General features: G+C 32.0%; 14 protein-coding genes, 1 long non-coding RNA gene and 2 pseudogenes across 16 annotated transcripts; 9 read left to right on the top strand and 8 right to left on the bottom strand.

Moving 5' to 3' along the window:
• Positions 1-1,131: 1,131 nt before the first annotated feature.
• On the bottom strand, positions 1,132-3,513 carry LOC123898668. Its single transcript, XM_045949681.1, has one exon. The coding sequence runs from the start codon at positions 3,511-3,513 to the stop codon at positions 3,238-3,240; it is 276 nt and encodes a 91-aa protein (XP_045805637.1). The 3' UTR covers positions 1,132-3,237.
• A 1,040-nt stretch (positions 3,514-4,553) lies between these two features.
• On the bottom strand, positions 4,554-5,297 carry LOC123898404. Its single transcript, XM_045949339.1, has one exon. The coding sequence runs from the start codon at positions 5,210-5,212 to the stop codon at positions 4,946-4,948; it is 267 nt and encodes an 88-aa protein (XP_045805295.1). The 5' UTR covers positions 5,213-5,297; the 3' UTR covers positions 4,554-4,945.
• A 16,006-nt stretch (positions 5,298-21,303) lies between these two features.
• LOC123896838 (protein THYLAKOID FORMATION1, chloroplastic-like) lies at positions 21,304-25,116 on the top strand. Its single transcript, XM_045947241.1, has 5 exons — positions 21,304-21,670; positions 22,757-23,024; positions 23,608-23,824; positions 24,094-24,209; positions 24,746-25,116. The coding sequence occupies exons 1-5, from the start codon at positions 21,463-21,465 to the stop codon at positions 24,834-24,836; spliced, it is 900 nt and encodes a 299-aa protein (XP_045803197.1). The 5' UTR covers positions 21,304-21,462; the 3' UTR covers positions 24,837-25,116.
• Positions 25,117-25,527: 411 nt separating this feature from the next.
• LOC123896837 (diacylglycerol kinase 5-like) lies at positions 25,528-35,590 on the bottom strand. The gene is made up of 12 exons (XM_045947240.1): positions 35,048-35,590; positions 34,835-34,957; positions 34,215-34,343; positions 33,716-33,801; positions 32,924-33,047; positions 32,563-32,611; positions 32,055-32,137; positions 31,545-31,612; positions 30,160-30,234; positions 26,860-26,947; positions 26,286-26,402; positions 25,528-26,082 (listed from the first exon to the last, which is right to left on the bottom strand). The coding sequence occupies exons 1-12, from the start codon at positions 35,246-35,248 to the stop codon at positions 25,765-25,767; spliced, it is 1,461 nt and encodes a 486-aa protein (XP_045803196.1). The 5' UTR covers positions 35,249-35,590; the 3' UTR covers positions 25,528-25,764.
• Positions 35,591-41,490: 5,900 nt separating this feature from the next.
• On the top strand, positions 41,491-43,467 carry LOC123897566 (coumaroyl-CoA:anthocyanidin 3-O-glucoside-6''-O-coumaroyltransferase 1-like). Its single transcript, XM_045948259.1, has one exon. It carries the CDS (start codon positions 41,866-41,868, stop codon positions 43,264-43,266), a length of 1,401 nt encoding a protein of 466 aa, XP_045804215.1. The 5' UTR covers positions 41,491-41,865; the 3' UTR covers positions 43,267-43,467.
• A 1,923-nt stretch (positions 43,468-45,390) lies between these two features.
• On the top strand, positions 45,391-48,173 carry LOC123897564 (coumaroyl-CoA:anthocyanidin 3-O-glucoside-6''-O-coumaroyltransferase 1-like). The gene has a single exon (XM_045948258.1). The coding sequence runs from the start codon at positions 45,591-45,593 to the stop codon at positions 46,986-46,988; it is 1,398 nt and encodes a 465-aa protein (XP_045804214.1). The 5' UTR covers positions 45,391-45,590; the 3' UTR covers positions 46,989-48,173.
• Positions 48,174-48,434: 261 nt separating this feature from the next.
• Positions 48,435-52,214, bottom strand: LOC123897565. Its single transcript, XR_006805087.1, has 5 exons — positions 51,862-52,214; positions 49,922-50,037; positions 49,483-49,718; positions 49,272-49,380; positions 48,435-49,021 (listed from the first exon to the last, which is right to left on the bottom strand). It is a non-coding gene; the product is annotated as an uncharacterized LOC123897565 (long non-coding RNA).
• Positions 52,215-53,911: 1,697 nt separating this feature from the next.
• Positions 53,912-55,492, top strand: LOC123896550 (annotated as a pseudogene).
• An 868-nt stretch (positions 55,493-56,360) lies between these two features.
• On the top strand, positions 56,361-58,085 carry LOC123898322 (malonyl-coenzyme A:anthocyanin 3-O-glucoside-6''-O-malonyltransferase-like). Its single transcript, XM_045949248.1, has one exon. The coding sequence runs from the start codon at positions 56,390-56,392 to the stop codon at positions 57,827-57,829; it is 1,440 nt and encodes a 479-aa protein (XP_045805204.1). The 5' UTR covers positions 56,361-56,389; the 3' UTR covers positions 57,830-58,085.
• A 9,008-nt stretch (positions 58,086-67,093) lies between these two features.
• LOC123897858 (transcription factor MYB41-like) lies at positions 67,094-68,821 on the top strand. Its single transcript, XM_045948652.1, has 3 exons — positions 67,094-67,332; positions 67,441-67,570; positions 68,021-68,821. The coding sequence occupies exons 1-3, from the start codon at positions 67,197-67,199 to the stop codon at positions 68,745-68,747; spliced, it is 993 nt and encodes a 330-aa protein (XP_045804608.1). The 5' UTR covers positions 67,094-67,196; the 3' UTR covers positions 68,748-68,821.
• Positions 68,822-75,667: 6,846 nt separating this feature from the next.
• Positions 75,668-77,640, top strand: LOC123897720 (uncharacterized GPI-anchored protein At4g28100-like). Its single transcript, XM_045948464.1, has 2 exons — positions 75,668-76,428; positions 76,911-77,640. The coding sequence occupies exons 1-2, from the start codon at positions 75,712-75,714 to the stop codon at positions 77,232-77,234; spliced, it is 1,041 nt and encodes a 346-aa protein (XP_045804420.1). The 5' UTR covers positions 75,668-75,711; the 3' UTR covers positions 77,235-77,640.
• Positions 77,641-77,849: 209 nt separating this feature from the next.
• On the bottom strand, positions 77,850-81,091 carry LOC123898690 (equilibrative nucleotide transporter 3-like). The gene is made up of 9 exons (XM_045949703.1): positions 81,000-81,091; positions 80,628-80,732; positions 80,350-80,505; positions 80,115-80,258; positions 79,744-79,849; positions 79,447-79,619; positions 79,010-79,170; positions 78,603-78,861; positions 77,850-78,352 (listed from the first exon to the last, which is right to left on the bottom strand). The coding sequence occupies exons 1-9, from the start codon at positions 81,030-81,032 to the stop codon at positions 78,245-78,247; spliced, it is 1,245 nt and encodes a 414-aa protein (XP_045805659.1). The 5' UTR covers positions 81,033-81,091; the 3' UTR covers positions 77,850-78,244.
• Positions 81,092-82,579: 1,488 nt separating this feature from the next.
• Positions 82,580-87,143, bottom strand: LOC123898688 (equilibrative nucleotide transporter 3-like). Its single transcript, XM_045949702.1, has 10 exons — positions 86,881-87,143; positions 85,524-85,591; positions 85,315-85,419; positions 84,949-85,104; positions 84,710-84,853; positions 84,249-84,354; positions 83,946-84,118; positions 83,518-83,678; positions 83,137-83,395; positions 82,580-82,890 (listed from the first exon to the last, which is right to left on the bottom strand). Exons 2-10 carry the CDS (start codon positions 85,554-85,556, stop codon positions 82,783-82,785), a joined length of 1,245 nt encoding a protein of 414 aa, XP_045805658.1. The 5' UTR covers positions 85,557-85,591; positions 86,881-87,143; the 3' UTR covers positions 82,580-82,782.
• A 2,350-nt stretch (positions 87,144-89,493) lies between these two features.
• Positions 89,494-92,140, bottom strand: LOC123898217 (cytochrome b6-f complex iron-sulfur subunit, chloroplastic-like). Its single transcript, XM_045949118.1, has 5 exons — positions 91,941-92,140; positions 91,604-91,848; positions 90,465-90,582; positions 90,187-90,369; positions 89,494-89,764 (listed from the first exon to the last, which is right to left on the bottom strand). Exons 1-5 carry the CDS (start codon positions 91,977-91,979, stop codon positions 89,657-89,659), a joined length of 693 nt encoding a protein of 230 aa, XP_045805074.1. The 5' UTR covers positions 91,980-92,140; the 3' UTR covers positions 89,494-89,656.
• A 13,483-nt stretch (positions 92,141-105,623) lies between these two features.
• Positions 105,624-108,642, top strand: LOC123897910 (putative cyclin-D6-1). 2 transcript variants are annotated; one of them, XM_045948725.1, is made up of 6 exons: positions 105,624-106,067; positions 106,324-106,404; positions 106,714-106,809; positions 106,920-107,133; positions 107,393-107,523; positions 108,009-108,642. In XM_045948725.1, the coding sequence occupies exons 1-6, from the start codon at positions 105,888-105,890 to the stop codon at positions 108,189-108,191; spliced, it is 885 nt and encodes a 294-aa protein (XP_045804681.1). In that variant the 5' UTR covers positions 105,624-105,887; the 3' UTR covers positions 108,192-108,642. The 2 variants fall into 2 exon arrangements, with proteins under 2 accessions (XP_045804681.1, XP_045804682.1); XM_045948726.1 differs by having other exon boundaries at positions 105,702-106,067; positions 106,717-106,809.
• Positions 108,643-116,598: 7,956 nt separating this feature from the next.
• On the bottom strand, positions 116,599-118,904 carry LOC123900110 (transcription factor WER-like). The gene is made up of 3 exons (XM_045951429.1): positions 118,647-118,904; positions 118,420-118,549; positions 116,599-117,188 (listed from the first exon to the last, which is right to left on the bottom strand). Exons 1-3 carry the CDS (start codon positions 118,777-118,779, stop codon positions 116,684-116,686), a joined length of 768 nt encoding a protein of 255 aa, XP_045807385.1. The 5' UTR covers positions 118,780-118,904; the 3' UTR covers positions 116,599-116,683.
• Positions 118,905-121,884: 2,980 nt separating this feature from the next.
• Positions 121,885-121,896, top strand: part of LOC123893575 — a 5,490-nt pseudogene continuing 5,478 nt past the window's right edge.

Here is a 121,896-nt window from a genome sequence, read left to right as displayed (position 1 = left end):
ATAACCATATATTTGAGTAGAGCTTTCCCGCTAAAATTATATCCTGAATACCAAAAACACAAAATACCCTATCAAGGACATACTCCAACCAAGTAATATATTCAACAGTTTTTGACAACCCTACTAGACTATGAGCTGCAGAATTTAAAGAATAGTTAACAAATAAAACACTAACTTTTGGCATCCCTTCCATAAGAGTTTTACAATCTTGAATGATGTGATCTATAGTTGCCACAAAACTAACAGAATTAATACGGTTTACAACCACCTTAACATAAGAACAAATCGCGGTTTGAAATTGACGCAGTACGGAAGCGTGAAGGAAAAACAAGCGCTAATCCTATTAGATAAAGGTTTTGGAATCCACCAGATTTCCGGAATCCACCAGAAAGAGTAATTAATCTAGAATCCACTAGACTTCGGGAATCCACCAGAAGGAGTAATTTGGAATCCACCAAATTCGAGAAAAATCTCTGTATTTTTATTCAATCAAAAAGTTGCCTTCAAGGCTACAACAGTTTAACTTAAATAGGAGTGGAAAATAAAAATAACAAATCTCCTAAAAGATTGTAAAAGAAAATAACAAACCTAACTAAATAAAAATAAAAATCCACCTAAAATATAAAAATAACTAATCTAAGTGAAATATAAAAATAAGAAATCAACCTAAAATATAATAAAACTAAATCTAACTAAAATAATAATATACAGAAGAAACCCTCCTACATCAGAAATATGCTTACTTCCTTGGCCATTTATAAACACCATCAGACACCTAGAGTCTCAACAAGGGCTGGTTCCACGGCAATTTTTTCCATTCTGCAAGCAGAAAAAGGAACAGAATCGGGTTGATAATACACAACCATACCCTATTCAGTTGTACCATCAAGAAAACATCCTGCATCAACACATTTTTTTATAGGTTTCATCCCCTAACATAGGAAAAATAACAGCAGCAGGTTACTTAGCATTAAGGTCTTGGACATAAAGGCTTGTTGCAGATGAAATCTCTACTGAGGTAGGGACTTTGTTGTTAAAATCCAATCATGTCTTTCGTGTTTAGAGATACTTGATTAGCTTAGCTGAAAATAGAAAGAGATCTAACTGAATGAAATTTCACAGGCAAGAACATTTTTAGAGCAGAATTACTAGTCAATTGCTTCATCCGTTCATAACAGGAGTACATATAAAACTAAAATTAAAAGAAAATTACAGTTAAAACATAAATACTAGTAATAACTAATCCTAAAAGATAAAACAGAAAAATCCAGTGTGAGACGCCGGAATCACTACTGGTCAGGATGGTTGTGGTGCTAGGTATATATATACATATATGGGACGCCAAGGTCAGCAAAATAGGACCAAATTCCTATGCCTCTTTTTGAGGATGCTGCGACTCTTCGAATTTGAAATCCGCTAGTTCTTGAGCCTGTCGATGTTTAAGTTCGCGCATTTGCGCTTTGTGATGCTGCTCTAAACGTTCACGACTTCCCTCAAACCGCTCATATATCGAAGGAGGATGCTCCTTTCGATGTTGCTGAGCGGCTTGCCATAATGTTGATTGCTCATCCATAATTGGCTCACTCAAATGCAAGTTTCGAGATACATCCTGCATAAAATTTAAACTTGCCATGAGATATTCCTGCATGTCACGGTGTGACAGCGGACGCTCCTGTAATGAGGATGGTTGTCGCCTCTTCCTCGTCCGCCCTCTGTCATTCTCATCATCAATCGGAGTATCTGGACATTTATCCATCCATCCTTGATCAATAACCGCTTTAGGTATCAAATCAACGTCACTCGAATCAATCAAAACTCCAGCATTCTTGCACAATTCATTAATTATACAACAATGACCAAACATCCATGTATTCTTCTTCTCATTTGCCATTTTCACCAAATTATCACTAATCAGCTTTCCAACATTTATTTCTTCTTTATGTAATATAGCTTGCACAGCCACCGCTCTCTGTACTCGAAACTCCGATGAATTCGAACAACTTTCCAAAGTTTGAACTAAAAAAGAACCCCAAGCTTTAGGTATAGGCATCATATCTTTGTGTCTGAACATTGTTGGGTTCCCATTTTCTGTCTTATTTTGCCATTGTGCTCCAGATCTACACAATTCTCGCAAAATCACATCATACTCTTCTCTCGACTTTCCAACAAGCTCATCTCTTCTTCGCTGCACACCACACTCCAGCGGTGTCGGTAATCCGAGTAAATTGTTAATAGCTTCTGCACTAAAATCGACGGTTTTTCCTCTCACAACAGTTGTGTGAGATTCTATATCTTCTTCTAACCGGTAAGCGTTGGCGAAAAACTCTAAGGCGATGGTTAATTTGGATGGTTTGATTAGTGAGTTTAAGGAATCCCAGTTTCTTCTTGTGAGTTCTTCTGTTATTTCTGTTGATTCAGATTGTTTGAAACTGAAGGCTCGTTCGTCGGTGAAACGGAAACCGGATATCTTCTCATAGCGTCTTTGTTGCTCGATTCCTAAAAACTTGGAAGCATTGAATTGAGGAGCACGAGATGATGATGCTCTGTTGATCATTGATGATCTGGTTCTCTTTCTTCCTGACATCGTTAACGATGATGAAGCGTTGAAGAAGAAAGTGTGATGAGATTTTGTGATACAAGAACCATAAAAACGCCTTGCTGTCCTTTGTATTCAGCCTGGCTATCCTCCAATAACTGTAGCAAGAGTTAAAACCAGGGGCGGAAAACTGTTGCTGGTTTTCTAGATTATGTGGTTTTGGTCACTTATGGACCCATATCTTTTTCAATCTTATCTTTATCTTTTCTTTTTTAAAGCCCAAATTAATCATAGGAATTAAGTTAATACTCTCTTTGTTTTAAAACATAAATTAACTTAAAACTATTATATATTTGGAACCAACAGGGCGAATCTCTTCTAGCTTAACCAACTGGCTTGTATATGCAGCATTGTTAAAATTTTCAGGGAGAGTTTGTCACCCATTTGAGTCTCACAAGACTCGAGAGATTAGTTTCTGCAATTACGTGCAGAGAAACGCGATTTACACCAAAAAAAAAAAACTATTATATTTGGGGTACTTCTTACTAGTGGCCAGATATGAAGAGTCATATGCAGTAATGGGAAACAAAGATGTGAAGAAGAAGCTTTCTTCATTGAATAATATTACAAACTTTACATAATTAATCTAATCTAATCTATCATAACTATATAATCTAACAATAATATAATTTAGAAATGAATCAATTGGGACCACAACAGCTCAAGTACATGACAGTCCTCAAAGACTCCTCAGCCTGTTTTGCCTTCTTCTCATCTTTAAATTTGCTAACAACAAGTGAAGAAGATGAGAAATTCTTTGTTTGAGAAAAAGTTCTAACACGGTTTTTAAGGTGCTGATGAGCTTGTCTTAAAGCATAGTTCCATCTGCATATACCAGCTTGATCTTTCAAAGCCTCAACAGCTCCAACACTAGCAGCCACCATCCAGCCTTTGCTTAATGTTGTTGCACGACTCATGTTGATTGATTGATGAATAGTTATCACTGAACAAATTAAGTTGTAGATAGGTTTTTTGGGAAATAAGAAAGTGAGGTTGTTGAATTGATGGAGAAATAAATGAGTGATGACTTATCTTATTTATATGGAAAAGTAGAATAAGATACCAGGTGCTAGCTACAACACTTGGTTTGGAGAAAACAGAGGTTATGTTATGTCTAGTGGTTTTGGAAATAAATAAAACAAAAAAAATAAAATAAAAGAATGTAGCATTATAATGGGGATATACATTGGACCACTTCCTTATCATAAACGTGCCTAATTTTTTTTAATTATCTTTTATGATATGAATATCCTATGTGCAAACCCCTCTAGTGAAATATAATTAAATAGGTAACAATTATTTTTCATAAAAGATTTTTTTGACTGAAATAAGTATTACTGCTACTTTTGACTGAAAAAAGTATTACTACTAATGATTTATTTTTATATTTTGGGATTTAATTTTAACTTGATATCATTAATTTTTTTATAAAAGATATCATTAATTAGAAAACTAAACTTAAAAAAAAAAGTGTGATGAATTTTCTTTGTCTATATTTTTGTTGGAATAAGAATACGAATGTGCAATTCCGTGAGCTTACCTCAATTGATAGAGATATTGTATTATATATATCAAAGTGGAGGTTCGAACTCTGAACACCCTACTTATTTATTTTTAAGGGTGAAATTTTTAGACGAAAGAAAAATTGGAATATGCAAAGTTAGTTCAATTTATCAGTTGTAAAAAAAGAAGAGTAAAACATCTACTGAGATGAAGGATTCAAGTATGAGTAGTTTGTGTCACTTAAATTATTGCTCATAAAGATTGAATGTATTATAGAGGTGACTTATATACTTAATTATCGAACTCGGGTTGTTCCTAACGATCCGTCTTTGGGTGAAATTCATTAACCACTTGAGGTGAATAACTTGGTTTATAATTAGGTTTTTTGAGAACAATGGACAAATTTGTGAGAGAAGCAATTTGTCAAAACTGGTTTGGATATGGCAGGTAGTAATTAAGTTACAATTTATTTACATTTTACATTAATTTAGCATAATTCCCAACTTTACTAATAATCATAATCAGATAGAAAAATTTCTATCTATATTCAACAATTTATCAATCACTTGGAAAACCAATCCATATGCCAAAGCAACAAATAGGATGATGATTCATTCACTTGTTGGACTCAATTAATCTTGTATTGATCTTTCCCTTTCTTATCTTCCTTCAGCGATTAAGTATATGTTTGGTATTATGATGGATACACTACAATTACGTTGATTACCGTAATTTTACAGAAGCTAAAAGTGTAGCTTTTGAAAAATCAAGGTGGATCATCGTGTGGCGTATCCACCGAAACATAGGCTAAATGGAAAATGACATAGTTGAAATATGTGAACTTGTTTAGTTGGGACCCCAACAGCTCAAGAACATGACAGTTCTCAAAGACTCCTCTGACTGCTTGGATTTCTCATCCCTCAATTTGGTTGCAGATGAAGAAGAAGAAAGCTTGTTGTTGGCATGAGACAAAGATCTCATATTGTGTTTAGCATGTTGTTGTGCTGATCTTATGACACTGTTCCATCTGCATATTCCTTGATCCTTCAATGCCTCGACCACTCCAACACATGTTGCTACACTCCATGACCATGCACGGCTTCTTGAACCCATTGTATTAATATTGTTTTGTTGAGATTAATTACTTGAGAAGAATGTAGTGGTAAGTAATTGGGTATGTGTTTGATGATTAATTGCTGATGAGGTAGTGATGAAGAAAATGGACTCTAGTTGTTGTGAATATATAGTGTGTGATAAATAAAAAAGTGCATTAATGAAAAACTAAAAAGGTTTAGTTTAGTTAATTTGGTGAGGAAAGCAAAACTAGAGGCTCTATAGATAGTCTGTTGGTGGGGAAAAAAGGGCACATGGTTTGGGTTTTGTGGGGTGGGGGGGACCCTAATAAAATTTCTCAATCCTTGTATTTGGACTTTACTTGTAATTGTAGGACCATGCAAGTTGCACTTTGCCAATGCTCATTGCACTTATGGATTATTTTGAGTGATTCATTTCATCGGGGTTCGCGGTGTGGTTTAGTTCGGTTTTGAGCATAAAAATTATCCTAATTGCGAGATAAAAATACATGTGGTTTGGTTTGGTTCGGTTGATTTTTAAAAAGTCATCCAAACCAAACCAATGCGGTTTGGATTGGTTCGGTTGGTGCGATTTACAACATAATATTTTAGTACCGAACAATTTTAAACATTAAAAATAACTTGAAGTTCCAAAATAACATTGTAGTACCAATAAAAATTGTTTATCTAATTAATCGGTCTTAAGGGCGGATACAAAGTTTTAAAAATAAAATAAAATTGTTTATCTAAAATAACATTATAGTATCTTACAATTTTAAATATCCATAAGCAAGAACTTGAATTTCCAGAATAACATCACAGTACGGATAAAAGATTGTTTATCTAAAATAACATTATACCAAAATAACATTACAGTACAAAAAATAAAAACAATAAAAGATTGTTTATCTAAAATAATATTACAACACCAAAATAACATTACGGCACAAAAAATAAAAACAACTTGAAGTTCCATTAATTTGGTCGATTGACTTGGTAATTGCGCTATGTATATTGGAATATAAATATATAATAGTAACTTAATGCGGTTTTTGCGGTATCCGCGGTTTTTACAGTTTGCGGTTCAGCAAGAAAGTCATCTAAATACATCCAAATCAAATGCGATTTTCGGTTTGATTTGGTTTGATTTGATTTACGATTTTACTTTTGGATTGGTTCGGATACGATCACCATTCATTTTATCAACGCACACATTGATTGCTTATAGGACATAAACATAATCGTTTGGTATTGTACGGAACCATGGTTTTGAAGGTGTGAGCCAAAAGCTCAAAACCATTGTTATTGTTAACACAATGAAAACCAGCGGACAACAAGATACATAATTTGGTGCAGCTTAAATTCAGTACTTAATTGGACTTATGTGAATATGTATGGGTAATAAGGTATGAGTGTGACAATTCAATTTATAAACAAAAATATAATTAAGAACATGATAACTTGGTGATGTCAATGACTTAATATAATAATAAAAGAAGAACATTATGCAAGCTTATAAAATTTGAATAAGTTATTTTCTTTTAAATAATTCCAGTAAGGTTATGTTAATTTCCTATTGACTAGGATGTAGCATTTTCCACATCGTCCGATTTTTAAAATAAAGAAGGAGGTTAAAAATTAGCTATTGGAGAAGTCTCACATTACTTAATTTTGTGAAGCAGGGGGGAAATCAAGACTATATATTGGACCTAAGTTCTTTGTTTATAATTGCACCGGTCAGTAGCACTTTAAGCTTATATCTGACTTTTTCATTTTTTTCTTGTACTCTTTTATTAGAGTGTTGTGAGATGTAATTAGGTATTTACTTTGGAGAGTGTGAGTGTACTGGGGGCCGTGAGATGGTTGAGGGTAGTCTATGTGTTGTAACAATTTTCACATAGTGATATTCTCTGGTTATTGGTTTAGACAGCGGCAGTGGTTTTTTCTCCGGTTTTGGAGTTTTCACGTTATATTCTTGTGTTGTTGTTTGTGCTCTCTTATTTTCTCTATGCCTATTTTTCCCAACACATCTTAATTTGGCTATACTTGTATGTAGTCAGCCATGTTAGTTTCACATCAGAGAGCCCTTTTTTTAAGGCTAAAAACTCGGCCCCTTTCCTATTCAGCTTTGCCGCCTATTAAGAGAATAGGTCCCGTTCAAGCGGCCCGCCTTTATTCATCTATACCAGCTGCCTGCCACGCATGACCCAATAGGAACGATTTTAGCACCCCTATCTAGATAAGAAGCAGAAACGCACCATCACCTACAACCCTTTCCTCTGTCAGGGACTTCCACAAAATGAAAACGAGCGGCATCGTCGTATGCTCGACATTGGTAATTATCAATCTAAGTCAAGAAAACTGCACTATTTATTTGATGATTTATAGCAATGTGTGAGCAAGTGACAAAATAAATACATTACATAAGTGGAGTCCAAAATTGTTAATCTCTATATTTAATCAGTTACTATCAATTAATTAAATCTTTGTATTTTTACGACTTATTATCAATTTATTTGTGTCGTAACTTGAATTGAATGTTGGGAAAAACCGGCATAGAGAAAATAAAAGAACGCAATCAGCAACACAAGAATATAACGTGGAAACTCCAAAACCGGAGAAAAAACCACGGCCGTTGTCAAAACCGACAACCAGAGAATAAACACTATGTGAAAATTATTACAACACATAGACTTCACTCTCAACCACCCCATGCCCCACTACACCCACACTCTCCAAAGTAAATATTTGAACTACATCTCAAATACTCTTAAACAAGAGCATAAGAGAAAAGCAAAAAGACACAAATATAAACTTAAAGTGTTTACAAGTGTTACTGCTTGGTGCAATTGTAAACAAAGAACTTAGGTCCATTATATAGCTTTGATTTCCTCCTTGCTTCACAATTCTAAGCGATGTGGGACTTTCAATAGCTATTTTTTAACCTCCTTTTTTTTCTTCATTAGCAATGTGGGACTTACATTGCAATCAATTCCAACAATCTCCACCTTGATTGTAATGGTCTTCAATCTTCATTGTCTACACCGACAATCATTATCTTATGCTTCCATTGTCTATACCGACAATCATTGTCTTCACCGACAATCATAATTCTCATTGTCTATACCGACAAATTAAATTATCATACTCCACCATAAAAAGTACACTCCACTTGGAACTAAACCATCCCAAGAATTTTATTCACTTGGAACTAAACCATCCCAAGATTTTGCTTCACTTGGAACCAAGTCATCCCAAGAATTTCATCTCGAAACCTCGCTGAAAATTTATGGTGCAACTTCCATGTTGGCTTTCTCCGGAAGTTCATCAGCCATCGAGATAACCGCGTACCTTGCATCAATGCCAACCAATGCCTGCACGCTATCATCACACACCTTGCATCCATGTCAACCGATGTCAATGTGTCACTTGAACAACTTCAAACATCTATGAAACCACCTCAGGCCATTGTTAGGCTCCAACAATTCCAGTTTAGTTACACCGCCTAGTAAACCTTGTTTAACTAGTCCAACTAAACTCATGTCACTAACAAGTACCCACCCGAAGATCCACAACTTAACCAAAACATGAGAATCACCACTAGTAACAGATGCATAACCAATAATAGTATAACTATCTAACAAGTATCTACCTACTATCTATGCATCAAAGTTCAAGAAAATACCTCGCATTGTGTTAAAAGAAACTCACCCATACCTTGAACCTTACAAGCTTTCCGTCACCAAGATGAACAAATCCACCTTCAACTAGCTATAGGGATTCAAAAGTATTTCTTCTTCAACCACATGTGATAGGAGCTTCCAAAGTCCATATGACTCAACACTCCACCGATTCTCAACTTCCACTAGCACCTTCGCATCCTCATAATAAGTTGTTGTTTCAGACGTAACCCGAGTATTCTTAGCACCGCCTCTCCAGACTGATGTCGAGTATTATTACCACCGCCTCTCCAAGCTGACCTTGTGTAACCCTGATTGCATCAACACATCCTTGACTTGATTTTCTATAAGCCAAACATCAATTTTCTCTAGCCTAAACTTCACAGCAGAACTCCCTCCTCCTGAATCAAACCAAGAGCTCTGATACCAGTTGTTGGGAAAAACCGGCATAGAGAAAATAAAAGAACGCAATCAACAACACAAGAATATAACGTGGAAACTCCAAAACCGGAGAAAAAACCACGGCCGTTGTCAAAACCGACAACCAGAGAATAAACACTATGTGAAAATTATTACAACACATAGACTTCACTCTCAACCACCCCATGCCCCACTACACCCACACTCTCCAAAGTAAATATTTGAACTACATCTCAAATACTCTTAAACAAGAGCATAAGAGAAAAGCAAAAAGACACAAATATAAACTTAAAGTGTTTACAAGTGTTACTGCTTGGTGCAATTGTAAACAAAGAACTTAGGTCCATTATATAGCTTTGATTTCCTCCTTGCTTCACAATTCTAAGCGATGTGAGACTTTCAATAGCTATTTTTTAACCTCCTTTTTTTCTTCATTAGCAATGTGGGACTTACATTGCAATCAATCCCAACATTGAAATTGTAGCTAGGACCATGCAACTTGCACTATGCAAATGTTCATTGCTCATGTAAGTGCAATGTTGCTTACTTGTTTTTCTGAGTGCTCCATCATATATATCCTCAAAGCACACTAACACATTGCTTATAGGATAGGATAGGATAGAATCTGTTAGTACTGTACGGAACCACGGTTTGGAATTTAGGAGCAAAAACTAAAAGCGCAAAACCATTGTAAACAACACAATGATATAAATATATTTGGACCTATGTGGATGATAAGGAAGGTGTGAGAATTCAATTGGAAAATAAATGTGTATAAATATATATTTTTGAGAAATAATAACTTGTGATGTCATTAGCTTAATAAGATATTAAAAAATTAACATTAGATTATGCTTATACAAATGGAATAATTAAGTTGTGTAAGTTATATTTTCTTATAACTAATTCTAGTGGTGTTGTTAGTTAACTTCCTATTGACTAGGATTTACTAATTATCCATGTTAAGTCAAGAAAACTGCACAAGTTACTTAGTACTCCATATTTGCTATCCTTAAACAATGGTGTCACAGTAAGTGTAGTTCATACTATATGATAAAAGCTATTTTAAAAAATGTTGAGTCAAATTCAATTGAAAAGCTATTTTTAACACTTATACATGAATCTCATTTCTTAGCTTCTAGGTAGCATAGGAATATGATAATATTTGGATAATAATCCCTTGCCATTATTACATGTCTCAAAAATATTTACTTTCAATACTATCTAATGTGAAGACTATAGGTTTGATTATAGTTAATAAATTCATCGTTGTCCGTTTTTTGAACGGTCTAAATTTTAACACTAAAATTTTCAATTAAACAAAAATTAAAAATTGCCATAAATTTGAACCGTTTGATCGAGATTAGATGATTCTGATCTGATTGCACTTGACTTGATTGCATGGTATAGTGTCCGCATCTAATCCAAATTTAACTTGAAGAGTTCAAAATTGAAGGAAAATAATTGGCTTAACTACACATTTGGTCCCTTACGTTTATTTTAGGTTTCAATTTGGTCCCTTACGTTTAAAAAATATCAATTTGGTCTCTTACGTTTATTTTATGTTTCAAGTTAGTCCTTTCCGTTAGTTTTGTCACTAACACCGTTTGAACAGTACACGTGTCAGCGTGTCCAAGTGCCACGTGTCAGTTCACATATGCAAATTGACTGCCACATGTGACAAAATTGACGGAAAGGACTAACTTGAAACCTAAAATAAACGTAAGGGACCAAATTGATACTTTTTAAACGTAAGGGACTAAATTGAAACCTAAAATAAACGTAAGGGACCAAATGTATAGTTAAGCCAAAATAATTTGAAAGTAAATTCATATCACAAAATGTTTCATAAACAAATTAAGCTAAGACAAGTTTTCATTGATAGCAAATTTACAATACTCGCATCTAATCAACCCTAATACACACGCACCAATTTCAATAGTGCTGTTTAACTTTTGAACACTTAGCTCTCAAGTTTTATACAGTCGCATCTAATCAACCCTAATACACACGCACCAATTTCAATAGTGCTGTTTAACTTTTGAACACTTAGCTCTCAAGTTTTATACAGAAATACATGGCTGAATTTATATCAGTGACACCATATTTTTCTGTGATGCTGAATCATGCCATTTTTTCCATATCTTATTCTAAGTATTTGGACCCCAAGTGCTTAAGAACATGACTGTTCTCATAGACTCCTCTGCTTTCCTCTGTTTCTCATCACTCAACTTTTTTGAAATTGTTGAAGAAGAAGGAGTCTCAGCTAAGGATCTCATTTGATTCTTGGCATGTTGTGTTATTGATCTCATAATTTTGTTGTTCAATTTGCAATAACCTTGATCCTTCATTGTTTCCACCAATCCAACACTTGTTGCTACTACCAAAGCTCCTCTTGTTGCACACATATTTGAAATTGAAACTAACTATAATTTCACTGTTTTATGATATCAATAGTTGAAACTTGAATAATTGAATTGAAGGTTTACTATGACAAGTGGTGAGTTATGACTTGTTGCTTATATAGATAAATTTAGAGTAACACTATATGTATATTCTGTTGATATTAATTTTTGTTACAATACTAGTGGTTTTGGACTATATAGGCTAGATATGCACGTGGTTTTGCAATAAGCCCATAATATAGCTAATTTGGACCCGTAGTTTTTGGAGTGATACCATTGTTTATTGCCGCCCTACCTACTGATTACTCAAACATTGTCCGCGATTTAAGTAGCGGATGATTTTTTTTCTTTTCTCAAAACACTCTATTTTTAAACATCCGCTACTTAAGTTGCGGATGTATAAAAATAGGATGCGCGAATAACCAGTAGAGTGACAAAAGTAACTCTCTTGTTTATTTAATAAAGACATAAAGGATATGATGGGGTGGGGGCATATTAAGAGGGGTCACATTAAGTCTCGTGTTAGTTTAGAATTGAAGGAAAAAGATTGAAACAAGTACTACGTATCTGGGATAGGTCACATACACTTCTAGTATTGTACATTTTTTGTCCTTTATTGGATGATAATTAAGGAGTGGAATCAAGATGACTTCAGTCTTTGCTTATTCACCTAATATGATATTAGAGATGTTTGGGGGGTTTTTGATATATGAGATGACAAAATTCCTCTAAATGTAGTTGTGCAAAAACCGCTGGCTAGGAGCCCCAGTTCTTTTTTATTTTTATTTTTATATATATAGAAATTTTTTAGAGCAACATCGTCACAGTCAGTTTAATGCAAAAAAAACTTTAAACCTAACAAAGACTTACAAAGAGATTTGTATTCTCTTGTATATGATTATCTACATTTCATATTTAGACCCCATTTGGATTATCGTCTATGAGTGATGATTCATAATGAAAAAAAATAATTTGAGAGAGAGAGAAATAGTATGAGATGATTCAAATCCACGTATGTACTTATTATATATGATGAAGTTTGAATGCTTCTATGTCACTTTATGTGCCAGGTCGTTTCATATAAAATAAAATTTTAGCTTCAATTGGACTTTTATTAATGGACATTAAGATTGCTTATAAAAAAAATGGACATTGAGATTGATGCCTCTCTAATTAACAAGGGTGTCTCCGAGTTTTAGGAGACTCTGTGCAAAATATAAAAGTGGCCTCTTAATAAATAAAAAATTTAAAAAAATTATCGATTTAAATTGCATATAATATAAAAAAAAAAAATCTTGTAAACATATAAATTATCAATATTAAATCTTGCATTAAATTAAATGGAACAAGAAATACAAAATAATTATCTTTGTATATAACGTCTAAAAGGAACATCATAATCTAAGATTAAAATGGACTAGAACTATATTTACGAGTATAGATAACTAATATATTGATACTCATATGATATTTATGAACATTAACAATATATAACTATTATTTTATGGCCTAAAATTTAATCTATTAATATACATATGATATTTTATAGGTATAAATAATATATAAGTAATACTATAGGACCTCAAAATTTTGAGTTGAGGCCCTCAAAATTTTGAGGCCCTATGCCATCGCACACCTCGCATATGCTTCTAAGCCGCCTCTGCTAATTAATAATTCATTGCACTAAATATATATATTTTTTTTAAAGACAAAAACAAACAAACATATGATGGGATTAATGATTATATTAGTTCCTAAAAGCTTAAATACCAGACTTTCTGATTAGAACTCTTTTAGAGTACCCCAGTTCACTTTATAGTAACATTTTATAATATTTTCTATCGGATAGTTATTACTTTATGGACAAAACTCTACTTCTAATCTATCAGTTGTTAAAACAAAACCCTATAAAGAATTATAATGAAGTCTTTAAAAGAAGAATACTAAATTTGTTAAATTATTATTTTTTTAATATGAGATTTGAATCTAGATTTTGGAAAAGAGTTTAATTGTTGTGCACTATAGTAAAGATTCTTTATATATATATATATATATATATATATATATATATATATATATATATATACTTCCTCCGGTCCTTTTATAAGGAATATTTTGAAAAAATTATACAATCAAGAAAACACATATTGTAAATAGTTATTTTCATTTAATACTCTTATAAATTTTAATTTATTCCTTGTATACCCTTATTTAATTACTCTAATTCAACTAGCTTACTTATTTTTAATATTCTCTTTCATAATAAATAAGGACATAAGTGAAATTAAACTTTAAAACATTTGAAAATTGGTCAAATTTTCTTATAAAAATGATCAAATTTTTTTCTCAAAGTGTTCCTTATAAAAATGACCGGAGGGAGTATATATATATATATATATATATATAGGGAGTGTATCCGGTGAGAACTGATAAATATTATGAGAAATGAGAACTATTGATAATAACCATTAGATTTAACTAACGTATCAGATTAAAATTATCTCACTCACATAAAACCTCACGTGATCATACTTGTGTAGATTGAAAAATCTTCTTAGATATAATATTTCCTAATTTATTCCTATAATCTTTCTTAATTTAATTTATTATTAACTCAGAAACTGTTCACTAATTCTATTCTAACACTTGAACATTCATTCGGCTTGTTCAATTCCCTCTAAGAAAATATTGGATATTTGTCTTTCTAGTTTTTTTTCTTGGCTTTTTTGTGTTCATGTTTGAGGTTTTTGAGATAGAAAATGGACAATAATTCTAACCCAAGATGTGTGCATTTGTTCAGCTGAACAAAATGAAAAATTACCATAACAATTAATTAAATACAGCAACACATAAGTCATGTTGGTGCTTTCTTGAGGAGAGGCATCGAGTCAAGTACTTGTGAATTTTTAATTTGTGACAAAGTTGTTGACGGTATGGAATTGATTAATTGGTTGCATGTTGTTTGATTTGCACTCCTAGCTTGATGTTTTGTGTTTCTAAATAATTTTTTGCAAAAGAACCAGTGGTATATATATTAAGCGTAATGCTTTTGGTTATAAAAAAAAAAAAAAACTATATTCGTGAAATTAAGAGAAAATTGTATCACGACATTGTTGTGTTAAAAAATTGAACAGAGAAGTAAAAATTTATTTAGGTAAGTTTTGAAGGAGTTGCAAATGAATTAGGAAAGATTATATATAAGAAGATTTTTCAATCTGCACAAATAAAATCACATGAGATTTTAAGGGAGTGAGAAGATTTTAATCTGATACGTCAATTAAATCTAATGGTTACTATTAATAGTTCTCATTTCTCACAATAATTACCAGTTCTCACCAGATACACTCCTATATATATATATATATATATATATATATATATATATATATATATATATATATATTTGGTTTATATTTATATTTTATTATAATACGCATTTATAACTAAATTTAACTTTTAGGCTTTTAATCCAAAATTTTTAGGTCTACCCTTAGGCCGACCATACTGAAAATCAGAAAATGTCATAATCAAAAGAAAAATGTTGAAGAGGTGCTCACACACTTAAAGAAATTAAGGTGCTTGAAAGAGACCTTTTAAATAATGACAGGATCAAATACTTTGCACTTGGCATAGTCCATAAATTATCTTACGTAGAAAACAAATCAAAAACAAAAACTTAAAAAATCAATAAACTCATAATACGACAATGAAAGTTATAATATGACAATTGTACATACATCTCTATATTCTCCATACCATACCATACCATACCATACCATACCATACCATACCCACATTTTCAAAATATACTTCAGTCTTCTGAAAACCATCAAATTCTACCATACTTCTTCTTTTCATTTTTTAGAAAGTATCCAACACTTATTTTTTTGTATTTCGAGTATAAATGAATGGAAACAAAATTTCAAAACACAAATTATTTTTGGAAGTTAAAATTAATAAAAAAAACGAAATTTGAATATTAAATTGTGAAATAAAAAATGTTTCATAAATTAATTTTCGGAAAATTAAAAAATTGAGTGTTTGGGCATTTTATTAATAGCTGTATTTTATGCATTTTTGAGAATGGAGGGTGTGTTGACAAAAAAGTAAAGGCAAGTGTGGTTTTTAAATTGAAGGGTGTAGGTAGAAATAAGATAAAAATTATCCGTGTTTTTTCCTAGCCCAAGCCCATTTATCATTGGTCCATAATAATGCGTTGGAATCCTCTCCATTGGTCAAAATGGAGAGTTTTATTTGGAGAGAGACAAACACAATTTTTTAAAATTTTGTTTAAAAAGTTGTAATAATAGAAGAACTCACTTCATAGGAGATCCATTGCTATTTTTTTTTCTTTTCGAATAGCTTAGTGGCTAGACTCTCACACATTTAAATATGGAGAAATGTGAAATTCGGGATTCGAACCCCGATCACTCCAATAATATCTCCGATAACTACCATTTGAGCTACACTTATGAGACACTACTCTCTTTTTTTATCTTGAGAAATAAAGAACATCTCAACTTAAAATTACATGTAATGACCATAGAAATCCTTTTTGATACACGAGTTTTTATGTGTGTGTATATATATATATATATATATATATGCATCTGTCAAGAATTGAACTCACGACTAAATGGTTAAAAAACTCCAAATATTTATCAGAGTTAGATTTATTTCCACATGTTTGATTAGATGTTATGAAGTATTGTTTTGTCAAATACAGTATGTTAGTTAATTAGAAGCTCAAAATGCATGAAAAGGAGAATATTGAACAATATATATATGCCATTATTTATTTATATATCTGGTGTCTTAAGCTTTTAAATTAAGATGTTATATTCAATTCATTTGTGTGAATGTGTGTTTTTATAGTGTCATCTTGATCCCCCAATATATATAGGGAGTGGATTCTCTCATATAAGAATTCATCCGGTGAAATCTGAACAATATCATAGTTAAAATAAATAAAAATGAAAATAGTTTGTTTAAATGGTCAGGATTAACGGTAAAGAAAAAATAAATGAAAAGTACAATGGTGAGGATTCCCCAAAATATATGGTTTGGAGTCTAAGTCTACTCTTCCAATATCAATCTTTTGAAAAGTGAATAAAAGAATCATAATGTACGGGTTACGTAATGAGTATTTTCCAATTATTATGTTTGGATTTAACTTACTAATTAATCAACACATGAGTCATTATGTACTATTTTGGATAAAGATGGACAAGCTCAACATAAATATCAAGCAACTAGTCTTTTGTACTTCAATCTCACCATCTCCATTATTTTATATACACACATGGATCTAGATTTGATCCAGTAGAAAAAGCATGTGATTATACGCCGTAACCAATCTCAGTCATTAATTTTACATCAAACCGTTTAAATAGCATATTACATATGCACTAAAATAATTCAGATCATTAATTATAATCTGACGGCCGATGTTTATAACCGCGTTGACGCAATGTAAGCAAAAAAAAATTGTTTCCCAACCATAATACATATAGACAACCATAACATATTAACATATACCACTCAATCCAAGTCTGTCTCTAAATTTTTACAAACAACTATCAAATATTATAAGCACTGATTAAGAAAAAAGAGAGAAAACATGACAAAAAATTGGAGAGGATCAAAATCCCTGCACAACACTCACATAAAAGGAAAATAGGAATTAGTTTTTATTGTCTTATTATTTTTTTACATTTACAAAGCTCTATGAACATTTAACTACTACTACATGCATACATATATTTTCAAAAATCACTACTATACTACTGGGCAAAATATAAAAGTACAATATATATAAAACATTAGCTATAATATAATTTAACCTTCACCTTTAATTTGGACCCCAGCAACTCAAGTACATCACAGTTCTAAGAGATTCCTCAGCTTTTTTAAACCTATCAACATTGTTGTTGTTAGCATCACGGTTGTTTGATTTGGAAGGACATATTATTGTTGAGGAGCCTTTGTGAGAACTAATGAAGTTTTTTCTTTGTGATCCATTTTTGATTCCTTCTTCCATGTTTGAAACCACTTGTAGATTTTTTCAACTCATATATATTATGATCAATTCCTTATTAGTAAATCTTTTCTAATTTTCACACTTATGTTATGTTAGCTCACTCCTAATTTTTTTGGAAAGAGTGCTAGCTAGATGGAGATTAGATTTGGGACCAAGAAGATTAATTAAAGAAAACAACAACTTGCTCTAAAATTAAGAACATAAAAGAGAGAGAGAGAGAGATGAGACATCAACTACTTAGTCATTTAAAGTGAGGTATTGTCTTGTATTATATACACAAATAGAAATGATACAGCTATTTGTTTTTTTGTTTAGACATAAATTATAAAAAATGTTATAATTTTAATAAACTGCAAGTGATCATGTTGGCATATTATTATAAGACTGATTAAATTTTTAAAATAATTATCATGATTAAACTTTTTATTTTTAATGATCTACTCCAATAAATAGAGAGATATTTGTCTCGTAAGTATAATTTAGTTATTAACTGTAAAAAAATAAAAATTGTTAGTAGCATAGATAGATTTAGCCACAGACTTAATGATCTATAGTGGGAGGGAAAATGTTGGATACTATTCTATCAATATTTATTTGTTAAAAAAAAGTTTTATTGAACTATATTTCTTTTTTTAAAATTTTACATAAACTAGAGTATTCATAATTTTTATTTTAATAACTTTTACGTAATTTAGGTCGGATGTTATGACCGAGGTTCGAACATCGGTTCCTCCACTAAGTTTTCCATATGTCTTGCTATTTTGTCTATGTATAAAAAAATCTTTATTTTTTATATTATTTTCAATTAATTTATTTCTAATATAAATATACATAAAACTCAACATCTCAGTCTCTGTGAACTTAGTGCAATTGGTATAGACATTACTCCATCCGTCCTAAAATATAAGGAAAATTTGGTCAAACAAAATTTAGTCCAAATTGTTAATCAAATACATCAACTTTCTTTGACCAATTTTCCTTTATATTTTGGGAAAAGGAAGTACAGTATATATATATAACGCTGAGTTTCAAATCACAACTACACTTACTCACCTTAAAGAAAAAATTTATAACTACTAAACCACTTGAAAAAAAAACTCAAGATAACCAAAAACGTTTAGCTTGGCCTTTCGCCTTTGCTAGTATAGCTTGAATCTAAAAAATTTAGTATTTTTTCTTTTTACAGAACTTGAATCACGATATGTTTACTTTTTAATTTTTTAATTCTTAGTTCAAATTAATTTAGCTATCCAATCCTATAGTATTGTCTTTTTATTAGTATAGTATATAAAAAAATTCTTTAAAGTTAAAAAAATAACTCATTGTCATTGATTATTGTTGTTTCAGAATTTGATGCAGTTCCTGTATCACGCGGTCCAACAAGGTGGTGGTGAGTGTCTATATTGTATGCCCCTTTCATATCTGAAGAAGAAGAAGAAGATCACTCCAATCAAACTTTGCTCTTATCCATTCCAAACCATGCCACCTACAATACTTTGACCAATTCATTTTCCCTCTTTCTTTATTCACCGTACAGTGTTACTGGTATTTCTTTTTTCTTTTCTATTTTTATACAAATCTTTAACCCTAACATAAATTGAGAATAATTGTCCATATGACACCAATTAAATTCAGTCAATTATAGTCAACTTTTTTGTCAAACAAGTAGTCATTTTTTAATCACAAAGTAATTTTGACTACTTTAATTTTTAAATTAATTATATTTTAGGTATTATATTCTACGAATTTACATTTAGGTCTTAATTGCAATTAAATTTTGTTGCTTCTTCAAATTTTTTAGGAGTTTCGTCTCAAACAACTTTCTTCTTCTTCTTCTTCTTCTTAAAGCTTTCAATCTCCGCCGCAGCCTCCACAACCGTCATGTTAGGAGATTCTCCAGCTTCTCAGCTTTTGTGTTATCCGATGTCAATCTTTACCACAGCCTCCGCCACGGATCTACCAGATTTCTTCAAGATTCTAAAACCAGTGATTTTCAATTTCATAGATGTTATGTTTTTTAACGTGTTATTTCCTGATGTTTTTGAGCGTATTTAAGAGAAACAGTGATCTTGTTGAAGGAATAATCACAAGTGAAGCGGCGACGGCGACAAACAATTTGGTTGCTGATGATTGTACTTGTAAGAATGGAGAAAGTAGTCAAAATTTGGTGGCTGAAGCATACTCGTAAAATTTGGTGGCTGAAGCATACTCGTAAAATTTGGTGGCTGAAGAGTGAAGCGACAGATTAGGAACCTAAAATATAATTAATGAAAATTAGTAATCTAAAATATAATTAAATGAAAATAAAAGTATTCAAAATTACTTTGTGGTAAAAAATTACTTATGTTTGACTTAGATACATGTGGATGAATTTGATTGGTATCATGTCAACATAGGACAACTACCCTCAATTTATAAAAGGGTAGAGAAGTAGTCATTTTATTATAAGAGTTGAAGTTTAAATTGTAATTTTTTTACTTTTCCATATTTAAAATGTAGAAGTCTAAAGCCACAAGATTTGGTTTAGTGGTGAGGGGTTTGGGTAGTATGCTATAGCTCTTGGGTTCGATCCACAAAATTTTTTAACATTTTCTTTTTAAGATGTGAATCTTTTTTACGCAGCCTCCACCACCGTAAAATTTGGTGGCTGAAGCTTGCTGTGATGAAATTTGATGGTAAAGTGACGCGTTTACACAAATAGCCTAGAATATAATTAAAGAAAATTAATAACCTAAAATATAATTAATTGAAAATAAAAGTAGTTAAAATTACTTTGTGGTAAAATATTATTTATGTTTGACATGCAAATAAATTTCATTAGTGCCACATCAACATATGGCATATACCCTCAATTTATGTGAGGGTTGAGAAGTAGTCACCAAAAATTAAGGTTAATACATTTAAATATCATTGATCTTAATAAGTTTTAGAAGATATTTTTACTTATAATTAAGTTCAGAGGAAGTAGCATCATATATGTATAATTTTTTTTTATTTATTTATCTTAATGTCTGAAAAACAAAATCTAATTAAAACTCTGCTACCTATTTTTCATTTTCATCTTTTTTTTTTTGTGTGTTGGTTTCCAAGTCGAATCTTGTACTTCAAAGGTTTGAAGAATGAACTTCTAATCAATAACACAATAGGAAACAACCGGTATTTTCCATTTTCACTAAAAATGGAAATCTAAAACAATAGAAAGTTAGTTAGATTGGATGATTTTCAGGCTTTTAATATGGAGTTTGGCACACACCCAAAAAGTGACATAAAAATTACCAATAAGAAAAGGAGAATATTTTAAAATTGGGATTGATCAAGTCAAACATAGTTTCCATGCACTAACAAGATGTTAAATAAAATCAAGGAAACTAACCACGATAATAAATCTGGTTTGATTTTCAGCTCAATTGTAAACTACATGTGAAGATTTTTTTGAAAAGCAATAGTCCGTCATAGTAAATACTTTCATGATGTTTTAAGCTAAAAATCAGTGTGACTAACAAATTTCAACGTGTCATTATGTGAGCGACTCCTTACAATGTCGACAACAAAAAGGTTTCGGTTTCATTTTTTTGGACTTCACAGTGTGGATAAGCTTTTTTGTCTTCTTCTTTTTCCTTATACACTTGTTTCGTTTCAAACCAATGCACCTTTCCTCTGAATTTTGTCCTTCCATTCCATGAAGGATTTTTTCTGAAACTCATTGCCTCAACTCTACTCTCTCTTTGTATTCCATTTTCTAGTTATGGCTGCTCTAACTTCTCTCTCATTCTCAGCAACAACTCAATGCTCACAGAGAAAATCAACTCTACCTTCTTCTTCTACTCGTTTCCTTGCTTCCAGTTCTGATTTCTTTGGAATTCGGATAGATTCCTCTTACTATCATCATGTTGGTGTTAGAGCTGCCAATTCTTCATCTAAAATGGTTATTCAATGCATGTCTTCTGTCACAGGTTTGTGACTTTGTTAATTTTGTTCCGAATTACTCCCTCCGTTTCAAATTACTAACAATAAATTAAGAAAGTGTATTTTTCTAAAACGACAAGTAATTTTTTGAAATGGAGGGAGTATGTTTTATTCTCTCCATGTTGTTGAACTTTCTCATGCCTTAAAATTTAGATCCTGTTTTGAGCTATGCATACAAATAAAATGTCCTCTTACTTAGACATTAGGCTCCAAAGACTAGAAGAGAATATTTATGTAATAAATTTCAAGTATGTTTAGACTTTTTTGTTGACAAGACCCTATTTTGAGCTATTGTGGGTTAGTTTCTTTTAGTTGGTTTTTTGCATTAATGATTAGGAATTAAGCTGATTAGATCATATATACTCTTTCGGGATCCTTTTTGGCGAGTTTTGGTTTAATTAGAGAGCATTTCCAATGGCGGTATCATAGAGGGTTTCCAAGCAAGATGAATTTGTACCTTATTTTTCATCCCTATTGGAAGGAACTAGAAAAGTCGGTAGCATAAATTTTCAGCAGATATCTAAATGGTGAGTTCTATGGCGAACCACGTTGATAGCTGGTTCATGATAGACCAATATTCAAAACTCAGTCAAAAACTCTTAACGCCAACGGACAATGCCCCTCTGAAGTAGAGCTTTCAGTCCTCCATGTCTTTACAACTGAGACAGTGACCATATCAATGTTGGTTTGACAAAAATAAGGAAAAATGAACAAGTTGAGTTTTGAGGTGCATATTCATTTTCCTCTATTTTTGTTGAACCAATACCGATCAAGTCATTGTCTCAATCGTGATGATGAGAGGATTGAGAGCTTCTATATTCGAGAGTTGATGATGTCTATTGTCATTGAAATTTTCAACAATTTTCAAGTACCAGTCTACCATGAACCTCCAATCTAAGTAAAATTTGCCTAACTTAGGTAAAAGAGTGCATGACATGGCATGGAAAGTTTTACATTGGGTTTGTTTATTTTTCTAGCACCTATTGCAAAAATGGGAAGATTATTATTAATGAATAAAAGAAGAAAATGCACCTTATTATCAATAGTTGGTCATGGGTTATCATCTACTGCAGATGTTCCAAGTGTTTCCGAGACAAAGTTGAATTTCCTAAAGGCATATAAACGACCAATCCCAAGTATCTATAACAATGTGCTGCAGGAGCTCATTGTCCAGCATCATTTAATGAGATACAAGACATCATACCGTTATGATCCTGTATTTGCTCTTGGTTTTGTCACTGTTTATGATAAACTCATGGAAGGGTATTCTAGTGAAGAGGAACGAGATGTCATCTTCAAAGCTTATATTAATGCATTGAAGGAAGATCCGGAACAATACAGGTTATATGATTGACTAATTTAGCTTTTCTTTATTGTTCTTTATTTCCCTCCGCTATCCTTGAGCCAAACCATTGATTTAATGATTGAAAATAATAATAAGAATAAGGACTGTAAGCAAGCCACTGCAGACTATGTTCACCAGAATCTAGGTTTCAATGATAGTATTACTATTATTGATATCTTTGATGATTATTCCCAATTGTTATAATTGCCACCTGGTTCAAAAGTAAAAGATACAAAAGCAGCGCAAACATAGACCATAATATTTGAACACGGAGTTTGGCCAATTGTGCCTATGTCTCCAATTGCACAGCAGCTGCAGTACCTTAAACAACCTTTCTATTATCACTGGAAGTTTAAGGTTTACAAAGTAAAACGCGTGTTTAAATACTATGGTCCAATTTACAACATTACTCTTGAACCGTACCATGGGGGCTTCACCCCATATGTCCCCTAGTTGCAGACCCACATACGTTTCGGCTGCGACCTGCCCACTTATCAGCAAACTGTTATGCATACCCAGCACCAACAGGAAAAAAAATATTAACTTTAATTTGCAGACGTTTTATTTTACACTCTACAGAATAGATGCACAGAAGTTGGAAGAGTGGGCTAGGACTCAAAACTCTACTTCCCTGGTTGAGTTTTCATCCAAAGAAGGAGAAATTGAAGGGATATTAAAGGATATTGCACAAAGAGCAGGAGGAAAGGGTGAATTCAGTTATAGTCGTTTCTTTGCAGTAGGACTTTTTCGCCTTCTTGAGTTGGCAAATGCGACAGAACCAACAATTTTAGACAAGGTAGCCCAATTCATTCAACCCATCATGCATGACTTATATAATTTGAATTAATTTAAATGGTTTATCATAGTTTCTTGCTTTAGAATTATTTTAAGTTGAACCTATGTATGGTCTAGTTCTCCTGTTAACAAGCTTGCAAGCGACAAGTCTAGCAATTCAAACATAGTTTGAAGTGATTAAAAATGGACTTAACCTGATATGTTTTCCTCCCATGATTAATGAATGTTTGGAAGACTTATGATAGTTAATATTTGGTGTCAAAATAATAGCTTACTGCGGCTTTGAACATCGACAAAAAAAGCGTTGATCGGGACTTGGATGTGTATCGTATGCTTCTTTCCAAGCTGGTTCAAGCCAAAGAGCTGCTAAAGGAATATATTGACAGGTAGACACTAAACACTTCATTGCCCTTCAGTTGTTCTCATTCTCTTTGTTGTCACGGCTTTCCATTTTGAATTTGATATAACTGTGGTTATTTATAAGTCTGCCAAGGGTGTGTTGCGTTTTATGGTAGAGATCATCATAATTGATTTTCTCTCCTATCAAGTACATATCTTGTTAGTATCAAGTAAAGTTGATATTGCTTTTAAACCTCGAATTTGACTAGACATGATAAAAAGTCACGTTTGCAATGAGTAAAAACACAAACATCCTTATTTTTGAGACAGATCCAACATTCTATCCTATGTATAACCAACTGGGAACTTGCCTCAAGCTAATAAATTTATAATTCTAGTGTTGAATGTCAGTCTGAAAATGGGGCTATTTTACTGCCGAGATCTGACACAATCTGATATTCCATCTATAAATCTGAATATGCCATTACAAGTCAATGTCTAATAGATGTGACAGATTTACAGTTACAGCTTGATGGTTGTTCTCAGCAAGATTTTGATTCATTGAAATGTTTTTTTACTCCAGGGAGAAGAAGAAAAAAGAAGAAAGGGCGCAACCACAGAAGGCTAATGAGGCCGTTTCAAAATGTTTGGGACAACAATTGTCTGTTATGTAGCTATGGTCTTCGGAAACAATCTTCAAGTGAAGATTTCCTTGACATGCCTTTTCTTAATCTACTGAGTTAGATAAGCAAGAATCAGCATGATTTCTCATACAGTACTTGGTTTAAATTGTGGTATTTGTTCTGCTAAAAACCACAATTAGTTCACCCTTCTAACACGATTTGCATGTATTTTTTATTTTTTACTTTGCAGTCACAAATGTATTTTGCAGTTCTAATAAAAAGCAAGCCTAAAGGCATACATTCTGAGTAAATAATTTTATATTTCGGTGAACTTACTATTCTCAGTTACTGGTTTACACCAGCATTTGCATTTTTCTCTTTTTATTTTTAAGTTATACAGTCGTCTGTTCTTTTGTTACAGGGCCTTATGCATGGGGTGTTCCCTCAGCCACACCACAATGTACATATTAAGAAGATAAGATTACATGGTCACCTCTCCCCAAGTGAGAGTAATTTCCAATAGGCTCTAAGAAAACTATTTAAGGTTTGTGAATTCAATGGACAGAAAAAACAATGAATTTGAAATGTTTTTTGAAGATTTTCATATACTCTCTTCATTCCAGATTGATTTTCGATTAAGGTTTTTACACAAATAAAATTTATTAAAAAGCACTCTCATTTTTGTCGTCTAAAAGAATCTAGAAATGCTGAAACTAGAACCTAACACATGAGGAGCACATAATTCAAAGGACAGAAGTTACTTTGAATATTTATTTAAACTGCAAGAAGGTTCAGAACGGATCAATTACAGCATCTCAATTCTAAATTACAATGACCATGTTTACAGACATGCGCTGCTAGAATTGATCAAACAGGTGATACAATTGATGGAGCCTACCATAAATACATATAATGTCTAAACAATTAAGTAGGCAATGTCAACCACATAATATTAAAGAATGGTGTAATAGGGAGAAGCCTAACTAAGATGAGCAATATCTACCTCATCAGGGATTTTGAAAGTATCTGCTGCACCAAATTTTCGAAATTCATCTGCTAAACTGTCTTCTTCATTATCATCTTCTTCAGCATCATTATGATGAGGTGATGATGGATCACACACACTTTTAGACTTGGACTCATGAGTAGCAAGCATGTTAACCTGGCCATGGTGAGAAATCTCTACCAAAACAGTATCATCATCAACTGGGAGAGGTTGCTTCCATGGTTCCCCATCAATCCTCATGTATGTATGATCTGCTGCACCTTTGTGAAACTCAAAGCGGATTCTTTTTGCCTAATGACAAGATCATTTCAAGCCATTTTAAACTTTCAAATCAATAAAATAATAATAATTGGTACGGATGGATCATGGATGGCAAAGTAAACTTTTGGAAAGTAATTCCAAAAGGAAAATATGATTAAGATAAAAATGTTGTGGCCTGAGAACTTTATATAAAAAATAAATATGTATACAACATTTCATCGTGTCCACATTACCTGAGCAAGGCGAGTTCCATGTCCATTTGGAGCAAGTAAAACAAGCCCATGCCACGCATCTCTAAATCCAACAACTTCAATAAGACCATCATCTACAAATGGAGGTGTAAAAGCTCTCTGCATTTGATCAAGATAGCACATTTATTACTACTTCAGTTACTAACGTTTAGACTTTAAAACTTAGGGTCCGTTTGATTCGCTAAAAATAAGGGACTGGACAGGACAACTGTAGTTGTACTGTGTTTGATTGTAAAACTGTTTCAGGAACTGGACAAACTGGGAAGCAATGGACAGGACAAAAACAGAATTTTTTGTACCTCACTAAACCACAACACAACTTTTTGTCCGCAGTACAAGTTGTCTAAAATGCCAAAATACCATTTTATTAACAAAATATCGTATAAGACAAAAAAATATTCAATATCCCAAAAGTTTGTTCTGTGCTGTTCTGTCATGTGTTGTGCTGTTCTGTCTTGTACTGTTCTGTCCAGTACTTACCCTTTAACAAATCAAACACACCCTTACAGGGCAAAAGACTTGTATAAATAAATTATTTCAGAATTATGAAATTTACATCACGCTGCTTCCTGCTGTTTGGTGTACCCCATGGATTAAATCCACCAGAAAAGCTAGGCAAGTTAAGGCATACAATTGATCGGATGCTGCAAATCAAATGGAAAGCAGGTCAAAAACACATCAGAATCAGATGTTATCCAAGCAGTTAACAGGAGCAGAAAGATTAAGTTCTGAAAAACATGAATGGGTATGATTCACATGACAGTGAACTTGTTAGGAACAGAGAATTGAATTGAAAAGAATAAACATCTTTATAGAAAGTGTTAGAATCAAGAAAATATGTAGATATTCTATGTACTTTACATCTTCCTAGATTAGTTATCAATAGTCCTAGTCTCTACAACTTCCTAGGCTTCCATGTATTTATTGTATCTACATTATAAATACACAGTGTGTGTGATCTGGTTAGACACACAGAAATTACATATTCAATATGGTATCAGAGCAAGGTAGGGTGCGACTGAGTTTACTGATGGGATATTAAGTTAAATGGACAATCGGGAACATAGAGCACAGAGTCCAAAGAAAGTGTGGGTATGGGATTAGTTTGGCGCCTTTACATTTGGTTTGTGATCCATTAGCCTAAGTAATACTAGGAAGTGTGTCTATATGAGTCAAATGTGAGAAAAGCAATTTGTTACCGGACATATGATCAGAGCCGCCTGAGTTAAGGATCCAAGGTCCAAGTGAAGAAGATTGTGAAACAAAAGCAATAGGATTACCATTCTGAGGAACAGAGGCAACCGGTATGGTAGTTTGCATTTGTGCCTTCAGCTTGAGATACTCATTATACTCTGTGGTAGAAAGCGAGACTTGACCACTGGTGTTAGAGGCTTCAATTTGAGCAACATTCACAACTTTGGGCTGCAATTGATTAGCTTTTGTTGGGCAATCTGCTTCAATGTGGCCAAAATGGTTGCAAAAGGTACAACAGGATTGATGCCGATTATTTCCACGTCCTCCGCCTCTGCCACCCCGTTGAATTTGAGACAAGTGCAGTAGAGTCAACCGGCACATTGAGAGAAGCAGCAGCTGGAGTAGGAGCTGAGAGAAAACAGTGTCATATGACGGAACAGTAGCACTAGACCAAATTTGATTGCGAACTGAGTCAAGTTCCGGTGGAAGACCGGCAAGTGCTAACACCATAAAGAATTTTCCACGTTCAGCATGTTTGTCGACACTATCAGTAAAAGGCATAAGTGCATCAAAATCAGCAATAAGACTATCAAGTTTCCCACGTAGCTTTGCATATCCATGTCTTCTTTCTTCATGGAAATAAGATTAGAGACCACTTTATATAAACGATTGACATCGTTGGAATATGTCTTCTTTGCCTTTGCCCAAACATAGTAGCATGTCTTAAACAAACGGAATTGGGCTTGAAGTTTTGCATCAATTGAGTACCAAAGAACACTACAGATGGAGGCATCAACCTGTTTGCAACTTGCTTGATCCTTGGTAGGGATATTCTTGTACTGTTTGAGCAAATGGTCCTCACGACCTTGTCCTTCAAACCAAAGTTCAACGGCAGCAGCCCAACTGCATAATTGGAAGCACCTACCAATTTTTCACAAGGAATCAGAGGAGGGGTAGTGAAACTGAGACTGGAAGACGAAGCAGAAGCAGGTCCAGATGCAGACATGATGATATATGTGATATGAGAGAAGAAAGTTTGCTGAAAAAAATCCCAAAAAGATGAAAAACACCTCGGAATATAGCACAGAGGGACCTGCGGTGGCCGATGCCGGAAAATGAGACACGTACGCAAACGCGCTGATTTAGTGACGGCGCGTGGGACTCACGCGCAGAGGAAGAAGCGGCGCGTGTGGAGGAATATGGCGGTGGAAAGACTCGTTGGAGGATTTCACGGAGGTATGTGGTGGTGCACGGTGGTGGGTCGCACTGAAACAAGGCCAACTGGTTATTATAGCACAGTTGGAAGGATATAGTGTGTTTACAGTAACACCCTAGGTCCTAGAAAGAACCACTACTGATACCATATTTTGTTGGTTCAAATGATCAATTAGCTGACATATTTACTAAGTCCCTTAGAGGACCTCTGGTTGAATCAATTTGTAACAAGCTTGGTGCGTGTTAGAATCAAGAAAATATGTAGATATTCTATGTACTTTACATCTTCCTAGATTAGTTAGATGTTTTCTCTCCCGACCCCCCGCCTTTCTTTTCTACCCCCTGAATTTCCGTTTTTGCCCTTGGGGGTACTTCGGTTTGTACGAACCGAATTTTTTTGTCATGCTCAAAAAATTCGGTTAATAAAAACCGAAATTTTGTGTTCCAAATTTTTTTCCAGATTTCCTGACCCTCAACTTCCACAATTGATTTGAAATACTAAACGATGTCCGATTTGAGTAAACGACCACTCGTTGGAAAGCTTAGGGTGTCAAGATTACAAATATAATTTTTGTTTCGAGGGTTAACTATCCAATTGGTTCAGTTTGACCAAATAATGGGTACTGGTACAGAAACAGAGCAGAAACTTTTCTCAAACTTGTAGGTAGATTTTCTCATACTATACTTAATGAAATTTAACAATTCCGGTGTCAATCCTGTAGTAAATTTTGTCTTCTTTACACTAGATTAAAAATCATTAGCATACGACTTATATTCAGAGAGATATGCTAAATTTACCACAGGTAGCTCTACACGAATTTTCACATAAATCTTTCTTCTTCTCTTAACATTTATGTTATTTCGGTTTATATAAACCGAATTATTTTTTCCATGTTTAAAAATTTCGGTTTGTATAAACTGAAATAAGTTGGCCAAATTTTTTCAAACCGCAAGGGGCAAAATGTGATTTTTGGGGGGTATAAAAGAAAGGCGTGGGGTCGGGAGAGAAAACATCTTAATAGTCCTAGTCTCTACAACTTCCTAGGCTTCCATGTATTTATTTTATCTACATTATAAATACACAGTGTGTGTGATCTGGTAAGACACACAGAATTTACATATTCAATAGAAAGATTGAGAAAGGCTAAAATATTCTATATCCTAATATAACTTAGAAAACCTAGAGCATAGTGATGCGTGGCTATGGATTTTTTATATTTCTGAAATGTAGTTTTGTGTGTTAACCTGAAATTTTCAGAACATTTGTTTTGCTAAAGATATATGCCAATGAGCTTGTAGCTTAATAGACATTGCCAAGTTGTAGGACTTCAGTATGATGTTAATGTGGAAGTTTCAACCCTCCACTAGACTATATTTTTCTCTACACTACCGAACTTGTAACAACTTCAATATAACCAAAAACATACAAATTCACAAAATGTTTTACCTGGAAGGTATTTCTAGATCTTCCCAATGACCAGGTGTTTTCATGACTTTGACTTTTCCCATATGTGCTATGTTCCTGCAGCCGAACATCAAATTAAATTCACTTAACTATTCCCGGCAACAGATATATGTAGAAAAAAAATGCTGAAGATAGATATGAAGAAAGATACAATGATATTGCGTATGTAGTTGTGCAAATGTGTGTGCAATTCACCAGTCTAGACAAGTATGAAGAATGGAAAGAACAAGATAGTATATAACATTCAAAATGATTAAAACTTTGATCTTAATCTCGAAAAGAGAGAAAAAAAAAAGAGAAAAAAGAAAGCATCGTTATTTACAAATTATAACCATTTAACCTATATAATTTGACATTTGAACAGAAGGAAATTATAGCCATCATTTACAAATTATGGACTTGGTTAAATAAGACTTGTCATAGATGACAAGCCAAATAAGCGGCAAAATAGCAATGATTACTAAGTTTATATTTTATGATTTTGTAGGCTACAACTAGATTCTGTGGGTTTAGAAGAACCAGAGAATGCAATCATACTGACGTAGCATTGTTGCTACAGCTTCCTAGCTCTGATCATAGGCCGGCATTATTACCTAAGCCCACACCAACTTCCGACATGAAAGATAACTGCCTGAATGGGTTATATATATTTAGAAGTTCACATGACCAATAGCGAAGATAGGACTATGGTATATTTTAGAATTCAGTGTTTCTTCTACCATGGTAGCATAGCTTACGTAATTTTGAGATTGAATTAGAAAATGCTATTTGTCTAGTTTTTGAAAGTTCTAAACGGGAATGTTGGTAATTGATAGTTTATTCCTCGTGCCTATTATGAACTAACAATTTAACAAATCAATAGTGGGATGGGGAACTTAGAATTCTGAAGTTTCATAAGCCAAAGTAAAAAAAATGAATTCAAAATAACCACATAGTTAGTTAAAGGACCATTTGCAAGTTGCCGATTTTAATATCAACTAATTTAAAAAAAAAAAAGATTTCTAAATTCATTTGTGTATTATAGTAGATGTAATGGGTTGGTTGGAGTTGCTACTGTGTGACCAGAGGTCACGGGTTTGAGCCGTGGAATCAGCCTCTTGATATGCAAGATAAGCCTGTCTATAGTAGAAGATCCACAATGGGACCAACCCTTCCCTAGGCCACACTATGGTGGGAGCTCTATAGCACCAGGTTTCCCTTTTATTTGTGTAGCATATATATCCCCAGAACTAACTTCCATTAATTTACAACAAGGACCTATATTAGATGGTTCATGAATTCACTCAGCCGGGTAACAACAACCTAAAAATCATAAAAGGAAAACATAAATTCTTTGTGCAATCAATGAGGGATCTACATGAACTGACCTTTTCGGAGGATGAGTTAGTGAAGCTAAAAACCATCCTTGTGTGCATCCAAGCTTAGCATAAGTGCTCTGAAACAATGTTAAACAGAATCAATCACAAAAAATGGAAAAAGTGGATAATGAAAGTACATTTCAGTGGTCAAAAACTACATATTCTAATGAAGTTTGAGAAAGTCAACATGGTTGTTGTCTTGTTGAAAATAAGATTATGATCCATCTCATATTTATTGTATAAGATTGGTATATTGTATCCTACAACATATCATATTGTGTTCACAGGAATATAATATTTTGTAATTATTCTATTAATTGCTTTTAAACCTATATAAAGAGAGCCCATTGTGTAGTTGTAAGTAAACACACGGTGTCACCATATGCTTTTCTCTTTTTCTCTCATTCGACAGTCATGTTGTTATTAACTTCAGTGCAATACATTTACGTGATTATAATTTTGGCTGTTCAAAAAAAAAAACTTGTTATAAATTTGCAGAAACAAGTTGCAACAACATACCTGATTAACCAACTGATTTTTGAATTTTTCAGGGTGCAATTTACGTTCAGAATGAAATGCATAGGACACTTGAGCATCCATTCCTACAATCAGGAGTCAAAGATTTTACAACCACTGCTTAAGCAAGATGAATTGATGGAATTTGGGAACGAAAATCCCCTCTAATAAATTCTATGACATAAAATACAATCAGAAGAAGCAAAAATAGTCAAGTTAAAAACAGTTAGTACTACTGATGAAGATAATCAATGAGTTTTACTGAATAAGCAAACTAACATAACAATATACAAATTATGTTTCCATCATTTCATATATTCTATACTTTACAGTTTACACAGCTTTTATGTAAAAAAGTAAAGCTTTTATTGCAAAAAATAATTTCAATTGAATTTTGCAATCTCATAATTTGAAATTACTCACAAATATTAATACTAACCAAGGTCAAAGGATGTTAAACAGACAAAATTAAATTTATATTGAAGAACCAACTGAATCTACTAATTCTTACCCATGCTGAAGTAATTCCAAAATCCCCCACGAAATGTATGGCAACCTTCCTGAAGAGAGATGAGAAACAACCACAAAAGGAAGTATATTGATTAGAAAAGAAGCCAAAACATATGTAATAAAACATTTACAAAGAACTCCTACCACTACATAGTTTACTGTGTAAATTTCATTAGTTTGCTGTTTGTACTTGAGGACTACAAGGCTCAAGCACATAATAGATCATAACAAAAATTTCACGCCAAACGAGCTGTTTAAGTTCATCTACTAATCCTAAAAAAGAATTGCAAAATGTAGTACCCAGTCACCATGAACTGGATGTAGTATGAAATTGCTAAATAGTGAATGGTATAGTGTCTTACTATATTAAGTTCATCTGCCTCAGATACTCGATGGAAGGCATGAAGAGAATGAGGTAACTCAAGAGGAGCAATAGGATCACAGGCACCGTGTTTCGGAGTCTTCATCCGCATAAGAAGGTGCCAGCTGAGGGTTTAGGAAAAAAACAGAAAGTATCAGTCAAGCAACTGATATATTTACTAAAGATCTTGAACAAAAAGTAGCCCTTAAAATATCATCACAAATTTGCTTGGGTTAAGGAGCATTAAGAACTTGAGTAGTTAGTCAGTAAGGGAGAAAATCAAAACACCAAAGAAGACACAATACTCCATAAGGCTTAAACTATTGGAACCACTAAAAAATGCCCCATAAGAGAACATTAAAAATTATAACAATAGAGTGATTGAATAAAAATAATACTAATATTAAACAACAGTCTGCATGATGCTTTGAGATTAATAATTCTACGACACCACAGAAGATATCATATTGAGCTGGTACACAGATAGTGGAAATAAATTACTAAATTGAAAAAGAAATGATAGGTTTTCAATTATGATAAATGAATTTATTGATTTAATATTGAAGGGTACTGCAGTTATTCCAACTATACTGTCATTAACTCTGTACAAAATCAATTCAGAATTTCAGAGTATTTTTTTTTTAACAAGAGAATTTCAGAGTATTATTAGTAACCTGGCAAGTATTCCTTAGAATTTTCCCAATACTAGGAAGGAAATGTAACTATTTAACTAGCAGAATAACAAAATAAAACCTAATTATAAGATGAAAGAAAAGGAGGGAAAATTCATTACTTATCAATTTTCATTTCCTTAGCCTTCATTACTTTATCAAGGAATGACAAAACAGATTGTTCATCTGTTCCCGGGTTCTTCTTCCCCTGCAATACAGCAGAAAACATTTATGATTTATGGGATCCATCATTTCTTTATACATTTTCTAAAAAAAATAATAATAATATTTATTATCTCAGTCACAACAACTGTTGAGTACTTCCTCAACCACAACATCAAATTGAAAGGCAAACAAGGAACCATGATCTTTACAGATATAGGATGGGGGGGGGGGGGAACACAACCTAGTTAATGCAGACATGCGAAAAGTTCAAATACACCAGCATAAAATGCACACTCCTAAAGAGCATCCAGTCAAACTAGGAACAGGAACCAGGAAGATTAAATCTTCTTAGCTTTTAAACAATCAAGTCATGAACTCATGGCAGAGGCAGCATATGTTTTAAATGTACTTGAACGTTTCATGGGAAACACACAATATAGAAATAAGATTTCCTACCCAACCAAATGCAAATGGTAGATTATTCCCGGTGCCCAAGGGAACCGTGGCTATGGGAGGCGAATGAGATAATTTGAGATCACAAACAACTCCAAGCAACCAGCCAGCTGTTCCATCACCCCCTGCAACCTAAAGACAAAATACACATCAAAATCTCAAATGAAAAACAAAACCATTTGCATTTAAAATTGAACATATGGCTAAAACATGTTTACATTATATAAATTAAATCCAACAAAAATAAACCAAAAAAAAAAAAGTTAATAATTGCAGTTGCAGTCATTGTGATCTAGTGAGAGCTGACTGTGGTGTGCCCCATGGCCATGTTGAAGCACAGACATCGGACACGACACAGACACTAACACCGACAATAATTTGAGAAAATGACATAATTCAGTGCAATCATAAGTGTCGGTGTCCGACACCGACACCGACGCGTGTCTGACACTGGAACACGCCTAATATGAGCTGTGTCCGTGCTACCTAGGCCATGAAATTGCAGTTCACAGTCACGGCCAAGCACGATTGCAGCAACCACAGAAATCGAATTATAACCTTCAATTCAAAACTTCGAATGTTTGTTGAAACAAAAACACATAAAAACAAGAATTTCAGCTTACAATTAATCTCAATCTCTCCATAGTCCATATAGCAAGTTGATCACCCTGAACCTTCAAGTTTTCCAAATTAGCATAAATTCTACTCAAAACCTTATCAGGAGTCTCTTCTCCCAAATCAAAAACCTAAACAAACACACATACACAAGCTCAATTCAGTCCTACATAACAACATCAAATCGAATTCGAAAAATTCAGAAAATCGAAATAAAAAACCTGTTTTTCTTTGAGAAGTGAACGGTAGGTTTTCAAGAGTTCTCCACCTAACTGACCACCACTCTTAGAGTTAACAAAAACAAGCACCGGACACTTTGGTCCATCACCATCAATCTCACCATGATCAACCTTAGAACCCGGCACGAGAACGTGATTCGGGATCCAAAAGTTCTTCAAGAATTCAGAATTGCGTGATGCCATTGTTGCATTCAGCTAGAAACGCAATCAATCAATGTAGTAACTGAAATTGAATTGCAGGAAAAGCGATTAAAGTGATGTGAAAGTAAGTAGGAACAAGGATAACGTGTGTGACGTTGACTATTAGTGGAAATTGTGATTATGAAATTAAGTGATTGTGATTAATGATTATTATTGAAACGTGATTACGAAGGAGATTGTGATTTTGAAGAAGAGAAGAGCGAGAGGAATTGAGAGGGAGTTTATGGAAATGTAGGCAGCCAATGAGATAAAAAGAGGAAAGTGTATGTAAACGGAAACATGATTGCTTGCCAGTTGAGCGGGCGCGTCAAAGCTCATTTTTTCAATTACAACTTCGACACGTGCGATACACGGTGTAATTAGCCTAATACTTCCTCCGGTAGTGTTTGACCTAGCTTTTTTTTCATTTTTTTTTGAACTTAGGCAAACAGTTTATGCAATATAAATTAGGTTTTATGTTATTTTATAAGTTCATACTAGTCAAAATTGTATTTTTATAAGCTATTTTATCATAAACTACCTTGAAAAACTTATAATAATACATAAAAATTGCATAACCTGTTTGCATAAACTCAAAAGAAGAGGAAAAAAGTTAGACCAAACGGTACCTAAATATAAGAGAAAAATTATTTTTTAGATTAATTCAAATTCTAATGTTTTTGGACCATATTATGAGCAAGATACATTATATTCTCAATGAATGTAAAAAATAATTTTTTTCTTATATTTAGCACTAGAGGGAGTATGTAACAAAAAAACTGAAATATTAAAAGATATTTTTAAAAAACTTTATTATAAGCAAAATATGCAGGTTTGATTCCCACGGTACACAAATTTATTTATTTTTTAAAATTTAAAACTGCAATAAAAAGAGAGCGAAAATGTGCGGAAAAAAGATTAGATTTAAGGTTAGCGTATCTGAATAAGCTTAGAATATAAGAGATAAGAGAAGATTATAAATGCATTTAATATTAGGTTAACATATTAAAATTTTTAACTTTAATCACAATTCAAACACATGTTTTAGTGGTTGAAAAACTTTATTGTAAGCAAAGGATGCCGGTTCGATTCCCACTATAGACAAATTAATTTTTTTTAATATAAAACTGCAATAAAAAGAGAGGAAAAATGATTAGATTTAGGGTTTGCTTATCGGAATAAGCTTAGAATATAAGAGATAAGAGAAGATTATAAATGCATTTAATATTATTAGGATTTTTAACTTTAATCACAATTGAAGCAGATGTTCTAGTGGTAGAAAAACTTTATTGTAAGCAAAGGATGCGAGTTCGATTCGATTCCCACTGTAGACAAATTAAGTTTTTTAATATAAAACTGCAATAAAAAAAGAAGGAAAATGATTAGGTTTAGGGTTTGCTTATCGGAATAAGCTTAGAATATAAGTGATATTTATATTATATGATAAATATTTTTTTGGGTTTACAAATTCTCTAAGCATTCAATTCAGCGTGACTTTTTTTCCTCTTATTTAAAGCTTATGCAAACAACTTATGTAATTTTTATATATTATTATAAGTTTGCCAAGGTAGTTTATGATAAAATAGCGTATAAAATTACAATTTTCACTAGTGTGAACTTATAAAATAACATAAAACTTAATTTATATTGCATAAGCTATTTGTATAAGCTCAAAAAAAGTTAGGCCAAACGAACCCTAAATAAATTATTTATTCAAATATTTTAATTTCAAATGTGTTCACTTTACCCATTTCAATAGAAAATTAAAAGAAAATTATTATTTAAGATGTTTAAAGAGTGTCTCGAGTACACTCGTTAGTATTTTTCATATATATTTCGTTTTTTTTTTATGATTATTGATGACAAATATTTTTATAGAATTATGTTTATTGATGACAAATAATTTTATAGAATTTTTTTTAAAATATATGTCCAATTTATTTTTATATTTATCAATGTCAATATTTTAAAAAATATCTTTCAAGTATCAGAAGGAATGGGCTCCGGTAAGTACTTAGGCCTCCAATCCATCGTCGGAAGAAAAAAGAAAGCTATTTTTGGCTACCTCAGAGATAGAATATGGAAGAAAATTCAGCAATGGTCCGGTAAGCATCTCTCAAAAGTAGGTAGGGAAGTGTTAATCAAGTCAGTAACACAGTCAATTCCTACATATTGCATGAGCAGTTGAGCACATTTCTACTACCAACAACTTTAGGAGAAGAAATACAAAAAATGATTAACTCTTTTTGGTGGGGAACAAATTGTAAACAAGGAAAAGGAATAAATTAGCTTAGCTGGGACAAGCTAACTGTGAGGAAAGAATTTGGAGATATGGGTTTCAGACACTTATATGGTTTCAATTTGCTATGCTAGGAAAGCAAGGTTGGAAATTACTAACCAACCAAGATACTATTGTTACTCGAATTTTCAAAGCTAGATATTTTCCAAATGGTGATTTTTTGGGGGCCCGACTAGGCCACAACTCAAGTTTTATATGGCGTAGTATCTATACTTCACAGGTAATAGTCAGAGGGGGGCTACGTTGGTGTATAGGAGATGGAAGCAGCATAAATATATGGCAGTAACCATGGCTAAGATATGAGGATAATTCATATTTATCTAGCATGATAGTACCAGGGAAAGAGCACATGAAGGTTTCAGACTTGTTAAATCCAGAAGCAACAAATTGGAGGAGTGATGTAATTGATAGCTTGTTGAATGAAAGAGACAGAGAGGCAATAAAAAAGATGGCAGCGGTACAGAATGCGGGAGAAGATAAACGTGTGAGGAAATATAATAATAAAGGTATTTATACAGTTAAGTCGGCTTACCGGTTTGCTATGAATACCTTAATTAATAATGAGTAGTATAAAGTTCCAGGGGATTGGATGCAAATATGGAAGTTGATGATACCGCAAAGGGTGAAAAAAAATTTATGGAGAATTTTGAGAGGATGTTTACCCACAAGAGGCCGCCTTCAACGAAAAAGAGTGCAATGTACGAATATGTGTCCTCACTGTGAATCAGCATATGAAAATGAGTGGCACTTATTCTTAAGTTGTGACAAGGCTAAGGAGGTGTGGAGGGAGGCTGCACTTTGGGAGGAAGTGGAAACTATTGCTGCAACAGCTGCAGATTTTGGATCATTCATTTTTTCTGCACTGTCAACAATGATGGAAAACAGAAAATGTGACTTTGTAATGATGCTTTGGTGCTTATGGAAGCGGAGAAATGAGAAGGTTTGGGAGGAGGTTTTTGCAGCCAGTTAGCATGTCGATCCAATTAGCGAGAGATCTGTTATACCAATGGCGTTTTGTGCGGCAAAAGGAGGACAAAGTGAGCAATTACAGTGACAACAATATCATGAGATGGCAGCCACCATTGAGTGGGGAAGTCAAATGCAATATCGACAACACAAATTTGGCATTGGTATGTGCATACGGAATGATCAAGGCATATTTATGAGAGCAAGAACAATGTGGTTCAATGGAATTCCCTCCCCTGCGGAAGCCGAAGCCTGGGCATTGAAAGAAGCAATTACTTGGTTGCGAGAATTGGAGCTAACTCAAGTGGTCATCGAACTAGACTGTTTGCTAGTGGTAAACGCCATAAAAGATAGCTCTAAAGATCAATCCGAGTTTGGCAATATTATTGAAGAATGTAAACGATCGTTAAGGAATTGTCCAAATTTTAACATAAGTTTTGTAAAGAGGCAAGCAAATTTTGTTGCTCACTCACTTGCGAGGGCATCAAAATTTTATGCTAGTTCTCAATTTTATGCTAAAAAAAAATGTATTCTATAATTTTTAATGTATATAGTGACGAATTTTTCTCCCATTTTTTATTTATATTTGTTAGTAATAAGTTAGGGCGTCCCGATTTTCGTTTCTGTTGATGTATTTCCGGGGTTTTTCTTTTGGTCGCTTTGTGCCGACGTTGTTTCTATCCTTGGATGTTTATATTGGGTATTAACCTAGTCTCCCAATAGTTGTAATCTTTTTTTTTTCTTCATTTTTTTTAAAATTTTAATAGGCATCTATGCCTTTTATTAAAATTAAATCCCCAACGATTTTTAAGACAAATAAAGTGTAATAATTCTCAAGATTGATTTGTTTCAAACGATGATGGTGCGTATGTGGAATGCAGATTTACGTGTAACAATGAACAAATATCACATTAGGGATTGTAGTTCAAGGTGGTTGTGTGAAGACGGTGCTCCGACTAAAGCTTCGACAACAGTTGAAGGCAAGGCTCCGGTGATGGTTGCTGACAACAAAACAATATCTGAAGATAGCAATAAAGAGCATTCAAGTTTTGTACTTCTCCTTTAAATGTAAGTCACTTTCTTCAGATTACATAAATTAAGAAATGTAATTAATGTTTTATGAAAAAGAGAAATTATGCGTAAAAAAAAAGAGAAATTATAAGTTAGTTTACAAAATTATCCTTTATTAATAACATATAAAAGATAAATTGAATAATTGAATGAAGAGAGAGTAATAAATAATTAAAGGTATAATTGAAAAATAACATTAAATGTTTCATTGATAATGTAAAGTGACTTGTAATTTGGTACAATTTTTTTCCCTTCAAAATAACTTATATTTTGGAACGGATGAAGTATTAATTACCAATCATTCAACATATGCACTAATTACTTTGACTATGGCACATAAGTGAATTTGCATCTAATACCCCCGCAACCAACTTGTATCAAACTTTTATTTTGTAAGCATATGATTTATTGTTATTAGTTGATGAATAAATTTTCCCAGGAGTAGTTTAGAAAAACCTTAAAAAATCACGTTGCAATATTGGTTCACTAAATAATTTGCAAAGTAAATTATATTTTGATTATTAGTAAGCTTATCAATCGGTGAACACCAACACCCATCTATCTATTTGGTCACTTCATACAGAGTAAAAATATAATCCAATTAATTTCTAAAACTTCTAAATTAATTAGATATTTAATAAAAAATATATCATAAAATAAATAATTAAACAATTCAAAATAAGAAATTAAATAAAATAGAGGGTGGTACACAATACTTTGGCCATCATCTACCACCCAGTATGTATAATCAATTAATCATTAAGGAAAAGCAAAACTTCCATTAGAGCTTTTGATATGGAGGCTAGAATATGCTGCTTTTTCTTTTTGGCTTTCACTACCAGTTAAATCTGGTTTGGGTCAATTATGATATTAAGTGGTTTCAGCCCCTTCCCGATCGCAGTTGTGGGGAATCGAACCGTGGTCCTTCCTACCAAGTTCAACGTCAATCACCACTGAACCAACTGATGATTGGTAGAATCCGCTACTTTGATCACATTCATATTTGTAGTCCGAAACCTCTCAGTTCTTTAGGTTTTGTAGCAAGGTCCCAACGGACATCAAACGACTTTCGAACTTGCTCAATATCCTCCCAAATATGAAAGCTCTCTCAATCTTCTCTACCTCTTCCAACTAATTCCTTGGAATTTTAGTACTTCATCGTGGGATAAATAGGAATAGCTTCGATTACACTCTTGGTTAGATTCACTCTTTTGAAAAAAGAAAAAAATGTTGTTCGCTTTTCACGCCGTAAGTTTGCTTCAAATTTATCTCAATAACATATTGAAATGAAAATCAACTTTTTGTGACGCTTTCCAAACCATATGTTAACAAGTGCCTAAAAAATATAGTAATAATGCACAAAAAGTCTCTAATGATGCAATAAAAAATCTAAGATGTTATTCAATATAATTTTCTTTTTTATTTACGCTTGTTAGCATGACCCTCTTTTATATAATTTGATGCAATCAACCACTTTATAATTTTTTATATAGAAAAAATCACAACTTATTATTCTTTAATAATTTATATTTATAAAATTGGCATCGATTTTTTTTTCTTTCAAAATTACATTAAAGAGATAGAAGTGTACGTCCGAAGTTTCAAAATTAATATTATTCTTTTTCAATGTATACATTTTCTTCTATTTCTTTTTTAGTTTCTTTATTAGAGCTTCGAAAACACTAGTTAGCAATACCTAATACGTACCTGCTCTCCATCCAAAGTCATGGACCAAGAATCTCATGGATGGATCTGAATTCTCTCTACTATTTTATGTTCATCGATCCTCTCTATTTTTTTAATCCAATGATTAATTGAGCTATAAAGAGAAAAAAAATAAAAAAAAAGAGAAAATATTGAATAAATGTTCAAGATTATGGCAATGTAAGGAATATGAACGAAAGAATTAAAGACAATCCAAATTTTTCATGATCATATGACACACATGACATATCTGTCACCTAGTAAAAGCCACCACAAACTTCATCATCTTTATCTTTTTGTGAATTTTACACATTCAAATCATAAAAAATTACTATAAATCCTTCCACGAGTTGCATGAGCAATGAACATATATATTAAAATAAAAATCAACAAGTTCCACTAATACATGATATATTCCTCCATTTGATTCTTATCTCAGCAGATTAAATCCTCCAAAATATACATTAGTTTATAATGTTAATTATACATCTATAACAACATAACTATGTATCTTAGTCAAATAATTACTCCAAATTATGTAATTTTCTGATGCAGGTGGGACAAAGTCACAAACACAAACATGAAGGTGATAGAACAGAGTAAAGTTTCACCACCACCCAATTCAGTTCCATCACCAACCATCCTCCCCTTAACTTTCTTCGACTTTCCATGGTTTTACTGTCACCCAATAAATCGCATATTCTTCTACCATTTCCCTCATCCAACTCATCACTTTCTTCAAACAACACTTCCTATTCTCAAACACTCTCTTTCCTTAACCCTTCAACACTTCTTCCCCTTCTCCTCCAACCTCATCATCCCTCAAAATTCCCAAGATGCCCCTTATATACGTTACCTCGATACTGACACTCTTTCTTTCACCGTAGCTGAATCCTCAGGAGACTTTAACCTCCTTATATCTGATTCACAAGATGCTCAAAATTGGCACCCTCTGGTTCCAAATTTGCCTCCATCCAGTACTGAACAGAACAATACACGAGTCATTCCGATAATGGCCATACAAGTCACAGTTATGCCGAACTCCGGCTTTTCTATATGTCTCACTTTCAACCATGTTGCAGCAGACGGAAAATCACTTCACCATTTCATGAAGTTTTGGGCCTCTGTTTCAAAAAACAGAGCAAACAACAATGATATATCTCTTGAACAGTCTCTGTCTTTGCATCTCGATCTGCCTTCACACGAAAGAGATAGAGTTAAAGATCCGAAGGGTCTTAAACAAATATACTTAGAAGAACTACAAGATTTTGATTCGAAAAACATGGAATTCACGGGTCTTGTTAGAGATTCTTATGTTAATAAGATAAGAACAACTTTAGTATTGAGCTTTGAACAAGTTCAGAAATTGAAGAAATGGGTTGCTGAAAAATGTAAAGATAGTCATGGAACACAACATGTGTCAACTTTTGTTGTAACAAGTTCCTTGATTTGGTTCTGCATGATAAAATCAGAGCAAAATGAAGGTGATTATGTTGATGATCTATGCTACTTTGTGTTTCTTGCAGATTGTCGTGATAGCCCTGAATTTTCATTACCAAAAACTTATTTTGGAAATTGTATTTCATCTTTAATTGTGGCTGTAAAGAGAGATGAGTTAGTTGGAAAAAATGGGATTGTTGCGGCGGCAAAGGGTATTGAAAAGAAGATAAGAGATTTTAAGAGTAATGCTTTGTTAGGAGCTGAATCATTGATGTCTGATTATAGGGATTTATCGAAGCCGGGTACGTCTCTTGTAATAGTTGCTGGATCACCTAAACTTGCTGTTTATGAGACTGATTTTGGTTGGGGGAAGCCTAAGAAATCTGATGCAGTTCATCTTGATTCGTCCGGTTCGATATCTCTTTCAGATTGTAGAGATGGTGGTAATGGAATTGAGATTGGTTTGGCTCTTGAGAGGTCTAGAATGACTGATTTCATCAGCATCTTTCAAGAACAACTTGATAATATTTGTAGCATGTGAATGTGCAAATCACTTTGCTTTTACTCTTTCTGTTACTAATATTTGGTTCAATAAGTTTCAGCAAACATTCCTTTTATATAGAGTAATGATGTTTTCATTTCAGTTTACATACTATAAGTAGAGTGATTGTTAAATGTAGCGTAGAAGGCATGTTATGGGACTTTCAAGGGTATACTCTTTAGTCTTTTTATCTTTTTTCAATTAGTTCATCTATTTCCAGTGCAATTGAAATATCTTCCTGAAAATGTTAGCAACTCTTTTGTTGATATGAAAAATATCATCTTTTATTGCCAATGTATGAAGTGATTTCTTTCAAACTGAAATGGTTTGTTGTGTCACCACAAAAAAATCTAAGCCAATAATTTCTTTGGTTGTTATGGCAGGAAGAAAATGTTTTAAAATTGTTGTTATCGGAGTTAAAATTTTTGGTTCTACTGTAGGATTTCACCATTCTAAAATGGTACTATGTTCATCCTTATGATATGAGGACCACTCATAAACCAAATGGAGGGGATTGCAGTACTATTACCGAAGAGACTAGTTCGATGACCACTCTTAATCTGAAGGGACAACAAGAAAGAGGGAGAAATGGCTCGAAAGTGCATCAAGCAACAAAGGGAGAAGGCTAGAAGAGAGAAACTTGAAATTGCCGCAAGCTTAGTGTGATTTTCTCAAAGGTTTTTTTTTTTTGTTTTTTTGAACAAGCCAAAATGAGATATATATTAACACAAACAGTCTACCCAGCACAAGACGTACTGAGGTAGACTACATCTTCTCAAAGGCTTAACACTCTTTTATATAGTGTTGGAAGTTACACAATGTGTAATCTAATCGATGAGAGACTTACTGTTTTTTTCAAATTACCCATACTAATTAATATGCTACACACACTAGTATTTTCTATTATCCGATGTGAGAATTAATAATTTTTATTTTTAATTCACACACTACAACTATGCTCTATGCTCTGTGTTCTAATACTTACAAGTTAAATTCTGTCCAAAAAAAAAACTTACAAGTTAAGTTATGAACATTGAGTTTCAATCGTCAAAGCCATAGTTAGTTAGGGACATAATGTTTTTTTCACAATAGTGTGTAGAGAAACTATACCATTGTTGCCCTTAATTATTCCTTGTATAGTAGTTCTATATGTTTACATAGGCTCACTGGTTTGTGAAGTTTACAGGCAAATCTGGTACAACCGCAGAAGCATTAATCAAATCGTTGCTATTGATTTTATGGAAATTAAGCAGCAAATTCAACTTTCAGTGTAAAAAATGGAAGGCAAAAAAAAAATGTATGTCTAATTAAATAGGGTGCTAATTCATGTGACTATAAATGACATTGTTGGAATTTGCCTTCAAATTGTGAGGCAGAAAATCAGAACTGGAACTGCCCCCTGCGCAGCGCTAGGCGCAGAGGGTGCTGCCTAGGCGCAATGTTGAAGCAGGAATGTGGTTGGCTTGCTGGTGGCTGCGCGAGGCGCGGCAGGTCCTGCACCGCCAAGGTGCGCAGCCCTATATATGGGTTGCTGCGTTTTCTGCACGAAGAGAGAGATAGTCTGAAAAATGTTTCTTTATTAAGTGTGGTTTGTCACTATGTAGTGTTTTTGTGTTTGTTTTATATATATATTTTTTAATTTCTTTGATATGGGCCAACTTTACCAAGAGTGAGACAAAACAATGTATTATTGTACTTCCTCCGTCCCTAATTATAAGCACCCTTTCAAAGATAAAATTTGTCCATAAATATAAGTCCTTTTTTAATCCCCTAAACACATTTATTATTACTTTTTCAAACATAATCCTACTTTATATTGAAATCCGAAAAGTCAACTACAAATACATCTTTTCACCAAGGATAATTTAGTAATTGTAATATCCAAAAAGTATACATTTATTACACTACCAACTTTTCTTAATATGCGTGAAAAATCGCAACAGAGGCTTATATTAAGTGACAGAGAGAGTAATAAGTAAATGGAGTGGAGCACCTTATAACATTTCTATTGGGTGAGGGCCATATAAAGTAGTGATAATAAAAAAAGTTTTAAAAGATAGTGCCCCATAAGCTCTATTCCACCTCCGTCTATAAATAGTTTAATACAATGATAAAGATTAAGAAGTCTGAGCGAGAGATCCTCTGAAAATGTGTTTATAAAGTAAAAGTAATTTTTACTTTACAATGAGTTAGACTTAACTCTCAATTTTAAGATGATATTGTAGAGCAATGAACATATATTCCTCCGTTTGATTCTTATCTTGGAGATCAATTCCTCCAATATAAATTGATCCTCCATTTACAACAAAGTCACAAACACAAATATGAAGGTGATAGAGCAGAGTCATGTTGCACCACCACCCAGTTCACTTCCATCACCAACCACACTTCCCCACACTGTCTTCGACAATACATGGTTTTACTGCCGATACCCCGCTAAACGCATATTCTTCTACCACTTTCCTCATCCAACTCATCACTTCCTTCAAACAACACTTCCCATTCTCAAACACTCTCTTTCCTTAACCCTCCAACACTTCTTCCCGTTCTCCTCCAACCTCATCATCCCTTCAGATTCCCAAACTGAACCTTACATACGTTACCTCGATACCGACTCTCTCTGCTTCACCGTAGCTGAATCCTCAGCAGACTTCAACCTCCTCATATCAGATTCACAAGATGCTAAAATCTGGCACTCTCTTGTTCCAAATTTGCCTCCACCTAGTACTGAACAGAACAACACACAAGTCATTCCAATAATGGCCATTCAAATCACTATTATGCCGAACTCCGGCTTATCTATCTGTCTCGCGTTCAAACATGTGGCTGCAGACGGAAAATCACTTCACCATTTTATGAAATTTTGGGCCTCTGTTTCAAAAAACAGAGCAAACAACAAAAACAATTCGTCTCTTGAACACTCTCTGCCACTTGATCTTCCTTCCCATGAAAGACATACAATACTTAATGCCCCAAAAGATCCTAAAATAATCTACTTACAAGAAACACAAGATTATGTATTAGAAAAAGTGGAATTCGCAGATCTCATTCCAGATGTGTATCCTAAAAACGTACGAACTTGTTTAGTGTTGAGTCATGAACAAATTCAGAAACTGAAGAAATGGATTGTTGATAAATGTATAGAAACAACACAATACATTTCAACTTTTGTGGTAACATGTTCCTTGATTTGGTGTTGTATGGTAAAATCAGAGCAAAGTGATCAAGGTGATGTTGTTGATGATCTATGCAACTTCCTGTTTTTTGCAGATTGTCGTGGTCGTCCTGAATTTTCATTATCAAAAACTTACTTTGGAAATTGTCTGGCATCTTATATTGTGGTTGTAAAGAGAGACGAGTTAGTTGGAAATAATGGCATTGTTGTGGCGGCAAATGGTATTGATAGGAAGATAAGAGATTTCAAGAGTGATGAAGCGTTAGGATCTGAAACGTTGATGCTTGATTATAGGGAATTATTTATACCAGGTAAGTCGATTTTAGTAGTTGCTGGATCACCTAAACATGCTGTTTATGAGACTGATTTTGGGTGGGGAAAGCCTAAGAAATCTGATAAGGTTCATCATGTTTCGTGTACGATTTCGCTTTCTGATTGTAGAGTTGGTGGAAGCGGAATTGAGATTGGTTTGGCTCTTGAGAGGTCTCGAATGGCTAATTTCATGAACATCTTTCAAGAACAACTTGATAATATTTGTAGCATGTGAATGTGCAAATCACTTTCCTTTTACTCTTTATGTTACTAATATTTAGTTCAATAAGTTTAGGCAAACATTCCATTTTATATAGAGTAATGAAGTATTTGAGACTTGAAATACTCTTTAGTCTTTTTATCCTTTTTTAATTTGTTCATCTATTTCAAATGTGGTTCCATGCCTACTCTTATACTGAAGGGAAAACAAAAAAGAGGGAAAAGTAGCTTGAAAGTGCATCGAGCAGAAAAAATGAGATGAGAGAAGTTTGAAATAGCCGCAAGTTAATTAGTGTGATTTTCTCAAAAGACGTAACACTCTGTATATAATGTTGGAAGCTAAACAATGTGTGTAATCTAACTGTGAGGATTAATATTTATCTCAAATTACACATACTAGTTTGCTACACACACTAGTATTTTCATTACCAAAAACTTATTTTGGAAATTGTATTGCATCTTATACTGTGGCTTTAAAGAGAGATGAGTTAGTCGGAAAAAATGGGATCATTGTGGCAGCAAAGGGTATTGAAAAGAATATGAGATTTTAAGAGTAATGCTTGGTTAGGAGCTGAATAATTGATGTCTGATTTTAGGGATTTAACGAAGCCGGGTACATCTCTTGTAGTAGTTGCTGGATCACCTAAATTTGCTGTTTATGAGACTGATTTTGGGTGGGGAAAGCCTAAGAAATCTGATACAGTTCATCTTGATTCGTCTGGTTCGATTTCTCTTTCTGATTGTAGAGATGGTGGAAACGGAATTGAGATTGGTTTGGCTCTCGAGAGGTCTCGAATGGCTAATTTCATCAACATCTTTCAAGAACAACTTGATAATATTTGTAGCTTGTGAATGTGCAAATCACTTCGCTTTTACTCTTTCTGTTACTAATATTTGGTTTGATAAGTTTAGGCAAACATTGCACTTAATATAGAGTAATGCAGTATTCATTTCAGTTTACTTACTATAAGTAGAGTGATTGCTAAATGTAGTATAGAAGACATGTTATGGGACTTTCAAGGGAATACTCTTTAGTCTTTTTATCCTTTTTCAATTAGTTCATCTATTTCAAGTGCAACTGAAATATCTTTCTGCAAAATGTTAGCATCACTTTTTGTTGATATGAAAAATATCATCTTTTGTTGCCAATGTATGAAAGTGATTTCTTTCAAACAGAAATGGTTTGTTGTAGTCTACAACAATAAAATCTAAGCCAATAATTTCTTTGGTAGTAGTCATGGCAGAATGAAAAAAAAAGTTTTAAAATTGTTGTTTATTGGAGTTAAAACTATTCGCTCTCCTTAAGTTGCACAGCACTGCCTAATAATGTACTACAAACATACTATCAACCACCACATTCTTAAAATAAAAGAGTCCAGCTACAACTATATCAGAGTTCTACTGCACTGTAGATTTTCGCCAGTCTAAAATGGTACTATGACCATTCTAATGTGATACAAGGACCACTCTTGAACCAAATGGAGGGGGACTGCAGTACCACTACCGAAGAAACTTTGGTTCTATGACCACTCATAATCTGAAGGGACAACAAGAAAGAGGGAGAAATGGCTCGAAAGTGCATCAAGCAACAAAGGGAGAAAAGAGAAGCTTGAAATTGCCGCAAGCTTGGTGTGATTTTCTCAAAGGCTTAACACTCTATATATAGTGTTGGGAGTTAAACAATTAATGTGTATCTAATGGATGAGTGACTTAATGTTTTTTTCACATACTATACTAGTATGCTGCACACACTAATATTTTCTATTATCCAATTTGGGAATTTAGAATTTTTATTTTTAATTCACACACTACTATGCTCTATGTTCTAATACTTACAAGTTAAATTTTGTCCAAAAAAAAAAAACTTACAAGTTAAGTTATGAACATTGAGTTTCAATCGTGAAAGTCATATTTAGGGACATAATGTTTTTTCACAATAAAGTGTAGAGAAACTATACCATTGTTGCCCTTAATTATTCTTTGTTTAATAGCACTATATGTTTACATAGGCTCGCTGGTTTGTGAAATTTACGGGAAAATCTGGTAAAACTGCAGAAGCATTAATCAAATCACTGCTATTGTTTTTATGGAAATTAAGCAGCAAATTCAACTTTCAGTGTAAAAACTAGAAGGCAATAAAATAAAATAAATTGTATGTCTAAATAGCGTGCTATATCATGCGACTATGAATAAGTAATCAGTTCATCCTTTCAAAGCAAGTACAGTCACACAGAGATGCAAATGAGATAAACACGAAAGGAAACAAAAGAAGTTCATATATAAACTTTAGAAGGCATACCCGTGTTCTCCATCAATTTGGGCATAAGAAAGACAACAATCAGCATGAATCCCATCATCAGAACCATTGGACGCTTCACAATGGACATAATAGAGAATGGCACCCTAGTCTGTAGCAAAACAAGATAACAGCATGCAGACATTCAGATAATAATTTATGCTTAAGGAATGTGGAAGGGAGAACGAACTGGGAATTTGTAGTCTAAACCAACCTCATAATATTGTTCCTCCTTCAATGGCTCTAACATCAACTCATACCTTTTTGTCAGGGTTTCTTGCACTAACATCAACTCATACCTTTTTTAAATGAACACAATAATTTAATACATGAGCATACATAGGGGAAAATTTATAGATGTAGTAATATCCAAATTGAGTACAAACTGGAGAAAAGAAATAGCCTATTGCTACCACTTCAACTAAATGAGTCCCTGCAGGCATGTTGTGGCTTAAAGCATACACGTTAAGGAAATTGATCGTTTCTTTAACACTGATTTGCCATAATCAACTATAACTTCTCACTCAAAAGCAAGAACAGAAAGATAAGCAAACATAAAATTAAATAGGGCTTAATATCCCACAAAAGTTATCATGCAAATTAAAAGGTAGTTAAAATAAAGTTGTAATTGTAATTTGTAAATGAAAGGATACAATGAAAAATATCCATCAGACCCTCAAAAAAGAAACTCTTTGATCAATGACCCCATTAGGTATCACTTTGACATTTGAAACTTTTGCATGAAGGCTGAATTATTTTGTTCCATAACCTGCCAAAATGATCCAGCGATCCCATTTTACAACCAATAGTTATAGCAAATCCATGTATCGTCACAGAATATAGACAGACGTGCAACACACACAATAAGCATTATGGAATATGGATAATAAACATATACTTTGACATTTTAACCCCGGATAAGTAATCATTAACTTCCCCGTAACCTTGCTAAACTTGACAAATCTAACACCACCAGAAAACTTGATCAAGGACAAGAGAATAGAGACACTGTTTCCTATATAAATTTTTTTAAAATTGAAATAACATGAGACCAAAGTGCTGTTTTTGTAATTAAAAACGAAGTCAGAAAATGAAAATAGAAACCAAACATACTCTTAGTATGTTAACATAATGGGCATAGAAACAAAACAGTGCACAAGGCATATCGATAAAATGGTGCAGTAAAGCATAATTGACAACTATTCTAACATTCCAAATATTTTTTTGGTCTAAAATCCTAAATATTAATATTATTAAAAATCAAAATATAACTTAGCATAGCTTCAAACTAAGTAACTTTTGAGCACAGTCAATTCTGGTAAATTCTTTTTTTAAAAAAAGAATGAACAACTTGAATCGAGCAATTACCAAACTAAGTGTTGGGTTTTCAAGTGTGAGTGGTTAAGTCCCACATCGACTATGTATGGGAAGAATGTTGGATTTATACAAGAGGTGACCCATTAACCTAATGCCTTAAGGTTTTGAGTGGAGATGTGGCGTCTCCCTCTCTTGTGGTCCTAAAGCATTGACCCCATTGTTTCTCTCAAGCTCCCCCAGACTCCCCAACACTAAGGATGCAAAAAATCAAGCTTTACGCCACATCAAAACCTGTACTATCCTATCATGTATTAATTAAGCTTCATTTACAGATCGAAGTTCAATACTTTTATTATTCTAAATTATGATTGAAATTCACATGAAGTTCAATACTCGTATGATCAACACATTATATCCAAAAGATAACATACTATGAGTTTCATCTAATCACTCTAAGAATATTATTAGCTTCATCCTTTCACTAAATTTTTACAGTAGTTATATGCGTCAAGTGGTTAAACAACAGTTAGATTTGAAATATATGAACAAACCGAAGAAAATGATGCATCAAGTGATAAATGCAAATCTCGATTTTCATGTCTGCAAGGCGTTCTGTTTCATATAACACAAGATCTGCATTCAAAACGATGAACTTCCCTAATTATTAACACTAAATTGAAAACACATCAATTTAAAAAAATAGTCACCGTACCAAAACTAAGGGCCTGTTTGATTCTCTTCTCAAAAACAGTTTTTTAGTTTTTAATTTCTCCCATACACCCTACCATAACTATCAAGCGGTTGATGAATTTTCTCTAGGAGACAGAGCATATTCGTTTTTTCCATCACAAAAAGTGATATATGATAAAATTACAATCGGTAACAGGGTAACACTTTAAGAAATGTTAAAGAATTACTAGTTTTAAACTTTTTGAAGGACTAGTGTTAAATTGTTAAGTGAGAAGAATCAATCCGTAACATTTTTTCACATGTGTTGCATGTTAAATTGTTAAGTCAGCATTAATTAAACACTGTACAGAACTGACAAAGTACCATATAAGGTTGGTTGAAGCATTTTATCAAACAGAAAGTGTTCAATTTTTTCTACCATAGAAGGTTGGTTGAAGCATTTGATCAAACAGAAAATAAACAGTGTACCATGAGCTACAACAGAATACAAAAAATCACTTCAATTCAACAATTTTTCAAACATGAAAAGGCAAAGTAAAAGAAAGAAAGAAAGAAAGCAAGATATATAGCAGAACAATGAGATTACCTTTGGCGAAGACGATGGTGATACAAACCGTGGAGAACAGCGATCGAGAGCAAACTGAATCGAGGAGATGATTGAGTCACGCCAAATCGACGTAAAATTGCAGAAGCGAAGACGTTATAATCGATGAATACGACGCCATGGGAACTCGATGAAGGATTACCTGCGGAGGTTGAAGAAGACAATGGTGGACGAATGGGAACTCGAATCGGAGAGTAAGTCAAATTGAGACTGTGTTTGAACTTAATTCCCGCGCGCGCAATGAAGCTTTGAAACGCAGTGAGTCCCCACCCGCGGTTTGACAGAAATAGGAGAAGGAAGTGTGAGAGAGAGTTTAAACAGAGTTGTCAAGGATTAATTACATATTTCTCCATTATCATTATTTTATGTTTTAAATTGGTTCATTATCTTTTAAAAATTTCGAGTTGGTTCTTATATTTTTTCTGTCGTTTAATTAAATGCGAACACATGTTATTTGTCCAAGTGTGGTTTTCGTTTGTCACGTGTTAAAGTTTAAAGGAAACTAGTAATAGACCCGTGCTATCGCACGGGTCGTAACGTTACGCTCCATTTTTTTCAGTTCCACTTTTCATAAGTCCACATATGTAAATTAACATTAATATAACTGAATTAGAAATGAAACATGTAAAATCAAACATCAAACATCAAAGTAACTTAATTAAAATTTCCTGTCAATGTCTATTACAATTTGAAGGAAAACTTGAAACAAAAAATTAAACATTTAGGTAGGTTACATATGGATCTCACATATATGTATCCAATTAGGTTGTAACCTTAAAAACTTTGCCAACATTTGGATAAACATGTTTGAATTCAATTCGAAGCCTATCATCGAATTGTATTCCATTGTCAAAGCAGAAGTTTTTCCAGCCTCCAACAAATATTCTACTTTCCAAAAACGTAATTTGTGACTTTGTCGTAAATGGAGGAATATATGTTCATTGCTCATGACACTCGTGGAGTATTTTATAGGCTTAATTAGTTAAATGGTCCCTTAAAGACATTTTAGGTTTCATTATGGTCCCTTAAAGAAAAAAAGGTCTGAATTGATCCCTTATTGATATCACGTTTGTCACATTGGTCCCTTCCATTAATTTATTAACACCAAATATATTAGGTGGACCAACATTACATGTGGTCCACCATAGATCTTAATAAATCATTTAATCTTAACCTTTGATTCTTTTGTCAAAATAGTAACCATTTGATTTTGTATGCCTACCACATCTAGCAATACACCATCAACAACTATTTTTTCTCTCCATTTCTTCATCTTCTTCAATGGACACCATGAACACACCATTGACCTTCAATGAAGCTTTCACAAAAAAACTCAAATCGGCTTCAAAAATCACAAAAGAATACACAAATTCGCTTGATTTTTAGCACTGGTCACGAATCTATGCTTAGATTTCTTAGTGGATGCTTATATTTTGAAAATCGAAACAACAACTTAAGAACATAAAAATGACCAAAACATGATTCAAGCAAACTCACGCAAAATTAACGATTGAAAAATCTTCAAAACGTGATATTGAACATAAATCAACCAATACTTGCTTGGTTTAAGCTTTAGAAGGAAATTGAAGAGACAAATTGAGGAAGAAGGTGATGTTGGAAATTTGGGGAAAAAGATGAATTTTAGAGTTTGTTTGAAGGTTGATTGAAGATTTGAGTATATTTTTTATGATGTTTATGAAAAAGATGAAGAAGAATGGAGGCAGAAGATGAAAAGTGTTTTTTTTGCACCATTTAACGTTTTTGTCAAAAACTAACGGAAATGACCAATATGACTAGCGGAGATGTCTTTAAGGGACCAATCCAGACCTTTTTTTCTTTAAGGGACCATTGTGAAATCTAAAATATTTTTAAGGGACCATTTGAATAATTAAGCCTATTTTATAATAATTTCCTCATATGATTGGAATGGTAGGGATTTGTATCCCTCCATATGAGGAAATTATTATAAAATACTCCACGAGTGTCATGACCAAATAACATATATTCCTCCATTTACAACAAAGTCACAAACATGAACAACACAATCATGAAGGTGATAGAGCAGAGTCAAGTTGCACCACCACCCTGTTCACTTCCTTCACCAACCACACTCCCCCTCACTGTCTTCGACACTACATGGTTTTACTGCCAACAACCCATTAAACGCATATTCTTCTATCACTTCCCTCATCCAACTCATCACTTCCTTCAAACTACACTTCCCATTCTCAAACACTCTCTTTCCTTAACTCTCCAACACTTCTTCCCCTTCTCCTCCAACCTCATCATCCCTCAAAATTCCCAAGATGCCCCTTACATACGTTACCTCAACACCGACACTCTCTCTTTCACCGTCGCTGAATCCTCAGCAGACTTCAACCTTCTCATATCAGATTCACAAGATGCTCAAAACTGGCATTCTCTTGTTCCAAATTTGCCTCCACCTAGTACTGAGCAGAACAACACAAGAGTCATTCCAATAATGGCCATTCAAGTAACTATTATGCCGAACTCTGGTTGATCTATCTGTCTCGCGTTCAAACATGTAGCTGCAGACGGAAAATCACTTCACCATTTCATGAAATTTTGGGCCTCTGTTTCAAAAAACAGAGCAAACAACAAAAACAATTCATCTCTTGAACACTCTCTGCCTCTTGATCTTCCTTCACATGAAAGACATACAATACTTAATACCCCAAGGATCCTAAGATAACCTGCTTACAAGAAACACAAGAGAATGTATTAGAAAAATTGGAATTGGCAGATCTCGTTCCGAATGTGTATCCTAAAAATGTACGAACTTGTTTAGTGTTGAGTCATGAACAAATTCAGAAATTGAAGAAGTGGGTAGTTGATAAATGTATAGAAACATCACAAGACATGTCAACTTTTGTGGTAACATGTTCCTTGATTTGGTTCTGTATGGTAAACTCGGAGCAAAGTGATCAAGGTGATTCTATTGTTGTTGATGATGATCTATGCTACTTCGTACTTCCTGTTTTTTGCAGATTGCCGCGGTCGTCCTGAATTTTCATTACCAAAAACTTATTTTGGAAATTGTCTTGCATCTTATATTGTGGCTGTAAACAGATGTGAGTTAGTTGGAAAAGATGGCATTGTTGTCGCGGCAAATGGTATTGATATGAGGATAAGAGATTTCAAGAGTGATGCTGTGTTAGGATCTGAAACGATGATTGTTGATTTTAAGGAATTATTTAAACCAGGTAAGTCTGTTGTACTGGTTTCTGGATCACCTAAACTTGATGTTTATGGGACTGATTTTGGGTGGGGGAAGCCTAAGAAATCTGATGTAGTTCATCATGATTCGTCCGGTATTATTTCTCTATCTGATTGTAGAGATGGTGGAAGTGGAATTGAGATTGGTTTGTCCCTCGAGAGGTCTCAAATGGCTAATTTCATGAACATCTTTCAAGGCCAACTTGATGATATCTGTACTTCTGTAGCATGTGAATGAGCAAAGAACTTGATAATTCAATGACTTTAGCACTTCAACGTTGCAGGTCCAGAGGCATGACAGTTTTAGACATTTGAATTTTGTCATAAATTGTAGGCTTTGCCATTAGGCCGTTTTATGCTATTAACTCGAGTGCAGTGACTAATTCATATAATCCTTTTAGTTTTTAGCGAACTTGAATATGTAATGATTTTGAATGAATAAAGATAGTTGGTTTTTAGTAAAAAAAAAGGTTTGGGCAAGAATTGCACTTGACATACAGTAATGAGCGAGTCAATTCAATTTTCTTTAATACAGGCAGAATGATTGCTAAATGTGTGATTGTACAATTCTTGATAGAAGTTAAAACATTCAGTTGCATTCAGTTGCGGCTTTGATTTTATTAAATTAGATTGGAAGGATAATATTTGGTGTTAAAATAATTTTGACACCATGATGTCAATTAATCTTATAACAACTTTCGGTTTTTAAGGGATGATACCATGATAATCCGGATTTCATCTAAAAATAAGTATAGTCTGACTAAAAATTGTTTTCGATACATCCACAACACAGAGGCAAAAAAATAATCATGCAAAGAAGACTTATCTTTTGTTATTTTAATCAGTCCTGAGTTTCCTACTATCCTGCAAAGAAGACTAAAGATTGTTTTCAGACTGAGGCATTAAAAAATCATGCAAAGAAGACTTAGCTAGAAAACATGAAATCACAAAGCTAATAGACAAACATAAATACAAAGACTTGACTCAGTAACTATAATATATGTTTCAGAAATTTCCTTGTTTCCTCCCACCCCTTACCAAGAACTTATTTGTACTCAACAACATTTTCCACTCATTCTATCCTTTAATATATTTACTTTAACTAGTAGGAAATAACATTTCATATAAAAAAATTGTAAATAAATCATAGTATATGCTTAGTTACTTTTCCTTTGATTTTCATTCAAGTTATTCAGAAATTTCCTTTGAAAAAGTATATAAATTGCTTCATTACAATAGCTTCTCATCACATCCTTCAAATTTCATAGAATTCATGGCAGAGCTTATAGGAACAAAACATAAGCTTATTGAACAAACTATGATTTTTCCATCATCAACAACAAAAATTTGTCTTCCTCTTACATTTCTTGACTTACCTTTAGCAGGTCCAATCTATGTTCGACGCCAATTCTTCTATCGATTTCCTCAGTCGACAAACCATTTTTGCCAAACAACTTTTCCATCTCTCAAACAATCACTATCTCTCACTCTTCAACATTTCTTCCCTCTTGCTGGAAATCTCATCTCTCCGCCGCCACCAAATAAACCCTTCATTCTCTGCACTGAAAAAGACTCTGTCCCTTTTACCATCGTCGAATCTTCCGAAGATTTCAACCATCTTTCAGCCAATTACAAACTCAAAAATATGAAAGACTTTAACCACCTTGTTCCAAAATTAACACATAAAACAATCCACGATGACAATGACAATGACAACGAAGATAACAACACCTTTGTCTTTCCTTTGTTGTCTTTGCAAGCTTCTGTTTTTCCTAACAATGGTCTTTGCATTGCAATCACATATTGTCATGTTATGGATGATAATTGTTGTAGTCATTTCATGAAGACTTGGTCTTTAATCCATGGAAAATTTGAAGGTGTTGACTTAAAGTCAACGCCTTGTTTTGATAGAGATATTTTGAGGGACCCAAAAGGGTTACTTGAGAATGTTTTCTTAAGAGACTATTTTGAAGAAAGAAAAACATGGAAGAATAAACTCATTGGTCAAACTCAAACTCAAACTATTAAAGAACATCATGAAGTGGTTGAAGATTATTTTAAAGCAACTATTGTTTTTGGAAAAGAAGAAATTGAGAGAATGAAAAAATGGGTACTTAGTCAATGGAATAAAAATGATCATGAAATTATAAAGCCACAATTTTTATCTAAATTTGTTGTAACTTGTGGTTTTGTTTGGGCTAATTTGGTTAAAACAAGATATAGAAATGATAATAATGATGAAAAAGAAGAGTTTTTTCGTTTTGCAGGTGATTGTAGAGATAGACTTGGGTACAAAATACCAGAAGGGTATTTTGGGAATTGTTTAACACTATGTCATGCAACAGTGAAGAGAAAAGATATGAAAGGTGAAGATGGTTTTGTGAAAGCTGTTAAGGTAATTGAAAGGGCAATAAGTGAAATGAAAAATGAACCTTTTAAAAATGTTGAAGAATGGAGAGATACATTTAAGAATATGTTTGAATTTGGAAGTGTTTTGTTGGTGACAGGTTCACCTAAGTTTAATGTTTATGAGACTGATTTTGGATTTGGAAAACCTGTTAAAGTTGAAATGATGCATTCTTTTAAGTGTATGTCTATTGCTGAAAGTGGAGATAGAGATGGTGGAATTGAGGTTGGGTTGGTATTCAAAAGTGGAGAATTTGAATATTTCTGTTCTGTTATTGAACAAGGACTTGAAGCTTTTAAATCCTAACAAAGGTGCTATCATTGTCTTTTAATAGTTTGTGTGTTTTTATTTTTTACTTTTGTCCCATGTAATTAGAGAATTTAAATTTAAATATAGATATAGATACTTCTTTTGTTAAAATTTAAATTTTAGTTTGCTATCTTATGAACCACCAACTCATTTTACTATGGCTACGTTTGAGAAGACAAATAAACTAGCATATAATTTATAGCTTATAGGTTAAATGCTCTGTTAGTTTTTTATAACAAGTGAACTTTATAGCTGTCAAGTAATAAAATATTCGATTCTCAGGGATTGTACTACTCTATAAACAACACAATTGAAACACTTACTTAAAGAAATTATAAAAGACATAGGGGGGATTTTCATCTAAAGGATACTTGAAATTAAGACTAAATTTCAGTATTTCACAAAAAGGTAAGAACGGTCGGATCCATTTCGATTCATTCGATTGTATGTAATTTGGTAATTGAGCGAATTCTAACAAAGTACTTTCATGAAACTAAGAGAGAACAATTTAATTGATTAAGTCCAATGTCTTGGTACCTAATCCTCTCGATTAACCACAAATGCCCAATTTCTTGGTAAGATTTTTAATCAATCGAGGATTTGAAAACATTGATCCATATATAACTCACAATGAACAATCCATTTATTTCTAAAGCAATTGAACACTGAACAACTAATCTAGGTCTAAATTCAATTCCTATTCTCATAGTCAATTGAATTATAAAATCAATTCATATGTGATCAAGACATGAAATAACATTAAGCAGCTTGCAAGATCCATTGATGATGAAATCATGGAGAAGGATCTTGTAAGGATGAAGGATTGCTTCAAGAATCATGGAGAACCTATTTATATTGAATTTGGATACTTTTCAGTTTTTTATGTGCAACTTTCTCTTTTCTTTTTTTTTAAAAAAAATTTAATTGTTGATTCAGCTACAAAGAAAAAAAAGAAGAGAGAGAGAAAATATTAAATGAATGGTTAAGATTATGGCGGTACGAGGAAAATGAGAGAAAGTGCTGAAAATTAAAAGATCCAAATTCACTTATCGAAACCTGTAAAAAAATTTAAAAAAGATTCCTATGTTAGTAAGTTTCAAAAATTACCTTCCAAAATCCTACCTGTTTGGATTGTATTTGAAGGATAATTTCAAATATTTAAAGAGCCTAAGAGCAATGCTGGAGGCTAAAAGAATAGTTTTCAGATATTTCTAGCCAAGTTGTTATAGTTTTGGGAATTGGGAAATTAACAAGGCATTCACTTTCGAAAATTTCTCTTTAGGTTCTTCGTGTTTCTTTTTCATTCCTTGGATTTTTTTTTTTTGACTATAAAAACTTCGGTTTCTGTTTATCAAATTTTTCCTGAATTTAAACTAAAAAAAAATTTTGATTTCTACGAACCGAATTTTTTAGGGCAAAATTGGATTTTCGAGGGGTACAAAAAATCACGAAGGCCTAAAGAGAATTTATATTCACTTCCTTCTCTTGTTTGGGCTCGGCCCATCTTCAAATTGAATGAGTTGCCAAAAAATTATTGTTGCATTCTTAAATTGTAATCATACCCTCACTCTGTATCACGTGTGAGTTTGTTTAAGCGCCAACATTGCAAACCCTTTGATTTTATGATATTAATGGGCATTTTGTGGCTGACTTGACTCAATTGCAGCAACTTTTTTATTTCATAGTGAAAGACGAAACATTGACACTATTACATGCTATGAAAGAGGCTATTCATTGTGGATTTGAACGAGTTCAATTTGAAAGTGACTCAAAGTTGTTGGTTGACGCTATCCATTCGAGAAGACGGGGCAATTCGGAATTTAGTTTAATTGTTAACAACATTATTCTTCTTATGTCATCTTCTTATGTAAACTTTGAGGTTAAGTTTGTTAGAAGACAAGCGAATTTGGTTGTTTATACTCTTGCTAGGGCGGCCAATGTTTAAGCTAGTTTCCATAGATTTGAGAGTATTTCCTTATGTATTGAACATTTATTAGTTAATGATATGAATTAAGTTTGTTTAATTTTTTATTTTAATTAAAGTTCCATGCATTTCCCAATTAGTAAACATTAGAGCGTCATCATAATGCAATATATTCTTTTAAGCTATGGTGTGATCATCCTACGTGTAGCTCAGAGCCATGCACCTCGCACGCAACCATTAACATAACAAAAAACAATAACGAAACAAAGCCATGCAAAGATTCAAAGTTTTGTTGGATTTATTTTTTAATTAATTACAAGTTTGTTGGAGTTTTGATAACCACACAACAATAACATATATAACAACATTCACATTATAAACATATATATTATTATTATTCAGCTAATTATAAATTAATTTAGAATAAGCAAGTCGCAACCAAGCTTCCAATTTTGCTCAAAGTGTGATTGCCAAAAACAAGCATATACTATGTGATTGATGATCAATGTATATGATGTGTACTTTAAAATAATTAATTAAAATACACAATATATAGATATGGTGACGCATGACTGTTATTGAGGCCTCCAGCAACACTGGGATTTTGAAGAATAGGTCAAGATACGATGGATAACCATGTACGAAACGCAAGGGAAACCATGCATGCATATACAATATATATTTTTTCAACGTATCGTTATTTATTTAAGGGTGTAATATTATTTTGAAATTTCAACGTATATCGTCTACTACTAATAATTTTACTAGTGCAAAATGGGGATTAAAAGAACCCCGTTTTTAACCAACTACACTCAAATCCGTGTTAAAAATGTGACATTGTCACGTTAAAGTGTTAATGAGATTAGGCTTTTGGTGCAATTCGGGTCAGGTTACAAACCATTAGAAACTATACTAAGAATATGCAATTTTAGTGTGAAACAGTTTTATTATTTCTTGACAAATTTTATTTTTTTCTTTTCTCAAGTACTAAAATTTGTTTTCACTTTTTAGAGAGATCAAATTAAGTTTCATAGTTTTAATTTCTTGAGCACTAAAATATGTCTTCATTCATGATAAGCTAATAACCAACCGATGAAAACCTTTGTTCTAGAGGTTGTGCATTGTTTCTAAATGTGATCTTTGTGGTGCTAACCTAGAATTCTCTTTGCATCTTTTTTGTCTTTGTCCTTTTACCAATCAAATTTAGAGTTGGTTGCAAAATATCATTGATATACATATTGACACTAATGTCGAGAACATATCCTCGCCTCTTGGGATAAGGTTTTGTGTGGCCAATGTAAGCTGGCCATCCAGAGTGGAATTATTAATATTTTTAACACTATTTGGTTTTGCGGTATGTAATAGTTGTAGATTTCAGGATAAGAAAATAGATTGGAGAGTTGTTGTTAATACTATTATTTCTAATATTTCTCTCACTGAAAATTATACTAACATTTCAACCGTTTTTTTTTTTTTTTACGAAAAACCGCTTCTAACATGGTAGAATTTGTGATTCTTATTAAAGCTTTTAACGTGAAAATTCATCCTTCAAAGACTCATAAAATTCAGGAGATCTTTTGGCATCCACCTTTAATATCTTGGACTAAATGCAACTCAGATGGAGCTGATCATGATATTAATCCTTACAATCAGATTGAGGTGGTGTGCTTAGTGGCCATTAAGCTAATTTTTTAGGTTGTTATGCTTTTGCTCTCCAAGCTGAATTTATGGGAGCTATTATTTAGCCATCAAAATTGCTTTTGATATATGGGTGGACATCATCTTTAGCTAGAAACGAATTCTCACAATTGGTTACATTGACTTTCAATCAACCACACAATATCCCTTGGACTCTTTACAACAGATGACAGAATCACATGTATCTTCTTTCACAAATAGATTTCAAAGTAATTCACATTTTTATAGAAGATAATTGTTGTGCCGATAAAATGACAAACGTTGGTTTATCTACTAATAATAACAATAGGCTATATATATATATGTTTACCTTTATATAGGTTTTGTTAATTTTGTTGTTTATGCCTAATTTTTTTTTTTAATCTTTGCACTCTCTTTTTCATCAAGTGTTAAGAAGTCTCACATCGGTTGTGAGATGATCTTGACAAGTGTTTATAAGGTGGCAATCCTCACCTTACAAGCCGGTTTTGTAAGGATGAGTTAGACCAAATACTCATTTCTAAGATGGTATCAGAGTCTCTCCCCGATCCGTTGGGCCACTTGTTATCAGGTTTCCGCTATCGGGTCACCCACCGTTTATATCCACGCACCAAGCCCAATAATGCTGGGCGTGAGGGGGTGTGTTAAGAAGTCTCACATCTGTTGTGAGATGACCTTGACAAGTGTTTATAAGCAAGTGACAATCCTCACCTTACAAGCCAATTTTGTAAGGATGAGTTAGGACCAATACCCATTTCTAAGATCAAGGTTTTAGCTTATTGAATTTTCCTTAGTAAGACTTTTAACGAGGCAGAGATATTTTTACACTTTGGATTCTGGTATAGTCCCCCAAGGTCCCTATGTATTATTTTTATTCTTATTTTTGTTTTATATAATTCTCGAGAACCATATAGGTGATTTCTTGATGGTACCAACATAGTTGGGATATCTTAGATCTCATCTTTGTACTCATTGACCTTTTAAAAAGAGTTATAAATATAAAATTTTCATCGTTATTTAATAATAATTAATCATCGTCATAGATAGATTGTGTCGGACACACAAGATAATATTTGTCTTCAACCGGAAATCCTTCATAATTAAATGCTTAAAACGCTAAAATTTCTTATCACTACTTGTAGCAATAATTGTGGTATGTGTTTTTTTTTTCTTCAAATAATCTAGTGATTAGAGTCCCACACATTTAAATGTGGAGAAATGTGGAATCCGGAGTTCGAATCCCGACCACTCCAATTGAGTTACTATTTGAGCTACACAATTGTTGTATGTGTTAACTAATTAGTTATTATTATTATTATTATTATTATTATTATTATTATTATTATTATTATATATACTCCTCTTCTGGACTATTCTCTTTGTATTAATACGTGGCAAAAAGACCAGCATGTCTACAGTGAATTACTACAAGGACTTTGCATTTAGCAAGCAACATCAAAGTGATGACATCAAAGTGAAATATGCTGGTTGTAACTTACAAAACAGGAACAACAATCGTTTGAGATCTCATGGATAATATAATAGTATTATTTTGAAGAAAAAAACAAAAACTATGAACTAAAAAAGCATTTGACTTATAAATCCTACATTGTTAGATAAAGAGTTGATGAATTTTGCCACCAGATTTTCAATGGCTTTTGAAAATATATGGCCATAGATGCTAAAATAGAGGAAGCAACCTGAAGATTGTTTTACTAGAAAGCTTATTATGTGAACACTTGAATAGTGTAAGGAATCGTTGACTTCATTCATGGAGTAAGAATGGAACACATGTCTTCTAGCTAATAGTTAATTTTATATGTTTTATTTCAAAGAAATTTTTGTCCGGTTATAAGTGGACATGTGTCCAAATACGCGAAGATAATACGTTTTGCGTTGACACATCATCATCAACCCTAATCCTTTTGGACTGAATTTTGTATTTTTTCTTTTTTGACAAGATTGTCGTATATAATTTCTTTTCTGAAGCATATAATATACAATAATAAAAATAATATGATAGTATTAAGATTTTTTTTTTTAACTATTTATTGATTTATTGGATTGTTGGGTTTGGCTTGGAAAATACCCTCTAGTACTTAATTTAAGAAGTTCACTTTTCGATATATAGAAATATTGATGCATAAGAAGAATATATAAAGACCGGTAAGAGAAACTACAAAACAAAGACACCATATATAAATGGAACACCAATGAAAAACCAAAACAGACATCGCCTAATAGAGATCCACTTCTAATCTCATACACTATGTTTGTTTTGATAGATTTATGAGAGAGATAAATAAAGAAGAGAGAGATAGCAAAGAAATAAGGTATTTCTTCGGTTTGGATGAAGAGAGAAATAAGGTGAGATTTGTGAGTTGAAGGAGTGGAGAGATGTAGTTTCCCACAATGTCATTCTTCTTATTTTTGTTGAGTTTTAAATATGAAGGATAAATTTGTCTTTTTCATTTTTATTAATTTCTCTCTATTCATATTTCTACTCATCCTCTTCTCTATTTCTATTAATCCAAACAACATAGAATTTCCACTCAACTTCTCTCTTATTTCTCTCTTTCCTATTTCTTCGAACATCCAAAGACAGTGATACTTAGAAAGACACTCTCGGCTTCTAGACCACCAGAGAAGACATCAACCCGACCCATAAAACTGTCCACTAGACACTAACTCCGGAACTCAAATCAAAAGTGTTCGGCCCATCAAAATCCAAAAAACAACTCATTAAGTCAAAGTTGATCGATGGAGCAACTGTAGAATGGAAACCTAGACAGATAAGTCTCAGCTTGCAGTCTGCCTCCAAACAGTCAACACCGACGCGAAAGAGGTCGACCAGATACAAAGAAACTTGTAAATCTCAACAGACTTGGAAACCATTATAAACTCAAAAAGAATCCTGTAAATCTCAACAGATTTAAAAACATAATATCTTTAAAAAATAGAATATACTTTACTTTTATTTATTGTTTACGTAATTTACTCTTACATTGAAAATACAAATATTTACTTTAAAGATAAATGTATTTCTATAAAATATTATCCAAATTCATAGTGAATCCACGTAACTACCTTAATTTCTAAAAATATAGAAGTGTATCACCCATGTTTTTCAAATGTTTGATACGGGAACCGAACAACCTTTTACCACCCCTCCTTTCCCGTAGAATACATCTAAAACTAAAGTCAAACTATAGATTTATAGTAGTGTATCATTTTCACTTTTGGAGTGAAAAAGGTCAACCCCTCTACAACTCGATCAAATGCAATTTATTATCCAAGAAATCACACATTATTACCGTATATGAATTTTGTATAAGAAACAGAGGCGAGATAGCTGGTCGATCTAAGACTAAGATAATCCTTTGACTTAAGTGATTAATAAACTCATTTTAGTTCGGGAGAACTCGAATTCAATCTTTAGTGAGAATAATTTTTTAAAAGATTTTCTTAACTCGAATTCTGGATATCGGGGCTTCCCTTCTTTGGGTCCAGAAGCTAATGCAAAAAAAAAAAAAAAATTAAGACAATCCAAACAAAAACTTTAAACCTTTAACAAGAAAAAGTTTCTCTCAAGTCATAAACTCAGTGATCCGAAAGCTTTCGAGAAAAACATAAAGCATTCCAACAAAAAAATAATAATAAAGACGAAGACTTATTTAACCTAAAAATATATATAACAATTAAAGAATGTTTATCATTTTAAAATATTAAAAATATTATTTTATTATTTAAAAATTTAAAAATTATTTTCTTCTTTTATCTTTATTTTCTTTCACTTTTTTCTCATCTTTTTTCTTCATTAACCAAACAAAGTGTAAAAAATATAGCATTAAGTTGTCTCAGTTTATTTTTATTAAATACTAAAATAATTTTTATTTTATTAGAGACTAAAATGGTTCTTAAATATATTTTACCCTAATTAAGAAAAGTTCATACATTCATGTGAACTTAGATTAGTTAGTACAAAAATCATATTTTATATCTAGGAGTTGGAGTTCGAATTTTCAACACGTCATTTATTCACTAGTGAATTTTTAGTTACTAAATTACCTGACAAAAAAAATTTATATAGTTAAATTAATGTGACCATTTATGTATAAATATGCTTAAAGATATATATCAATGCACATAAAAATGGCCCTAACAACTAAGATATGTTCACGGAATCACTAATTAATCTTGACACACATGGTGATATAAATTAGAAGTTTATCCGGGAAAAAAAAATCGAAGTATCTAGTAATTTAAATAAAAAAATATATATTTAGGGACAATTATATAAGAAAAATAGTTAGTAAATTTAATGTATCCATATCGAACATTTTTTTTTACAATAAAACAAATTTCATTCATATGCTAAAATATTAATATTATTACGAGAAGAGATGAAGATTGTTAAATGTACACTAAAGATCCATATTGTACGTTGATTTCACGTTTAGGGGATTAATGCAGATTTCATTATAAACTTTTTGTGACCAATATTAGCTTAAGCAACCTATATTTTTTTTCTTTTCTTTTCTCAATTAGGTTTTCATCAATTGTTTTGAAAGACCCACTACTCTTCATCAATTAATTCATGCTTTTCTCAATTTCCTTCTATACATTATTTTTTTACAGTCATTTTCTTCTATACCCTTCTTAATCTTAAACCTTAATATGTTATCAATCTTATTAAATTTTTCTGTGAAATTTTCAAATTTAATTACTATACATTGACATATTTGAAGAAACTTTAAACAAGCATCAAAACATCATAGGTAAGCAATGATGCACTGCAAAAATTAATAATTAACTTCTTTTTTTCCTTCCAAGTTGTACGCAGTGTTATGTTTAAATAAATTCAAACAGAGTAAGTGAAAAGGCCCTTTTGTGGTTTTAAATATTTCAACAAGGTGTGTCAAAAAAAAAAATTCAACAAGGCTTTTGGAGTTATTGTTAAGATCCCAGTTGCGAGATGGCTTGTACTTGTGTTTATAAGTAAGAGGCAATTTCCATTTTACGGGCCGGTTTTGTAAGGATGAGTTAGTCCAAATATTAAATTCTAAGAGTTGTCACAATGAATATTTGAAAATTATATATATATATATATATTAGACTAAAATAAAAAGATATATTCATTTACAGCATAAAACGGCATATACATACCCATAATTTAAAATCAACGAGGAAAATCAAACAAATATCATACAAAGACGAGATATCAAACAATGTTACACCGTAACAATGAAATATCAAAACAAAATAAAAAAAACCTAATATATATATAAAAACCACTAATTTAAATTAAAGGAGAGAAAAAACACTTATATTATTCACTTTTAAATTAAAAGAAAAAACTATATTATTCAGTTTTGATGCTGTATGACATCGTTATAGGTGTGTTGGGATTAAGGGGTCCATACTGTTCAATATACTGTATGCAAGTATTGCATACGTATACCATGCATATATTATCAAATAAATACAAAAATGTGCATAATTTATAATTTAAAGTACAATTATATATGTATAGATTATTTGAAATACGTTGCATTTTGGGCGGCACCAAATCCTTTTGACTTCAAACATATAGCCTTCATTTCTTCTACTATAAAAACAGAGTTAATGATGCTTAACTTTAGAACCAACAACATTTTACTTTTCTCTTTCTAATTTTGGTGTCTTGAATTGCACTTTTCAACTATACACCCTTTTGAAAATCATAATATTAATTCATTTTTTCTATAGCAAGCTTTGTTAAATATGGGAAGATCACCTTGTTGTGATAATAAAAATGGACTCAAAAAAGGTCCATGGACAAATGAAGAAGATAATATGCTTATCAACTACATTAATACTCATGGACCTGGAAATTGGCGCAACCTTCCCAAAAATGCAGGTACAATACAAATCATTATATGAATTTGATTTGATTAATTACTTTGTCTTCTCTAATGTACTTTAATTAGTTTCTAATGAAGTTGTTTTGGTTGAATTGATTTTATAGGTCTTCAAAGATGTGGCAAGAGTTGTCGGCTTCGATGGACGAATTACTTGAGACCTGATATCAAGAGAGGAAGATTTTCCTTTGAAGAAGAAGAGACTATCATTCAGCTCCATAGTGTCTTGGGAAACAAGTATGTGTGGTATTTTTCTTGTTTTTCATAAACTTAAGTACTTTATTTTATAAGCTAAACTTAAGTACTTATAGCAATGAATATCTCTATGTAATTTAATCTTTGTTTATTTTATATACTACATATGCTAATTTTAGAAGTGATTCACTTAATTAGCGGCCCAACGTTGACACGTATGATTAGACCTTCTTTTTGCACTAGCCCACTAGACCATAAACTTGATTTCATTTGCGAGTGCGACCGCTTCAGGTCATCCGTACACCAATTAAGTTTAGATTCTTTGCATCGGCTAGACGGTGCAGAGTTCCTAAATTTAGAGAGAGAAACAATTAAGGATTTTGTGCTGCCAATTATCTTGTAAATCTTAGAGGTTGAAAATTCTCCCTAGTATGAAAAGATTTGAAGTTGTTGATAGACTTTATACTAAGTTTTTTTTATTGTTTATCATAGGTGGTCGGCTATAGCTGCTAGATTACCGGGAAGAACAGACAATGAAATAAAAAATTACTGGAACACCCACATAAGGAAGAGATTGCTTCGGAATGGAATTGACCCCGTTACTCATACTCCACGTCTCGATCATCTATTTGACATATCCTCCATTAATATTCTAAGGTCAGCTTTATTAGGAGGAACCAATCCATCATTTCTGAGCCTATTAGGTGGTGCTCAAGCTTTGATGAATCCAGAATTGTTAAAGCTAGCTGCAACTGCCACACTATTAAACAACAACAACAACAACATGAATTTGGTTTCACAAAATCCACAACAAATTAATAATGTTGCTAATTGTACTCAACAACTAGTGCAAAGTCAAGTTTACCCTCAAGATCAATTTCAAATACCAACTCAAATCCACAATGTGAATAATGGCTTATTAGGAAACATGAGTTGTTCAAGTTCAGCTGAAAATTCAAATGGTTATTTTGGAGAGGATTTGATATCTAAACAATATTCAGAATTGTTTCATTGTCTTAACGATGTAAACAAAAATAATACGGGGTATGAATCGGTTATATCGTCCACACCTTTATCCACAACACCAACGCCAACACCATTGAATTCACCATCAACATATGTGAATAGCAACACAGAGGAAGAAAGGGACACATATTGCAGTGACATATTCAAATTTGAGATTCCAGAGGGTACTTTGGACATTAATGATTTCATGTAAATATGTGTATATATGATTGTGTTTGTAAACTGAAGGGTTGTTAGTTTGCATTCTTTATTCTTGGTGTTATTTAGTTTTTGGGTCATTTGAAATAATAAATTGTTGTGTTGTTCATTGATTTTTTTGTTGTTGATAGTAATACTATTTGTTGTATAATTTTATCATTGTGGTTTTTTTTTTTTTATCTTAATGTTTCTTCTGTTTTGCACACTCTAAAACGTTTGTTTGAGTTGAGTAAAAAAGAAGAGTTTGTTTTGAGTCTCAATTAAGAAAGAACCACACTATTTCCATAGTTCATGAGGAGGGAATAATGAATTGAAGGATAAAACAATCACAAACTTTGTACCAAAAAAAATCACAAACCACATATTTGATCGTATAATTCTTAAAATAAGAAATGTGTTTGACAATCCTCAAGGGTTGTTTTAGTAAAATAAGTTAGTCTCGCAAAGTATGGCCCGGGTTTCTTTTAGCTTATCTAAGGTCATGAGTTTAATTTTTACTTGGACATGCAACAATGATAAAATTTATAGAGTTTGTCGTCCATTTAAATCTCACAAAACTTAAATAATTAGTTTTTACGGTTGCACGAGGAGAATCTTTAATTTATGCCAAAATAAAATAATAAGTTGGCCTCACGTGATGTGACAAATTAAAATAGTCATGCCTCAAATAGGTTCAATAACCGAGTTGAGATCACTTCCATTTTTTATTATTTCTATTTCCTCAATTACTAAAGTTTTTAAATATTTTGGGATGTATAAAAGGGATTTGGAGACTCATTTAATATCACATTTTTTGTGTTTATATTTCAAAAACTATATAATAATGGAACAAATAAAAAGAATAGGAAATTGATCAGAGGTTCCTAACTCTCAATAACCTCAACATATTCATTCGTTCATTCTTGATGTATTATATCGATTGAGTGACATTAAATTTATGTTATTTTTGATATAATCATGAATGAATAATTTTTTTCTATAATCTCATACTCAAAATTTAGCCCTTTTTATATTTTCAAACAACGAGGTATATCGTCGTTTAAATTTCAAATATTTTTAAAATATTGACCACTTAAAAGTGGTCATATTAATTAGGATTTTTCTACATCATATACTCTCCATTTTATAAATTTAACATTATAAAACATTCATTACCAATATCATCTTAGAGATGGTAACATATATAACCCCCTCAAGTAAAGAACTTGAGGTAGCGTGGTGATGATAAAAAAGTCTAATTAAAAGTTATTTTTACCATAAATTGAATTCGAATTCTCCCAAATGTTTCATTTTAAGTGACTTATTAACCTTTTGAGTCAATATCTCGTTAGATTATAAGGTTTTATGTTGAACAAGGCATAATTTGTGGTGTAGTTGTTCTTTCCACTAAATTTCATATTTTCAATATATTGCTCGTGTCAAATTGCTAAAAGGTGAAATTCAAACTTCAAGCTGTACACACTAGCTAGTAGAACATGACAAATGGACCAACAAATCTATAATCATCCAAGATTGAAACCAATCATGTACACCTTTTCCATCTTCTATAATGAATTTGATTTCATGATTGCTAGTCATAATCGGCTCATCCTTTTCCCTATCTTCTTTGTTACCGCCCACTCAAAAATGGGTTTGAACTTTGAACTAATTGAAGTTACATTTAGAGAGTTGTCGTATATCATTTAAAGTTTATCTTTGACATTTTTGAAGTGGTGCTAAAAAGTGTATCTTTGTCGTTACATGCTAAATTATGTCTAGAAGATAACCACGTAATTGAGATATAATAAGAATTTTCACCAACATCTCATGCTCTACACTATTTGCTGAGTTTGAATAGTGCAAGAAAAGGAGTAAAAATAAAAGCATGAAAGAAGAAACAGCGGCAAAAAAAAAAAAACGAGGTTAGCCACGGTTATAACGGTGACTACGTTTAATGCATGATTTAGCCACATCTACAACCGTACCAAATCAATTTTCTTATTTCCCATCACAGCTATTTTGCCACGGTTTGACCGTGGCTAAATTTTGCGACCGGTATAACCAACGGTCTAAGGCACTTTTAGGCTTTTAGCTACGGTTTTGACCGTGACTAAATGGCAAATTTTTTGTAGTGTTACTATTTACTCCTTGGTTAACACTAATAATGTTAAGTTAACCGTTAACTACAAAAATAGATCAACTTAACTTCTAAACAATCATGAAAAACAACCAATAATTAGTTCAAAAACAACCAATATATAGTTCCTCACAAGTTTCATACGTTTTCCCTTTTACTTTGTGCACAATATATATTTGACTTACTTTCGTATTTTTACTAGACATAAGGTTTATTGGCTCCTTAGGCACTATAGGAAAATCGTGTTTGCGGGGTTGAAATTAGAAGCATGATTACAAAGGATTTATATTCTCTCCGATTATTCTCTCATGTTTTCTCATTTGTCAACCATTAAATTAACAAATGGAGAGAAAACATGAGAGAATAATTGAAGAGGATCCAAATCCGATTATAAATATTTTCCTTTGTTGGAAATATTTAAAACACGAAAAGAATCTTCCAATCCGAAAGGCAATAAGCATACGAAACACGAATTAAAATATACTCTCACTTTAATTTGGATTATTATTCTAGAAACTATAGAGGAACGCATTATATATATATATATATGATACTTTTATACATATTGACCATAATGTCTCTTGTCTGTGTGATAAAATTGACAATCAGACCATATAAAGCAATAAGTCGCGCCACATATATCAATCAATCAATTGTAATTAATGAGGATTGTGACCTTAAATTAGGTTCATGCAGAGATTGGATAATTTCCTTCTAAGTTCTAAAAAAAAAAAGATTGGATAATTTTCTCATATTTTTTACTTGAACTCCAAGACCAGGTCACCTTACATATGTTTCTAACAATATGCTCGAGGAACATGCACGCTTTGACGTGTCTTAATTTCTTGACTTAAACTAATTTTTTTACTAAAAGTAAATATTCATTCATTTAAATTGAAACATAAATAGATCATTACAGATTCAAGATTGCTAAAAACTGAAAAATGTGAATCTACAAACAATCTTATAGCACCTAGGTTAATAGCATACAACGACATCATGAAAGTGCCTACAAATATGACAAAATAAATGTAACTGGAATCTTCATACTCCCAGATCTGCAACATTGATGTCCAAGTCTTCATCAGACTGTAATGAGTTGAGGAAGATATGTCAATTTGAATCAATGAAACACGGTACCAAAACAAAAAATCAACAAACGCCACACAAGACAACGATGAACCCAACACCGCACAAGACGATTACAAACACAACGCCACACAAAACGACCACAAACAGAAAATCACAAAAAAAATTAAATAGATGTGAAAATCACTTATTTAAATAAAAAGAAAGGAAAAAACAATTTAGAGGGGTGATTTTGGATCAAAAATTGACCCTAAAACCACCCCTTTTGGTGGATGAAGAAGAGAAACTAGGGTTTTTTTGACTTAAACTAATTAAAAGCACTTGTTTTGTCAAACCTTGTTGTATGTAAAGTACTTGTTGAAGTTTTTCTCTTTTATGGTCCATGACGCATCAAATACGCTACAGTAACGGGCTTTAAAGTGCGACAAACCCAAGTTGTTCCAATTTGGGCCGTGATATCTCCCTTGAGAAATGAGATACTTGAAAAATTTACTTCATACCCCTAGCTATACTTCTACTCTACAAACACCATAAATTAAATTTCCTTAAGTTTAACAAATAAAAAAATATCAACATCTACACTTGAGGTGTTAGATTAGTAGCAAGAGTTTAAATTTTATTCATAAATTTTTTGAAAACTATATTTATGAGTGCTCTTTTTGCCTAAGCCTTTGAGGGGCCACCATTTCCTTGAGGTATTCTTAGTGTAGGCATAAATTTAGGGGCGCATACAAATAAAAAAAATTAAAATAAAATGGTTACATCAATTAATATTATTTTAATTTTTTTCTCCTTAATTTTTTCATTTATTATGAGTGTGCATAAAATAAATATATTTGGGCTTATGCCCATATAAGTATTTCTACAAAATAAAATTCAAGTAAATATGTAAGTAGAAATTAAAAAACTATCACAAGTTTGTGGCACTCTCCAGCTTAGGCGAACTAGAATTTCCATATGTTAGGGGCGGAACTACATATATGAAGAAAGGGGCGGTCGCCACCCTTAAATCATAGTAATACTTTAGTACCCCACTATATATACACATGCTCGCCCCTGTACAAAAATGAGTTCGCCCCTTTCAATTAATTAATGACCACACCTCTAGGCATATAAATAATATTTTATTTCATTATTATGGTTCAACTAAAGGCAACACTATTGGACTTTCTCACTTCTACTACTGCATGATTCTTCTTCTTAAATTTGTTCAATTTTCACTCCATGTGTACAAAAAATTATTCTAAAGATATCTACTATTGAATTAGAAAAACAATTATCTTAATTATGAGTATTTTTGTATGTATTTTCTGTTATACCAGTATCATATATAAACAAATTTTAACCAATAGACCAAATATATTAATAACTGAGAGATGTGTTTGATCAGCTAAAAAAAAATAAATGATTTGACATGACAATTTTAGTTGTATTATGTTGGATTTCAAAACTGTTTCTAGGACTGGACAAAATGGAGGCCAACGGATCGGACAAAAACCGAAATATTTGCCCCCTACTAAACCACGATACAACTTATTGTCCTCTGCTCAACTTGTCTAAAATACCAAAATAATCTTTTGTTCACCAATCATCGTACATGACAACATTTGTTCAATACATTAATCTTTGTTTTGTGTTGTTCTGTTATGTATTGTTCTGTCCAGTACTTACATGTTGCAGATCAAACATATCCTGAATGAATTTAAAAAATAAAATTTATTTATATATGAGACCGAATGGAGTATGATATTCATTTTTATTTCAATTAAATTATGAATTAAATTATATACAATTATTAATAGTAGAAAGTAGTTACATATTGATGTTGTTTATCATGTTATATTTTCGCCACCTTCAATAGTTTTTCTGGTTCTGTCCTGCATATGTATGTATTAAAACTCCATGTCTTTCTTTTATGGTTTTCTTAATTCCATCAAAATGAGATCTTAAGGCCATAAGTAGTAAATTCTATGAGTAATATTATAGTCACACCCATTAAAAACATTTTTAATAAGAGTTTCTCAAATACTATGCAATAATTTCATGATTTTTGTTTCTAATTAAGTACATCTGCATGGAAAAACTGAGTTTCATACAAAGTTGCAAGAGTATCTATATATCTTCCATATAAACATATAATTAATTATGGGCTTTAATGCATTTTTGATCCTCTTATTTTGTAAAATTTGAACTTTTGATCCCCTATTTTGAAAACCAACTTTTTTATCCCCCATTTTGAAAAACTTGAACTTTTGATCCCATATTTTAGTTTTTTCTGAATTTTAGTCCTCAAACTCAATTTGGTCAAATTTTTGCTGATGTGTCAAGCTCATTAATGATGTGGCAGTGTCCATGTTGACAAAACGTTTTCATGTCTTTAATTTTTTTACATCAAATATTTTAAAAGTATTAAACAATAAATTAATTAAATAATTATATATAATTAAAAATCCTTACCAAAATATATATATTTAATTAAAAATCATTAAATTACCCAAAAAAATTAACGATTGAAAACAAAGTCAATGAACGATTGAGAGAGAGCGAACAAAGACGAAGGATGTTAACACGAGCGTGATTATTTATGTTTCTGATTTTTTAAGGTTCCATGATTTGGGAACCAGCGTTTTCTTATTGTTTTTCTAATTATCATTATAATTATTTTATTGTTTTAATACTTTTAAAATATTTGATTTTTAAAAAAAGATTAATGATATGGAAATGTTTTGTTAACATGGAAACTGTCATGTCATTAATAAGTTTGACACATCAGCAAAATTTTGACCAAATTGAGTTGGGGGACTAAATTTCAAAAAAATCTAAAATAGGGGATCAAAAAGTTGGTTTTTAAAATAGGGGGATCAAAAGTTCAGGTCTTTCAAAATAAGGGAATCAAAAAGTTGGCTTTTAAAATAGGGGATCAAAAGTTCAGATTTTTCAAAATAGGGGGATCAAAAGTGCATTAAAGCCTTAATTATGCTTGTAAATTGTTATCATCTATAAAAAAAATTAATTAACCTATTATAAGTTGTTTAGAGTAAAATTATTATGGATTTATATAAATGTGATGTGACACATTGGAACTCATTAAATAAGAGATAATATTATTCAAAGTGAGTTACATAGATTATATCTATATTGGGGATGCTCTAAGACACTCTTTTTAACACCGTACTATTTATTGGGCCACCACACTCTTCTTTTAATCAAGTTATCTATTAACAGTTCAGTTGGTTAAAAATATAAATATAAATTTGTGCATGGTATATAAAAACTTGTTTCACTTATACATGGACTTTCTCATAAATTTTATTAAAACTCTGAAGGGTAACTAATATTAAAATTGTGTATACCCAAGGTAATTAAAATACAATAAAATGTGATGAATAGAAATAACAATGAAATATGTGCACAAGTGATAAATACTTGAGTTTCTTAATCATTTGATCTTGAGTTCGTTCTCCAATCAGCGCATATAGAGAATCATTTGTTGGAAGAGACAAACTCTTCAAATGGATCTAAGTTAATTCAAAATGATTAATCTCTCTAATTATGCGCGGATGGTACTTTTGATTTACTAATGAGAATGACAATGACATATTCACCCAAAAGAAAGAAATAACAATGACACAAGAAAGGATAAAAACAAATGAAAAAAGTGAAAAAAACACCACAAACTGTCAAATTCTCTGACTCACATTTCTTGAGCGTTTTCAAAACCTTGTGAACCATATTAATTCTCATTTTGATCCATATGCTATTACTATTACCCAATCCAAGTAGTGTACCAACACCAAACAAATTCTCCCAGCAACAACTCACCCTTCATTCCAAACTCCAAACTCAAAGCAACATTCAAACTCAACATAATAGCAAATTAAAAATGCAATCACTAACTTCTTTCCTAGCTTACTTAATTTTCTTAACATCAATATCACACTTTGCACATTCAAACACAGTCCCTTCATATCCTACTCCAACTCAATCCCAAATATGCAAACTAGACCTCTCTAACGAACTCTTTGGTGGCGTCAACGACGCTTGTGGAAACAACCTCGACCGAAGCCGCTGTTGTCCAGTGCTTGCAGCTTGGCTCTTCGCGGCTCACGCGCGAAGAGCACTGGAGATTTCTCCTTCTCCTTCGGAGAATTCTGGCGGTGACCTTCCGATGATGCCAGATGATTCTCAGAAGTGTGTTAATTCACTCCAAGACTCGCTTCGCGATAGAAACATTATAATCCCTACACCAAATGCTAGTTGTGACGCTGTATTGTGCTTCTGTGGAATCAGACTTCATCAGATAAGCTCATTAAATTGTCCTACGGCTTTTAACGTCTCTGTTTCTCCTAGGGATCGCAATGTTTCCGGTTCTCATAAAGCTACTCCTACTGCTGCTGTTCGTGATTTGGAGAAGAATTGCCGGAACTCTTCTTATGCCGGTTGCTCCAAATGTCTTGCTGCCTTACAAAAGGTAAACTAATCAATTGCACATTACATATACAGCGCAAATGTTTTAAAAATTAGACCGAATGAGTTGTTTCTTCAGTTGAACACGAACTAGTCCGTTCAACCAGCTGAGCTACTTATTCCACCCGAGTTGGTTTGATTCTAATTACATTGTATTTTGCATCAACTGATTTTTATTTTCCTTTACTATAATTTTTAATACTATTTATTTGATATTGGTTTCAATTGTGGTTAAATCAATTGAACATCACCTACAATCGAAAAGTTTAGCCAATTATATCTCTAATAGCTAATTTTTTAAATATCGATTATTTTTTGTTAGTTCGTAATTGCACATTTATGCACTTGACACATCGGTAGTTTCAAATGACTAGTGATATGTCAATTGCGTGAATGTCTGATATAATAAATAAAGAATAAGTAACTTATAGGAGTATTATTTCTAACCAAATGATTGAGATCAAGTGTTTAACCTCGAATGTGCAGTTAAAAGTGCACAAGAAGGAGGGCGAGAGTGACCGGGAAAGGAAAATGTACAACCGCGACTGTCAACTGATGGCACTAACATGGCTATTAAGGAAGAACAAGACGGCATATATACCAACGGTATCGGCGGTTTTACGCGCAATAATGTACAGTGCTCATCCACACGACATAAAATGTAGTCCAGACCAAGAAAACATGCCCTTAGCCGTTGATTCGATCAAATTCGTTCACAAGAGTAGTAGTCATGCACCATCTTCACCGTTCATCAAGTTATTTTGGGCAGTTATTATTATTGTGTCCCAAATCATTCTTGTGTCTTTATGAAGGGTCTACTACACGGGTTGTTTGGGGAGTTGAAAGGGTCCTCTTCTCTGATTGTGTCAGTCACGTGAAACTCTATTATTGGATAAATATATACTATATAATACATATGCAAAGAGCCAAGGACAAAGAGGTTCGTGTTTGAGTTTTGTCATTTTTGCTATTCAAGAATCGAGAGAGTACTGCATGCAAGTCAGACAAATAACAACATTCAAATGAATGCGATTTTACAATGTCACGGGCTGGCCTAAAGTCTCCTTTTAGTACTCCAATCATCTATCATGCTCTTTTTGTGTTTGATTTTATGGTGTTATAAATTAACTTTATATAATAATTTTATTTTGATGTAAAGTTTGTAAAAGTGTATTTAACGTTAAATTACTATTGCACTATGCACAAGTTTCTTTTCTATCATTGAATTAATAAACCATAATCAAATCCTTGTCAATTAAGATGTTGAGTTCTCATAGGTACAACTGTTTTCATCAACTTTGATCTGAGCTCAAATTTGATGAAAACAGTTTGGCCTAAAACGAGCTCAACATTCTAGCTCTGGTAAAGACTATATTATTCTAGTGAAAACAATTTAACTAAGTGATGAATATTCTACTCATTAAATTGCCAGCAATATAAAGGTTGCTTTTCATTTATTTTCTTTGAAAAGATATAAAATATATATACTCTAATCTAAGTACAGTCAAAATTAGATAACTAAAGAATGGGTACAGTGCTATAGTAGTAAAGTCAATACAACACAAACACCAATATTACAAGTAAAACCATAATTAAATTACAAATAATATTGAAATCTCTTCATCACAATTTAATGGATTTTGTGTTAATTTGGTTGAACTAGAAGTGATTGTTTTCCTTTTCTTATTACATTTTGTGTAAATGACACCTACACCTTTTTGTTGTGTGCCATTAAACCTTATCTGTAGAAAGAAAGATAACACCAATATTCTTTTTTCTTTTTACAAAGACCATTCTTTTAGTTTGTCCTAATTGAGATCTCACCAACCTTTACCTATCAACCACAACCAGTCTAATGTCACCCCTGCAAAAATACCTCCAAGTAGAAACAATACCAACAGGTTTCCCAATGCATTTTGTTCTGGCCCCTACAATAATTCAAAACATTAAATATTTATGTGTCTCAACTTAAATAGGTGTTAGAACACTTAACCCTTCACGAATTAAACAAATTCAGATTCACTGTATATATTAAGGGAATTCCGCATTCTCATGTTCAGAATATTAATGGTCGTCCAATCTTGATCAAACAGTTTAGATGTGATGATTGTGTGAATGCAGGGAATTCTCAACTGCAAAGTTGCCGGGTCGAAATTAAACACAATAACATAATCTTACCTTATATCCTTTGGGTGCAGAAGTCATAACACAGACAGTGAGGTAACCATTGGATAGGCCCAAGAATGAGGTCAACATTATCATCCAACCTTGATCACCATACTTTGCAGTGAAATAAAAAGCCGGAACAAGTAAGAAACGACTTAGAACTGCGACTGTGATCGATTTTCGTGACTCCAATTTCAAGAACTCCAAGAGTGGGATGTATCTTCCTATTAGATCCCACACATTATACATTGCAATTAACACAAGTGCATACCTACAAAAGTGAAATTACATTTACTTCAATCTTTGTCGCTTTGATTCATATAAAAAGAAAAAGTTTTAAATAAAATTATAAAATTACCAAAGATTTATTTTTGAAGAAAATTATCAAAGATTTATAATGCATGGAGCAATGAACATACCAAGTTCCTAAACTATGTGCTCCAGTGTCTTCAGAAAGGAATCCAGGGAAAATAGACAGTGTCAATGCAAATATTAGGAACATATCAAGTAAATAATCAATGTTTTCAAGAAACAATTGCTTGTTTCCCTTCCTCTCTTGTATTTGTGCAAAGTCCTCTTCCTGAAACACGAAAATTCTTATCAACTAATGTGAATCATAAACAATGAGAAAATTTGAGATACATTGGAAACCTATGAAGTACGGACACAAACAGGACACTGGAGACAACACTGATACGTCAATATCGAAAATAATTTGAGAAATGACATAATTCAATGTAATCTTATGTCGGTGTCATACACCGACCGACACGTGTCTGACACCAGAATATATGCCTAACTTGAGGGGCATCCGTGCTTCATTTTTTTAAACTAAAACAGAAGAAAGAAATAGTACTCCTTTAGGTATAGTTTGGATTCCACCAGCTGCAAGATCAGCTGAAACAGTTTTGCATCCTTCTGATGCTGCTATTGAACGGTAGTACTTCACAATTGGTATTTTAGGAAAAACAAATGCATATAGAAGAACACATAAAAGCTCAAAGAATGTTGATATGGCAAAGAATAGAACTGCAACAAAAGTATATAATTAGCAACTAAATAATATGGAGAGTGAAGAAAATGGTCATAATTATGTCTATTTAAATAGCAACAAACAAGAATTACAACATCATCACATAAAAGTTGAACTTACTAGCTCCTTTTCTAAGACCATCCTTAGAATGCTCAAATGCTGCTTTTGTAATTAACCTTAAACCAGATGTTAATGCACCAGATGCTGCCAAACCACCAAAGAAGGACTGTAACAATAAAAGCCACATTAAATAAATTCATTTGCTAAAGACATTTTTAATAACACCATAGCACTAACATAGATAGTAGTTGATTATGGTTCATAGTTACTGATAAGTGCGCAGGTTGGTAGAACGAGTCCTTAACTACAAAATTAAATCATAATCTTTTTCACTCATAATATATAAAACAACTTTAGTCCTTCTGCAGTGAGAGACTTAAGTACAATTGACTGAATTTCGTTGTGAAATACTGTGTGTTTCTATGATGGACCTGAACGAATTCTGGCTGCATGTAGGATAAGTCTCCCACCATTCCACCTTGAACATGAGCATCTGCAACTCCAAAGGCACCACTAATTGCACATATACCAATAAAAGTTCCAATTCCTCCTTTACCTGATGTTGCTAAATTAATCTACAACAAATTAATTGGAAAAACAACATCAAAATCAAAATAAAAAATCATCATCAAAGTTCACAAACAATTGAATATATATAAAACTTACTACTAAAACCAACAAAGTGGTTATGAAAAATAGAATATATCCAAACAAATTCCTTAATCTAGTATTGACTTTTGCCTCATTATAAGACAAAATAGCAAGTGTCCCAACTGCAAATGGCTGATATACAAGTGTAAGCACCCTTGAGGGATGATATTTCTGCAAAAGGACAAAAGTTAATAAATTAATCTATTTGCCCAATTAATCTTTTTTATCTAATAAAAAATGTTTTATAACAATAAAAAATGTAGTTAAATATAAAAAATACACTAATTACTTACTGGAAACAAGTAAATGTAATAATCTTCAATTGTGAGCATACTGTTCCAGGAGAAAAGACATCCATTGCCAAGAAGAAAGCATACCACTATTGCAGCATATTTTCCCTATAAATACAAAAAGCAAATTAAAAATATATAAGGAAATTTAGAAAAAAAAATGTCCCATAAGTCTCAGCTCAATTGGCAAAAATGTCGAAATTGTTAGACCGGAGGTCGTGATCCGGGTTCGAACCCGATATCTCACAATTATATGTGAGTTTAATTTCAGTGCATTACCACCTCAAGACAAAAAAAAAAATTATTACTATTATTATTTTGCAATTGATTTCTTAAGCTAAAGTAATGATAGATTCAATTAAGCATAACATAAACCTGTAGACGCGTTGGAGGCTCAATGTTGGCCATGGCTCTGCCGTGGATTATTATTTTAGATCAAAATTCTGCAAGCAATTAAAAAGATAACCCCAATTTAAGGCTTTAATGTGTACTTTCTATTTGGGTGAAATTCAATTCAATGTGTACATCATATACATACTCTGTTGATAGATACTATCCACCCGTGGTAACACCTAGTGTGTACTTTGTATATTTTCCTTTCCTGTAATTATTTTTTTTGGTTACATTCCTTTCCAAGTTTCCTGTAATTAAATAAATGTATCGATTTTTTTTTTCCTACTTTTCACCGCCACCGATATCCGCCTCACTGGACCGCCTAATATGATTCGACAATCAGTTCTGACATTTGTTTTCAGCAAAAGTTTTTGTAAAAGTGTATTTAACATTAAATTACTTTTGCACTATGCACAAGTTTTTTGTCTTATCATTTTTTTTCTTCTTCAAACAGTCTAGTGATTAGAAATTTCATTTTTAAGGTGAATAAGAAAAGTATTTGGGGTTCAAACCCGACTCATGTATACAATGGCGGAGCTAGGATAATTTTTTGTGGAGGGCCATGTTTGATAAAAAAAAATTACTTACATTTTTTTACTTTTAATCCCTACCCTATTTTAGGATCATTCTTAATAACATGACGAAGTCAATTGTAACACGTTAGATGTCACGTAGTTAAAATATTACAAATAATATTAATAATTTTTATCAATAAATTAAAATTATATTATTCAAAATAAATCCTTAATTCTCAAATAAACTTCACAAACAAAAATTCCTTCTATCCGAAATTCAAACCATACCTCCTTTTTCAATTCTATAAATTAAATTCTATAAACTTTTGTTAAAATCACATGTGATTTGTGTTTGCTAAAAATAGAGTTTTTCTTTTTTTAAAAAAAAAAATTGAAAACAGAGTTGATAACAATAAAACATGACTTTTTCTGTTAAAAAAAGAGTTAAAATGAAAAATATTTAGGCGCAGGAATCGAATAACGCCCCCAAAATCAGTAGGGTGGGAAAAGTAATTCTCTTAGTCTTATAACTCCTCAATATGATATGGATCTAATTAAAGGCCCAATCATGTCATTATGGTGTTAATCAGAAATTTTCTCCTTAAAGGATAATGCAAAAAATGGAGAAATTCTTATTATGTGGAATGCAAACACTACTTGCTGTGTAGCATGCCAACGATTTTTTGTTAGTTTTTGCATTTTTACACACGTGCATGCTAAGTAGCGAGGGAGTAAATTGGGAATGTCATGGGGGCGCGAGTGTAACGGAGAGCGCAAAAAGAAAATCTCTAGTCTAAAGCGAGATTTTATTATTTAACTTAGATACAACATACTACTCTAATCTATAGAGCTCACATGCCTTAATGAGTTTCTTGTCAATTAAGATGTTGAGCTCGCATAGGCACAACTGTTTTCATCAACTCTGATCTCATCTATGTAAAGAAATTAGGGAATGGAGATTCAACCGAATCTAAAATCAGATTTGATGAAAACTGTTTGACGTAGACCAGCTCAACATTATAGCTTGTAAAGACTATATTCCTCAAATTGCCAAAAACACCAATATTACAAGTAAAACCATAATAAAATTACAAATAATCTTGAAATCTCCTCAACACAATTCAATGTATTTTGTGTAAATGACACCTACACCCTTTTGTTGTGTGCCATTAAACAATCTCTCTAAAAAGATAACACCAATATATTTTCCTTTTTAACAACCATTTCTTTAATTAGTCCTAATTGAGATGTCACCAACCTTTACCTATCAACCACAACCAGTCTAATGTCACCCCTGCAAAAATACCTCCAAGTAGAAACAATACCAAAAGGTTTCCCAATGCATTTTGTTCTGGCCCCTACAATAAATCAAAACATGTAATATTAATGTATCTCAACTTAAATAGGTTCTAGAACACCGAACCCTTCATATATTAAATGAATTCGGATCCACTTTATTAAGGGAATCCCGCATTCACATATTCAGAATATTGGTGGCCGTACAATCTGGATCAAACAGTTTAGATGTGCTGAATGTGTGAATGCAGAGAATTCTCAACTGCAAAGTTGACGAATCCAAATTAAACACAATAATATAGTCTTACCTTATATCCTTTGGGTGCAGATGTCATAACGCAGACAGTGAGATAACCATTCGATAGCCCTAAGAATGATGTCAGCATTATCATCCAACCTTGATCACCATACTTTGCAGTGAAATAAAAAGCCGGAACAAGTAAGAAACGACATAGAATTACGACCGTGATCAATTTTCTTGACTCCAATTTCAAGAACCCCAAGAGTGGGATGTATCTTCCTATTAGATCCCACACATTATACATTGCAATTAACACAAGTGCATACCTACAAAAATGAAATTATATTTGCTTCAATTTTTGTCACTTCGGTAGAAGAAAAAGTTTTGAAAGAAAAATAAAATGACAAAATTATCAAAAGATTTATAATGCAGGAAGCAATGAACATACCAGGTTCCTAAACTATGTGCTCCAGTGTCTTCAGAAAGGAATCCAGGGAAAATAGAAAGTGTCAATGCATATATTAGGAACATATCAAGTAAATAATCAATGTTTTCAAGAAACAATTGCTTGTTTCCCTTCCTCTCTTGTTTTTGTGCCAAGTCCTCTTCCTAAAAACAGGAAAATTCTTATCAAATAATGTGAATCATAAACAATGAGAAAATTTGAGAAATATTGGAAATCTATGAAGTACAGACACAAACACGGACACCGGACACAACACTGATATGTCAATATCGATAATAATTTGAAAAATGACATAATTCAATGTAATCTTGTGTCGGTGTGCATGCCCGACACCAGAATATGCCTAATTTGAGGGGCGTCGCCGTCCGGGCTTCATTGTTGGAAACTAAAGCATAAGAAAGAAATAGTACTCCTTGAGGTATAGTTTGGATTCCACCAGCTGCAAGATCAGCTGAAACAGTTTTGCATCCTTCTGATGCTGCTATTGAACGGTAGTACTTCACAATTGGTATTTTAGGAAAAACAAATGCATAGAGAAGAACACATAGAAACTCAAAGAATGTTGATATGGCAAAGAATAGAACTGCAATGAAAGTATATAATTATTATCAGCAACTAAATAGTATTGAGAGTGAAGAAAATGGTCATAATTATGTCTATTTCAATAGCAACAAACAAGAATTACAACATCATCACATAAAATCTGAACTTACTAGCTCCTTTTCTAAGACCATCCTTAGAATTATCAAATGCTGCTTTTGTAATTAACCTTAAACCAGATGTTAATGCACCAGATGCTGCCAAACCACCAAGGAAGGACTGTAACAATAAAAACCACATTAACTAAATTTATTTGCTAAAGGCATTTTCAATAATACCATAGCACTAATATAGAAGTTGATTATGGTTCATTGCTACTGATAAGTGGATAGGTCGGTCGAACGAGTTTTAAGTCTTTAAGTATAAGTACAAGTTGTACATTGTAATTAAATCATAATCTTTTATTCGTATTATATAACAATTAGAGTCCATCTGCGGTCAGAGACGTAAACACAATTGACCAACTTTCGTTGTCAAACAGTGTGTGTTTCTCTATTTGTGTTTTCGTATGCGACCACAATTGTTATATTGCTATTATAGACCGCAATTTAGAACTATGACAACTATAACTGACCTGAACAAATTCTGGCTGCATGTAGGACAAATCTCCCACCATTCCACCTTGAACATGTGCATCTGCAACTCCAAAACCACCACTAATTGCACATATACCAATAAAAGTTCCAATTCCTCCTTTACCTGATGTTGCTAAATTAATCTACAACAAATTAATTGAAAAAACAACATCAAAATCAAAATCATCCTAAAGGAATTGAATCAAAGTTCACAAACAATTGAATATATAAAACTTACTACTAACACCAACAAAGTGGTTATGAAAAATAGAGTATATCCAAACAAATTCCTTAATCTAGTATTGACTTTTGCCTCATTATAAGACAAAATAGCAAGTGTCCCAACTGCAAATGGCTGATATACAAGTGTAAGCACTCTTGAGGGGTGATATTTCTGCAAAAGCACAAAAAAAAAAATTAATCTATTTATGCAATTAATCTTTTTGATCTAATAAAAATGTTTTTTTTTTTGTTTTTTACCACAAGTTAAATCTGGTTCGGGGGTAAGTTCTGGCATAAAGTAATTTCAGCCCCCTCTCGATCGCAGTTTCGGGGAATCGAACTACGGTCCTCCCTAAACATTAAAAATACACTAATTACTTACTGGAAATAAGTACATGTAGTAATCTTCTATTGTGAGCATACTGTTCCAGGAGAAAAGACATCCATTGCCAAGAAGAAAGCAAACCACTATTGCAGCATATTTTCCCTATAAATACCAAAAGAAAATTATAAAAAAATTAAGGAAAAAAAAACATTTTGAAATTTGCATTCTTAAGCTAAAGTAATGATAGATTCAATTAAGCATAAAACCTCTAAACGTGTTGGAGGTTCAAGGTTGACCATGGCTCTGCCGTGGATTATTCTTTTCAATCAAACTTCTGCAAGAAATTAAAAAGATAACCACAATTTAAGGCTTCAATGTGTACACTTTTTTTTTTTGGTGGAATTCAATGTGTACATGTTATTCTATATTTGTAATGTGATCCTACATAACTATAAATAAATATAGAGCTAGAGAGATATTATCCACCCCTGTCAACACCTATGATTTTTGTATATAAATATAGTAGTAATTAAAAAGAAATCAATTAAGTCATAATAAAAGATCATAAATTAATAAATCAAATATTCTAAATTATAAAAGATCTGTTTAGTCCCTTAATTTATTTTTAAAGGTCAGTATGGTCATTTAATTTAAAAACCGGTCAATTTGATCCCTACTTATGAAAATATACAATAAATAATTATTTTGATGCTTAAATATATCAAAAATTGTAAATACATTTTTTTGGGATCAAATAGCCTAGTGGCTAGAAATTCCACCTTAAAGGTGGATAAGTGGAGTGTCCGAGGTTCGAACTCCGGCTCCTACGTTTATAACGCGATGTCCCTACCAACTGAGATAAGTTCACGGGGACAAAATTATAAATACATCTTTAATACTCTTTTGTTATTAATTTAATGAACAAAATTGACTAACAGAAAATAAATTGACTAAATTGATTATTATCTAAAGATAAATTAACTAAATTTTATCCCTGCAACTGCATTCGAAAGGAGGGTTGAAACCATTTGATGTCAACTTGGATGACTCCGAATTAGATTAGTCGGTCCAGTAGACCGGATACTAGTGGTATAAACCAAAAAAATAAAAATAAAAATAATAATAATGACCAAAGTAAATAATAGTAAAACAGACAATTGTAAGTATATTTACCATTTTAATACATTGAAAGATCAATAATTGCACTATAATAACTCGATCAAAATATCATGGTATGTGGACAAAAGTTGCCACGATTTTTATTATTAATTTAAATATATAATTGATTTAAAATATATTGACATCTACATCGTCCAGTATGATAAGAGGATAGGCAATGTACAGACAGTTAGATATACCAAAGACTTTAAGGAAGGCAATAACCATGAATATCTAAAAGATAAAGTGAATATCAATTGTAAGTGTAGAAGAAGTAGAAGACACAATTAAATTAGCCAATAGATATTAACAAAACAAGGTTTCTTTCTTCCTTCTATGGTACAAGGGAAAATTAATGAGTACTAAAGAAATCTAAATATATAGAGATACATCATATTATTATAGCACTTAAGTTGAATGAAAGATAACGAAAATATTAAAGAAGAATAGGGAGATTGAGCTTACTATATTATTAGTAGAGAAGGAGATTACTTCAAGGTACCACTGAATAGCTGAGAAAGAGAAACATGAGCAGCAAGAAGTTAGAGAGAAGAATCTTTATATATACTCCTTCCTTGTATATTAATTTATTCATTTTCTATTTTATAAACAACCCAAATTCCACATAGATTAAGGTAAGTTTTTAAAGTGTCTCTAAGATTTATTGGATCACCCATTAGATATTCAATCTTGAGCGTGAGAAAATGTTAAAAATCTCACATTAGATGAGATAAATACATTATAGGAGGCAATTTTCGGCTTAGCTAATTTTGTAAAGTTTCTTAACGGAAAATTTTAATATGTTTTTGAATGTTTTGATATAATCTTAAAATTTTGGTTCGACACTATAATTAATAAGAATAAGAATATACCAAGAGACTGGGGAGTAGAAGTACCAGTTCCTCTGCTAGTAATTCCTCCGGTGGTCCTATTAAAAAAAAAAAACATATTTTATATTAATTAAATAATTAATATATTCAATCTATATAATAAATTAAATACAACATTCATTGTCCACAAATCCTATTTCAATGAACAAAAATGTCAAAATTATTAGTGTCGGACGTCATGATCGGGATTCAATCTCTGATTTGATCTCTCCACTTGTCATTTCGTATATGTACAAAAAAAAATATCTATACACTGTTCCATACCTACAGTTTTTACTGTTCTCTAATCAAAAGTTGACATTTGTATTGTTTTTACTTGTAGATATGAAACAGTGTATAAGTTTTGTAAAAAAAAAAATACATCAATTATTTAATAAATTTAAAAATATGAACATATGTTTAGAAAAAATAACAAATGCAAGTGGAGCTTAAACAAAATTGGTCGTGAGTCAACTATGAACGTGGAATTGCGTAATCATTGTGATAAAAAAACAGCAAGCAGCATTTTAGGACTTGCACGCAGTACTAAGCAGTCCTAGAATTCACTTGTATTCTTTTTGTGTGCTATAATACTCAGAATATTTAGCATACTATTCGAATTTTTTATTATTAGATCAAAATTTAGTTGGTTCGAAATCACTCATATAAAATAAGATATTGATTTTAAGTAATTAATAAATTCTTTTTAGATACATAATTCTTTTATTAAATTTTATTTATTTCAAATCATTCACTTAGGAAATAGAGAGCTAATTAAACTTTATAAATCTGAATTCAACGTTTTATGATTTGTTTGAGATTTGTTTTCACACTTTGCTGCTGGGAATATTCATACCGACTCTGCCGTGACGTCCACAGTAGTTTTTTTTTTGAAAGTCCACAGTAGTTACTCCAACCTTTACGTCGGCTAGTTTATTACTACTTTATTTTTTGGTCGTGGCTAGTTTATTATTTAATAATGTTAACTAATAGTTGATGACAACCTTGGGGGATTAGTGGATAATGAGGAGAGTACTCTCATTTCAAAATATTAGTGAGAGGGGGGAGTCCTTCTGATCCTCTCTATTCTAGACTTACTTGGAAGACATTTTGAATTATTTGCAGTTAGCAATTATGACTAAGATGTGCAGTTTTTTTTTTAGTTCATTTATTAGTTACTTGTTTAAGTGTGATCTTTAGTTTATAGTTTAAATGCAATTTATTTGGCTTGCTATAATGTACGGTTGGAAATTGCCTTGAAAATGATGGATTGAAGCAGAAAATACTGCCTGTGGCACATGGGGCACCAGTTGTGGAGTATGAGGCGCAGGTGGAGCCTAGCGCATGGTGCGCCAATTCCTACCCCTGGTGCAACTGGCTGCATATATACTGCTGCTTCATTTGTTCAGCCGCCAGGAAGAGAGAGAAAGTGTGTTTTGCAAAGGATTGTTCATCAACATCAATCTAGAGTCAAAAGGAGATCTTTTTGGGTATATTTTAGGGTTTGGATAATCATTGTAACAACGAGAAACACCTTATTGATTGAAACTCTTGGTCACGGGGAGAGATTCGGAAAAAAGATAAAATTTAGAAAAACTCTAAATTCTTGCAACTCTTTGAATTGAATCTTTTGTTTGATAGTGGAACAGAGAACTCTCTCTCCCCAAGAGTAGGTTGGTTTTAACCGAACTGGATAAACAATTATTCGTGTTCTTTATCGCTTTATTGTGTTTTAGCTTTTGTGTGATTGCTGCTCATTCATGTTGTTTGGTTGTTTCAATTGATTTGTCTCACACACTAAAAGTTATTGATGTAGTTTTCTTCGGATTCACAACATGCACGATTCACCTTCACCGTGACCACCTCCAATTAGACTACGTGCCCTTGTGACGCGACTACCTTCAATCAAGGTTTCATGATATGTTCAACTTCGGAGTAGTGTGTTCACTAAGCCAGTACAAATTATACCTAATCCTAGATTCAAGCAACCACCATCTTTATAGATTTATCATTTTAACTATGAACCTAAATGACTAATGACATTGAATAACATAATCCATAACAATTAGACAAGTCTTTTCATCAACCCGTCTTTCACGCAATTGAATTCTTTCGTTACCACCACGTTGAAGATTGTCTTTCACTTATAAACATTTGTTCAAGTCATGTATGATATATCAAATGTGGGACGATTAACACAACAAGTAAGTTATGGACAAAAAAACAACATCTAGGTTTTGTTTTCACCTTATACCAGCTTCAATACACAATATTGATTTGATTACAAAATGTGTTTATGCATTAATACAAAAACAGATGTTTGAATTTCAGATTTGAATATATATTACAATATAGGGACATGTTTAAGAAGTCTAAGACCACCATGGAGCATCACCTGTTCTGAAATCTGTTTCAGTCCATGGAACAAACAGAACCTTCCCATCATCTAAACCAACATCACAATGTGCCAATGCAAGGGACTGTCCAATATTTAGAACAAGAATGTTCATCAGTACAAGTACAAGAAGCAAAGACAATTGAAGATAAACAACTTAATTAAGTGCTTATAGCATAATGCTTCTCATAAAAGAGCTTATGTAGTAACTTTTCTCATAATAAAAGATAAAATGAAGTCAAATTGTTATAAGTTGTTTTGACAAGCTATCCTGGAGAGTGTATGGAATTAAGCTGAAAATAGTTTATAGACATTGCATAAGCTGTTGTTTTCATAAACTCTCAAACAGTCTATCAAATGTTTATGTGAATGAGATACGTATAAATAAGTAAATCCAAACAAGCCCTAAGAAACAAATCGCAAGAAGCCTGAATGCTTATTCTTCTAAGTAAAAACACCTGCAGCTAAATTAGTTTGTCAAATGAAAAAGTTTTCGTCTGTGCTTACCAAGGGAGCGGGTCCTCTTACAACTCTTCCTTGGTCATTGTACTGAGATCCATGGCATGGGCAGATGAACTTTTTTTCAGCTGTGTTAAACGGCACGACACACCCGAGGTGAGTGCATACGGCATTAATCGCAAATGTTGCAAGTGTTCTGTCGTTCTCTACTACAAGGTAGGTAGGATCACCCTGTTATTTAAAAAAGTTCTGTTATTTGAATATCAAAGACCCTGATAAGAACTCTCATTGGAGATGCTCTAACGACTTAACAATTCTACACTTACCTTTAATCCTTGGGTAAGAGTGCGGTCGCCTGGTCCATGAGTCTTGAGCCATTCTGCTGCAACTACATCATTGCCAACGGCATCCTTGGCAACGGTACCACCGGTTGCAGAGCCTGACCTGTAATGTGTTTTTCGTTAATAATTTGATAGGTGAAGAAACTGAGAATGAAGAATCATAAAACTTTTTGGATTCCAAATGCAACAGATAATTAGCATTGAGCAACATGGTAGAATGCTAATAGTTCTCTTGTTTGATACATTTTATTAGACATGGGATAAATTTAAACATGTTATGGAATTTGATGCTAATGTGACAAGAAAGCAAAGTGAAATAATGGAGGCAATATTCCAAAGAGTTGGGAAAAATCAATTCAAATAGTCCCTCACCGTAAAAATCATTAAAATTATGACTATATGAAAAGTAAGATACATGAATTGAAAGCGTGTTCGAGTATCCCACAAGTACAAATTATCTAGAACCGAAACCAAGACATTGTGCTCAAGTGGTTAATGAGCTCCCCTAGGACGAATCGTTCGGAAGAACTCGAGTTTGATTCCTGGTGGAAACAATTCTTAGCCAAACTTTACTTACCTCGCTGCCTAATTCTGGATTACCGAGGCCCCATTCTCTTGGGAACTAGAGGGTTAATATCAACAAAAAAAAAATTATCTAGCACCGATACTTCAAATTGAAAACGTGCTCCAGTGTCCGACAAGTAACAGGTATGGCTACATACATGCAATCACTTTAATTTTTTAAATTATTACCAATGTTTATTTACATGTAATTTCATTATCATATCCAGTGTTTATGTTTGTGTCGGTGCTTCATATATTATACAACATTACATGTTACATGCTACATGCCTATAATAGAACTATATGTTAACAGAAAAATCCTAAACCAGCACTTGATTTGATTAAAACTAAACACCAATTCACACAATTCTACAAGTCAATACAACATCAACATGTCTCACCAAATAGGGAATAAAACCTTAATTTGAGCTAATAATAAAAAGTAAAAGTCTTAGAATTGAGAGCTCCTATAACTCATCCCTACAAAACCAGCTTGTAAGGTGAGGATTGCCCTCACTTATAAACAAATATTTCGCAACTGATGAGACTATAAAACTTACCCTGGAGGGACAAGGAAAGATCCATAAGGAACAAGCATTCCAGCAGTAGGAAGTGAAAGAGCACCAAGAAGAAGCAGATTCAAGGTCTTCCTCTTACTCATGTCAGGTACTCTATCAGCAGGAATGCTAGTAGCTTGGCAAGTAATTTTCATTCCTTTATTACTCTTTCCAATCATCTGAGTTCTTGTTTGCTTCATAACAAGAGCCATTGAGGGACAAAACATCCCACTCTTTCCAGAACATAGCTGAAATCATAAAAATAAAAAGACCCTTTTAATCACAATACTCAAAAGAAACTAACTTTAACAAAAAAAATTGCTTTTTATTTTAATGATACCTGAGAAGGAGTTGCAGGGGAGAGAGTAGTGGAAGCCATGGTGAGGAAGATTTTGTGAGTTTGAGAATGAAAGGAGATTGTAATAATAAGATGATGTGTGGTTTTTTTAACGACCACCACAACTGTCAATACTATGGTTTATGGGATAAGGTGCTAAGGCCATGTAGGTGCCACATATTATTCAACCAATCACAACCAGCAACTTCAAATTCAGATTATGTTTTTCTTTTGTATTTTTTTTTACTTATTCTTTAATTTGGGTGATCACTGTCGTTTCGTGATCAAAATAAGTTTTAATTAAGAAAAGTAGTAACAAGGTAGTTAACCTTGGTCGTCTCACAAGGACCTCTAATTTAATAATTAGTAAAAATAAGAACAATGAATAACACAATTAAATATGGGGTTTTGGGTTTGTTTAGATCGAAAGAGTAGTATTAGAAATTCAATTGATAAAAAGACGATCAATCCATTGGTTTTAGGAAAACTTCGATATGATTCTATCCTCGGTTCACATAAAATATTGTTTATATATTCATGCCTTGGTTGGTTTATAAGACCGATTATACAAGCGATAAACAGTTTATACGAATTCATTCGATTAAGCAAAGAATGTGTTCAACTAACCATGAGTAGTGAACAAGCGTCACTTAGAACACGGTTTGTATCATGACAAATTTCGACCAACCCTTTTTTGCTAAGCGCGAAAAAACCTATATCAATTCCTATTCGAACTAGTCATACAAGCGATGAATTAATCCGAAAAGTCTCAAAATATATAACTCAAAATAGAGATTAAGCATCACTATATTCGAGTTTCATAAATAAATAAAGAGCATGAATTGATAAGAGAAGACAATAAATAAATAAACTGAATTACTATTAAGAATTGAACCTCAAGAAGTCATGAACGATGTTCCCGTATACCAATGGATCAACCTAGGGTTGCTAGTTCTCCATGAGAATGTAGCAGCCTTTCTTTTCTATTTTTTTGCGTGAATCAGAATTTTTTTTTTGAAACCCTAGCTGTGTTTTTGCTTAAGTACTCAGAGAAAATTGGGCTTAAAAAGCTACGGGTCGAAAAACATAAGTTTGACCCGAAATTACATTATTTTCATAAAGTCTGGAACATAAACGTAAATATTTGACACACTTGCGCTCCGAACTGGGTTTTGGCCTCAACATGAAAGTTGTAGCTCTTGATCTCAGCTTTCCAACGCATCTTCCGGCGCCTCAATCCGATATTCGTAGCTCCAGTTATGACCTGCGGACTGGAAGGGTGTCAAAGTGCTATTTATTCATAAATTAAGTGCGAAAATAAAATAAAGTTAGAAATAAACTTAAATATAAAAACACATTAAAATAGTAAAAATAGTAAATTAAACCATAGGAATACACTAGTACAATAGTAAAAGAATGTGCATTAAAATGCACTGATCAAATTCTCCCACACTTGAACTTTTGCACTCCGAGCAAAACTTAGGATTAAAGACTTAAACTAAAAATTTAAAACACAAACAAGCATGCTACAACGTCACAAGTACCAACACATTCTAAGATTCAAGCTACAAGCCTTGGATTGTTTTTCAAAGATTGGCATAACTCTTGTATGTCAACCGTCAATGATAATCAAGCGTGTGTGTGTGTACTGCCTATTACTGTCAACCAGAGTCATGACATGATCCTTCTTGAAAACTACACAGTCAGGATACTAAGCTGTCTTTTCTTTCCTACAACTCAGAGTTTGAGTTCGGATTTCAGCTTGAGGGGAAGCTACGCTTTTCTTGTTCTCACAGGCTTTTTGATTTTTATACGCAAGGATACTACTTAAGTTCATTTTAGTTATGCTTTAGGTGCTACTCTACCTTTTCACCTGACGGGATCTCACTTGTAATGAGTCCAACCTGTTACTCCGAATAGAGCACCCTACACAGCATTTGTTCCTCCAGTTTCGGGCACAGGAACTCAACATATTCATTATTGTTCCTCCAGTTTCGGGCACAGGAACTTATTCTATAATTAATTTTTTTTAATTTTTTTTCTTTATTGTGTAGTATCCCATCATTTAATCTAGCCATGATCCTACAATCAAGTAATTCAGTTTTCCCCCAAACTTAGTCCTAATCATACCTCTTTATCGTATTCTATACTCAGACAACTTAGCTGATGACTGTGTATTTTAAAGATTTATTAAGCCACTACTAAGTTTGCTAGTTTTTCAGCAGTTGTGCATTAAGGTGCAAAGATCATCATATCAAGCATGAAAACGAGAATTTCCAAAAATTTCACCAATCCTACAGCTATATTGCTCTAGTCCTAAAACATGTAACTACTCATAAAAATTGCATGCATGCTAAATTTATTTATTTATTATTATTATATTTTTTTTTAATTGACAGGAAAATAAAATAAATGAATGCCCCCCCCCCACACTTAAAACAGACATTGTCCGCAATGTATAACATTAAGCATAAAGAAAAGGAAGGAACACACCCGAGGGCTAAGGTGTAGCTTTCATGTCTGGTGGTTTTGGAGGAGGCCTTTCTGCACTTCGAATACACGTAACAGGAAGAAGCAAGTGGCAAGTGGACTTGCCCTTTAGTAAAAAATCTGGTGGCTTAGGAGGAATAGCCAGCACATATGGTAAACCTGCACTAACAAAAACATGAATATCAGAAAATCCACATTTAGCTTGTGAGTCAGATAAATTGGGTGGAAGAGATGCACAAATGATGAAGGATGGCTGCTTGTTGTGCGGCTTAATCAGAGGTTCCACCAACAATCTTTTTGCTATAGACAATGGTTGCTTCCGACTAAAATCCACACTTTTTGTGTTAACTTCAAGAGTTATTGAATTTGTTGGGATTTCTGCACAACTGGTTGCCGGAATCAAAATGTCTTCACCTAAAATAGCTGCATTGATCTCATGACAAATATTACAAACACCACATTCACAAGCAAAAATTTCAAAAGATTTATCTACTTCAAGAGAAGTATATAATTCATCTAAATCAGATTTCAATAAATTTTGTGGTGTAATCTCTTCCATGCATTCACTTGAATTTATGTTGCTTATTTTGTGTTCATCAACGGAAACAAGTATTGTTTCAATGGGCTCACTTGGAGTTTCATCAAGACTTGTATCACATTGCATTAGCTCTAATAGTGCAGCAGGTTGTACATCATCATGCAACATCTTCTTCTCTTGAATTAGATGGGCATTGGAGACTATTTGCTCAACTTGGACCGCTAAACTTTGAAGGGAGGATTGCATCCATTCATCCATTTGCTTATTATGTTCAGCCATCTGCTTTATCAATTCTTCCAAACTAGGTTGTGGCTCAACCACCAATGAATCAATTTGCTGAAACTGTGGATATGACCAAATAGGCTGCTCAGCAGGATATGAATTTTGTTCTTGATAGTATTGTCCTTGAAAATTACCTACAAATTGCGTCTCACCACAAAAAGTATCTAAAAATATAGGACAATCATCACTAATATGAAAACTCGAAGAACAAATATTACACATCACAGTTGGAATATAATTTTGATAGCAAGATTGTTGTTTTCTTGCATCCAAGCAATTTATGATGTAAGCCAACTGGTCCGATGAATCTCCCATTTTTTTATTGGTTTTTTTTTTTGTCTAAATAAAATGAAGAGAAAAATAAAAAAAACGAATCAAAAAAATCTAAAAAAAATTAAAAATAACACCTAAAATTTCTAAAAATCAAACAAAACTAAATATAATTTTTTGGGATTTTTTTAAATGTATGGAAAATTCAAAAAAAATAAAAAGTGGTCTAAACGAAGGAATTTCGCAATTTCAGCCTCAATTTTCGTATCAAATATACGAAAGTTTTGTTCCTTGATTTTTTTCGGATTTGTAGACCAAATTTCGGATGAATCTGAGATATCAACCGAAAATTAATTATTTTTCAGCTTCACTGCAAAATTCAACGTCAGAACCTGAAACACAACAAAAACTCACAAAACAAAAAGTGTTAGTAACATTAGTTAGTTCTAAATTTTACTAATCCTAATCAGAGATCCCCGGCAACGGCGCCAATTTGATCACTGTCGTTTCGTGATCAAAATAAGTTTTAATTAAGAAAAGTAGTAACAAGGTAGTTAACCTTGGTCGTCTCACAAGGACCTCTAATTTAATAATTAGTAAAAATAAGAACAATGAATAACACAATTAAATATGGGGTTTTGGGTTTGTTTAGATCGAAAGAGTAGTATTAGAAATTCAATTGATAAAAAGACGATCAATCCATTGGTTTTAGGAAAACTTCGTTATGATTCTATCCTCGGTTCACATAAAATATTGTTTATATATTCATGCCTTGGTTGGTTTATAAGACCGATTATACAAGCGATAAACAGTTTATACGAATTCATTCGATTAAGCAAAGAATGTGTTCAACTAACCATGAGTAGTGAACAAGCGTCACTTAGAACACGGTTTGTATCATGACAAATTTCGACCAACCCTTTTTTGCTAAGCGCGAAAAAACCTATATCAATTCCTATTCGAACTAGTCATACAAGCGATGAATTAATCCGAAAAGTCTCAAAATATATAACTCAAAATAGAGATTAAGCATCACTATATTCGAGTTTCATAAATAAATAAAGAGCATGAATTGATAAGAGAAGACAATAAATAAATAAACTGAATTACTATTAAGAATTGAACCTCAAGAAGTCATGAACGATGTTCCCGTATACCAATGGATCAACCTAGGGTTGCTAGTTCTCCATGAGAATGTAGCAGCCTTTCTTTTCTATTTTTTTGCGTGAATCAGAATTTTTTTTTTGAAACCCTAGCTGTGTTTTTGCTTAAGTACTCAGAGAAAATTGGGCTTAAAAAGCTACGGGTCGAAAAACATAAGTTTGACCCGAAATTACATTATTTTCATAAAGTCTGGAACATAAACGTAAATATTTGACACACTTGCGCTCCGAACTGGGTTTTGGCCTCAACATGAAAGTTGTAGCTCTTGATCTCAGCTTTCCAACGCATCTTCCGGCGCCTCAATCCGATATTCGTAGCTCCAGTTATGACCTGCGGACTGGAAGGGTGTCAAAGTGCTATTTATTCATAAATTAAGTGCGAAAATAAAATAAAGTTAGAAATAAACTTAAATATAAAAACACATTAAAATAGTAAAAATAGTAAATTAAACCATAGGAATACACTAGTACAATAGTAAAAGAATGTGCATTAAAATGCACTGATCATTGGGCTTAACTATTTTTTGTTTCTTATTTGGCCCACTTATATATGGCCCATACTAGATTTTGGGTTGGGTTGTAAGTAGAGTTAGGAATAAGAGATTTACTTTTGTCACCCTACTTCATTTCTCGTGCGCTCTATAACCTTACCAAAATACACCCGTCTGTGTTATTTAGCTAGCGGATTCTACATTTAAAATTTTGAAAATTTTATAGTAGGAGGGTGTTTTTTTCTCAAAAATCTCATTTTTATCAGTTTTCTACTTGAGTAGCGGATAAGTAGCAAATGTTATAGAAATTATAAAATTTCGTGTGTGTGTTTGTGTGGGGGGTTTTCTCAAATGAGAAAATTTTAAATCATAGAGGTATATCGGAATTGAGTTCTATTACCTTGTTAATTAATTTGTTGTTACAATGTAATCCGAATTTTGAGATCAAATTCACAAAGCGTCAAACAAATATGGAGCTCATATGTTAGCTAGAGCAGACATTTTGTGGGCATGTCACAGTGTCTTTGGTTGTGTTCTTCATTATATTGAATCTATTATTATTATTATTATTATTATTATTATTATTATTATTATTATTATTATTATTATTATTATTATTAATGAATTAAGTAGATTGTGTTTGCTTAAAAAAAATAGAAATGATATTGCAATATTATGTCTGTCCAAAAAAAAAAAAATTTCCTAATTATTTATTACCGTTTTAGTTGACGCAGCCAGCCGTAGCCGTTTGGGCTTATGACTTTGATCCAAAAAAGACTATTGTGAGTCAGCATATCGTAATATATATCCTAGTTGCTATTTTTTGGTATAAGTTATCCTAGTTGAGAATTTTATTTTTTATTTTTTTGGTACATTCCTAGTTGAGAATTTTAATTATAATAACTATGTTATATAGTCGGTCAAAAAAAAACTATGTTATATAAATACATTTCTATGGACAAAAATACGACATCCAATTATATTTGCAGAGTTCAAATTTGAGATTTGAAATTAAACTAAAAAAATGAATATCTTGACATCCAATTATTATATTTATTTTTAGCAAATATCATTCCAAATGTTCTTGAATGCTTCCTGCTTTGCTATTTTTGACAATATACATACTGCTTTACAATTATATGTTCCTTATTTTAGTTTTTTTTTTTTTTTTGTTTTCACCTTCTGGTTCTTAGGGGAATGGGGCCCTAGTAGTCCAGAGTTCGGGACGAGTTCTGGCGTGGTCTTTCCTACCAAGTTCAGCGTCAATCACCACTGAATCAACTAAGATTTGGTTATTTTAGTTTATTTTTTTCGCACAATGTATATGTACTCATTATTTTTTACCCAAAGCAATACCTTTAATTAAGTATAAATTATTATGCATGTTGTAGTCTAATTGATGAATAAAAAAAATGATGATGACACATATATCTTAAAAATCTATCTGTACATACAATGCAAAGGAAGCACACAAAGTAAGACATTGTCCTTAGTCATGACTAGTTTGTAAACCGCCCTCATCCAAATGTAACTATAAATAATAGGCCAATGCAAGTATTATTTGCATCAACCATCATATATACAATCAAGGCAAAAAAAACATAACAATCATCAATCATCAATCATCATCATATACTAATTATAATTAAGCACATATACAAAGTAAGATGGATTTGAAGATGAAGGTAGTTTTGTTACTTCTTTTCTTGGGTTTGGCAGCAACAACAAGTGCAGTTTGTTGTGACAAATGTACTTGCACAAGATCAATCCCACCAGAATGTACTTGTGATGATGTTAAACCAACTTGTCACTCAGATTGCAAGTCTTGTAGGTGTTTTGAGTCATTGCCTTTGAAGTGTAATTGCCTTGATATCACTGAGTTTTGCTATGAACCATGTAATAATTCAACTATTATAACTAATTAAAGTTTATTAAGATTAATGAGGCAAGTTAGTTTTCCACTAGGAAAATTGATGAATAATTAGAATAAAAGCTAGTACTTTGATATGCAGTTTGTTTGCCTCAAACACTGCCTACTAGCTAGCTGGATCATTATTATTGTTAATTTCTTTTATGATGTTGATAATAAAAAGTTTGTGTGTATTATTTGTTTTGATTAATTAATTTTCCTCTTTAAATTAAATTATATGTGTATAAAATAGTATTTTCATTTCTTCATTATAAAATAGTGTATATTAATTATTCATAAAAATTCATATTAAATTTATTCCTCTATAAAATAAACTTAACTTTTTGCAAGAGAAAATTTCTAAAATATTTTAAACATGACCTATCCTAAAGCTTGACAGATCTTCCCAACTCAATTTTTCACTCTAAAACCGACCATGGAAATACAGGTTCCATAGAAATTATATTTTACTACATGACCGCAAAATATATAAAAATTCATATTTAATTGTCCCTTTTTAGAATAAATTACCCTTTTACTATATAGATTTCTATATAAGTACTATTACGTAGAAATATAAATCTCATAAAAATTATAAAAAATAATTTATATATATATATTAATAAAAATATAGATTCTCGTAGAAATTATTAAAAATAAATAGGAATCCATATTGCCAATGTCATTAATTCCACCAAAACATAAATTATTGCATGCGTTTTAGTTTGTCCCAAATAGCTAGGTAAAGGTCCAATTCCTTGTCTACACCCTCTATTGCAAATAGCAAACACTATAAGCATAAAATGATGCTGTTATCTGCATGGGAGGTATGGCGTGCCACATGTACTCATCAAATCATCATGCCCTTCTCCACCTTTGTCTGCCTTTTCATTTCGTTGGTACCATTAATTGTTTATTTGGTAAATTAATTTTTTGTTTAATTTAAGTATTTTCTGTACATAATTACATAGATTAATTCATCGAGTTGAATACGATACGACCACACTGGGTAATAAAATCCTGACGGGAGAGTTGTTAAGATTTTTATATTGAATAGATTATGAGATACGGTTTGAACAATAATTTATATGTAGTAAAAAAATTTACCTTACAAAATAGTTTTGTAAAAGTTAAATAGATCTACAACAAATTTTAGGTTTGATCATATGTAATTAAATAACCTCTATCGAACCATTTGGACCGATCAAGATTTTTAGTTTATATAAAAGAGTCAGGAACTATCACATTTCAACACTTTTTTTAATAGCAAATATATTATTAATAATCATCGGTTTCAATGTACCAAAAAAAAAATTAATCGCTGGTTTCTGCACAAGACGGAAAGAGACTAAACGGAACTCTTTAGTGTTTGGTACCGTGTTTGATTTTATTCTTCGCTTCATTTTTCTGTTAATAAAGAATTAATAGTTGTTCTTCACCCTAAATTTTAAAAAATGTTATTGTTTTGAAGCGTGCAATCTCATTGTTAATTAAATTTCTACAATCTCCAAAATTTGTGGATATGTATCGTGATGATCATATACTTAATAGAGAGAACGTGAGTAAAACAAAAGAGCTATGAAAAAGAAAGAGTAAGCCTTCAAATAAAAAGGGAAACAAATAATGGGTATCTCTCTTTATGCTTTCTCTTAAATCAAGGCAAGTAGTAAAAGTAATAAGTCGTGAAGCCACTATGTTTGCAATCCGGTGGTAAGGAATTTCGGTAGTACGCTATTGATCCTGTGTTCGATTCTCAACTCATTGTAAACTAAAAAAAGAAAAAGTAATAAGCAGTTGAATTGAATGGTTAATGAGCTCAACAAAATTGATAAATTATTTTAGAAAATTCGAGTTTATATCTTATGTGACATAATTCTCACTTAAATTTATTTATTTTGTGATCGAAGTTTAGATTATCACGATTCTTTTAATATCCTTCTTCCTTTCACGTTTAACACTATTAAACTTTGTGCATAGATGTAAATGTTAGTATCCGCCAACAAAAATCTAATGGTAGGTGACTCAACGGATAAGAAGTTTTAATATTATCTTAAAATTGAATTGAGGTTAACTCAATTTCCTAAAACCGACTTGTAAGTAAAATTATCTCTATTTATAAACTTAAATTTCAAACCATTTTATATCTAATATGAAACTCATCCGAGAAGTGGAGGTTAAAAAAAACGGGGAAAGTGTGAAATAAAATATGTTATTTTGGTCAAAGAAGATAAACAAAGCAAAAGGACTATATAGCTATGAAAAAAGAAACCTCTCCCAAAGAGAGAGTAGTAAGATTGAAGCATCCCAAAGAATAGAACGTTCTTTAAAGTTGTTTTGAATTGATGAAACATATATTTTGTATCTTGCATTGTTCCACAACTTTTGTCTCACAACTTAATTACGGCTAGTAGTTACTAGAACATCCCAAGTGACTTGGGGTTGACCTAAATTAAGATAAATCATATATAAACTTTTTGCTAGACAAATTTATTAGTTGAGATTTAGTAAGATTTTACTTATTTTGTAGTCGAATTTAAAATTATTATAATTTATTTTTCGTAGAAATCAAATATTAAAAAGTGAAAAAAAGAAGAAGAGAGTATTCTATGGTTTGTTATTAAAAAAAAAAAAAGAATTATATGGTTTGTCACATGATGAATCAAATATTGTTTTGAAAGATGGGAATACATTCTTTTCTTAGTATTGTTGCTTTTTATATATGCTCTTCACGCCATAAAAGGCTAAAGTTTGTCTATATTATCTAACTTGAGATTTTACATGATTTATCTTATCATTTTATTTAAAAATTAAGATGTTCATGTATGTGTGAAACTATGAAGATTAACTTATCAAAATAACTAAAAGCTATTAAAAAAAATCATCTCTTTTAAATCAGTAAGCGATCCTAAACAAATAAACCATTTATGATTTATGTAAATACCACATTACACCATATCGGTGATTATTGGTCTTATATTATCATAATTGTAAATAGTCAAATTGTATTTGATGATTAGTCATCTCTCATCACCCCTAATATTAAAAAGATACTAGTAAATATTGAATGTAACTAGAAAAATCGAATGAGGATTCCCTGCAGTGTAAATTTCTTCCTGTTTGATCTTTACCACATGTTTTTTACTGTTATAAGATAATTATTTAATTAAGAAATGAATCAATGACCAGGATAAAAAATTTACTCCCTCTGATGAAAATCAAACCGGTGAGGATCTGCTCTCTTGAAAAATCATTGTAATAAATATATTTTTAAAAATTGTGAATATTTCGAAAGTCAAGGTGACAAGATCCCAAAGTCACCCTACTACTACCTTTTCCACACATGTCCCACAGGCAATATGTAGCCGAAAAGTAACTTCAATCAATTGCATGTTCCTTTGACCAATATATTGCTCATGATAGTGATGAATCTGATGATACAAAGGAACATGAGAATTTAAGAAATCCACAAAATAGTCATTATGCATTGAAATCACGATTTTTAACAAATTTTCAACACAATATTTTTAGTATAAAATAAATTAAGCTCCTTAATCAAATTTTCTTAAAATAAAACATTAACTCTATATATTTGGTGAATCTCTAGTAATTTTCTTACCAAGAGCTTAAAGTCTCGATTTCCATTCACGACCAGCCACTAGATGAAGTATATATTTGGTATCACAGTGAGTATGTCAGAATTATGACAATTTAGATGTAGCTTCTGCAAAATAATAGTAGATTACTGTAATTTTGATATACTCATCATAATACCAAAAATAGGCAAAGTTCTAATTTTCTGTTATTGTGGTATAGAGATGTTTCAATATTGTCTCTTCTTATTATTGATTTAGATCTGGCTATAGGAATAAAGCTTTTATCAGTTTTATAGTAGCTTTTATCTTTGTATGTTACTTTTGTTCCTCTCACAATTACAGAGAGTAAATAAAAGGAACTGCATGCCTCCATGTGGGTTTCAGGCCCGGCCCCAAAATGTTACTGCACAAAGTTTTCAATGAACTGTACCTAAAGTTGGTGCAATTAATTGAAGAAAACATAATAATAAGCTGTTCTATTTTCTCCCTTAATTGTGAATATCACCTTGTATTTTTATAAACAATTTCATAGTGAATATTTATGTATATATAAATTATTTCAATAAAAGAGTATAAGTTAAGTTGTGTTCATAAGTTATTTTGGACATGTACAACTTATAAAAATAAGTTGAAAACAACTTCTAAACATCTCATAACTTATTATTGTTTTCATAAGTTTTGTCCACTTGAGTCGAATATTAAAGAGGATCATGGTCCACTGCAGTCGAATATTTCTACATAAGCAATCAATGTCAACCCATATTTCCTACGGCATGAATGCGGTAAAATCCTGACTGCAGACTGCAGTGAATCTAATTTCACACTAGCAGCTTCTAATGCATGCATTACACTGATTGGTGCATATCTGTTAGACAAGTAGGCTAAGGTTCTTGTGATGGTCCCATGTTTGATGTTTGGGTTAGAAAATAGGGTTTGTAACAGCTGTAAGGAAAGAAAGTATCACGCTACTATAGCAGTTGCACTTATTCAATATTTATTATGATAATTTACTCTACTATTTAATGCTGTTCCTATTATGAACCTAGGATAAACATGATCTCTTTTAATTCTTACCCATTTTCTCAGTTTCACAAACTTTGGTTCCAACACATGCCCAAATTGAAACCTTATCTTATTGTGACACATTGAATGATGGAACTATATGATCTAAATTACAAATTTTATATATGTACACATTATATAGTATGTCATTCTCTATTCATATAGATGAGTTTAGTTTGGAAAAGGTGAATATGAAATGCTACAACTAATTTACATGTTTGAACTATATTACAAATCTGGTTCGGAGGTCAATTTTGACATCGTGGTTTCAGCCCCTCCCGATCAGGGGATCAAACTGTGATCTTTCCTACTAAATTCAGCGTCAATCACCACTGGACCAACTAACAATTGGTCTAATGTCTACAACTTAGTTAAAAAACAATAATGGAATAAGATTCTTAATCCCTAGTTATCAAGAAACTAGTCTTTCTTTATTTGTTTACAGAGTACTCTGTTTTTCGTTCCATATTTTAATATTGATACTGAAAAAATAAGCTATTTCTAGTTAATTTGGTATTCAGAATTTATGAAATTATCAAAACATATTACTTGTTTTAATACAGATTAGCAACTTGATTCCAGCAAAAACAGAGATTACTCATCCATGTGCCATATACTGGACTGGTTTGAGACAAGTGACAAAAATACAATTCTAAAAAGCATACATGAATCAAAAAATATTAGACAACTTTAGATTAAATGGTGGTTTTGGCTTTTAGCTACTTATGTTTTAATTGTTTATGCTTATTTGTCCTATTGATAGTCTGGTCTTCCCAGATTTGGTTAATTCACTTGGGAAGAGGAATTATTGTTCTAAACAGAACAAAGATATATAGTTGTCACCCTGCTGCTGCAAACAAGTGAAAGATGTATTATAATGTTTCTAGCTATTTAACATTGGAGAAAAATAAAGTTGATAATTGTTGAAAAATATATAAGAGAATTTATACATCTAATATCTTATGAGTTTGGATAATGATGTGGTGTCCAAACCATTTGTGTATCTAATGAGCATCGGATATTTAGGCTCCTCTTACTATGTGCTTTAAAATAAGTGTTGTAGTTGACCATTTTACATATTGTCAATGCATAATTTTGGCTATTAATATTTGTCTTTATATATTAGTAAAACAAATATGGTAAAAAAAATATGGTCAAAGTAGATTATGTGAATAATATACATGAAGAAAATATTAATGTACCGTATATGATGAAAAACTTCTATTTGAGAAAAATATGGTCACAACTTTGTTAATGTATGTGAACCAACTTTGATGTAAGGACAGGTGTATATGAATGAAAAAACTTATGTTTGAAAAGAGTGGACATGAAAGCTTAAACTCACACATGAATAGAATATTGTTAGACGTCAAATGTGAGTAAGTGGGATAATCTGTAGCGGTGATTGAAGTAAGAGGATCGAACTTATAACCATTTATTTAAAGAATTCAAATTTTTTATTACTTGGACCAATTCATTATTAGTAAAATTTATATATTTTATATGGTTCAAAGATTAAATTAGAGAAAATGATACTACCTATATAAAAAATTTATATATTTTGTATGACTGAGGAGCATACAACCCAAGTCTTGGGTCCTACCTATATAACACACATGTTTAGGAGATGGTATTAGTCACATCCTATGATTTCATGAAATTCATATTTGCAATGAAGAAGGGTGCTAAGACTTTTTAAGTCACTTTATTTGATAACATAAATCCCACAAAATCACGTGGATCTCGTATAATTTGGTGGGATTTATGTGAATTTTAACCGATAAAAAAGAATGTTAAAAATGTATGTCAAAATGTGTTGTTAGCATTAGTCATGAAACACTAAGGCCTACTACCTCCTATATATTTCCCATATTTTATTCACCAATTTAGAGACAACAAAGGAAGGAAATAGAGATATTGTGTTTTGTGCCAAAACATTACTAATGAGTAGCTAGCCACTAGTAGAAGCAAAGCTAAAACAATTCAACCCCCTCCAACTCCATAGCTTTCATATGAGAAAAAGCTGAAAACTCTCTCATTGCCTTTTCCTTATCACTTCTCTTTGCTCTCTTTTCTTTCCCTTTAACAATGCTTGTCATCTTTCTTACTTCTCACCATCACTAACAACAATTTCTTCACAACACACACATCCATGGAGTTTAACCTTGAAAACCCTCTTGAAAACTTCCATGACCTTCCTAATTCTCAATGTGTTTCTTCTCTTTTTCTTATTGAATCTGACCACATCCCACCACTAAATTACTTTCATAGTCTCAAATCAAACGAGTTTGATGCCTCAGTTAGAAGTGATTTCATCTCTTTGATCTCACAGGTAATTAACTATGATTCTCTTGTGAACCTGATTCTGTCAAAATCACTATCAATCCAAACATTTACTCGGTATTTGTTTGGATTTATGGCAAGTTTTATTACCTCAAATACCGTGATTTTGTTTAAGCAACAAAATACATTATTTTGTCAAATTTACGATGGTACACTTTGATTCTGACAAAATCACCGTAAATTCAAACATGTAGTTTGAAGAAAAAAATAACATTTATTAATTTGGGTTAATTGGTTCCATGTAGTTGTCCTGCAACTTTGATCCATTTGTGACTTACCTAGCTATCAACTATTTGGATCGCTTCCTTGCTAATCAAGGGATATTGGTAAGAAAATCAAACACCATGCTCAATCTAATTAAATAACATTATTGGATTTATTACTTTTTACTGCTATGGTCTCATATATAAGTATTTTTTTTTAAAAAAACCATTAAATAACTCGTTCATATTATGGACCAAATACATCGGTTATTCAATGAACGTGAAAAAAGAATTTTTCCTTATATATGAGACCGATGGAGTATCATATAAATGGTATAAAACTTTTACTTAAGTATAATTAATGAAAAATAAAATTTTCAATTAGATTATGCTCCCTTGAGATCTAAGCTAAAATGGGTATGCATGTAACAGCAGCCAAAGCCATGGGCCAATAAACTTATTGCAGTAACTTGCTTCTCTCTAGCAATAAAGATGTTGAAAACAGAGTACTCTGCCACTGATGTTCAGGTAAAAAGAATTTTACCTTAAATGTAAAAACAATTATTAAAATTTTAAGCCAAAGTTTTTATAAAAGATATTGATATTTTTGTTATTATATGATATTTATTTATTGATAGGCTCTTCTGAATCATAGTGATGGTGGTTTCATATTTGAGACACAAACAATACAAAGAATGGAAGCACTTGTCTTAGGAGCATTACATTGGAGAATGCGTTCAATCACTCCTTTCTCTTTCATTCCTTACTTCATCAATTTGTTTAGGCTTGATGATATAACATTAAAAGTTCTTAAAGATAGAGCTTCTGAAATTATATTGAAGTCACAAAAAGGTATAATAGAATTATAGTTTGATACTACATATAGTTTTGTTTTTTGTCGGATAGTTCAATAGCTAGAAAATCACATTTTAAGGTGAATAATAGATATACCAAGATTTGAATTCTGATCTTTTCATATTACCTGCAATGTTCCTACCAACCTTCACGGAAACTTATAGTATTTTTTTTTGTTACAATAGAGAAAACCAAAACTTATAGTTTATAGTTTGATATTTTACTTTATTTATTTTATTTTATTATTTTTTTGCAGATATTAAGGTTTTGGAATTCAAGCCATCTATAGTTGCTGCTTCATCTCTTCTTTATGCTTCTCATGAATTGTTTCCATTTCAATATCCAGGCTTCTTGGGAACAATATCCGATTGTTCATATGTAAATAAAGTACATATTCTCTCATCATTTTCTTTTTCTATTTTTTTTTACATCAATTATCTCTAACAAAATGAGTGGTGAAAAATATAAGGTTTTTCCTCTCTTTATTTACATTTGTATAGAGTAATGTACTAATTTTGTTAGTAAATTTGCACTCTTTCCTAATAGTTTCTAACTGTTTGACAAATCTATCTTATGAGTCTTTAATATTTGCTAATTTATAACCTTAAGAATAACTAGACGGATGTGACAAAAATATTAAGGACTATTGCATTCACGCACTCAAGATATCGATAGTCGTTCGATCAAAATTAGATGGTTAAAGATATGCAAATTTTTATATTATCGAATAGCCATTGATATCTCGAATGCGTGAATGTGGAAAATTCCTGACCACAAGGAAGTTCTAGGACAAAATTGCTAAGTTACTATTTTTTTATATCATTAATAGTACAATTCTATTTTAAGATTAATAGATGGTATTTTTACTGCAGGAAAGTGTTGTGGAGTGCTATAATGTTATACAAGATATAGCTAAGGAGGAGTACGAATCCATGTTTAATGTGAATTCAAGTTCAGGCACACCAGTTAATGTGTTGGACGAAAATTTTCTAAGCTTGGAAAGTGAAAAAACCAATGGAACCAATGTTACTCCTACTAAGAGAAGGAAAATTTAAATCATCAATGATGAAGTACCAAAAAACTGAAGAAGATAACAACATTTAATTCTTCTGGTCCATTCAAGATGATTAATGTTTATTGTACGTAGTTGAATAAAATATATTTAATGTGAAAAAAATGAGGATCAATAATAGGAAGAGATAGTGTGATGGAATTTATGGAAAAATGAGAAAAATGGAAATTTTATCTATATAGTTAGTGGACAAAATCACTGTAACGTGATCCTCGTACGGTTTACATTAAATCTTCTGATTATGAAAAGGACTATGGAAGAAAATATTGGAATTTTAATATCTTTTTTTTTTTTCCTATGTTAGAGGAAACAAAAAGACAAAATGTAACTTTGAATTGTATGGCTGGATTTTTGTATTGTCTAACTTGTAGTGAAGTGTGGTTCTGTCTCTTAGCCTATGGCAAAGGAATAATAGTATAGTAATACTGATGGAATAAATTTTGTTGGAAGGATTTAATTAGCATGCAATGTTAATGTAAAATGATGTTTTATATGTATTTTTTTTTAAGTCAAAAAATAAATATTTTTTGTCAATTGATCTTATAGTTATACTTACCCACATTAAATGCGAAGAAGTTGGGAGTCCGCTCAAACATCAATTTCTACATATTAATATTCTACAGCTAAATTGATGATTAAACATCAGTTATATATGGTGATGATTAAATTGATTTTTTTTTTTCAAGTAGTTTAATTGATAGAAAAAAATTTCACATTTAAAGTGGATAAGTGAGATATCAGGGATTTGAACTCCGGTCCTTACATATATAATTCAATGTCTTTACCAATTGAGCTAAAGTCAGAAGACTCAACTAGTTGGATTTGTGAACGCTTTATAGGCATATTTAAATATATTTTACTATTATTTTATTATTACTAGAACTTTCAACCCGTGCATGCATGAGTCTGGTTAGATGTAATATGTAATAATAGAAAATACGGTAGAAAAATTTTAATATTAAAAGGTATATGAAAAATTGGAGTAAAAGTGTGCCGGATACTGGTGGCAAAAATAAAAAAAAACAAAAAAAATGTGACAAAAAATACATCGTTGGTGTATTTGTTTTGACCAGTTATGAAATTTGGATCTAATGGTCCTATTATTATTTTTTTGGTTACCATCATATTAGTACGAAGTTTCCACTACCGTTAGCGATGACTAATCTCTGTCGAGGAACATGTGGGGCACACAAGGTGGGTTCTCCCCTCCCAACCGAATTCTCTCCATACGCATGAGTCATGAATCGAACCTCTGACCACATGCTTAAGGGGACAAAGACCCTTACCACTTGGACCAATTCATTGTTGTACTAATGGTCCTATTATACCATAAAGAAAATAATTACTAAATGAAGTGAATAAGAAAAAAAAAATATAAGAAACAAAGGATGACAATAATGCACCTCTCAAACAATGAATATCAAGATTTGTTTCAATTAAATTGTGAGACATGGTCAAAATTTGCAAGAAAAATAAAGTGTATGACCGGAAATAGTTGAACTTGAGATGATTACGATGAATAAAATGAATGGAAGATATTAATATATATATATATAAAACTCAAATGCAAATCTATAACACATCTTATTTAAATTAATTTGAAGTAAATATTACAAGAATCTAATGAAAAATTAATTAATGTAAAAAACGGGAGAAAAAATGAGAGGAAAGAAATTTATTGATTTCTATTAAAAAAAGATTTGTATAAAAAGAAATTGAATGTGTATTACATAATAAAAATTGGAGTTGTATAAAAAAAATGGTGGGATTGATTTCTATTTAAACAAAATTAAACATTAATTTCATATTTATTACATGTTGGTTACCAAATTATTTCAGATTGATTGATGTATCCTAGTGGTAAATGCACCAAATAATTCTTAAAATTAAGTTACGGGTTCGATTCTTGTTGTGGTATTTTTTAACATTTTATTTGGGTTAAAATGAGAGGAAAAATAAGCGGGAAAATGATTAGGTTTAGGATTTGCATATCGAAATACGTTTAGAATATAAGAGATGTGACTTCATATATTAGTTCTAAAAATGTCTTTTAAATATGTGTGGTAAGACTAAGATGTACGGTAATTAGATGAATCTATAAAACAAATTTATTGTAAAAAAAAAAAGTACAAATGAGGAATCTAAGAAGAGTGTCTCCAAGTGTATGTGTTTGTCTTTTCTTTTCTTCTTTAATCTTTCTATTGGGAGGTTCTTTTTATCTTTTTGTCAAGTTATTTAAATTTTTAATTATAATTTAAAAAGAAAGATAACTATAATTTTTTAGCTTTTGATTTATTATGAAAATAAGGTGAAAGAGTTAAATCTTGACAAAGAAAAAAAGTACTTGAAAGAGTTACTATATATTTTTGGATTAACTAAAAGCGGTTTGATATAAATAAAATTAATTTTTGTATATTTAGTTGTTTACTAGACAAATTTGAAAAAAGATGACATGAACTTAATGAGAACAGTGTGTATTTTGCATTGATTTATAAAATGCTATTACAAGGTAGGCTTAGATGAGAATATGATGTGTTTTTATTGAATATTGATCTAGTAAAACTAATTTACATCGATTACACTTTCACATTAATTTTATTTTTGATATAATATCTGCAGGAAACATGTTTCGTGCGGATTTTTGGTTCAAATTCGCAGGAAATTCTGCAGAAAATAAGCAGATTTTTAGTAGTGTAAACTCGACCATAATTTTATATTAATTTTGTTTTTAATTTAAATTAAATTTAAAAAATCAATTAGTAGTGAAACTTAAAAAAATGTGAGGCGTTGGAAAGTTCCAACGACCAAAATTTCTTTATCAAAGATATTTGGTTGGACCATATTTGACATCTCTGTAATTGTACCTAAAGTGTTGATTGCAACTTCACAGAGTGAATTGGGACCACAATGGGTTGGTTTATTTAAAAAAACGAAAAATGCCATTATCTAAAGTTTGTTCTTACTTCTTTGTTTTTATTTCTCATAGTATTTTTTTTCATTCTCGTGTATTTCGTGTGTATTATAATGGCAACATGAATGCCATTTTTCAGCACAAAATAATCAATTATACACTATACCATTTTCAACAATATCTATATAACATAGTACTGATACTTTTAATAAAAGGTGTGTCTGATGTCCGACACTGGTATTTAGTTTTGACAATTTTCTCGAAACTATTGCATGTCGTGTATGATATCCTTGTATGTGTCAAATACTTTTCAATTCAATTTGTTAGAAGTTAACCAAAGTAGGTAAGATTAAGTAATAAAATTTCTTACCTGTTACTTCATTAGGTTCTTTACTATAGTAAAGTTTGATAATGCAATGCTTTTATTTTATTTCTTTACTTTGGAATATTGGGTTGTCAGTTTCGTTATATGAAAGCACCATTTGTTGAAATTCTTGTTTGACTCGAGATAAAGGTTTAGATGGAGCATGTGATAGGGGATTGATTATATGGTGACATTGCAGACTTTCTCACTAGCTTTAGATACTAAATAGTCAAGAGGTTGGTTTATATAATTGTCTTTGTTATATGATACGTTTATCTCAAACCTATGATTTGTTAGTTGAATTATATATCCTTACAAGGTCACACCATCTCTAGTATAAAAACTTTATGGTTTAATTGGGTTGGTTGATTCAAAGTTTAGTATTTACAATTTTGATTGAAATCAACTGAAGCATTCCAACAATGTTCAATTATACCTTATAATTATTCTCATTTCCTTACAGATTGTTTCACGTCGTTGAATTTGAAACGTTGAATGGTGAAATCCATTGAGAGGAAATCATACATGCAAAACACTCTGACAATCAAGTCAGTAAATGTCAAACGTGAGAGATATATTAGGGTTTAGATGTGACATATATGACCTAGACCATGAATATTAGACTTCTATTGATAGAGAATTGGAGTTTCAGGAACATAGAACCTTTTCTTGGCCACCTGTCCCTGAAGCGGAGGATTACCGCCACAGTGGAATCTGGTGGTCCGTGTGTCCTAAATGACTTTAATCTCTTGCAACTATAAGGCGCGTGCATGATATGGTCCGTGCAACTATACATGATTTTTGTAATCCGGTCTAGTCTGTAAATAATAAGCCTTATAGTACAATCCAAAACACTTGCTAAAAGATAAAACTTGAAAACAATGGGAGCCAAACCTTGTAGGCTTTATTTTTTGTTGAAAGGAACCAAACCATGTAGGCTATGAATATGAAGTCTAGGTAACAATAAGATCAAAATGTGCACTACACATTTTAGTATATAGGAGTACATAATAAGTGAAATGTGACGCAGAAAATGTTTTGGCTACGAATTTGTTAGTTGAGGTGTCAATCTAGGGCCACAAGTGATGCAGGGGCAATTAAAGTAGTGGAACCCTCCAGCCAGCTTTACCCTAAGTCACATGAATGTTGACAAAGATATAAAATAGTTGGCCCTTGTCAATTCATTGTTTCTAGCAGTGGCCGCAAGCAATGATGTGCCTCCAAAACTCCATAATCATCATGGTCTTTAATATATCTCATATTTATGGGCAAGAAATTGTTGTCATGATAACTTAGTACGTAACATTTAGTCCATACATTATAGGTTTTATGTTGTAACTTATTAGTGTAACTAACTTCTACACACTACACGTCTACACCGATAATAAATAACTAAAAACTAAGGGTACATTACAAAGTCATATATAACATTTTATATGGTAAATTTGATGTGATTATATGGTTCTTTAGTCTTTTGTGCCAACATAAGTGGTGTTAGAAAAATTGATTATACAATTTGATCATCAAGTCCAGCAGTCATGAGCAACATTTGGAACAATTGGTCATTTTACAACTAAGAATTTATAAAAGAGCTTTCAATTTCTCGAGTTTCTGAATTTTTCCGATAGTCCCTTTTGGGATTTGGATTTCCTGCTGTGGGATATCCCACAGTTTCACAAAGTTGAAACAATCTTGACCATTTAAATTATCCAATGGTTTCTCTTAATTTTTAAAAAAATTGTTATTTTAATTTTAAGTAAAAAAAAAAACAATCCTTCTCTTTTCTCTCTCCTTCCTCTGCCGTCATGACCGTTCAATTCGCCGGGAATTGAAGAAAAAAAAAAAGAACATGGTGATATAAGGTTCCGGAGAGAGAAAACGATGGAGAATCCGTTGTTTCTAAACTGATTTTGAAATCTATGTTTGAAAAAACTGTTGCTCCTTAACTGATATATTTGTTTGAAAAAGAAATCAACAGAAGAAAAAAGAAAGAGATTCAAAACTACGGCATGGCTGCGGCGTCGACGGGATGGTGGGGTGATTTGGAGGCGGTGGACGGCACGAGCAGGGAGATGGAGTTGGCGGATCTGGTTTTTACTTTTTCGTTTTTGTCTGCAACATCCTCTCCTCCGACTCTGTCAACGACAACGACAATAGAACTCTTGCTTCAGCACAGTTCAAATACGGCGGCCGTCGGGGAGTTTCTACAGAGTAATGAACATCAGAGCAATGGTGGGCAACAGTACCGACAACAGAACTCAACGTGACTGAGTCAGTCAAATTTAGATAAAGGCAAACAATATGGTCTATTAGATTGCTTTAAGGGTCAAGATTTTATCAACTTTGTGAAACTGCGGGAATATTCCACAGCAGTAAATCCAAATCCTCCATTTTGCTGCTTACTTTATAATATACACACATGTACAGTACACACACATTTTTATTAATGATGTGAAATTAATTATATTTGATAATATTACATTTCTAATTTGGACTAGAAAACCATGTTACATACTTCTCTTTTTTTTCAAATTCATTCCTTATGAATCTATTATTTATATATTTAGGAGTTTCTCTCTCATGGTCTTATTCCTATGTGGCATCATTTCCTTGATTCATGTCTTATGTGGCATTCTAATATTTCTCCAATTCCTATGTGGCTAACTATGAAGGCCTTTGCAATTTCTCTAATACATGATGATATCATTTTACTTAGAATCTTTGGCTAATTTAGAAATTCAATCATTTCTCAATTTTTGTTTATAAATCGTATTTAATGCACCTATTATCTATCCTCATTATCTATTATCTATCTATCTATCTATCTATCTATCTATCTATCTATCTATCTATCTATCTATCTATCTATCTCTCTATCTATCTATTATTATTATTATTATTATTATTATTATTATTATTATTATTATTTGGGAGGGTTTGATAGAAGGATTCTGTACACATGGCGTTCCCAAATGTATTTTTCTCCCATATTTTTGGCCATAAATGAATTAAATGTTTTATATGATTTTTCATTTTTTTTTTGCATTATTACAAAAGGAATGTTTCTGAAGTGCTATATATAGCAAGCAATTATATAGTCATTATTTTTGTTGACCGAAAATCATAAATTTACTCTAATAATTATTTTTGTACCAATTTCGTCAAAAAAAATTATTTTTGTACCAAAGCAATTGTTTTTAAATTTTTTTTTATGAAAGGAAGATTGCCAACAACATATAATAATTAGGTATAATTGTCAGCTGGATATAATAATTTTTATGGTCTTCAAATTCAATTAAAAAAATATTAAATCTTTATGGTCTCCAAATTATTCTCTCACAAATTTTTTTCTAAATGGTCGTGTATCAAAATACTAAGGTCACATATATATATTTAATATTTTATAATTATATATTTTCATAATTTTATAATTATATAGAGTCACATAATATAATTAATATTTTATTATTATTTAAAAAATTGGAATATGTGTGTTATATTCATGTGCATTAATTTATTTAATTTATAATATAATGGAATATGTCTTATTTACTAATTACTAATTTACTAATATATTTTTAAAATTAAAAATGGAATCAATATATTTGACTTTAATGAATTTAATTTCATAGTAAAGACAAAATTACTCATTTGTCCATTTTTTTTACTATATATATAACATTTGTCTGAACTCTAAAACTCACAATTTTTCAATCTTCATTATCTCTTATTCATCTCTCTCGATAATCACTATTTTTTCTGTATATTGTCACCTTTTTAAATTTCTTTATTTTTTCTTCTTTGTTCGATATTTCTTATATTTTTAATATATTGTTTGTTTTACCTTTTAGATTATTTTCTTTTGGTCATCTTTTTATTTATTAATCCTATTTATTTTCGTGACAGGGAAATAATTGAGAGGCAAGACGAAATGCATCACATTCTCACAAAATGGATTGAATTGAGAGCTCGGAGTCTGTTTTAACAACTGTAGTTTTGTTTTTTTAGAAAATCTTGCTTATAGCACTTTATCAATATCAATGATGTCTTGGATACAAATGTGAAATTTTTTTCACACGGGGACATGAGATTAAATACTCCTGAAGAAAACAAATGTCTAAAGGAGAGAGATGACGATTAATAACAAATATATATTAACCGCTAGATTAATTTTTGCTTAATGACCTTTTTTTTTATGAAAATAAAAGAACAAATATACGAACATGTGAGTTTCGAACGGGGAGTGGAGTATCACTCTCCATTATGTCATTTCTCCTTAAAATCTCCAAAATTTGGATCTTTTATCATATTTAAATAAACTATTACATTAAATATAAAATTAATTTTACAAATAATTAAAAAAATCACAATATTAAAATTTTAATAATCCATATTTTTCATGTATGAAAAAAAATGATCTATATTTTTCATAGAATATTAACCCGGGCGATAGCACGGGTAAGTTATACTAGTATCTCTTTAAATTGAACTATGGTATGAAATTTCAAAATTCTAACATCTAAAGTTTTAATTGTAAAAAAATATATAGTAATAATTATTCTTTAATTTAATATTAAATTAGGAAAGAGTGGGAGATATATGGCAAACAAACTAAATAAGAGAAAGAGATACTATTTTATTTGTCAAAAAAAAAAAAAAGAGATACTATTTTACTTCAAATATTGGTTCAAGTAGCACATCACATAAGAATCATTGGGCCATATTAGACGCGCTCAATCAAAGATGTTTTCTCTTCCCACCTCCCATGAATCTTTTATACCCCCCAATATTCCAATTTTGCCCTTATAGAAAAATTCGGTTCGCAGAAATCGAATTTTTACTAGTGCAAATTCAGAGTAAATTTCGGTTTTTAGAAACCGAAATTTGTTTTCAAGGCAAAAAAAAACTTCGGTTTCTACGAACCGAAGTTTTTTCAAGGGTAAAATTGGAAATTCAAGAAGGATAAAAGATTCACGGAGGGTGAGAAGAGAAAACATCGGAATCAAATAGTGTGAACCCCCACATGTAACCATTTATTTCTAGGAAAAATACTTGTTTGTTTGGAACACTTAATTTGGTCAAACATAATAATACATATATTATTTAAAAAATATATATTATTTAATTTTTTTCTATTTCTATTTTTTTCAATTATGTGCATGACCAAATTAAATGTTTAGTGACCATACAAGTATTCCTGTTATTCTACACTGCTCCAAAGTTCTATATCGTACTTAGGACTAAAGTATTCATGTTCACACCCTGCAGGAAGTAATATAGCTTCTTCACTTGGATGGACATAAGTACTCTCTATCATATATGGCTCTGTCCAGAAATTTTCACTCACAGCTTCCATGTATTCATTCATAAAAGGAATGTCATTGTCATCAAAAAGAGAATTTTCATATGATATTTTGGTAGCTGCACTATCCATTGTTATGCAAGAAAATTCACTTGAAGATGATTTTGAAGAAAGTGGATTTGAGATATTGGCACTACTATTGTTCTCTAATACACAATCAATTTTACTGGCTTCAGCTTCCATTGTAGGGTGATCATTTGACTCTGAAACTTTGGCTTTTCTTGTTCCACATTTAGCGTCTGACATACTATTTTTCATAACACGTTTTTTCAAGATAGTGTGCCAGTAATTCTTTATCTCGTTATCTGTTCTCCCTGGTAAATTTGCAGCAATCACGATCCATCTGCACTCATAAAAATTTAAAATATTAATAAGTGACAACGCATTATAATTTAGTTATATCCTTCTACATTAGAACTTGGACCCCTAGGTCACAACATGAAGAGTTTTATTATGTTGTTGCAACAATAACATATCCCGGTTGAGACTATATCAAATAACTTTATATATGTTTTCCTCTGAGGACTAATGCTATGTATTTCGAACTTCAGTTCTACGTATAAAATATTATATACGTACTAATTGAGTTAAGTTCACGGAACTTTTATATATGTTTTCCTCCGAGGTATTTTTCCTATCGCGGATTAATGGACTTATGACTTATGAAGTTATGAGAGATTTTTTTCCTTCTTTTTCAAGGACGACTTAAAGTTCTTGTTTTGGTTGTCTTATCTTTTGGCCGATCCTTATTATAATATGTTTGCTTTATATATCATATTCATGAAGGAAATTCACTTTCCCTCTAGCTCCTACAAAATAGAGATGAAATATGTCAAAATCTTAGGTACGTTAGATGTGTGTGTTACATTATAGAATTACTTGTAACTTTTGAGTGAGAGTATTGTAGAGTGATAAATAATTTGTGGTCGAGTTATAATCGTGGTAATGTTATTTGTGATAAGAATATATTACTATGTCGAAATGTTTATGTAGATATTATATATGCAAGAATTAATATATTACTATGAGGAAATGTTTTTTTTTTGTTGATTTGGCACACAACTTTATGGGTAATTTTTTTTTTACGTAAATTAGATATGTTTTACGCACAATTACATAAATTAATCCCTCAATTTTCATGGGACTCAAATGTGCCACGAACTCTCCCTAAGAATTTTTAATCTTCAGTACTCTTATATATTTTTGGCAAAATTACACTACAGGTCATTTATCTTATTTTTTTGTAACACTTTGGTCCTTTATTTTTTTTTTGTAACACTTTGGTCCTTTATCTTTTATTTGTAACACTTTAGTCCTTTATTTTTTTTATTTGTAACATTTTAGTCCCTTTTTTTGTAACAGTTTGGTTCTTTATCTTGTTTAATTTGTAACACTTTGGTCCTTTATTTTTTATAAATAAATAAGATACGGATCAAAGTGTTACGAAAAAAAAGATAAAGGACCAAATTGTTACAAAAAAAAGATAAAGGATCAAAATATTACAAAAAAATAAGATAAAGAACCTGTAGTGTAATTTTGCGTATATTTTTTAAAGTGAGAGGACATGTTGATACCTATTACCCAATTTTTGGTGAAGTTTAATGATAGTTTCTTCTTCTTGTTGACTAAAGTTCCCTCTTTTGATACCTGGCTTTAGATAGTTCAACCACCTTAATCTACAACTCTTCCCACACCTTTCAAGACCTGAAAACAATTTCCATATGTTTAAACATAATACCACAACATAGTACATAAACCAAAAGAAAACCAATTTGCACATTTCATAAAGCTAGATATATACCTGCAAATTTAGGTAGTTGGCGCCAATTCCAGCAACCATACCTAGTAACATAAGCAATCAACTTTTTGTCTTCCTCAGTTGTCCAAGTGCCTTTTCTCAATCCATTTTTTTCACAAAAAGAAGTTCTCATCATGTTCTCTCTAGCAATTCTATTTCTTAGTATGAATGTGTGGTGGTTGTGTGTGGTGTCTTATATATTAAGAGAGAATATAATTGGAAGAGAGAGTGACATAGACATACATGTGATGTGTCTACTATTCATTCTCTTATATGTTACAATGACCACAAGTTTTCGATGTCTAACATCAAATGTTCGTACGTAACATATGCGTTCACAATTGTGTTGCACGATGTCTAGTTAATCGGATACTCTTTCTCTTTCAAATTAAATTATAAGTTGTTTTGAGAAACAAAAGTTGTCTTAATAAAATCTATTTTCGTGATAAAATATAAGTAAAATTCAATTTTTTTTTTTTGAATCATTGTATATAGATCAAATACATTAATTAATTAATTATGCAATGAACTTTAAAAAAAAAATGAATTTTACTCCTATTTTGTCACGGAAAGAGTAAGTCATTTTGCTATACAGAATGGTTTAGCGGCCCAGTTTTTTATCAGTTTGTTTTTTGTTCTTTTTGTAATTATTTTAGATATATATTATATTTAAGTTTGATTGGCTGTTATAATAAATAAAAAAAGGCTAAATTAGACGATTGGTCCATTAACTAATTTACGTTACAAATTGGTCGTTTAACTAATTAACGTTACAAATTGATCACTTAACTTTAATTATGTTTGTCATATTGGTCATTTCCGTTAATTTTTCTAAAGAAACGTTAACTTTATCTTCAGTCTAAAGAAAGATGCTTGGACTCATAATCATATTCTTTAGCACACATGATCATATTACTTATGAATAAATCATTTATGCATACATATAATGAATAACAGAAAGTAAAGTTAACGTTTTTTGAGTACAATCGACAAAAATGACTAATATGACAAACACAATTAAAGTTAAGGAATCAATCTATAATGTTAATTAGTTAAGGGACCAATATGAAACCAATAAATAAGTTAAGGGACCAATTTCCCAATTTAACCTAAAAATAGTTGTTTTACTCTATTTTTTTATTCTTTAATTTATTTTTCACATATCATTAATGATTATTTTGTAAAATAATCCGAAATTTATCTTTTTCTTACGATTATTTAGAAAGTCTGTATTAATGTTTCTCACTTAGTGGATCAAATTATTTATATATTGTGGTTTTGGTTCATAGGCCGATTAGGAAATAATATAACTATTTTCTTTTCGGAGTGGTGTAACAATCACTAGTTTGCTTTCAATTTAGCTACAATTCATCTAAAGAGATTGACCTTGAATTATAAAGGTTAAGTATTCCTTATACCTCTTATAATTCAACTTTTGCTATAAAAAAAAATATGAGATGGAGGTTATACAAAAAAAATGATGAGATGGAGGTGGGTTTTCTTTTTTGTGATCATAAAGAATCCTTAATAGTTAATAGTAGTACTAGTTTCTATATTTGACCACATGAAGTCCACAAGTTTTGGATCTCCGCCTAAATTAATGTAGGAAAATGTGCTCACAATTAAATCGTGTTGCACGATATCCTAATTTTGTTGTGATTATAAAGAATATTCCTCAACATCTATGCACAGACGATATTGGAACAGTCTAGATCCATAATGACAATTATAAATCGTGTCATCTGTTCTGTGAGTTTAGCTCAGTTGATAGGACATTGTATTATATATAAAGGGGTTCGGGGTTCGAATCCCGGTCATTCCATTTATCCACCTTAAAGGTGGAATTTCTAGCTACTAGACTACTTGATAAAAACAAAAAACAAAAATCGTGTCGTTTATAATTGGCTTTGGCACTTGTAAAAATAGTTGGTTTGTTCTATGAGTAGATAGAGACATTACATTTAATATTTAATAATATATGAAAAATGCTTGATCCAGCGAAAGATTGTATCATGAAATCTAGCGAAACATTTTCATTGGCTGCATACCCGTGTTTTCCGCCAAAAGTTGACTAAAAAATTACTAATTTTTTTATGTTTTATTCTAAAAGTTTGACACGTGTTTGTTTGGGGAATTCACGAGAGAAAAGTTTCGCTATACAAATATATAAAGATTGAGATACGAATATTTTTTTTATTTATAATGAGCTGGGAATCGAACCCAGGACCTATAGCGTACTACCCAAACACCTCACCACTAGACCAAACCTAGTGACTTAATTGAGATACGAATTCTAGTTTAGCACATCCATTTACTTACTTTAAAATGTAAAATCAACCATACTATCTGCACAGTATGCTGAGTTGTTGAAATTGCACGACCATGTGTCCATACTAATTATTGGAAAAAACTTGCCAATTTATTTTCTCCCTAGCAAATCTTGGTTTTCATACAATAAAAAATCACATGATTTTATTCTATAAAAATTTATGTTTTATTTTTAATCTCTAATGACTAATTTGTATTTATTTTAATGTCAATATTATAACCCTTTCATATTTAAGATTTTGTAATGAGACAAAATAAAGGGAAGGGTCTAGAAACTGCTGAGTCAGCAAATGAGGATTGGAGGGTCCCACAAGAGGCAACAGAAAATCTTTCTGTTAAGCTTGATGCAAATTATCAAGGAAGGCACAAGAATAGTAGGAATTGCAAAGCCAATATCACACTAAGGGATTTCCTCCCACATGGGTAGTATATATAGTGAACTAAGAGTTTTTTTTTTTTTTTGATACATAGTGAATTAAGAATTATTTCTCATTTTTATGTGAATTGTGAAGTTTGTTAGTCTCTCACTCTAAACTCTCTATTTTCACATCTTGTATCCTTCCACTCACTATAGAGTTGGACTTGTTTCTCAGAAAATTCAATACAATTTTCCTTATCTTTATCTTTCAATTTTACACTTGTTATAGATTTGTCCATATTATATATAAACCGTGGTTCAGACCAATTCATATCTGATGTGGAACTTCTTAATACACCTCTCACACCTGATATTATTGGGTTTTGTGCGTGGATATAAAGGTTAGCCCGATATTAGGGACTAATAACAAAACATAAAGATAGGTACACCATTGAAAAAAATTAAAACTGAAATCTTTCAAATTATAATTGAGCCAACTCCACTATAAATTCTTGTCATCCTTAAAAAATATCTACATAAGAGATATCATAAACAATGTATTTCTCA

Source organism: Trifolium pratense, linkage group LG7, assembly GCF_020283565.1.
Source record: "Trifolium pratense cultivar HEN17-A07 linkage group LG7, ARS_RC_1.1, whole genome shotgun sequence".
Lineage (NCBI taxonomy): Eukaryota > Viridiplantae > Streptophyta > Magnoliopsida > Fabales > Fabaceae > Trifolium > Trifolium pratense.
The sequence above is the reverse complement of the archived record's forward strand: the minus strand, read 5'-3'. Positions and strand labels throughout refer to the sequence as shown.

Coding starts and splice junctions, on each gene's coding strand:
- LOC123898668 (XM_045949681.1), bottom strand. CDS start 3,513: ATGAGTCGTGCAACAACATTAAGCAAAGGCTGGATGGTGGCTGCTAGT.
- LOC123898404 (XM_045949339.1), bottom strand. CDS start 5,212: ATGGGTTCAAGAAGCCGTGCATGGTCATGGAGTGTAGCAACATGTGTT.
- LOC123896838 (XM_045947241.1), top strand. CDS start 21,463: ATGGCTGCTCTAACTTCTCTCTCATTCTCAGCAACAACTCAATGCTCA. Junction 21,671..22,756: donor ATGCATGTCTTCTGTCACAG/GTTTGTGACTTT, acceptor CATCTACTGCAG/ATGTTCCAAGTGTTTCCGAG. Junction 24,210..24,745: donor CTAAAGGAATATATTGACAG/GTAGACACTAAA, acceptor TTTTTACTCCAG/GGAGAAGAAGAAAAAAGAAG.
- LOC123896837 (XM_045947240.1), bottom strand. CDS start 35,248: ATGGCATCACGCAATTCTGAATTCTTGAAGAACTTTTGGATCCCGAAT. Junction 34,958..35,047: donor CACTTCTCAAAGAAAAACAG/GTTTTTTATTTC, acceptor GTGTTTGTTTAG/GTTTTTGATTTGGGAGAAGA. Junction 34,344..34,834: donor TGGAGAGATTGAGATTAATT/GTAAGCTGAAAT, acceptor TTTTGTCTTTAG/GTTGCAGGGGGTGATGGAAC.
- LOC123897566 (XM_045948259.1), top strand. CDS start 41,866: ATGAAGGTGATAGAACAGAGTAAAGTTTCACCACCACCCAATTCAGTT.
- LOC123897564 (XM_045948258.1), top strand. CDS start 45,591: ATGAAGGTGATAGAGCAGAGTCATGTTGCACCACCACCCAGTTCACTT.
- LOC123898322 (XM_045949248.1), top strand. CDS start 56,390: ATGGCAGAGCTTATAGGAACAAAACATAAGCTTATTGAACAAACTATG.
- LOC123897858 (XM_045948652.1), top strand. CDS start 67,197: ATGGGAAGATCACCTTGTTGTGATAATAAAAATGGACTCAAAAAAGGT. Junction 67,333..67,440: donor CAACCTTCCCAAAAATGCAG/GTACAATACAAA, acceptor TTGATTTTATAG/GTCTTCAAAGATGTGGCAAG. Junction 67,571..68,020: donor CATAGTGTCTTGGGAAACAA/GTATGTGTGGTA, acceptor TGTTTATCATAG/GTGGTCGGCTATAGCTGCTA.
- LOC123897720 (XM_045948464.1), top strand. CDS start 75,712: ATGCTATTACTATTACCCAATCCAAGTAGTGTACCAACACCAAACAAA. Junction 76,429..76,910: donor GTCTTGCTGCCTTACAAAAG/GTAAACTAATCA, acceptor TCGAATGTGCAG/TTAAAAGTGCACAAGAAGGA.
- LOC123898690 (XM_045949703.1), bottom strand. CDS start 81,032: ATGGCCAACATTGAGCCTCCAACGCGTCTACAG. Junction 80,733..80,999: donor AGCCTCCAACGCGTCTACAG/GTTTATGTTATG, acceptor TTGTATTTATAG/GGAAAATATGCTGCAATAGT. Junction 78,353..78,602: donor CTGCACCCAAAGGATATAAG/GTAAGATTATGT, acceptor GAATTATTGTAG/GGGCCAGAACAAAATGCATT.
- LOC123898688 (XM_045949702.1), bottom strand. CDS start 85,556: ATGGTCAACCTTGAACCTCCAACACGTTTAGAG. Junction 84,355..84,709: donor TGCAGCCAGAATTTGTTCAG/GTCAGTTATAGT, acceptor TTATTGTTACAG/TCCTTCCTTGGTGGTTTGGC. Junction 83,396..83,517: donor GCACATAGTTTAGGAACCTG/GTATGTTCATTG, acceptor TCATTTTTGTAG/GTATGCACTTGTGTTAATTG.
- LOC123898217 (XM_045949118.1), bottom strand. CDS start 91,979: ATGGCTTCCACTACTCTCTCCCCTGCAACTCCTTCTCAG. Junction 91,849..91,940: donor CCCCTGCAACTCCTTCTCAG/GTATCATTAAAA, acceptor TTATGATTTCAG/CTATGTTCTGGAAAGAGTGG. Junction 90,583..91,603: donor TCTTTCCTTGTCCCTCCAGG/GTAAGTTTTATA, acceptor AACACATTACAG/GTCAGGCTCTGCAACCGGTG.
- LOC123897910 (XM_045948725.1), top strand. CDS start 105,888: ATGGAGTTTAACCTTGAAAACCCTCTTGAAAACTTCCATGACCTTCCT. Junction 106,405..106,713: donor TTGCTAATCAAGGGATATTG/GTAAGAAAATCA, acceptor TGCATGTAACAG/CAGCCAAAGCCATGGGCCAA. Junction 107,134..107,392: donor TATATTGAAGTCACAAAAAG/GTATAATAGAAT, acceptor ATTTTTTTGCAG/ATATTAAGGTTTTGGAATTC.
- LOC123900110 (XM_045951429.1), bottom strand. CDS start 118,779: ATGATGAGAACTTCTTTTTGTGAAAAAAATGGATTGAGAAAAGGCACT. Junction 118,550..118,646: donor CCAACTACCTAAATTTGCAG/GTATATATCTAG, acceptor AATTGTTTTCAG/GTCTTGAAAGGTGTGGGAAG. Junction 117,189..118,419: donor CACCAAAAATTGGGTAATAG/GTATCAACATGT, acceptor TTATGAGTGCAG/ATGGATCGTGATTGCTGCAA.